Raw genomic sequence first — 132,454 nt, forward strand, 5'->3', positions numbered from 1 at the left:
TTTGGTTCATACTTTCCTATTCTACTGCGCTTTTCTGGCTCATTATCTTTGTCCACTGATGGGATACATGCCTGGGAAACTGTACAAGCACAGGGCAAGCTTGCAGTCACTCTACAAGTTCCCTAGTAGAATACTCTCAGCTCTCAGTACTTCTTAACCCAGAATTATGTGTGTTTTTGTTATTTATTGTGTATCAATGGATTTCACATAGGACAGGATCAGCTTCAAGTTCAGCTTCACCTCTTCCAAAGTATAGCTCATCATAAAGAAAGTTCAGCTTTGTCCCTGAGTCCTCACGTTGCAAAGATATTCTTGTGAAGTCTTGGCAATCCTGGGAGCCGTCAGACACGTGAGTACCCTAAGGGAAGTGGAATTTGCACATTTTTTATTTTCCAAATGCAAATTTCTCTACTGAGCATGAGCAATCTGTGATTTTATAAGAATTAAAAATCTTACAAGAAGGGAAAATTGACTGTCTGAATATTATTTTTCTGTGCAAGATGGACCTTTTTAGCCCAAATTACTGGGGATGTGCAGAGGTACAAGTAACAGGGGGAAAAAAAATCTATAACAGAAAGTATCAGCTGACTGTGACAACTATGCTGCTCTCTGCCCTGCCTCACAGTCATCTGCAGGCCTACAGGGCTCAACACCCATAGCACAATGAATTAGGTATTTGAAACGTTGTTTACCCATTTGCTACAGACAAAACCAACATTGTACCACCCTACTAGGAACGCATATTACCCTACTTCCTGCTCTTAACACTGTAAGTGTTGGATGTATGAAACAGCTTGACTTTCCCTGCCATCCCCATGATCTCTGCTCTTTCTGCCCTAGTCACTCAAAGCTCAAGAATGACGCAAATCTTGTTCACTGGGGACTTCATGATCTTGCCCCAAGCTCATCCCTCAGCTTGTAACATGGGAGGCGCACTCGAGTCATAGATCTGGTCATAGCAGTTTCATATCCTGGCCACTTCAGTTGATGTTTCATGCATGAGAGGGTAGACCAAACTCTGTAGTCCTACAAAGTATCATCTGCTGAGCCTGGAGCTAATATGAAATCAGCCTTGAAACCAAGGAAGAGTAGATCCAGCAAGCCTTATCTCCATCAGGAGACACTTCATGTACTGCCAGTGTAGACCAGAAATGTAGACACGGACAGGGAATGCTAGTGTTTATGCTGATGTCATGAAGCAGCATATTTGGGAAAAGTATCACAGATATTAACTGATACATTTTTTGGTTGGAGCGGAGGGGGGGAGTTTCAATAATGGTTTTCATCACAAATTTTGCAATCTGTTCTCCCAGCATTTTGAAGAGCTTTTTCTAGCATGTGCAGTTTTGGGCACCACAATATAAAGCTATTAGAGAGTGTCTAAAGAAGGGCCATGGTGAAGGGTCGGTAGGGGAAACCTTATGAGGAGTGACTGAGGTCACTTGGTCTGTTCAGCCTGGAGGAGACTGAGAGGAGACCTCATTTTGGTCCAACATCCTCTCAAGGAGAAGAGGAACAGCAGACACTGATCTCTTCACTCTTGTGACCAGTGACAGGACCCGAGGGAATGGCCTGAAGCTGAGTCAGGACAGGTTTAGGTTGAATATCAGGAAAAGTTTTTCACCCAGAGGGTGGTCGAGCGAGCACTGGAACAGGCTCCCTAGGGAAGTGGTCACATCACCAAGCCTGACACAGTTCAAGAAGTCTTTGGACAATGCTGTCAGGCACGTGGTGTGATTCTTGGAGTGCCCTGTGCAGGGCCGGGAGTTGGACTCAGTGATCCTAATGGGTCTCTTCCACCTCAGCACATTCTATGATTCTGTGATTCTATGATTCTATGTTCTCAGCCCTCACATCCCTGCAATATCTTAATCTTTTTGTAAAACCTTATGATTTCAACAGGATTTCCACCAGTATACCCCTTATTACTCTTTATTGCAACCTGCATATCAAAGCCAGGCAGCTAACAGAACACTGTACTTGCTTTTAGCCTTCCTCCTATACACACAATTGCATGTAGAGAAACAACCATCTAAGGACACAATGGACTTTTGTCTACTTCGATGGAAGCCTGTACAGCTAGCTAGTAAACAGAAAGCTTTAAACTATATGAATATCTCTGACAGTCTTCAGGATGTATGGTTATTACAACTGAAAATCAAAATATACTAAATTAGTGCCAGTGTGAAACACTGTAGTCCACAGTCTGACAATATTTTATTTGGCTGAAAAACATAAATAGAACCACACCAAAGACTAAGCCAAATTCACCCAATAACTCAGTGGGTCTCAACTTCAAACTTAAAATCACTGGTATTCTACTGAGGGAGAATATGGCCCATATCTTTAATCTTGTTTAATATTAGTTAGCTAATATAATACTCCATATGAAAAGATTTTTCTTACATTAATACAAATATGTTAAGTAAAGAGAAAGACAAATGGTGATGCAAATAAGTTAGCAGAATTTAGGAAAAATATGAAGCAGAACATTTGCTCCTCAGATTTGGACAGTGATAGCTTACCACATTTATGAATAATTCCTTACAGTTTTTTATCACTTTCTGCCCCAGCAGCTAAATTAGTTTTACAATTATTAATTGAATTGTTCAACTTCACTTCGCACTGGGTGATAGAAAGGATTATTAACTCCACTTTACAGATAAGGAAACTGAGACAGGGAGAGGAAACGATTAGCTGGAGGTCACACAGGGAATCATAGAGAGATAAATCCCAGATCTCTCCATCCAATGCATTAAGTGCTGAACATTGCTACCACTCCACACAAACAGCCCTCAGAAATGAGACACATTTCAAAGAGAAACAATTAAAGCAACATTTCATCAAAGAGAAAAGCTTCTGAAATTCATCCTACTCTAGTGATCCCAAATGTTGTTCTCTTTTGTCTCTGTCACATTGTTTTAAGTGCAGATTATCCCTCCTTCCTTGCTTCCTTGCACCATTGGGCCAGCATGTGCAGCACATGCACTTCCATCTCTCCTGTAGCCCCCCTGCAAATATCTGCCCTACCTACATACTGCACACTGCTGAGTATGCACGTAAGCACCATTTCTATCGTACAAAAGCCGCTTCCAAGTACAAAAGCTGATCATTCCTTAGCACTCTGGTACATGAAGCATGTCTGCCTCTCCAAAAAGACAGTGTCTATACAGATGTAGGACATTTTTTCTATTAAGAAGTTAATGGGCAAGTTTGCAAGTAAGCTGTGCCAGGGTCAATTCTCTGAGAGGATCAAGAGGGGTAACAAGTAAATAAATAAATAACAATATACCTTATACTTCAGAGATTTGCTTGGCCTGACTTCACTCACACTCTGGGTGTCCAGGAGAGCTCTGTCATATTCAGCTTGCACAGCACTTTACAATTTCAGCTATCACTACTCTGAATAAGGTACTTGATTAAACTAATTAAAGTGGTGTTTATTAGCTGACAGCCATTAATAAGCAAGCTGGTTAAACACTTGCCACAATGTATCAATCAACAGATTAGAATTTTCTTTGTTTTCCTGTAAGCCTACATGTTTTTGTTATAATTACCTTAGTACTTAGCTCTGATCCTGAAATTCCATAAATCAACAGATAGGTTGCCATTAATTTACACAGGAAATACACCAGGATCTCTATTAAAAACATTTTATAAAGCACAGTATGTAAGCAAATCAGGTGTCTATATGATTATGGTTTTGAAGAACTTTAGCTTCTGGCTTTAGGACTTCTATGCATACTCTCGTCTCAAATTAATACTTGTTCACAAATTATTTGCTCCACTTCTAATAGAGTGAAGGAGGCCTAATGACTTTAGTTTAATGGGTCATGTCTATGCTACTAAAGAAGAAAACAGAATTATTACATAGCAAACATTAGGGCAGTTGTGCAGATTCATATCAAACAAAACAAAATACTTCAAGAGACAGCATTAACTATTAAAAAAATCTTGTTTGAGCTACACCATTTTTGAAAACCATTCTCAGGTTTTGCTGTGCAAGTTTGTAAAATAAAGAGTTCCTGAATAGCTGCATGGATCAAAAATCAATGTATTTTTAAAACGTTTCTTAATGACTGCTAATTTAGTGTGGAAATAGCCTTCAGACATTTTCAAAGTTAGATAAAAGTATGTTTGTCTGGATTGGTTTCAGTGGAATCACTGGGAATATGATCTGATGAATGATTTTCTTAAGATTAAACTTCAAAAAACTATCTGGAAATCAAGAAAATGCAATTAGATATAATCAGAATGACTTACTAATCATTACTGACCCTACAACAGTTGTCTCTGCCTATTGCTTGCTATAATTATAAATAGTTTTTACTGGATTGTCCTGATGTCTCATACAAGGCCTAGAACATGAGCACATTCTAATTTACCTATGACATTCCTTAGCTAAAAAAGATAATGCATTAAATTTTAATATTTGGTCTAGATACATTAAAAAGTCTTTATTCTGCTTGTGAGGTGAATACTCTGCTTATTCACTTATAATTGTTCCTGGGACCAGTTATATTTTGTTGGAACAAACTAGAATGTGTAAAGAATGACAGACGAATACTTTAAAAAAAAGCCAGAGTGAGTTTGGTTTATAATAAGACTTTTTCAGGCTATCTAAGAAAAAGAATTTATAATTAAAGACTTCTGTCTTCTTAATAACAGCTTAATAGTCCTTAAACTCAAAGCCACATGTTTAGACTTCAGCTGTAGGCCATTACACATCTGTGACCTTCACCCTCCATCAGCTGAAGAACTTTTTGAATCTGTACCTAATGGCAACTGTGTTGTAGAAAGGAAACAACCCCAAAACAAAAAGTAACAATAACAACAAAAGCAACCAAGCAACCAAACAAGAAAAAAAACCCCTATACCCAAAATTCTGGAATGAAGCACTGTCTCGCTTCCAGGAGGCACTGCCCCTGTTCTTTCAGGCTAGAAGGGGCTCAGAAACCCAGGAATTTCTTCCACCAGTGTTATTCTCCAGAGGGAAAAATTCATGGTGTACAGTCTCATTAAATGCCTAGGGCTGTGTCAGGGCACTGGATTGTCACATCTGCACGCAGATTAATTTCCAAACCCATCTCCAGAAATCTTTCCCATTCTTGCCTCCCAAGTCCCAGTGCAGAGGCTTGGTCTGTTTCGGTTCCATTTTAGATGCCAAGAAGAACTGAATGTTTTGCCACAAAATCCAGGCTACAACTGCATCTCTATTTGTGCTGTGTTTTGAGGCAATGCAATTACTGCACACTGGTGCAGTCTACAGAACAGTGTTTACACTAACTGGGCTTCTTTTCAGGGATGTCTGACCTGATGGTGGTGCTCCATATGGCCACCAGTTTCACTTCAGCCCTGCTGGGGACACATGAGCCTGTAACAGTGGTTGCTGCTCCAGAGCACGACTCGTTGCAGTGAGTCAGTTCCATCACAAGAGTGTGTTTGAAGCAGATCTCCTGACTGCCCCACTCTTTGATTTGCACTGCAGAGGGGTCTCAGGGAGCCTAAACTGGATTCCTTGTAGGTGAAACTAAACTAGAAAATGTACTTCAGTTTCATCTAGGGCACTGCAGCTACTAGTGGACATTCAGTGTATAAGATCAGATGAGATCCAATTTGAAATACACCCTCTGAAACACACCGAGTGTGGTCCTCAGCACCAGCTACTTCCCCCTGCAGGCCTGCTCTTCCTGCAGCACACTATCTGCTAACTTAAACACAGCCTCAGAGAGTTTCAGACCACATGTGTGGTTTTGATGATTGTGGGGGTTTGGGAGTCCAACTTAAAGCTGCTGCAGAGTAAAACCTCTGGACTGCACATAATATAGACGTATAGGCCTCAGAACCATTCAACTCAATAACTGTTCCTTTTATTGCACCAAATTACTTGCTAATATGGATGTAGCAGAGAGCTCTTTGCCATTAGACAGTAGCCTCTGATGCTAAATCATGCCAACCACAGGACAGGTATTTTAGATGTGTGAAAAAATATACGCAGTTTTATCACAATTTTTACACCTGAACACTTATGCTCATCTCTCCGTTGCTTTAACTCTATGGCACTACTGACAATAAGGTTGCAAGTAGGGAGAGGTGGGAGACCGGTCATCATAGAAACCCTGAAATAGGTTGATGACTGTTGGTTTTCATAGCTCTGCTTACTTAAGACTAAAATTCCATCATGCAGCTTTTACTGACAGTTTATTTAAATCCTGCAAATGCAGTTTTATTTTATCAATGCACTGTATATCAGATTAATTTTTGCATGCTTTTTTTTAATCTCTGTATATCACCTAGAATTAAAAGTAGAGTCACTGAAATAAATACATAAGTGAACTCAAATCCACCATAATTCTGCTGGTCTGATTCTGATTTCATGCTAGCATTAATCAGAACTAAAACAACAGAAAAAAAAATCAAAGCCATATACTTCCAGAGCTGGTACTAGTACACATCATAGAATCAGAAGGTTGTTATCTAGCAGCACAGCAACTTCTGCTGTTGTAGATTGCAAATACTAAACTAAGGAGAAAATCATGACGGAGCCTAAAATTAATCTGATGCAAAGCTCAAGAGAGATCCTCCACAGTCCTTGTCAAAAGGGAACAGGAAAGATTCAACCAACTATTACTGGTCAGGATTTAAAAAGTGGAAATGAAGGTTTCCACACACCGCTGACTTCTGCCATGTCATTTCAGTCTGCAATAGAATCAATGTACAAAAGAAAATAAATTATGACAGAACTACAGACAAAGACCAAGGCTGCTTTAGATTAAGTTACATCAGGGATCTGCACCATCTGTTTTTTATTGAAAAAGAATAATATTTTAAGGGACGTTTATTTCAATATACTAAGCATCTTAAGAGCTCACATAGTCCTTTAAAGTATATCTTGAAATTAAAGACAAAGTCCAAAAGTGGAAACTGAGGGTCCTCAGCATCTTTCAAGAGACATTCAATAACTTCACGATAGCACTGTAAATGGAAAACAAGCCTAATATATATGATTCTTGCCTGAATCCCATAAAAATAAACACCATTAGTTATACTGTGCAACTCACATATTTTATATTCATATCCTGTAAGTTACAAAGAGTAATCTTCAGTTATAATATTTACAGATAAATTTCTGTTATACAATTTTATGGAGAACTTTATAAAAACAAAATATTTGTTTATTTTTAGTCATGGATGGACCTACTGAATTTTCATACACTAGACTTCAGACAAACTGGATTTAAAATACATACAGCTTTTTATTTATTCACTAGATATGAAATCCACTTTTTTTGTTGGGTTTGTATAACTTTTCTCTTATTATTCAGATTTCACAATGTCCTTGCATTGTATGCCTTGGTGAATTCACTAACTTCAGGGTTTTTTAGCAAAAAAACAATTGATGAACCACCGCATATTATCCTTGAGCACTGCAGTTACAGTTTCCTTTATACAATTTAGGAAACTCACCCATGCTAGGACTGTCATGGTCAGTTGTCTTTTTAAATGAGTTATCCAACATCATGATAGATATAAAAGGGCCCTAATGGGATCTGGTTTTTTTTAATGGTTCTCAGAAACTAGAGTTACAAAGACCACTTCTCTGCAGCTTCCCTGTTTCCTGCCTCTAGCTGTCAGTGCAGCAGCATGACTGTCTGGCTGACAGAAGGGGTTGGACCCCTCTATTCGACACTCATGTCCAGTTTTGGCAACCCCAGAATAAGAACAACATGGGCATGCTGGACCAAGCCCTGCAGACAGACATTAGGATGTTTAAGGGACCAGAAACACAATATACAAGAAGGAGCTGAGGTATCTCAGGAGGAGAGACGACTAAGTGGGAATCCAGTTTCTGCTTTGAACTGCCTAACTGGGTTTACAAGAAAGATAAAACCAGACTCTTCTCAGAGCTGCACAAGGAAAAGACGACAGTCAGGTTGCAATAAAGGGAATTCTGAGTTGATACAGAAAAAATTCCTCTGTGAGAGTACTTAAGGACAGGAACAGGTTGCCCAGAAAGAGCAGGAATCCATCTTTAAAGAGACTCAGATTTCGGCAGGACTACCCACTGCAACTTGAAAGCCGATTCTGCTTTGAGCAAGGGGCTTTATGTGGTGACCTCCAATAGTCCTTTCCAACTAAATTCTAAGCCTATGTGCATGGGTTGCTACTCCTACCACAGTAATACCTCTCATATCTAGCTTCTACATCTGCATCTATACACTAAATCTGTCATCCAGATCCTCATAATCCTGCATCCTGATTAATTCAAAACTGTTGCTTTCAGGCCATCTGTTATACATATTCCTTCCCGCCCTCCCCCATTGAGTATATACAAGATACAGTGGTTATGATATTCCCTGAACACAATTCTTGCATTTTTGTGTCTCATCACAGCATTTCTTATCTCCTCCCACAGCACAGGAGATTCGCTTGTCCATTTGTCAGATTCTGCCACTGGAATCAGCCTGTGCTGGCAGATCTGCATGGCAAATCGTAGGCCGTGACCAGTCCTTCTGAACTGGTGCACAAATGCCTTCCAGCCTTCCATATTCTTCTGCACAGAGTTCAATTATTGTGATTTTTTGAAGAAGCTGCCAGATGATGCATAGCTGGAAGGGTCATGGTGTTTGTCAGTATCTTTCTTTAAAATGATGTGATACAGATTAGAACATTAGGGAATATGCAGAATATGGTATGTCAGCAATTAAATTCAATTAAACAATTACATGAGTCTAGATAACAAAATAAATAATTAAAGCAGTTTTCAAAGTATAGGAGTTCTCACAGATATGTGACATGTTTGACAAGATTCTAGGTAACAACAATAAAAATATTGTGAAGGCTCTTAATCTAAGTTCGTTTTCTGTCCAGAGTTCTTTAGGCATTTTGATGATTATGTTTTTGGGGAAGACTGTAGGATGTTGTGCTCTATACAAATACACAATTCTGCAAAATAAAGTCCATCACAAAGGTTTGATTCACATACTTGTACACAGGCACCTGGTGATCTCTTTGAAATGTTCTAGTTTCTTGCAAACCTGCCATGGCCTCTGTCTTGGCACTACAGAGAGAGAACTAATCATACACTACATTTGGCAGCTACCTGAGGATTCCTGAGATCCTCTGGGATGTCTGAAAAGATATGGAGCACCTTCAAATACAGGCAACTAAATCGGAGGCCCTAGCCCCTAGTTTGTATGTAACTTGTAAAATAATAAAATAACAAAGGAAACAATTCTACAAAATACACTGAAATTATTAAAAAAAAAAAATTGTAAGAAATCCAACGGAACAACAACAACAAAAAAATCGCCATAAGGTATTCAGTTTCAAATGTTGGGTATATCAGTTCTTGGCACACTGGAATGGAAAGTGCTTTCAGTGCTGGTGAATCTAGTCCCTGCCATCATTGGCACAACCTATAATCCTACAAGTTTTGTCCTTGAGCACATATCACCTGCTCTGCCAACTAACAGCCAAACCTGGTAATCAGTTATAACCCACAGATACATGTGATACAAATATGGGTTATATTTTCCTGGAAAGATCTACATTTTGATTGTTTCTCACACTCTTTCCATTCTTTTGGAGTGTGTTTAGACCGTGATTTTAAAGAATTCTATCAGTAAAGCTGGATATCAAGCTGCAAGTTACGGAATACTTGTCTCCAACTATCTGGCTACAATGTTGTTAGAGAAAGTGGAACTACTTACTAGACAACAACCCTGTATGCTTCATATCCTTAGGATAAAAACCACAAATAATTATATCTCCTTTTGTACTGCCTCTGCCCATTTTGGACTGACAATCAGCTGTCTAAAAACTGATATTTGGTTTATATTATTCCATATAAAAAGAGAAGAAATAAATTCAGGACAGATACATCAACACAGAAAAACAAAACCATTCTTAAAGTGGTCTGACAAACAACAGCTTCAGTAAGGGAAGATTAGTAATGGAACTAATAAATTAGGATTTTACTGAACTCTCTGCCTAATGGGAAGTTAGAAACATTTGTGGCTGGACCTTAAAATACACAGTCAACAGAGCTCAAACCCACTGACTGGAACTGAGATGTAGATTTGATTCTCTTTGCAAAGGAGGGGAGCATTGCTAACTTCCTATATTTTTGGTCATCTTTTTGCTTGAAACTCTTCACTGGAAAGTTCAAAATAACATAGAGGAGGAGGACGAAAAACTTACTGTTTTGAAAAAATGAAGAGAGTGTTCATCAAAACTATAGACAGGCTTGTCCACCAGACAACTCCAAGATCCTAGACCATAAATAACTGCATAACTCTGTGAATATAACTACAGGAAAAATCTTTAATAGTACTGTCTACATTGATCAAAATATTTGCATATTGAATTCACCAAAATATCCCCAAATGCATCCACATAATCATTATTCAGCACAATATATTAATTACAGATTGAACTTGACAGCTATGACCAGTTTCATAAAAGCATTCTGATATGAAGTGTAACCCCTCATTTTACTTATAGTAAAGGATTCTTTTCTGGATTTATGTGACTTGTTATAACAATCTCTATCTTTTTTTTTGGGATATTATTACCATATTCTCTTCTTCCTTAGCAGAGAAATTGAAAGTATCTGGTGGTGTTAATTTTCTTGCTGTATGTTGCTTCTGGAATAATAAGCACAACGTGGTTACAGCCTTCTCTCTTTTTTACCCAAAAGATGTCAGTGAATGTACAAGATGCTAGTCTGTGGCAATCACACCCATTACATAACTGAATTTAGACTCAGACCTGCCAAGTATTTCACACTGCTTGCAGGGCTCCCACAGTTGGCTCCTGCCTGGCCTTCTCTTGCAGCTGGGGATCCAATACACACATGTATTCAGCACTTACACAGATCCTTTGATTTGGTGCATGAGATCATGGAGCAGGAATGAAGCTGTCGCAAGCCCATGCCATCTTAATGGAGCCTTCTGCTCACAGAGGTCCTGCTAGGGGATGGTGCTCTCTGGATGCAGCCCAATTTACCAGCTGCATGTTAGCCCATCACTCAGTGCTCCCTCTGTCCCTTGGCCTCACACAGCATTCTCACAGGTACTGAAATAAATAGGACTGAAAGCACCGATATCTGATACAATGCAATGCACAGAACTTGCAGTTTATTATGAAGCAGACAGTGCAATAAATCCCTCTGTATTATATTTAGTAATGGTATCATTTGTGTCATTCAGGAAAGTGATCTTGATAGTTTTGTAAAGCCCCACAGCTTTGAATAAATCACTTCCAGAGTGAAGTATTTGACTGATGAGACACTAACTGTCCTACAGTGAGAAAATTATTCAGGCTGGGAAGATGACAGGTTCAGAGCCCAAAAAACAATAAGCCATAGAGAGGCTGGAAAGAACAACATGTACAAAAGACCAAAGGGCAATTGTCACTATCCCTGAGTAATGACCATAACAACAGGTGCTAAAATATACAATGCAACTATATAGTACTAGCCAATTTCTAAACTGGCAGAAAGCTCAATAGCCAAGTGAAACCCTTTTATAACCAAGAGAGTCTCATTAGCACAATGAAAGGGACAAATAAAAATGACTAGGTTTTGTTTGCAATACCCATTACGGTCGCCTGCAATGTGAAAGAGCTTCCTGTTTTCTATTTATATTTGATCTCCCTATGCCATATCTAATATAATGGTTGCCAAGTGGAAAAAGAAGAATAATCTGTAGTTAAAATTGTCTATGGCCTTGAAATTGTTATATATTTTTTCCTCATCTTTCTTTCCAATGAGATCTCTGTCTTACCAAATATAATATATAACTATTCCAATTTTCCCTCTTGAAGATGTTTATCCTTTCTTATCTAGCCTGCCCGTCATATCTTATTATAATTTACAGAAATCTGAAATACGCTGTTCTGATAAACCTGTCAGAATAATAAAGAAACATGTATAGTTAATCATTGTGATAGGGTTTCCATATTATTCTGAGAAAGACAGAACTGAATATTATGAATAATACTAAATGTAATTTATATGAATATATAAATCCTTACTAGTGGTTTCAATTTTCTAATAAACTTGAAATTTTATCAGATACTAATTGCTAATAAGCATGATTCATTATGACTTGCTGTGCACAGATTTACTATTCATGACAGTGAAGCAAGACAACAGACATGGGCATGAAGTATTACTGAAAATGAAAAAAAAGTTGTAGCTATCTATAGGTCTGCCAAACATTAAATACTTGTTCTAAAGAATGTCAGTATGTCTGTGTTGGTCCTCAGTAACTATGTTACTCTCAGCATTTTTTAAAATACAGTATGCAACCAGGCTGAGGTAGCTAGAGATAAGGATTGGCATCAAGCTGTCATTTGGGGAAATATTGCATCTAGATTCTTTAGGTCCAGTCAGGGGGACCTGAGGGGAGATTTATCTTTTCCCGTAAATTGCTAATTACTTCAACATTGAATTCACAAGTTCTGAAACCAGAAAATAAAAACCCCAGAGAAAGACTTTTTTTGTTTGAAAGGCACATTAGCTGTAATCCTAAGCATATTTTCCCTGCCCCCTGCACAAATATAGGAAAATCCAACAGAACAAGCAAAACCATTCTTTGATTTATTTCTCTGAGCTTTGTTGTCATCAAGCAATCTATTTCAGCCTCCTCTGCGCACCTCACATCTCTTCTCATTTTGCTGTTTTTCACTGCAGCTCTTCTTGCTGCTGCTGTCTCTTGAGTCACACACAAATAGATTTAGGCATGAACATTTAAAGGCAAAAGCCTTTGAAAATGATAGAACTAATTTTTTTTTGTCTAGTTGATAGCTTGCAGCACCAAACCAAACAGAATCATTAAATGGTTCAATGGACTAAGATCAAAGGGAGACACCTGTAAGCAAAATCCTCTATTATCCTTTCACTGTCAAAAGTAATTGTTGCTAATTGAACAAGTTTGTTTAATTGTAATATAGCTCAAGAGACCATATCCTGAGCTGCTGGAAATAGATCTGGTTCTGCTGAAGTCAGCTCTGCTAATCTGTAGCAACTGAGGAACTGTCACAAGGAAACAGTTAACTCATTGCTTAACTGCATGGGCTGCATGACCTGCTATTGCAACCAAAAATGTCTCAAAAGTTGGGCTGAACAAGAAAAAAAGATCACATTAATCTTTGTCTAATTTTATGTGAGCTATTAAATACACATGTTGGTATCAGTAGACTAAAAGACATCCAATAGAATTTTATGAAGGCCAAATATAAAATATACCAGAAAGTCTGCAAGCAGACACCAAACCATCATCTTGTAAATGCTTTTAAAATCTGATTTCCCTTTGCAAGAAAGCAAGCTTCTTTCCTACTTCAGGTTTAACTACCACAATAAACCAGCAAACAATGAAAAGCAGTGCTAGTATAAGGATTTAAAAGTTTAGAAAATAAATAATCATAATTACAGCACATCTTCAAATCAGTCATCTTTGTAAAAAGAGCTCAAAAAAAGGGGATGCTTCTGTGCACCCTGGTTTGAGCGTGCTCAGCTTCATGTGTCTTGCGTCAGGAACTAAAACTCATGAACTCTTTGGCTTGCATCCTTCCCCTTCTCGCTCCTGCTTTAATTCTGCAAGACAGTTCCTGAATCTGAATGGTGAAAAGAACGAGATCCTCGGGTACCACAAAGACAGACCTTGTTCCATCTATGTACAGTCATTTGTGTATCTCACTAATGATAAGGAAGGTAACAAAACACAGTTATAAACTCTAAAGCCTTTTGCAATGCCATTACTCTCTGCATTGGAAACTATATCCTCAAGTCTGGACTTCCCAAGGTCCTTGAAAAGTTTCTGCTCTGCTCTATAAATGAACCATGTAAGGCAACTGACCTCAAATTATTGCTGTTCTGGACAACAGTGATTTTGCAAAACCACCCAGCATTTACTCCTATTCTGAGTTAAGCATAGCAAAAGGTGCATTAGTACATATCTACTCAGAAATTAGGAGTGGGCAAGTACAAAAACTGCAATTCTTCTAGAATTCTCCTCAAAGGGAGTGCAAGATCCAATGACACCTAAATGAACACAGGAAAAGCAGAAGACAAAGGACGGCTGTGTTGCAGGAAATGTTAGTTAGCATCTTATTCAATATCCTAAACTAAAGACAGCTCTCAAACAATTCTGTGCAGAAATCCTACCAAAACTCCTGAACACACCCTGACAAACACCTAAAATGACTGGGCTGATGACCAATTTCCTAACATCCAGAAATAGGTAGCATTTTGGTAGGCTGACAATATGCCAAGGTAATTTTCAACACAAATAATGCCAAACCAAGAAGTGGATAGTAATCAGCCTGGGAAATATGTGAAATTCAAAATAACTTCAAGTAAAAACAAGAGTTTCAAGCAAAAACAAAAGTTTCAAGTAAGAACAAGTTTCCATGCAATTCAAGGTCACAGACTAAAGCATAGCTTATCTTGCTTTTTCTGCTCCTCTTCTACTTTGTCTAGCATTTTTAGGAGCAAAAATATAAGATCTTGGCTTGGCTGATAGATCTAGAACTGTATCTACATCTAATTGAAAATGTGAATTACACTATTCTAACAGTAAGGCCTGGCACTGCAACCAGGCTTCAGAGACAGCACTGCTGGGTCCTTCCAAGTTTCATGGGCTCATTAAGGAGTTGGCCAGCAAGATGCTGGATTCTCACGTCTGGTGTGAGTCTGGCAAAAACACTCCAAAACAAGCATTTGTAGGGTGTGGGAACACATAGAAGCTCTGAATTTTACAAAAATTCCCCTGTGATGGGAAAAGGGAAGAAAGCAGCTTGAAAATACTTAGATATCCTTAAATACATGTATCTGACTTTTTGCAATAGTAACAAGCTATTGAAATATTCTCACAACATCAGAAAGGACAACTGAGAGTTAAAAGCAAAGAATGCAATGAATAATAATTAAAAGTGATATATAGACTGACAGCTTAAAATATTTTAAATAAAGAGATAAAATTTCTCATTTCTGAACCTATTTTCTAGACACAAAGGGAATTTCCAGTTAAAAAAACCCTGAACAACACTAATGGGACTTTCATCCAAACTGGTATCTTTCTCAGGAAAATTGATTCATTTGACTCATGTGCATAACCTCAAGCTTTAAAATGTTTGTTTCTTTTCTGTTTCCCAAATTTAAAAAAAATCTCTACATAGCAATTTCTTTTCTCTCAGCTGCAGGGATATTTTGCCTTAAGTTTTTAAAAGCTGTACAGTGAGAAACAGGAAAATGCAACTGTAATTGTGTACTCCATACTGTTTTTTGAGTTATGTAAATTACAGAATAGATCAATGAAGAGGAACTGAAGAAAAGTGAAAAAATTGCTCAATTTCCCCTATGAATCTGAAAGAAACATAGGAAGAAAAAGAAAGGGACCAAACTCTCAAATTCTGAGAATCACAACTCTATAATTAAAAGAGCAAAGACTTTGATAAAGAATGATTCTCATTTTGAATGCTGCAGTATTGAATCAAATGAAAAATATTCATTAAACTGTCTTCTATATTTTGTGAGTCTAGCCTTCAAATGCAAGAACAGAGTTGTCATTCCTTGCAGAAACACAGCCTTTGGCAAGGCTTCAGAGGATCGGTGCTGCTACAAGAATGGAAACAATGCAGCATGATTTGTCCTGAGGACACTACAGAATATTCAGTCTTTGAAGAATGAAGCTGTACATTGAAATTTGGGCAAGAGAAGTCTTAGGTTTTTTAAGTACAATCTTCATCAGCACAGGAGATTGTGGCCTCTGAGAACACCCGATATCGAACAATCTGTCCAGGATGACACTTAACAGTATCCCTGAGAACTGATTCAGTTTAGCCTTTAAAAGAACCTATGTCTTGGGAAAACAAGGATTAAAATATATTTGCTGAGAGATGTGAAAATACTTAGGCAGAATTATCTGATCTGTATTAGATGTAAGGTCAAAAATTTCTTCACTTACTTCCCTTCCTTCAGTCATTCCTTGCAGTCATTCTTTAACATCTCTGATAACATCTACAGTTTTCAAATACCACTTTAGATAAAAATCCACGTGTATATATTCATTTATGTTAGCTGACAGTGGTCACTCCTAACCTACTCTTTTTTAAAAACAAAGAAGGTGATAGTCACGGTGATGTAAAACATGATCTCATTTTCTTGGGATACATATGCCCTAAGAAACAAGTGTGCCACCTATTGATTTCCCAGGTACCATTTAAGCATTCCCTTCCTGATTTTGTAATGCTTATGTGATCCAGCAACAATTTTTGAGAACCTTAATGAATTTCATCTCAAAACACTGTGTACGATGAGAACTTCAGAAGCTCCCAGTTTCACAGGCAGAAATTCAACTATAGAAATACTAAAGTATTTGGTAATTTCTGTTAAACAACTAAATTGGTTTCATTTTATGCAGTTTATTCAGGATTATACAGAAAGTTTTGTGGTCTCAAATCTTGGCTTAAAGCTTTCACTGCTGAACCACCTGTCCTCTTCTGAGAGTCTCTGAAGCTCTTAAGTACATACATACACATCCACTGATGTGACATACCATGAGCAGCACTGAGGTCTAGGTACAAGCTGTGGCTGCAAGTCATCAGTTTCTAAATGATAGTGCTATGCTATTTGCTAAAAGTTCTAATTCATGAACTTAATTTTTTTGTTTTATAGAAAAGAATGCTACTACATTGGGGGAGCATTTTTCAGTATGCCGACAGCATACACTTGGTTCAGGCAGGGTGCCTATGAAAAATGAAGACTTACAAATCTCACTTGCAAGTCAGAAGAAGGAAAGGCTTGTTCTCCATTTTGATTTCCCTTTTTTTTTTTCCCTAGAGAAAGAGGTCAATTTACATTGATATTGAGTAATTTAATGTGTGAAGTAATACAGAAAACTGAAATGCCAAGATGATGTGTTATAAATTCATCACTCCTTAAGTCAGCTGCTTCTTGTCAGAAAAGGAAAGTTCCTTTTAAGTGTCTTTTGAGACTGATATAAAACAAGTTATATGACAAGACTGTTTGTACTTTATGTCATCAGGTATTTCTTAAAGCATAAATTATGACTAATTTTTTTTTAATGGAAAAAAAAGAACTATTTCATACAAGCAATCCAGCAAATAGTAATTCTACTTCTGATGTTTTAGGAAATGAGAAATGACTCCCCCAGTGGCACTTTCAGTAAAAGCAGAGAGATAATTTCAAACACTTCAACATGCAAATTTCCAACACTTAAATTCAACAAGTACTTTGATTTGGCAGTAGCTTATTAATTTAAATCCCTTTTGAAATTAAATATTTAAAATGTTTTAAAATGTTGCTCCCCAATATTCTTTCAAATATGTTTCTAATCCATACTTGATTTTTTTTTTTCAGAAGCTTTAAATTAATCGAACTGATTGGCCCTGTCTCTTCATTGGACAGCACACAAATTCTATAGTGGCTTTATCAAAAGTTTAGTCATGAAATTTCATTAAAATGTGTAGTTAATGAAGTTCTTGTAGTTAGTTAAGTCCTTTTTCACTTTATTAGGTATTGAGTGTCTAGAAAGTTCTTTAATTTCATAATCTCCTGTCTTGGTTTGAAAGACAGGTGTCTGCCAAGGAAGGCAGGAATCTCCCTTGAAATGGAAGAAAAAAAGATTGCAACCCCCTTCCCTCTGAATTATTATAATTTTGAAATTAAGGGGCTTTCAGGCAATGATATGAGGAACAGGAATAACAGTTCTTTACTATTATATATCTCTATGTGTATAACAAGGCAAACAAACAACAATAACTATGGCAGTAACAGCGAACAATCACAAACCCAGTCCCAGCCTTCTCGGCTGTCAGGCCCTTTCCCCTTGGGTGCAGTTCCGCTCGCAGCCGGCAGGGGCGCTGGCGGCTCCCGGTGAGCAGGGCAGGTGCGATGGTTCCCCCGCGGCTGCAGGGGGCGCTCCGGAGCGAGCTCGGGGAGCACGCGGCACCGGTGCCCTGGGATCCTGGGAAGGGATGGGACAAAGGCTTCACAAACCCCTGGGCAGCCGATCCTGGTGTCCGGCCGGACCCTCAGGAACAGCAGGCGGGAACAGCAGGCTGGAACAGCGGGGACAAGCACAAATCCCGGGTGGCTGATGAGATGTATTGAACTCTGGAGCGGCAGTGGGAACCCCCGGAGGTCTCGGCAGGCAGGGCGTGCAGGGCTACAGAGTAGCGAAGGCTTGAAGCAGCGGCAGGGGCAGGGCGGCCACAGTCCAGCTCCCAGCAGGGCAGGGAAAGGCAGGCTTGGGAATCCTGGGGTTTCTCCAGTAGAAGGAAGGCAGCTGAAAAAGCAGAAGCCTGCAGTGCTGATGAATTCCTTCCAGCCTCTCCCTCAGTCCAAACGCCGGGAACTAACAGCCCACAAGCCCAGGTGAAAGAAAGTAGCCAGATGCACCCCTCCTTCTGTGGCCAGGTCTTTTGTTTTTCTTAAGCACCCAGTAATTTGTCTGCCTGGCAACCTGTATGGGGAAAATTCTTTAAGAGAAAAAGAAAACAGAAGGAGAACTCCTAAAACCCCAACATCTCCTATCTTTAATACCATATGTATTATTTTGGTTTGCTTATTTTTTAGTGTTAGAATAAATTGTATTTCAATAAAATATTGAGTTCAAGAAGTGTTTGGACAATGCTTTCAGGCCCATGCTGTTATTCTTGGGGCTGTCGTGTGCAGGGCCAAGAGTTGGGCCCAACGATCCTTTTGAACCCCTTCCAACTCAAAATATTCTGTGATTCTGTGGATTCTGTCATTTGTGACTATTTGTTGTGAATTTTCATGACATCTTGTAGCTGTTCTCCTCATTAGTTCTCCCCCTTTGCTTCCTTATTAGTACTTCCTACTTAATGATACTACATTTCTACTTAATGACACCTTCAGAATATTTTCACAAAATAAATTTAAAGATATTTTTCTTGATATATTTGCATAATTTTCCCAAAACACATGTAAAAATGCTGCAATTATATGTTTGTCACACAGTGCTTGATTGCCACTTCTCATGGCAAACATAGATAAAAGTAAAAACACCAAGTCTTTTTTCTGTCTCTGCAGGCTTGACTTTCTCCTCATCATCTGCTGTTCTCCATCTTCCTTCCTGTTTCTCAAAACAGATTCACACTCTTCACAAAATTTGTGAAAAGTGCTGGCTATGAGTTTGAGACTACCTGTGCATTTCCTTCTGTAGGAGACACTCTAGTCTTCAAGGAGAGCCGAGCCCATTGTTCCATGTGAGTGTATTGAAACACAGGGTGATCCTGCACCTGAATACCATGTCCCTCTTCTTTTACATGGATTCTGCATCATCGTATGTCTTTAATGTGATCATTCATATGAAGTAAGGAAAATATCTAACCAACGAGCAGTTGGCCAGAATTATGCCTGAAATAGCAATAAGAACTACCATTATTGACGATAAAAAAAAGACAAACTTTCCCAGTAATGAATATCGTTGGGTTTGGGATAAGTAGAACCTAAGCAGCAACTAAGCAGCAGTGGGCTGCTTGATCAGTGTATCTCCACACCCCACAGATGCGGGCCAGAATTAGAAAAAGAGAAGTGAGAAAGCAACAAATGGTTCAAGATAAAGACTCATTAATAAAGGAAGAAAAAATTTTTAAAGTTTTTAAAAACCCCAAAGATTTGCAAAGGCAACCACTTAGCACCTTCCACCAGCAGGTAAGTGCCCAGCCAGTCCCCAGGCAACAGCTACCTTGGGAAGATCACCCTCCAGCTTTATTGCTGAGCCTGATGTGATACGGCATAAAATAACCCTTTGGTCAGTCGGGGTAAGCTCTAACAGCTGTGTTCTCTTCCCAAACTCCTGCCCACCCCCAGCCTATCCCCTGGCAGGACAGCATGAGAAACACAGGTGGCCTTGACATTGTGCAAGCCCTGCTTAGCAATAGCATTATCTACACTGTTTTGGTCACAGACCTACAACTCGGCAACATACAAGCTGCTAAGAAGAAAAGTATCTGCAGCCCAGCCACACCCAGCACAGAGTTAAAACCAAATTTTTGCCTTTACTATTTACATTCATCTCTTTAAATTCATTTAAAGCACCTACCCCTCACTGTGGTGCCTGACTCTGTTTAGAGAAAAATCCATGAAGAAGTTTGGGAAGCTGGTGACTTCTCTCTACCAAAAGTTTTTTGCTTCCTTTCCTGGTAGGGTGAGACAGAGTGTCTTGTAAACCCAAGATATCCATTGGCCAGGCTTTATGAAAAGTCATTCAGCCAGTCACAAAGTTCAGTGTGACTTCTTTTGTCTCCAGAGGTACCAGTCAGTATAAATGGTTCTTGACTTGTCATCACAGTTGCTTTCAAAGGAAGATGACTATAAATCTCCATAAATTTTGTATAGGCATTATGATGTTAAAAGTGGAATGAAATGCCTTCACATGTGGCTTGCCTATGGCTGAAAATGACCCACTGGGTCTTCTGTTATGATGGTATGCATTTGTCATAGTGTCAGGCCAGGACATGTTTCTGCCATGATCTCAACAGAATGATATGGCTTATAAAAATAGAACTAATTTAGACTTGCAGTGTAACATTGTAAGAAATCTGGGGAGAAAGCAGTGATATTTGTGATTAAAAGGAATCACAAGAAAGAGATGATAGCAGCTGTAATTTCTTTACCTATTACTACCTGACTTTGAGGCCCCAAAATGATTATATTTGCCTATTTTCTGTTACTTCTGCAGCCACTGATAGCAATTATGCTGCATTTGAAGTAGAAAATGTTATTCGATTTCAGAATTCAGCTTAGGATTCCTTCCAAAATAGCCCTGGCTGGCAGAAGAGAACACTGGAATGAATTATTATTCTGAGACTAGCACAATTCTCCACATGGCACGGCTTCCTCCATCACCAGCCTAGAGCTGAGAGGAGAGGAGGTCGCCCCTCGGGCCCCTGATGTGCCTCTGTGCTCATGTTCTGCCCACGGGGCTCTGGCAGAGGTTTGCCTGCGCCGTGCTCTACCTCCTGGAGAGGTTTTATCCATTTCTCCTGAAAACTGTTGGCTTCAACTTGTTTTTTAATTTTTTTTTTCCATGAATGCTCTGAGAATAGTTAAACGAGATCGAGAAAAATCACAAAAGGAAAGTATGAACATAGCAACTTGTAATTTTTAGACAGACTGTACACGTTTGTTAATTTTCAGAAATTGTGTCTTTGGGTGAGAAAGTAGCCTTTTCCTTTAGTCTGCAGAAATAACTCATTCCTTTTTCCACTACTACTCAGGCCCCATCAGCATTAAAGACTTAAAAGTTTCCCTCCAAGCAGTGTCACCAGCACTTCGGAGTCGGGATAGACTGTGAAGAAATGGATTATATGCATGTGTCACGGCAAAACCGTTCCCCGAGGACTTCTGGGAATTCATATTAAACACTCGAAGCCGCTGCCCGGGGGCAACTGGGAGAGGGGAGGGAAGGAGGCGCGGGGGCGGCGGGCCCGGCTCCCTCGGGCCCGGCTCCCTCAGGCCCGGCCTCCCTCAGGCGCGGCCGCCGCCGTCTCCCGGCAACGGCGAAACAGCGGCGCGGGCGGCGCTGCGCGATCGCCCCCGGGCGGCGCGGGGGGCGTGGGGGCGCGGGCGCTGCGCTCCGCCGGCTGCGGAACAAGGGCGGGGAGCAGCGGCGGCGCTGAGGGCAGCTGGCCCGGGGGCAGCGGGCACAAACCGCCGGGGACAGTTCCCGGGTCGCGGCGGTGCCGGAGCGGCGTCGGGCGGGCGGTGCGTTAGCGGTGCGAGCCCTCGGGCCGTGCCCCGGCTGCCGGTGGGTCTGGCTCCTTAGTGCTTGTCAGTGAACTGAGGGCCACGTGTCTGTAGACCTTCAAAGTAGTAAGTTAAAGTTTTCCAAGAATTTTTTTAAAAATTCTTTTTTTAATTGGTAGTATCCTTCCAGGTACCAGAAAGGATGGAGCAAGACTATTTACACGGGCATGTAGTGACAGGACAAGGGGGAATGGGTTCAAATTCAGAGAGAGTAGGTTTAGACTAGATATTGGGGAAAAAATCTTTACTGTGAGGGTGGTGGAGGCACTGGAACGGGTTGTCCAGGGAAGCTGTGGGTATCTCATCCCTGGAGGTGTTCAAGGCCAGGTTGGATGGGGCTCTGAGCAACCTGGTCTAGTTGAAAGTGTCCCCTGCCCATGGCCGGGGGGTTGGAACTAGATGATCTTCAAGATCACCTTCCAACCATTATTCTAAGATTCTATAACTTTAGAAGGCATACATTGGTGTTTCCTCTAACTACAACTAAAAAGCCCACTAAAAACTTACTGTCTCCATGATAGGGGCATCTACCCCTTTAAGAAAAGCAGTGACAATTGCAAGATTTATATTAAAATTGTGGTGTTTAATAACAGCTGAAGTGTATCAGTGGGAACATAAATAAAATTTAAACCCAGACAGAGAATATCCTGACACTATTTTATACTAGAAACTGGGGATTTAGGAACTGGTGTCAGCAAAGGTAGGATAAGGTATGGGTGGACACATTCAATAGAGGATAACTGTACCAGTATTTTTAGATGTGAACTGGGAACCAAGAAACTGCAGTGGACCTGCCATAAGGAAACTTAGATGGTAGAGGAAAAATAATTTTATTTAAAAATCTAGACAGATAATATGGAAAAAGAAAAAAAACCAGTTCACTTCAGGTGAGACGTGGAATTTTTGTGTGACAGTAACGTGAAAGGTATGAAATCTAAAATCCTGTAGATCAGAGATAAGAATATAAAAACCCAATTGCATACAGAAGTTTTTCTCTGAAAGAACAGTCACAGGTGATTAGGCTTTTAGGGGGAAAACCTCACCTCATTTATTAATATTTCAAAGGTTTTGGGACTTTTGTAGATGAGAATTTGAAAGCAAAATATGGGTCAGCTGGTAGAGAAGCATCGTCTGTTGTACAGAACTTTTTTAAAATCTCTTTGGTTATCTGAAATGATCATCTCTATGAGATAGTCTGGTACTTATGCAAGGTAAAGACATCTGCTTTCTATTGTTCATTGACAGTAGGCAAGATCACTTTCACATTTATTGATGGAAGCAACATTTTCTTTTTAAATTTCCTTTAATTTCTGTGATTTTTATCATGTTGCCATTTTCTGATTATCTAATATTACTCTAACACAGTGGATGCCAACATGGGCTTATATATCCATTGCTGCAGTTATGTTTGCAAACCTGCTACCTGCATATTTACCTTAAACTGCCACAAATGTCTTCTTTTTTTTTTTTTTTTTACTGTTAGCACAATAAAGTCTGGTAAATGAGCAGTTAAAATTAAACAATAGGGCTACTCTTGCAGATACAACCATAAAAATCATGAACATAACACATCTGAGACATTTCCCTTGTCGACAAAGAAATATGAGTACAATTTTGTACAAGACAGGAGAGGCTTCATCTGGGATGCGGTGTTCAGCAGAGGTCATCCATGTTTTCGAAAGGTTGACTTAAAAAACACTTTTGAGGATGATCTTTCTAATGCAAAAATTCAGAAAAGGAAACAGTCAATATATTTCTTTGAAGAGAAAATTATTAATAGAAGCAGTTTCCATATCCCTGTATTCTTACAAGGTCTTGGAAAAGTAAGGGCTAAACTTAGAGTTTATCTCATTTCCTGGGGTTCTACTTATGTTGTGGTGTTCTTCACTCAAAATTCGTGTGTGTGTGTGTTTATGTGTTTTGTGGTTGTTGTCTTTTTTTTTTAAAGTTAAGTCTCCCTTACAGCAGAAACTCTTTCATTGCTTTCATTATGTCCCATCACAGCCATTTTTCAGAACTTATTTATACTGTTTAAAATAACTTCATTTTCTGAAAAACAGTTCATACTCTTCAACTATACTTTTGTTATCCAGATGGTGACACATGGCCATGTCTCTTCTTGCTCTTTTGCTTGTACATGTATAAACTACGTATTTTCAGTGGTAAACTTTTTTACCGAGACAGGAAAGAACGTAGAGTTTCAGTATGTGCAGTGTGAGAAATCCTTTGATTAAGGTTGCAGTTTTGCATCCTTACAATAGACAGAGACTATTACATATATAAAATATATTTTAACATTATATGTATTAAAATTTTATGTATATATAATATTATGAATTAAAATAGAGATGAGGATAAACATTCTTTTTGGGTTCCATTTAGGATTTTTATTTGTTAAAAGCCTGACTAATCCATAAAATTTTACTGTGTGATATAATCATTATAATGTTTTACAATTTTTATTAAAAAGTTTTCAATGAATAAGATGCTGCTGGGACATGATTTTTCTTTCTAAAGCAATCTGAACACTTCAGTCAACAGCATGTGTCTTCAGGAAGTTTGTGAGGCCCCTTTTTTGAACATCTTTTTATGTAGATAAGTCTTTAAACATTCTGGTTGAATTTAGATACATATTTCTGTAATTACTTAAATTAAAAGAGGCCCTGTGGAAAGATCGGGACTAATTAGGGGATTGGGCAATCACCAGACGTGAAATTTAGCAAGGTCAAGTGTCAGGGATGGGACAACCCTGGATGTATGTGCAGACTAGGAAAGGGACCTGGGGGTCCTGGTCCATGGCAGGTTGAACATGAGCCAGCAGTGCCCTGGCAGCCAGGAGGGCCAAGCGTGTCCTGGGGGGCATCAGGCACAGCATCACCAGCCGGGCAAGGGAGGGGATTGTCCCACTCTGCTTTGCACTGGGGTGGCCTCACCTCGAGTGCTGGGGGCAATTCTGGGTGCCACAATGTAGAAAAGATATTAAACTATTGGAGAGTGTTCAGAGGAGGACCATGAGGATGGTGAAGGGTCTGGAGAGGAAGCCATATGAGGAGCAGCTGAGGTCACTTGTTCAGCCTGAAGGAGACCAGGAGGAGACTTCATTGGAGTCTACAGCTTCCTCACAGGAGGAAGTGGGGGGTCAGGCACTGATCTCTTTTCTGTGGTCACCAGTGACAGGACCTAAGGGAATTGTCTCAAGGTGTGTCAAGGGAGATTTAGATTGGATATTAGGAAAAGTTACTTCACCCAGAGGGTGGTTGGGCACTGGAACAGCTCCCGGGGGAAGTGGTCACAGCATCAAGCCTGACAGAGTTCATGAAGCATTTGGACAACACTGTCGGGCACACGGTGTGACTCTTGGGGATGGTTCTGTGCAGGGCCAGGAGTCGATGATCCTGATGGGTCCCTTCCAACTCAGCATATTCTATGAGTCTATGTGGGAAATAAGGAATCATTTTTTGGGGGAAATTAGAATTCTTTAACAAAATGAAAACTGAGTGGGGATATGTTTGTTGTCTTCAGATAGAGGAAGGGCGTGATCAGAGGGTTGGAGCACCTCTCCTATGCAGGCAGGTTGAGAGAGTTGGTGGTTTTCAGCCTGGAGAGTAGGCTCAGTGGAGACCTTAGAGCACTTTCCAGTACCTAGAACAGGCCCACAGGAGAGCTGGAGAGGAACTTTTTACAATGGCATGTAGTGATAGGACATAGGGGAATGGCTTTAAAATCTAAGAGGGTAGATTTAGGTTAGATAGTTACTCAGAGGGTGGTGAGACATTTGAATAAGTTGCCAGAGAAGTTGTGGATCCATCACTGGAAGTGTTCAAGGCCAGGTTGGATAGGGCTTTGAGTGACCTGGTCTAGTCAAAGGTGTCCTTGCCCATGGCAGCAGGGTTGGAATGAGATAATCTTTAAAGGTTCTTCCAACCAAGCCGTTCTATGATTCTAAATGTATTCTGATTCTATATATGTAAATATATGTGGAATTTATATAATGTACTATATAGTATATATAGAATACAGTAAATATATATTGTATAGCATAAATAGTTACTATAAATAGTATTTTCATACATGCCAGCAAAGAAAGTAATTGACAAATCATCAGACATGACACATATATAGTAAACTGTAGACTGAAAATTAAAAATTAAAAAAAGTTCTCTGATGCTCTTAGCAATTGGCTTGTGGGACAACTTTTTAATGAGAGAGGTGGGAAAAAAACCTAAGGTTTTTAAGATGGTGTTATAAGTGGGATTAACATGATGCCATGGTTGTGATGGGGAGGGGGACAAGTCCACTCGTTCAGAATGTCCCTTTCCCCCTATGTCCCTGTGAAATGGCCAGGAGAAGGCGTTCATTTTAAGACATGTAGGTTTTCACAGCTGGCTAAAATATTAGGAGTGTCTTTAATTTTTTACTAGTACTTCTTCCTAAGTCAGACCATCTTTGCCTTCTGAATGGAAGTGTCCTGCTATTATAGCTCAGATAATGGTTGTGTAACTACTGTCTCTCATTTGGTTTAGATTAAGTCAATTTTTCTTTCTCATGGGATGAGGGATTTCACTGTGCCTCTCAGACATTTGGAATCACACACATAATTTCTAAAAATCTCCTCGATTAAGCTTGTCACAGCTTGGATTCTCCAAGGATAGATCCTAGGTCTGTTGTTATTTAATATGTTCATTATAATTTGGAAATGAGCAATAACATAGAGAAATAAAAATTTTCTGGTGAGATAAAATAATTTGTTACAACTAAAGAAGACTTGTAGAAACTTCTGAGAGCTCTTCTGCAGTTGGGTGAACTGGTAACACCATGACAAATAAAATTCATTGTTGATGAAAGCAATGTAATTTATACTGTCAGGAATACTTGGAACAATATACTCTTCAGTAGTAAATTTAAATTAATTGTGATTGACTGAGAAAATGAACTGTTTACCGTAATGTGGATAACAATGAAAATCTTCACTGAGGAAACTGGGTAAAAATAAATACTCTGAAAGTTACAATGTCACTCAAATAAGTCAGTAGTGTTCTAGAATTGATTATGATATTTCTGGTTAGGTATGTCATATCTGAGAAAGATTTAGCAGTCACAGAGGGACTCTGAGACAGGAAACATACATGTCTGGAAAAGCTATATGGAAAAAATAATTAAGACGGCTTAGAAAGGAGGTAAATCAGAATGTACAGTGAGTTATAAAGGAAGGTAAAAAAGATCAAGTTAAGGCATCTGTTAACTAAAGTTGTAATACAAGAACGAAGGGTTATTGTGTTGAATTGAATAACACATTTAAACTATTTACATATTTTTAAATCTAAGGAAGAATTCCTTATACAATACACTTGACAATTGGACCTGTGCTGTAGCATGTCTGACTAAGAATGAAGAGTAAAAGGATTAGGCATTTATGTGGACAGTAAAAATAGCTACTATTGTTAGGAAGAACATAAAAACTTTAGGAGATCTAAACCTTGGTACTTTAGGGAAATAGAAACCCTGCAACAGATGGAGGAAATCTGACTTTTGGGATTAGTTTCATGCATTTATCAGAAACATTTGTGTGTTGTCATTCTGGAGGCTGGATAATGTTCAGCCATGTGGAAGACTGTTCTTATTCACAGAAGCACAGAATCACAGGGTGGATCAGGTTGGAAGGGGCCACAGTGGCTCTGGTCCAACCTCCCTGCTCAAGGAGGGCCATCCTAGACCACATTGCACAGGATTGCATCCAGATGGTTCTTGAATCTTTCCAGTGAGGGAGACTCCACAACCTCTCTGGGCAATCTGTTCCAGTGCTTGGTCACCTGCAGAATGGAAAAGCTCTTCCTCATATTCAGGTGAAACTTCCTCATCATTCTTTTGACAAATAGACATGTGGACACAGATAAAACAGTGGGCAAATTCAAAGGCCTTGACTTAATTATCTCTCATATAATGTATTATTTTCATGTGGCCCATATATTCATATCTGCAGGAACTGAATATTAAATTGGACCTGCTATCTCTTTTTAACTTTCTTATTATATGAAGCCAAGTTTTTTAACAGTGTGCTGATGCTTGCCCTGTCATTACAATACAGGGAAAGGGGATCCTGTTGATCCATATTTAAGGAGTTGGGTAGAAAAAAAGATGAAAGAAGAATTCGGGAGAAGGGAAGGAGTTTCAAGACTATTCCACATTGTCCTCTTAATTAAGATGAAGTTATCTGAGAATGATGAGGAGGATCAAGAAAGGAGTGAGATTGTCTGCTGATGATATGATTATATTTTGATTGCATTGGAAGGCAGCAGTACTAGAATGTCCATACAAAAATCAATTGAAATAATCAATGATAATGACCGATTTATAGGCAATTTTCACTGTTATCACAAGAAAAAAATAGTTTCTGTGAGACAAAAATGAGCAGCCAGACTTCACTTAAACTTACTCAGCTAAATTGACATTATGTTATTCTCACCTGTAAGGCAAAAAGAATCTCACTTGTGCATCATTTTCAGTAAGAACCTGAAAATCGTGGCTAGGTTGTAGTAACACAGATTCAGACTGCCTTAAAGCATTTCACTGTTAATTTGAAAAGTGGATCATGTGATAAACAACTGGTTAGAAGCTATTTCTAAATCCTTCTCTTTGCACTGGTTTTCTACAGGGGTAATTGCTCTCAGAAGAGACCTTTGATTCCTTGACTCAGAGGTAAGTTCCACAGCTGGCTGTGCCTTTGACTTATTCCGGTTCTTTGTCTCAGCTCTTGCAGTATGTGCAGGGTCCTAGGTTATTGCATCTGTTATTTAAAGTTTTAGAAAACAGAAGATGCAGATGGAACAGGTAGTGTTTTCTAAATGCATTGTCTGATATAAAACCAGAAAATACTATGTTCTTTAAGAGTATTCAACAGGACTCTAATAGTGTAAAGGAAGTATTTATAAGACTTCAGTATTTCAAACAGAAAAACAATCAGAAGACTTTCCTCATATTTCAAAGTAAGATTTATAGATTCTTTTTTTTGTTAAAGCTCACTTGCTAGCCATCATCTTGTGTTTTTTTTAAAAAAAAACAGTGCAGTGACTAGAAATAAGTGGGTATCTCAGATTTGCAATCTAAGAAACTATTCACACTGAGAAAAGAAACTATTCACATTAAAGCATGACAGTAAAAATAAATAAGTACAGGGATCAGGGCCATCGTTATCTTATGATCTAGTACTTGGAATCTGCTCCTCTAAGCAGGCGTCTGCTGCAACTATTTCAAAAAGTAAATAAATTTTCCGTATTTTATTTGACATGGCAGAGATGGCAGTTCCTGATAAAATAGTCAAGAAGTTAGAGAGTTCCACTTTGAACCAAAAAATCCACATTTGTGACCTTCCTCAAAATCATTTTCCACTTACAGGGACAATGTTCTGGTCTTAAAGATTTTACTGGAGATGTTCCTGTTCCTGCAGCCATTTCAAAAAAGACAAGGTGGCTGTGTTTTGTTGTATGCCCGGTTCTGCTAATGTTCACTCTGCTTATGATAGTGTCTGCCAGACCTATCCTGGCATGTGGATTCATGTGGAGAAATAGGGTAATAAACTTAGCTCACAAACTTAGATGTCAATGTAAATGTAAATACATGAGCTAACAACTCTAGACTCTGGTTTTGGTCCAAGGAAAAAGTAGTTATTTTTAAGGTGGTATTCCATTTTAGATACCTCCTTTAGGATGAATCTGCCTTAAGAGCTATTGAATATGTTGACTGTATCTCCATCCATTATCAAGCAGAGTGATTAACTTCAGTGCTGATGCTTAGTTTAGTTAAATGGACACTACTCATAGATTCCGGATATGGGTTTAACTTAGGATACTCACACTGGAGTGGTTTTGGTCCTGTGGGAAAGCTGGAGGTCCTAATGAAGTTCAGAGTGAAACAGAAAAGTGCCTACTGAGCTAAGGCACTAAGAATAGCCAGAGCTGAGGGAGAGCTTTGGGGATTGTGGTTTTGGAATGAGGATTTAGTTAGACATAATGACTGTCCTGCTGCTTGAGAGACAACACCTGATTGCACCACTGCACTAAAACTGGGTCAGAGTAAAGTAAAGCAAACTAGTTTGTCTGCCACTGAGGCAATAAATTCCAGGTGAAGGACAGGAAGTAGCATAGAATGATAACTTCATAGATTGCTTGGCTATGTATTGGCTACATCTGTTAGGTCAAAGTACTTTATTACCACTAGCTCTACATGATTTCAAACAATCAAGCCTTTAATCTCAAAAAACATATGTAGAAAAGGCATGCTCCTATGATTCTAGAAATGTAGAGGACATGAAGTAGAGGATATTACTTAAATGAGAATATTATTTTCTCTTCAAGATTTAGAAACATAGAATCGTTTAGTTTGGAAAAGACCTTTAAGATCAACAAGTCCAGCTGTTAACCTAACACTGCCAAGCCCACCACTAAGCCAGGTCCCTAAGCACCATGTCTTAAATACCTCCAGGACTGGTGGCTCAAGCACTTTCCTGGGCAGACTGTTTCAATGCTTGACAACCATTTTGGTGAAGAAATATTTCCTAATATCCAATCTAAACTACCTCTGGCACAATTTGAGGCCATTTCCTCTTGCTGTATTGCTTGTTATGTGGAAGAAAAGACCAACCCCCACCTCAGTACATCCTCCTTTCAGGCAGTTGCAGAGAGCAGTAAGGTCCCCCTTAGTCTCTTCCAGGCTGAACCCTCTCAGCTGCTCCTCATCAAACTCGTGCTCCAGAGGCTTCACCAGCTTTGTTGCCCTGCTCTGGACTCACTCTGGCACCTCAATTTCTTCACCTCCCCCTTTCATGTAGTGAGGGGCCCAAAACTGGACCCAGGATTTGAGGTGTGGCCTCACCAGTGCCAAGTACAGGGGAACGATCACTGCCCTGGTCCTGCTGGCCACACTGTTGCTGATCCAGGCCAGGATGCCATTGGCCTCTCGGCCACCTGGGCACTTGCTGGCTCATGTTCAGCTGCTGTTGACCAGCACCCCCAGGTCCTTTTCCAGCTTGCATCTTTCCATCCACTCTGTCCCCAGCCTGTAGCACTGCAGGGGTTGTTGTGACCCAAGGGCAGGCACAGGCACTTGGCCTTGTTGAACCTCAGAGCTCTGGCCTCTCCCCATCAATCCAGCCTGTCCAGATCCCCGTGCAGAGCCTTCCTGCCCTCCAGCAGATGAACACTCCCACCCAGCTCAGTGTGTCTGCAAACTGACTGAGGGTGCCCTTGATCCCCCCATCTGGATCACTGATGAAGATATTAAACAGAACTGGTCCCAGCACCAAGCCCTGGGGAACAGCACTGGTGACCAGGCACCAGCTGGATGTAACTCCATTCACCAACACCCTCTGGGCCTGGCTTCCTGAGAGTTTTGTACCCAGCAAAGTGTTAACCCATCCAAGCCATGAGCAGCCAATTTCTCTAGGAATTAATTTAATTACACATAATTACTAGTGAATAGTTTTCATTTCTAAAATACGTTTTTCAGGTGACATTAAGCCAGCATTTGATAGATATAAAAATTTAAGCCTTACTACAATTGTTTTCCAAATTCTAAATATTTAGATTGGTAAACTGAGAATCAAAGATAGGTATACTGTAAACCTACTGTGAAAAAGACAACATGCAGTTATCTTGGAGAGAAAGGGATTTGAATAAAGAAGCTCTTTTATGGGTCAGTAGCCTTTCAATACCTGTACACATTGATTGTCAGTGATAATTACAGATCAATGCAGAAAACACATTTTTAATTATCAGTGAGCCAAAGAATTCCATGTCCGTCATTCCCTCAAGTCAGAGAATGACCACTGAATACAGAGAGCTTTATGGAAACAAAGCTTACACCAACATTTGATGGCAGAATACCTTGAAATCTAGACTAGTAATTGTAGCAAAGAAACAGACTGAGGGGCATAATCCACAGTAAAGTAATTGACCTGTTCTCTCTACTTGTTGCTACAGATTACACTTCTTTTTTAATGAAGTTTTGTAAGGAACGACATATTTCTGAACACTTAGAAATACCTAAAAGTTTCTTTAAAATATGCTCAGAAGTTGGATGCTTTTATGCAGAATGAAGAAATATTTGCCATTAAAAGGCTTAGTTATTCTTGGTCTTGAAATAGATACATAATTTGAATCTGGGAACATTAATTATATAACATTATATAAATAATATTACATCAATTAACTTTTAAAATTATTTGGTTTAAACTTAATTAAACTCACTCAGAATTAAAATTGCCTTTTATGACTGCAGCTTAATTTATATCTGAAATGAATTGAGCTGATCTGAATGATTCTAAATAAGTGTCCATATCTCCATACCAAGATTTAGCGCAGTTTAAATGACCCAGATTTCCTCAATATCTGTCTAAATCTGATTCTTGTATGTATGCATGATTCTTACTTTCTACAGTGACTGCATAAATCAGAAGGTAGTGTATCCATCACAATTGTTGAATATACTGTTGGTATTTTGTCCTTATGCTTTTCCTTCTATAAGTGAATTTGTCTCTAGCCAAAGCTGTGCTTTCTGAAACACTGAATTCGCATGTGTGTGGTTCATATGTGTGTATGTACAGATGCACAAGGGTAAAGCAGATTGGAGCTGAAAAATCTTTGGTTGTATGGATCTTCCTCTCCAAACTGTAATGAGTGACCTGCCTGTGAAGTTTTAAATTTCAGATCTGTTTTTAGGATATGCTTATCAACTGCTTTCATTACCGATGTGTTACAATTCATTTGTAGAGGCTGGTAGAGGAACAGTAGCTGGAAAATTCAAGAAGAGCTCCGAATTTTTTTTGAACACGGTAAACAGTAACCTTGACTTTTGTAACCAGCCAGGCTACAAGTCATGTTGCACTAGAAAATAATCTCTTATACCAGGGGGAGGCTCTCAGTAAACCCTGGCTGAGGGTGAATGTGTGGTCTCCCTTTGAGAACTAACCGAGGAATTAACGGGGGATACTAACAGTGCACGTTTCACTTTTACACGGTGTTAAACTTCAGTTTGGCATAACTTGGGTTATGTTCTATGTATAGCTAGTGCTAGTGGCTCACGTTGCCCTTTACTTTTGCTGGTACCTTAACTGGAAGGCTCTGCTGAAGTTTTGCAAGCCGCACGAAATTAGGTCCACATGAGGTATTACATCCATATGCTTCAGAAGCTGCTATCTTGGTCTTCTTGGTTATATGCACATGTGCTAATTAAAAAAAAAAAAAAAAGACAAGCTGAACTTTGTGTAAATAAATGTAACTTTTTAAAGTCAGTGAAATTTATACTGTGCAGAACCTGTGGACCTGATTTTTGTCTCCTGTGAAATAGGAAAAAATAATTAGAGTTGTATTTGAACCATGTTTTCAAGGTAGAACTTATTTGTACATTCTGCAGTTGTATGGAATGTTTGCTGACATAGAACGTATAGACAGACATGGGGAAATACCCTAAAAGGACTTTCAAGTTCATATATGATTTATAGATGCATATAAAGCTAATTTACAGAAAGGGATGTTCTATATATTTGTACCACATTAGAGCCTGAGCCTGTGATGTCTCAGACCTTTTTAGCTATGTATGTTGTTGGCAGATGTATTTTACTATATGTGTACTAATGTTAGAAAGAGGGACTGCTTTCTATATAGAAATTAGTATGTCAAAGAAATCTTCAGACTGATTAGGTGGGTCAAATGAATAAGAAAGTCTGTCTTACAAGCTTTCCTAAATCACTGGTAAGCTGGTTCCTAAAACACAGAAGGGAGTTTGTTTGTCTGCTTTTATTTTTTTTGTTTGTTTGTTTTTAGAATGGGTAAAAAAGTAAAGAAGGAAGCAGAGTCTCCACCCAAGGATGTGGTAAGTTTATAAACTGCTATGTGCTATAAAATAAACATTACACAATTACAGGCCCAGCTCTACCATCCTTCACATAGTTCCTTATTTTCCTAGTGTACCCTAATTATTCTAAAAATGGCTTTTAAAGATGACTCTGTTTCTGCTTTTCTTGGACAGCATACAAACCAGAGTGACTGGGCATGTGTAGTTCTTTGTAGAGATTGTTGTCTTTGGCAGGCATTGAATACAGTTATGTATGAAACAATCCAGGCTTCTTTTTATTTGAAAAACAGTGTTAGCTTTCTCTTTGTAAAAATCAAAGGAGAAAGGAGAAGAGCAACCTGAAATCTGCCTGTCCTTTCAACTGTGAAGACATTCTCTTTCTTTAAGGATGAAAGAGTTAAAAGCCTAAATGGATCTGCATAGTTTTTTACTGGATACTAAATTTGACAAATATTTTGAATAATACTACATGCTCTGGCTCTTTTGCAAATATATACAGTCTTAAGAGGCAGTTTAGGTTTTTCTGTTGTCATTGGAAGTACAGTGAAAAGTACAAGAGCTGAAGCCAAATATATAATAATGGTGATAGTGCGACTTTTTTTTCAAAAGGTAGAGGTTAAGGGTCTGACACTAGCACACTTTTCAAGAGTTTCTATAAATTAGCAAGGTACAAAGAGATCCCCCAAAAAGGTAATTGTTCAAAATATAACTATTTTTTGAAGTTTAATTGTTTTATTCAGAAAGAAGTAGGGGAAATACAGAAACATTGAAAAGAGTACAGTATAAATTCTGTGTCAGATAAGAACCAAATTAATGAAAATGGGGACCTCAACAAGTCCCACAGAGGGAGTCCCACTCCCTCAATGAGTCCCACTAAATGCAAAGTTCAGTACACTCTTTTAAAAAAACCAATGGATTTATGTCCAAAGAGTTGTAGTACTGCAAGAGCTTTTTCAAAGATCACAGAAAAGTTAGTCAGCAAAAACTACATTACAATTTCAATATTAAATAAGCATAGTTTTGACTAAGATAGTAATATCCAATAGCCATGGTGTCCTTGAGACATAGCAGTTGACATCAGGTTTACCCAGCTGTTCTGTGGAAGGGTGAATATTAGCAATGTAATTCATAACCTTCAATCAGTAATAAATCCTTGTGAAAGAAAATTGCATAAAACCTCAACATAACTTAGATCTGTATAAAATAATCTCGAAACCCAGGAGTCACAAAGAAGGTGTATGTGGATAAGTCTAATTAAAACGGGTCTGAAGAATTAGAACTAAGTATCTTTGCAGTCTAAGAAAAGGTTTGAAAGGCATGACGACACATTTAAGTCATACATGTGAACTGAAGTAATAAAAGTTGACTTTTTCAGTAAATAGCTAGAAAATCAGATGCAGCACCACAATTTTTATATCCAAAAGATACCATTGGATTTTCTAGAGAAAAGTGTGGTACCGCCTACTAGGTTCTACAGTAACCTGTGAATACTCAGAAAAAGTCAGTAAAACTATCAAAAAGAAATGAATTGGAAAGAGTGAATTCCAGATGGCATCTACAGCTTTTGGCTTAGTTTTTACCCTTATTGTACTTCAGGCTACCATATCTATTCTGACAGTCCTAGCAGGAGAAAGAAATCCTGAATGTTGCATATTAAACATGAAAATTGATCATTGTAACTATTAATGAAGAAAATCTTACCATGATGAGAATTTTGTTAATAATTATTGTGTAAAATCAAATCCGAAAACTTTAAATTTCGCCTGGGTATTTCAGATGGCAGGAAATGAGATGTAGACAAAATAAAAGATGTATTAGCTATTATCTTGTGATTGATAATCTGTTTATGAAAATGTCAAGTCCAAGAAAAGAAGCCTTGAGATAATGTAGATGAGCTTATAAAAGAGGGCCTTTGTGCATGTGGAATACTCTGAGAATATATGGTTCTGCAGATGACCACTAATTTTTTATAGATTTCTAGGAACAGGTGGGAAACACATCTCTTAGCTTAGCCACTGCTTGTATGTTTCAGAAAGTATTCCTGAGGTCTCTGTTTTCACTGCCTTTCATAATTTGTCTTTTACCATTCTCTGTTCTGAGAATTGATCTCCAACAGGAAAAACATGCTTTGAGCCTCTATCTCTATATGAATGACCTAAAACAGTAATTCTGGCAGATTAAATATGCCAGCTTTGACATAGATTGATAGGAACTTTTCACATGATAACTACATTAGGTTTGGTCTAGACAATACGATTATTTGATCATCAGCTAGGTCATGGACATTGAAAGGGGAGCCTAAGATTATCCCTAGAGAAAATACTGAAGTACTATCACTTAAAGAAAGCTATAGATACCTGAGTATTTTTGAAAATGGCTGCATTCACAGGACTGATGTTAAAAGGTGGAATGTGTGAATTGGCACAGTCAGCTCCTGAAGTTGTCTCCACATAAACACCTTATTTTGATTAATGCCTAAATATTAATTTAACTTGACTTTAGTGAGGCTTTAAATACTGTCTCTTGTAATATCCTCATAGGTAAACTGGGGAAGTACAGACAAAATAGTGTAAATGAACGGAAAAGTAGCTGAACCGACAGGCTCAGAGGGTTGTGATCAGCAGTGTGAGATCCTGTCAGAGGTCAGGCACTAGTGTTGTGCTTCAGGGGTTGATCCTGGGGCAGATACTCTTTAACCTCTTCATCAGTGACCTGAATGATGGGACAGAGTGCATGCCCAGCAAGTTTGGAGAAGACATGAAATTGAGAGGAGTGATTGACAGACCAGATGGTTGTGCAGCCATTCAGGGGGACCTCAACAAACTAGAGAAATAGGAAATTGGGAATTTAATTAAGTTCAATAAAGGGAAATGGCAAAGTCCTGCATCTGGGGGAAGAATATCCGGTACAGACTGGGTGATGACCAGCTGGAAAGCAGCTTTACAGGAAAGAAGCTGGTGATTCTGGTGGACATGCACCAGCAATATGAACTTGGGACAAAGAAAGCTAACAAAACCCTGGGCATTAGGCAGTGTTGCCTGCAACTTGAGAGAGAGAACTCTTGTCTTTCGCTCTGTGTTCGTTAGTGAGACCACACCTGGAGGGCTGTGTCCTAGTGTTCTGAGTTGTCTGGTACAAGAGGGACAAGGCCTTACTGGAACAAAGTCTTGGAGCATTTGTCGTGGGAGGAGGGACTGACAGTTGGGACTTCTCAGTCTTGAGAAAAGGCATGGAGGGGTCTTGTCAGGGTAAAAATGGCTGATAGGAAGAAGTAAAGAAATCAGGCCAGGCTCTTCTCAGTGGTGCCCAGTGAAAAGATGACAGGCAGTAGGCACGAATGGAAAAGCAGGAGGTTTCCATTTAATCATGACAAAAAAATCCTCTTTTACCATAACAATGATGGAGCATAGCTTGGCAAGAGAGCTTGTGGGGTTTCCATTGTTGGAGATACTCAAAATCAGACTGTGCACTAGGCCTGAGCTCTAGCTCCCCCTGTTCTGAACAGGGCAGTTGGACCAGATTGTCTTTGGAGGTGCCTTCTAATATCAACTATTTGTGATTCAGTGGAATATCTTCGGTTTTATTGTTAGTACAGGAGATCAGACAATCACAGAACTGAAATAATTAGCATGTCCAGGTATCTACTAACTCTGTTTTTCTAGGTAAAGGAAAAGGGGTTAAGAATATCAAAGATATCAGTAGTGCTTCTAAAGATTCTATGAGAGGTGCAAGGTTAAAACTGACCTTAAATCAAATTTAAGGGATGAAAAAAAAACAACCCAGGATGAAACAGTAGAATAATAGCAGATAAATACAACCTTCAAAAGGTGGGATTTTCATCCAAATGGGAAAACAAAAAAATGCTTTCACTCCCGAAAGAGAAGTAAAAGCACTATGTCATCAATGTTACCTTGCATCAAAATATTTTGGAAGAGAACTAGCAAAGATACAAAAACTAGCAGTAAAGCTTTTTCAAATTGACTAGATGCAAGAAGCTTCTTAGAGGGACACTGTTAGGTGATTGCAGTCATGAAAGAAAAAGAAAATGACTTATTTTTGTATCAAAACCCAAAGCAATGTGGTAATCACTAAAATAAAAGTGATAAAATTGCCGAAATAGGAATAAATAGTGTTTCCCCAGATCTTGTGCTAAATGAAAAAATTGCTAAGATCTGAGAATGTGACACTAGAAGAATGGAAGGTAGAAAATTTCATTTTCAAAAGGAAATACAGCAATAATTACAGGAGGTTTATCTTCTGTGCTGTGCAAACTGGTAAAAATAGTTTTGGAAAAAAAACAAAAACAAAACCAAACCCATGGATAAATATGACAGCAATGGGGAAAAATCATAGTGCTTGTGTAGAGGAAAGTGTGAGCTACGAAATCTATTTGAGGAAATCTATTTGGAGGAGTCAGTGAGCAAGTGGATAATGGTGTCCTGATTGATACAGTTACTTAGCTTTTTCAAAAGTTTTCAGACCAGACTTTTCACTCACATAAACATGAACAGGTAAAAAGAATTTCCTCTCCTAGCAATAATGTCTAGTTATAAAATAGGAAGCAAAGGTGAGAAAACAAGTTATTGTTCAGATTTCATAATGGAGAGAAATTGTCAGTCATGGGGTTTTATTCTGCAACTGTGTCATCCAGTGTATCAGAATTAATGTGGATATTTTCATGAAAATGGCATCCAGTTCCTAAGTAGGAAAAAGTGAGTAAGTGCAAAATTTCAAATTCGAGGAATAAAAGAGAAAACATTATGTTACTAGCAAATGCATTACACATGCACATGAATGCCATTAACAGTTCTGGTGTTTCCATCTCAAAGAGATACAGCTGAACTATAGAAAGACAACAGAATGAACTAAGAATGAGCTAAGAAAGAAACAAGAACAGACAGAGTGGCTTCTGTTATAGGAAAGATCAAAGGGAATAGTTTTCTTCATTCCCAGAAGGAATCACTGTGAAGAGGAGTATCATAGAAACTTACAAAATTATGAATATACAGGGAAGGCAAATGGGTGCAATTTATTTCACTTTTTCTTATAGTGAATGAACTGTGGAGGATCAATAAAATTGTCAGGTGGTATTTTTAAAACATAGAAGAGGCACAGTTATTTTATGACCGTTTAACTCTGATCTCATGTCTCAGAATATTAAGGGTGTTAAAATACAGATGGCTTCAAAAATTATATACCAAATTTTTCTTGGACTTTTCGAACACAGAGATAAGAATCACTAGACTCTCCAGTTCTCTAGGTTGCAGAATGCTGGTACCTGAGAGGGAGCATAAGTAAAATTTAATAGTCTGCTTGCCCACACCTGTTACCTGGCCTTTGTCAGAGACAGCATGCTGGGCTAGGTGGGTCTTTGGTCTGACTGGAAACATATTTTGTATTACATTCAATTTCAACTAAATTAAGTTGATGGAAGCAAAAAAAAAACCAAACAAAACCCCCCACAAAACAACAACAACAACAAAACAACAAAAAACCCAAAGAAACCCAATAAACAAAAAACCAAAACTAAACCAAAACTAAACCCCACATACTCTTCAGTTTCTAATGGCTTTGAAGTCAAATGTACACAAAAGTCAAGATCAAAGACACATAGAAGCATTTGAGTTTATAGCTTGCTTTTTCATTTAACTTGCTTTTTTTCTTAATACAAACTGAATGTTGGAAATGTTGTTGCTTATAAATTAGTTAAATTCTGTGTTTAATTGGGTTGTTTGTAACTTCAGGTATGTTATTCTAGCACATTATGTCCTGTATATGCCATTACAGGAAGAGTCTGCAATGATGTATGAAGATTTAGATGCAAGGCTTGGGTAAAAAAAAAAAAAAAAGGTGGAACAGTACATATACTGGCATTATGATAAGGAGAAGTCATAACCAGTTCTATGATAGTTTTGAGGAACAACATTACTTCCCTGCGAATCTCAGAATCACAGAATGGTTAAGGTTGGAAGGGACCACAGTGGTCATGTGGTCCAGCCTTCCTGCTCAAGCAGGACCATCCTAGTGCACATTGCACAGGAGTGCATCCAGATTTTTCTTGGATATTTCCAACGAGAGAGACTCCCCAGCCTCTCTGGGCAACCTGTCCCCATGGACAGTCACCACACAGTAAAGAAATTCTTCCTCAATCACTCAGCTGCTAGGGTGTCTTGACTTCTTAAACATACATTGATTTCAGTGGCTATTTTTACTGTGTTTTCAGCACAAAAGTGCTTTTAATAGGAAAGTGCCTATTGAATATTTCGGAGAGTAATAGCAAATCTAACGTCTAATCAAATGGGTAGAGATTAGACTAATTTCACTGTGTTCATGTGCCAACCTTGTCATTAAATCCTAGGAATTTTCATTGAGTTGTGATTTATACAATTAATTGTAAACATGGGAAACAGTGAAAATGGGGCAGTGCAATTGTGACTTTGGTATTAGATTAATGTATAAATAACTGAGATTTAAAACTCTTATTTAATCTTTCATTTCCTATTGAACTTCATCTGAGATCAGTATTGATGTTTATTTTTCTCTGAAGAGCTAACAGCCTTTTCTAAAACTTGGAGTTTTATCCCATCACCAAGTATTTGACCAGACTCAGGAGATATGGTTGTGTTTAAATAATAGCACTTACCTGGAGGATTGTGTTCTGTCCCATGCAAAGACCCAAATGATCAGAAGTAGAGAAGTATGAAGGAGAATAAAGGGACTTTCAGTCGCCTCTGAATTCTCCCATGGGTAGGATGAGCTGTGATAAGCTGAATTTTTTGCCTCCTTACTATCCAAAAAGAAAATTCCAATAAATAATTCCATCATTTTAGGCCCATCGTTAAGATTAATTTGTAACTTGCACCACTATAGTATTATTTGATTTAATTCCCATTGCGGAGTCATTATTAGGCAAAATGACTTACGGTACAGTAAGCTGATTATATTTTTTTTAGAAAGGAGCTTTGTTCCATGCCTTGGCCCATGCCTCCAGCTTGTCACAGCAAGCATGAAATTGGACAGTGTCTTCGGATTTTCAGACCTGATTGAAGCTAGGTAGACCAGTTAAGCACATTCAGCAGACCACCTCTTAATGCAACTTGTATGTTGAGCTTGCTGCCTGCTAAATTGTGTGATCTGTCTCATGGAAGGTGTTGAAATTACTTAGATTTAAAAACCTATCGAAAATATGAATTTAGAGGTCTTGGTACTAGTATCATATTTTGCCTTATTTTTGAGCAAGTCAGAGAAGGGAGAAGAAAACACCCTTTTCTGTGTTCATTTATTTCTAGCACACTCATAATGTTTTTTAAGGTTTGCTCCCCATAATTTCCTTGCTTGACAACTGATTTGTATGTATCTTCATGCCTTGATTGTTCAGCAAAATGTGCCTTTGATGTAGGTATTCGAAGTTTTTTTAATGACGTAAAAGAAATCATTGACATTTGTAAATATATATGTATATTTATTGTGATAATATTTTAATTAATTTATATTGATGTCTTATAATCTGGTATATTTTAAAGATTAATACATTGTTTTTGAGAAACTGCATGACTCGAGTATCTAGTCATTTCTGTATGTAACACAGATACTGTAGAGGCCTGAAGTGTGAGGATAGAAGACAACTAGTTTTTTCATACTAATTAATTGCTTTAAATCCAAGGAAGCTTAAAACTTTTTAATGAGTAGAATTTTCAGAATTCCTTGAGTCTTCTTGAGAAACAAAAGGCTTTTTTAAAAGATCCCTTGCTCAAGTGATATTAGTCCTAAGGAGTCTATTGAGAGGGTGAAAACTGTCTGATTTGTTGGAAGATTTCTTTCTGCATGGAAGAGCTCAGAAATGGAAATGAAACCTTTGTATCATTTCTAGTTGGGTGAGCAGGAATTACATCTTGGAAATACTTCGTCTAGTAGAGGATCATGGTGAGCTGATGAACTGAGTTGACAAAGGCACAGAAAGTGTTCCTTTATTTTTTTAAGCAACCACAAAGTGATATTGCTGCAGAGTAACCAAATTCTCTTCTGTGTACACCACCTGAGTTCACAGGCTCTGTGTACAGCTGCTCCAAAGAAACTTCTCATGTCTCTTTCTGAAGCCTCAGAATGCTCTTACATGTGTAACAATTACATAGTGTGTTACCTTCAAAACTTTCTAGATTTGCAGGGAAGCGTCAAGGTTTTCCTAAAATCTTTGTATGCGATGAAATCATTATAATATTTATTTGGAAGTCAAGTTTTCTTTCTTATTTTTCAACAATGTCTCTAATTGTTCTTAAAAAAATTGGATTTTCCCAAGCAAACAGCACCTCATTAACGTTTCTAATTCAGTGTAGATATATCAACCAAGATTTTATTTTATTTTTAGTGAAGTGTGGGAGTCTATTGCAGCACACAGGAAGACTCAATATAAATCAAACTTTTCTTTCCCCCTTTTTTGTAGTTTGATCCTTTATTGATTGAAAGCAAAACACCAGCAACAGCTGTGCTAATGCTTAGTTCTCCTGAAAATGAAGTTTTGGCCAAAGCATGTGATGCTCTATATAAATTTGCATCAAAAGGTTAGTCTGTTTGCAATGAGCTTTCTTTTGCACTGCTTAGATTTTGATAGTAGTTCACAATTCTTTAGTTTCTTAGCATTGAAATCTTTCTTTCTTCTCAAAGGTGTCTGTTGAAGTTTTGGGGGTTTTCTGAAATATCTATCCAACCTGTACTTGCAGTAATAAAGAAGTCTTGTCGTTTGCATGAAGGAAACTTTTGTCATTTTGTTGAAGAATTTTATATTCACTGTTTAATAGAGTTTGTTTTAAATATAATATAGATATGCTGTTTATGAGCAACAGATCTGCAGTTGTGAAAGAATTCTCTTTTGTATGTTACAGTTGGAAACTTCTGTACCAGTGTAGTTATTTGGAGCTTCAGTTTTCAATGAAAAGGACTTCTTAGTTTTTTTCTGTTATTTTTACACAAAGTTGTTGCATCAGTATTTCTGTGCAGATGATTCATTGGAAATTGCTCAACCTCCTTTATCAAACTTATTTGTATATGAGTTGGGAGTCTAACAAGTCTCCAAGATTCCACATCTTCCAAAGGTCCCTATATAGTCTATAGCTAAATGTCATTTTCAAGGTACTCAGGAGACAAACAACTGTGTAACAGAGGCTCAAATTTTTATGGCACGTAATTTCCTAAGTTGTCTCCTACTTATTCCATGTTATTTGATATTAGTCACTCAAATTGGTATACACTGGTAGTGTTCTTGCTCTGATGAGTTAAATTTTAATTTCAATTTAATTTATGTTTTATTTTAAAATTATATATTTATATGCTGATAATTATACTGATGTAAATTACCAATACTGCTGAAATTGTGAGAGAAGAGCTGAAGTCTTTGATGGTTGGCTAGGGGTCGCTGGGTTCTGAAAGATGTTCAGGTTCTGCTTAATATGGCAAGCTTGGCTGACGGCATGAGATCAAATTCTGAATATGTGAAGAGAGAATGTGGACTGTTGGGAGACAGCTATGAACCATAAATTCTTGCTGGCTCCTTCCCTCCTGTCCACAGTAAAATACGTCACACTGCAAGAGGATAGATGTTTATGTCTTTTATGTTTATACTGAAAGAATAATCCTTTAAATTGTTAATATATTCCTGCGATCTTCCAGAAGAATAGACTAACTTTGTGGGGTAGCACAAGAGCAGGAGTTGATTTCAGTTAATCTATTTTTTTGGGCTGTTGCTAGTAAATTAAGTCCCATCCCTCAATAAAAAATACTTCCTCCATTTTAATAATGTCTTGTCCTGAGATTGAGCATAGATCTCCAGTTTCCTCTCACATTGCTCACTTGTAGCCTGGAAGGGCAGGCATGGTTCACTAGAAAGTGAATTATAAAGCTGTTGTGGGAACTGAAAATAAGAGTAGGACTGGGATTTTGTTTCTTGGGGTTTGTGTGTGTTTTGCGTGAGCAGGAACAGAAGGCTGTAATCACACTAAACTTCTCTGTTCTTTGCGTGTCCAGCACCAATTCAGCTACAAAGCACTTCATTCTCAGATAGTAGAAATCTCATGTAGGAATTAATGATACAAATCCTGGTAGTTGCTTCCCTTGAGGGATAGTAAAGATCCATAGAATTAATGAACTGTTATTTTGAGGAAGATAAAATTGGAAGGCAAGAAAAGAGGAAATAAAATGCGTTCACCTGGTGGTGTTCACCTATACTTTGCTAAGTAGAAAGCTTTCCTTTCTACTTCCACTGCAGTCTCCAACAAATGAGTGGAGTGTTCAATAGACAGTAGCATCCTTTGCTTTAAAAATATAATTAATCTTAGATACTACTAATCGTGAAACTATTTGACACATATGTATTTGGGGTATAAATTAGATGATCTCCAAAGGACCTGTCAGGCCTCTGTTCTTTAAAGTTTACTGTCCAGTAAAAGATTGGTAGCAGTTTTACCTTGATACATTAGAACTGTGAGGTTGCTGGAATTTTTCTTGCGCTTTTAACCCAATTCCTTTTCAGGTGATGAAAACAAACTGACACTTCTTGGTCTTGGAGCACTGGAACATCTGTATAAACTCCTCTCACACGAAGATCCAATTGTACGCAGAAATGCTGTCATGGTATTTGGCATCATGGCTTCTAATCGTAAGAGTCTCAATTTTTTACTATTTTTCAGTGTGTGATCATCAAAACAAGAGGTTGATCATGTGAAAAAATCCTAGATTAATGGCCCAGAATAAAGAGTAAGTGATGTAAGGTTGAGTTTCAGTGGCTGTTATTTTTATAGTACTTTATAGACCTGTATCTGATCAATGCAATAAGCAGGTCTTAATTTGGTGAATGTTTTACCCAGTTGTCTTCCATGAGGATATCCCAACCACTCTCAAGTCTTTTCGTCAACTGCTGCCTGCTTGTCATTCTGCAGTGGACCTTGCCCTCTCGGGTTACTTTTAATTTGGCATTAGCATATAGTCAATGCTGCTGCACAAACATGGATTTGAATGAACAAAGATCTCCCATTTATATTCACAGCTTAATTGGTTTTTTATTTAAAAGTAAATTAAGCTCATACCTTTCTTTTTTGCATTTCAACATGTTGAATATATTGATAATAACAACACAACCCTGTAGGATCACATGAAGTCTGTCCCAAAGAATATTATTTGATTTTTCTCTCCAGGAGTTGAGGTTTTGCTAGTTTGCCATTGACAACAATAAAAATGCAATCTGAAAGTCTTTACTGTGATTTTAGTAGGACCTGTGTAATTCATGTTTTCCATTTGCTGTGTGGGTTGGTGTTAGCATAAAATTGCAAAGTGGTGACTTGAAAACTAAATAACAGAAGGATTAGTTTTATTTTGATAATTTTAACCACAAATAATTTTGACAATTGCGGTGTGACTTCTTTGGCAACTAAAATCATGCAATATTTAGTCAGAACCTGCTAGATGCAAGTATTTTGAATAAAGTTTCAATGAAATTGAAATATAGAGGAACTTCATATGTATCAAATGTCAAAGAATGTCATCTGCTACTTGAAAGTCTCTGCTGTTTTTTCTGGGCCCATTATGATCTTGGTCTAACTTTAGTTGTGTGTCTTTCCCAGTCAGATCTTTGTCACTCAGGGAGTAACCATAAGTACATTTTGCTTGGAGCAGATTCTGTTTCTTTACTCAGCCAACATTGCCAAACAAAAGACTTCGTATTTGTATTTACTTCATTGTAGATGATGTCAAGAAGTTACTGAGGGAACTGGATATCACAAATTCACTTATATCACAGCTAGCACCAGAAGGTACCTTACACTATTTTCTCCTTGCGCAAAAGTACAGTCAGAAATACTTTATGATTGTCATTTTATGAGACAATTTAATAAAATCTTCCCTGTAACTTACAATTTTTCCTACTACCTGTTAAATAGGTAAATACTTTTATATAGCTCTGTAGCTCACTGAGTAGAGTTTTATGTTGTAAAGATGGAACAAGATGTTTGTGGACACATTGGGTATGGTTAACAGCTATTATTTATTGACTTCAAATAATGTTTTAAACCACTGGATTAGTGAACATACTCTGTGCTGAATAAAACTTGATCAAAATGTTTCTTTTTTCCCCCCACAGAAGACGTAGTTGTCCATGAGTTTGCTACTCTTTGTCTAGCACATATGGCTGTTGAGTATACTACTAAAGTAAAAATATTTGAGCAAGGTGGGTTAGAGCCACTTATCAGACTCCTAGGTAGCCCTGATCCTGATGTTAAGAAGAATTCAGTTGAATGTCTCTACCTTTTGGTACAGGTAAAGTTTGCTCTTGTTTGTTGTCTTAAACTACAGAGGCAGATAAGCATTTGCACCCCTGACATTCTGTGTGGGGTTAATAATTTTTAAAAGATTTGTTTCCTTTACTCCCCAGTGTTCATCAATGCATTTGAAACATTAAGTCCTTGCACCTGAGTCCTTGAATGTTAAATTAGTTATGAATATATCTGGTTTTACTGTAATTCTGTTGAACTTAATGCAATTGTCTGTGCTGTACTGCAGTAAAAGTAAAATCAAGATGAGCTTCAGGTTTTTAAAACTAAATAATAATTTGCCTTCTTAGTTGAAAAATATTAATCTTAGTAATGAGAGTTGTAATCTGTCTATCTAAAAGGTTGGAATAATCCTGTAAATTAAAGAACTACCAATTGCATTGTGTCTTGTTTTGACCGTCAAGTCCATAGCACAATTTTGAACATCTTTTTAATGATAGGTGAAGGCTGTCAACAGCTACTTTCCATACTGGGGGGAATAGATTTGTTATTGGCTACTTTCACACTCAGCGCTAATGTCATCCATATGCTGCTTAGCAAAAGAATGGTGCATTTGTATGGCAGTTCTCTCCCATGGCTTAAGTGAATCAATTCAGTAATGAATTCAGTTTATAACTCTATCTCTTTTGGGGCATCAGAGCATGTCTATTCAGAATCACATTTTACTCTTTCTCCTTTTTTTACTATCTCGCTGTCTTTGTTGCAGGGTATATCTGGATAACTGCACCTGGTGCTTGCTTATATTGATAAGGATAATTGCATGCTGCACATGTGCAATAAGCTATTTAAAAGCAAATTGTAATTTTTTTATTTATTTTGGTTTTTAATATAATCAACTACTGTCTTTTTATTAAGCTGCACATCCACTCTTTAAACTTGAAATTTTAAATTGTCATTTTATAATTACTAAAACAAAAGAAGATATAACCAGGCAACCACAGCAGAGCTCAAAAACTGTTTTCCTCCCACTGAGGTAAATAAAAATGGTGAAACTAAATCTACAAAACTTTCTCAAAGAAACTCTTATGTTGAGACAAACATGGCAAAGTCAAGAGTGAATAGGCTTCTTTATACAGGACTAGATTTTGTAGTGTGTACTTCAGTCATGCAAAAACCCCTAGAATTTAAGGTTTGTGGGGCTTGATTATATTCAGTTTGGTTCTTGGCCTAAAAGAAAGCAATCTGCCGAATGAAGCTTTGGAGTATTGACTCATTTTTAATGTCTGAAATCAGATTTTTGGTGTTTTTCTGTAAAGTGAGGAATTGATGCACTGTTATATTGTCTATCACTAACATTCTTTGTTGGAATATTTTGCTGCAGGATTTTCAAAACCGTGCTGCAGTTCGTGAACTGAATGTAATTCCCCCCTTGCTGGGACTACTGGAATCTGAATACCCGGTCATTCAGTTGTTAGCCCTTCAAACCTTAGAAGTAATTAGCAAAGACAGAGAAACCAGGATAATACTGGGAGAAAATAAGGGATTAGATTTCCTTCTGAATATACTGGAAAACAATGTACGGTTTACTTGCCTTGAAAGTTTTTTTGTTCTTGGTGCTGATGTTTGTATGACTAATGAGAAATATTACTTATTTTATGGAAGAGTGACATAAGAAGAAAGAGTTACTTACTTGGAGTGAACTATGATAGAAATAGGGTAAGCTAGAATATCTACCTTACTAAGAAAAGAAGCAAAGACATTTCCCAAAGTGTTTATTATTCAATTTTTTAGTTGAATTTACCTTATATAGTGGCTTTCAACACAATTTTCTACCATTGTTTATGTTATTATGAGACTCAGTTTTGTACTTCTTGAGTTCAGGTGTCACAATGGGAAATATAGTGCATAGAGAAATTAGTGATGTTTTTGAAGCTTTAAGATCACAGGCCCATTCTGAGTACCTGTCTAACCCACTTTGATGTAAATGAGAAACTTCGGGGGATTTTACTATTTTTGATACTTTGTGTTGCATCCTAAGGCATCATCAAATAAATTACATGAAAATATGAATTTGTAAGTATGTACTTTGCAGTACGAATAAACTGTCCAAAAGAAAGTTACAACCATTATCCCACAAACTTAAATGCCAAAGATATTTTAATCCTGATTTCAAGGTTGTTTGGTTTTGTTTTTTTTTTTTAATTAGGAACTCAGTGATCTACATATCGAAGCTCTTGCTGTGTTGGGAAATTGCCTCGAAGATGTGCATACTCTGCAACTGATTCAGCTGACAGGAGGCATTAAAAAACTACTTTCATTTTTAGAAATCTCTACTGTTCCTGGTATTCAGAAGAATGCAGCAAAGGCAATTACCAAGGCAGCTTTTGATGGTATGTGACTTTTCAATAATCCATGGACATGAAATTGTTTATGAAGTAAATTTTTATCCAGAATGAAGCCATCTTCTCTGGTTGAGGGTAGTACTTGTGCTGAGGTAAACATTGGAAAGAATTAATTACCGTGATGAGTCTTGCCGATCAGAGCAGCAATTGGATGCTAGGAGATTATATATATATATATATATATATATATATGAAAATGTTAAGGTTTTGCCTCAATTTATTTTTAAATGTAGTATATTCTTGTAAAATGCTGTCCTCAAAGGAAAATAGAGTTCTGAAAATATGATCCTTGTCTTTTGTTTGGTGATGCCAGCTGACTGCCATCTTAAGCCACCTTTGCTGGCACTGTTTCTCGCTTCTATCTGTTAAGGCTTCATGGCAAGCTGACTTCCTTTTGCATTCAACTGCTCGTCTAAATGTCAGGCAATTTCAAATACAAATTCCTTTAACAGAGGCATGAAAGGAAACCTTTCAAATGGCTTGCAGATTAATATTCCCAGGGGAGTTAAATAGTTTCATTGTAATCTTTTCATAATTATTCATCCTATAGTTCTTTTTTATATACTTTTCTTTAATTCACCAAGGAATTCCGAATTAGGCAGAACATGCTCATCATTTATGCCCACAAGGATGCTCTTTTAATCAAACTACATTTGAAATTCCTTCTGTATGTTGGCTACTGAGTTGCAACATGTGCGAAGTAGTGTTGTGTAACAAAATGCAATGTAACTAATACCGTACTTCTGACTAGAGAAGATTTTACTTCTGTCAAGGGATTTTTATGACAGTAGAATTTAAATATTCATATTTCTGGCACCTTGTGGTTGAATCATGGCTTTAATTTATGTGTATTTTAAAAATATGTCATTTAATTTAATACATGGATAAAATAATCTCTCCTTGCTGCCATATTTCAGACCTCCTTTCATCTCTCTCCGTGCTATCTTTCCAATTCTTTTCTCACCTTGCTTAGTTTGATATCCTGAATATTTGTAATTATTTGGATTGAAGATGATACACAGAAAGAGTGTCCTAGTATTCCATGGGTTTTTCTGTGCTTTTGTCATTATCTGTTGGAAGCTTGGCAAGTCACTGAAAATTGTTTTCATCAATGTTCAGGTATCAAAGATAGGAAGGGACTGTCTTATGTCAGTATTTTCTTTGTGTATTTTCCTGTGTTGTTATTTTATTATGCTACTTAGGACTGTCAGTATCATTTTTATAGTCCTGTGACAGGCTTGTAAGTTGTATGCTAAGCAGATTTATATTTGCTCCTACTGCTTTCTACTGCATCTTACTCCTTTATCATATTTATTTTCAAATAAGCATAGCCTTCTTTTCCTCTTTCACACTTTTTTTTTCAGTTTTTGTGGCCTAATATTTTAGCAGCTGTTAGTAGAAACATGTCTGAGCACATTTTTAAAGCACGGTTGCAAGAACCACACATAATATATTACAGTACTGCCTATGATCTTATATCATGGGATGTTACCGTCAGTGAAGATGCATCTTCTTGTCATGCTTCTTTACAAATGGAGTCAATGAGGTTTCATTATAAAGGTTTGCTCTCTTCTTCAACCTATGACAGTTAGTATGGATGCAGCAAGCTGGGAAAATACATCAAAAGAATATTTAAAATACTTGTTTTCAAGCTGTAGAATTTTGGTGACACCCAGTTAGACAAAAGGAAACTTCTTGTCCTGGTGCAGTGGAAAACACAGTCCAGTAAACTTGCTGCTCAATGTGGCCCCCAAAAGCACTGAATTTTTCAGATACAAAGAGCTTCTGGTCTAAAGTCAGCCTTGGAGTGGAAAGAAAAGGCCATTTTAAGAAGTAGCCCAAGTGCAAAAAGAAAACAGAAATATATTCAGGTTTTGTTTGTTTGATTGGATTCTGGTTGTAAGCATACTAAACAGCCTATCCAAAATGCAACACTAATGTATACTATACTAGTACTTGCCTTGATGTGAATCCAGTATAATACAACACAGGTCTTAGTTCTGTGGTGACTTTTTCATTAAATTTGCAATAGCCATACCCACATTCTTCAGGTTTGATAATCATGGTTGCAATTTACCAACATTTCCTGTATACTTGGGAAAAAAAATACTGCTTTTCATTGGAATGAAAAACCTACTTCTGCTATGACAGAACATGTATCTAGCTGGTTTTTTAATCCTGGCAGCTGAGTATACAGCAGTATCTGGTTTTGAAATTATTATTGTTGACAGATGGAATTTAGTTTTGGATTGGTTTTTTTCCTGATAGATGTGATCATAGCAAGCAGTTTTGTTTTATGTCCCTTTCAACCCTTTGGAAAGGGACTCCTGTAACTTGGTGTTGTTGTTATAAGATATATTTATCCCTTAAGATTTATTCTCAGTATCAGAATAAATTACATGGTATAAACTTGATATTCAACTTTAAATAGCATCTTTAGGATGCTGCTCTGTTTAAGTACATTAAAATGGATCATATTTCTGTACATAATCATTATGCCTTTGCCCCTGAAATTTTTTTTGTTCTGTAACATAATTTTGAATTGAATATATTAATTTATTGATGATTTTGTTTTGTATGCTCAGAATTATAGTGGTGAATTATACTGTGATTCCTGCCTTGCCCACCAATTAATGCAGTCATTTCAGAACGCTAAATATAATCTAATGCTATAAATTATTGAATGTCTGTGAGTGGATTATCTGGACTTTTGATTAAGGAGGGCCTGATTTTCCCCTGACAATGCCAGACATGCCAGCAACAACAAAATGCTGTGGTGTGTGTATGGAGAAAGTGATAATGATGCTCCCTGTGCCAAACTTCTGGTTTGAAGCTCTCCTGGTTCTTTCTGTGTATCTCAATGCATCTCATGCTCAAAGGGGAGCACACTGAACATGCTCTGTAGCCTGATTCACATTTGCATTTCACAATACGGATCCTTGTTTATCTGCGTTAGCTCAGCTCAAGATCAGTGAGAAGTCATGACACTATATAACGTTAATTTTTTTTCATTTGAAATTGGTATAAATAATTCCATAAGGTGGTGACAGTGACCTGAATAGTAATCGACACAACTCAGATCATGATTTTGGGGTAAGAAGGGGAAATAGGAAAATATATTGAAAAATAAAGGTTGTCCTACCATGGGGTCAATGCATGAAAAACTGGACAGAACAGTTGATACTCCAAACTCTTTTAGTTGTGTGTGCTTGATTCTCCTTCATGTTGAATCAATGCATTCAAATTACTTAGGGGTCAAGAAATTAATCACTGTAAAAATGGTGTTGGCACTGACATATGAAGTAATTCAGTATAAACGATGCTTTTCAATTGTGCATTCTTTCTAGTCTGTAGTAAAGGACACAAAGGAAACAACTCATGCACACAGAGAGAGGATCGGCAGAAAATGTTCATTCCTTTAATAGAATTCTCACCTGGATATCGAAATATTAATAATTTTCATTGATGTAGCTACCTAAATATAAATGAATACTCTTTATCATAAGTTCAAATTCAAGATCTGTTTTTCCACATTATTATAAAATTCTTTTTCTGTTTAAAATATTTTAAATTATTATTTTCACTCATTCAAATGAATTATATTATTATTTCATATAGGCATAAATTTTCTTTAAAATAAATGCTTACCCATCATCATAGCTGCCTTTAAAATCAAGAATAATTTTAAAGAAAATCTGTAAATACATAAGTAACTTGCTGTACAAAAAACAAAATTATTGAGACATAAAGAACCTTTAGAGATCACTGTTTGAGATTGTGGACTACTCTGGTGAGGAACAGGCCAGCAACATACTTGATAACCTGTCAAAAAAGTCTCTTATCCCAATTAAGGCCTTCTCTGGGAGGTGGCTGATACATATAAAGTTTATGGCCAAAGTTCTTCTGACACTTAAAATCCTCTCTGTTTTATTTGTTGCATCTTTGTTTTGTGATTTCATTTGTGTATCTGAGGATTCTAAAAAAGTTTAAAGCTGAGCTGAAGAGGGGAAAGTGACTGCACCTCTCTCATCTACGTGCTTTGAGTCATTTCTGCTCTGCAGTTACATTTTTGATCAAACTTGCTTCTCAGTGACTTTGTGGACTTGTATTTGTTTACTTTTATTCACTCCAGATACAGATTTATCTAAAAGAATACTTACTATATATTTTTTTCCTTTTAAAACTTTTTTATTTGGAGGACAACAATCCAAACCAGGGAGTGATCCCTCAGAACAGTAGCAAAGCACTGGTAAAATTTCTAAATATTTTGAAGTTCCACTGACTTCACAATTCCTGAAATTCTTTAATACATTCAAAAATTCTACTCTGTAGATATAACTTCCAACATGTAATTAGTCTGGTTTAAATTATGCATATGGTTAAATGCTTATTGACTCTCATCATTGTGGAGCTTCTATGCTGTCCTGTGCCTTTCTTCATGAAAAAGTTTCTTTCAGGAGTGTTTCTAAGAAGCACCTACGTTGCTGATCTCATCAGTTTTGGGATGAGGGAGTTTATCAGTTTGTTAGTATCTACATACAGCTGTCTGTAGATACTTCATAGGTGCTGTGTGTTGTTACTTGTGTAGAGGAAGGAGCATCTCTGTCCTTCCTCAGCTGCTGCCGCTCAGTGCAGTGGAGGTCAGCAGTGAACTCTGTGTCAGCAGGCTAAACTACAAAATTCAAATTCTCTGCAAAGTGGACATTAATGAAGAACTACAAGCTGTGCAGAATTTAAAACTTTCTTTGTAATGCTCCTTGCCTTTTTTGGGCTATTTTAATACATTGAGTGGTATTTCACCAAGTTAATTGTACATTTACTGGTATCTTCTTAAATGTTATGCATTTGAACTTCATTAGCGTAAACTGAAGTTCAGCACGATCCTGAGTAAGCATGATGTATTGCATTGGAAAAGCTGTTTCCATCAAGCCTTTATGCATTCTGCAGTTTTAAAGTCTTGCAGAGAACAAACTTTGCATTCTGTCAGCCTATGTATGTTTATACTGTGCTTAATAGTCATTATTTGGCCTTAATTCAGAGCTCAATGAAGCCTAATCCAGGAGTTGGACTTGGATGATCCTTGTTGGTCCCTTCCGACTCAGGATGTTCTGTAATGGATTTGGCTCAGGTCCTTTGTGCACATTTCTTGATGGCTGGTTCCTCTGTTACCAAAATATTTCCAACAACTAAATGAAATCAAATTCATGTCCTTTCACTGATTTGGAAAACAAATGCAGATTAATGCTATTGTTGTTTCTCATTTAAAGCTGAAATCCGAAAAATCTTACATTGGGAAGAGGTTGAGAAATTTCTCCTAAACCTTTTGGAAACTAACAATGATGAAGTTAAAGTTGCTGCTTCCCAAGCTATTTCTGCCATGTGTGGGAATATAGACAGTAAAAGTGTCCTTGGACTCCAGGGTAAGTAAGGTGGGAAAGGATGAAATGTGAATTTGTGTTTTTTCTGTTTATAAGGACAATATTATAATTTTGCAGACTGCCATGGTTTATTTAAAGGCTCATATATGCAATTATTTCTTTCAAAGGGATTCCCCAGCTAGTACAGTTGCTAAGCAGTAATAATGAAGAGGTAAAAGAAGCTGCAGTGACAGCATTAAGTAATTTGACAACAGCCAGTCCTAGAAATGCAAGGTGAGTCTGCAATAATTAAATTATTATTTAAAACACTAATCTGAAGTGGTAATATTTTTGTTTTTAAAGAATGCCTCATCTTGTCCTTATCCTACAAGGCAGGTCTGTGTGAATTTGACTATAAGGCACTTTTTGGTACTTACGAGTCACCTAGAATAGCTTGGTTCTCCTCAGTGTTACAAGAGTTGTGCTGTCTCTACTAATGTTTGCTTCATCAAGGAAAGGTATGAAGCAGATGTAATGAAAGCAGAGATATAAATCTGTTTTGAAGAGAACATATGAGCAAAATATGCCTTTTAATCTAAAGCATTTGATGTTGGTTTATTTTTTTAAATCCAAAATCATCAAAATGTTTTAAAACTTGATGGTTCATACAACCTTTTTGACTGACCTAAATCCATTCTTTGAGGGAGATAGATCTTCTGAATGTTGGCATTGTTTTGCTCTTCCTTTTGTTTTATTGTTTCCCAAGTAGTAGGGAATGCTTATAGTGCATTCTCTGAAAGAAAAGAAGTGTAACTTCAGTATCCAAAATTACTAACAAAGGTAACAATGGTTAGCTCACTATATGTTTGAAAACAATTGTATCAACTAAATTCTAATGTCAGCTGCAGCGTTTTTTTATGCCAACTCTATTAAAAGTCCTGTTAGGGAAAAGCAACAGAGCAGTGTGATGTGTATGAGCAATCACACAAAACTTACAAACCAAAAAAAAAAAATCCTTGAAAGTTTCCTGGAATATACATACTTAAAGAAGTTGTAATCAATTCACAGGCATCCTTTGACATGAAAAAGTAAAATAACTCACAAAATAAACTGTTTGTTTCAGTTTATTGATTCAGCTCTAATAGTCACTAGTATTCACTTAATGTTACCAGATGGAGCCATAATTTGACACAAGAGAATAATACTGTTCTCAGATTCACATAGTACATTTTTTTTTGTCTGATATTCTGCTCTCCTCATGTGCTGGACTCTTCAGTTGGTGTCAGTGGGAGTCACACACACATAAAACAAGCACAGTGCTGCAGTCCAGAGGTCAAACTTTCAGCTCCACTACAGCTGGTTTTCGTAGTGCAGCCCTTTGAGGTTTCACATTGTGAAAAGGGGATCTCTGGAGAGTTTTGAGTTGGTATAGAAGCTTATGCCAACTCATTCCATTTCTTTTGCTAAGGAGATAGTCAGGACATTGTTTAGCTCAACTGCTGGAACAATTCTCTGAGACCTCAGGCAGGGAAATAGCTGTCTCTGTTCCTCTGCATTATAATGAAGTCCGTATTTGTTTCTTGCTGGGCAGAGTCAGGAAATTGTAAAGGTGGCTTACATATACTTCTGTCTCCTCACAATCCAGCTTCAAGTACAATATGGAAGCACCAGATAATCTAATCAGAGGTCTTCTGTGAAAATCAGGAAGCAATAATTTACATTAAATATGTATATTGGATGAATTCCATGTGACTATATAATTACTTCAAAGCTTCATTTCTAAATCAAAACCATTAATAAGTCATAGAAGGGTCTGAGTGTGACTAGGATCTAAAAATTAATATATAGTGTTGAACCCTTAGCTGATACAAATTGGTACAGTTCCAGCTCACTGACTGACTATCAGGCCCATATTTATTTTACATTCACATAATAGGAAAAAAAAAATAATTTGGAGAAAATTCATTCCGGACTGAGTTACCATAATCATATTTCATTCTAGAATGTTTCATTTGTATGTCCTGTAGACCCAGTGAAAATAAGTGTATAAATAATGAAGATGCTGATACACTTTTATAATAATGTGACTTTGCTGTCTGATTATGTTGACAACATTCTCTTCTTAAATGAAACTGGTGAGACTAGTGCCCTTTTATCAGTTATGTATTAGATTCTTGTTATAAACCCTCCAAGAATATAAAATCATAAAGGTAGTAGCAGCAGGTGGACCTTATGGGCAAGAACAAAATGGGTCCAGTGATGGGGAAGACTATTTGCCATAAGTGCTTTCACTTTTTACTGGCCAGTCAAATATTTATTAACCTTATTGAATTCATATGCATGCATTCTGCTGTATTTCAATTAATGAGCATTTTTCTATGTTACATTGATTGAAGGATGTGTACCTTGCCCTTTTATTTGGTACAGTGTATATTTGAGGCTCTAAAGTGTGAGTACAAGATGTTGCTATTTTTGCTGGAGATTTGTTGCTCTTGTTAGGAATATCAAAAAGTGCTGCCATATAATATGGAAAAAAATAAGATGTAAGACAAATTGTGTGTAATTAAAACTCCCGCCATAGGTAGCCCATAAAGTCTTCCATTGATTAATAGCACAAGAACAGCATAGGCAATGGGCAGTACTACCCCCCACTAATATAAATTAACCTTGACCTTTAGGTGCTTCCCCACAGCAATGAAAAGCTAGTTCTGTACCCCTACCAAATCAATGGTTTGTTTCTCAGCTGAGACAGCTAATAAAGGTGTCAAATATGGTGGAGGTTTGGCAATTAGAGCACCTGTTCATGATGAACGGGACAGAGACCAGCTTGTCATTTCACACAAGTCCTCAAGCAACCATGATTTGGCAAAACCAAATAAATTAATGAATTACTGTGCTTCCCATAGTAGTTTAACCAAAAATCTAGAGCAGAAGAGGACATGAGTCCCCTACAAGTGGTTTGAGTTTTCAGGTTTACTGGAAAAAATGGATTTTCAATAGGATCTCTACCAGAACACATAGCAATTAATATAAATAACTTCTAAAATATTTAAGCATTTAAATTTTTGCTGCAGAGCTGATGTTGTGTCATACTTCAGTAGCACATAGAAAAAAAATACAGTGGTCAAATGCCTCATTAGTTTGCAGACTGACACCCCCAGAATATGCTTTTATAAGAATTTTACCATAAGGACGGAGTTTTAATGCTGCTCAATATTGATGATAAATCCTTTTAAACTGATTAATAATTAGGCTAAGTAAAAATAAAATTGCAAAGTGCATTGCAGTTTAAAATGCCATGTGCTTATTCTAACATGTTACGTTATATGTTAAGTGTGCATTGCTCTGAGGTCATCCTTGATATATATGTCAGAATTTGTTTCTGTGATCTGCTTCTGGAAAAAAAGAGAATTATGTTCAGCTGGGTATTTGCATCCATCTTCTCCATTGCATCTTTTAAATCCAGAGCAGTAAGTTGCTTTATTGAAAACTGTATACAGTTATTTGGACAGAAGAATGCCATTTAAAGAATCTCTGAAGCTTTCTGGTTTTGCTGTGTCCAGGCATCGGGCAGTGTGGGTGCAGTCACTTCAGTAATGGATGTGGTGCACAAATGGAACAATTACACGTGAACAAAGAAACAGCAGCGTCATCTGTTGGGCAGGAAAATAAGTGATTCTGTGCCACACATCTAATCCTGGAACAAACGGCTTACCTCAGCCTCTGCCTATTTTTTCTCATTGAAAGTATAGTCAATTATTTTTGCCTTTCATGTATTTAGGATAAGATAATCATGTTAAACATAAATACAATATTGGAAGTAGCACATAGAAATAAGGTCTCAAGTATACCAGTTAGTCAGATATTAATTTGACCAGCTCTTTTCTTCAGTATTGTCGTAGCACAAATGCCATTTCTAATAGCTGCCTTCATAAATCTGGCAGTGTCTGAATTCTGAGCACCTAATGGATTTGCCACTAAAGAAAAACATATGCTCTGGAATTTAGAACTTTGTACTGGACATGAAAACTAATTAGCAGCCTCAATAATATTTACCCTAAATTGTTTATTTTAAGTGCAAAATTTATAGCATTCCGTTAGAATTTGGGCTGGGGGAAGAAGGAAAAGGATGTTTTTTCTTTATCTGTACCAAGGGCTGCAGGAAGTTGTGGTACGTGACAGACTTATGACAGAATATTTCTCCTGGGGTTTATAGTGACTGTCATGTGACAAATTTCTGTATTGTATCTGGATTCAAGGCAGCAAAGTATCATCCCAAAATTTACAAAGTCATCAAGCTTTATGTTATTTAGCTTTCTAATTCTTAAATCCTTCACAGGAATCAGAGAACCTATTTAAATTCCCAAAGGTTTTATCCATATAGGCAGTTCCAGGCATTAGTGCAGCATCTGAATGTATGTTTTCTGAAATGTATCAAGATTGTCAAGATTTGAGAGTAGTTTGGGATAGGAGGAGAGGTTGGGAACTTGTTGGTTATGAACAGTGCCCAGTGAGGAGAAAGTGGGTCGTTCCCTTGACTTTGGATATTATATCTATTATATCTGTTATTCCAAACTGAAATTCATGCTCTGATCTAATGACTCAAAATACATCCTCAATCTGTTTCACCTGTAGTGAGATCGTCTCACCTTTTTCAGCTGAGATTTTCAGTACACAACAGATCTTTTTATTATTTATGAGTATGGCTGCCAAGGAATAAATTTGAAGAACATCCATTTTATCTTACATTCCAAATATAGTTATTATTAGGAAGTAGTGATTACTACCATTAGGTAGTAATATCACTAGGTAGTAATCTTCCCTATTAGAAAATAGAAAACTTAGTAGTAGCTTTTCTCTTTCAAGACTGTAGATGGAACCTAAGTCACATAACTATTGAAGTGTCAATATTACATAAGATAATACATTTGCATGAATATATGTGTTAATTTATGAACACAACAGGAACACAAATTTCTAGAACAAGAGCTACATTTAATAGCATAAATAGGTGATAATCCACTATAGGTTGTGTCCTTTTTATGGTTTAATAGTTCTTTATGACCTAAGTTTGTTTTTCTGAAGGAGGCGATCAACAATAGAATGCTGCTGGCAGTATTGTGCGGATGTAATGTGTTTTAATACTGACCCCTAGTGACAGAATTATTTTTTTGAGCTAATGCGCTGCAAGGTAAAGGGATTTTTTTGAGTTTTGTGGGTTGTGCTGTTACTTTTTACATTAGCATCCACGTCTACTGCATCCTGTAAAATACAGTTATCTCAGGCCATGAACAGATTCCTCTTTTTCCTTTCTCTTACTGTATATCCGTATTATGTGAGGTACTTTATAAAAAGAAAAAAAAAAAAGACTACAAAGCCACTGCCCATTACCTACAAGCTCATAAGCTTTTCCTTGCAAGTTACATCTTGACTTCCATTGAAAACTGCAAAATGTTTTATGGTAAATTTCTTCCTTGGCAGAAAACCTGAATTAAATCCTGTATGGGATGTCACTCAGAAATGGGTTCCCACTAAGACCTTAACATCACATCAGATGACTGATACACAACCCACAGACATGGGTCTGTGCCCTGCTGGCAGTGAAAAATCTTTCATACAGCCAGCTGTTGTATTTTTCACTTAGATTGGGAAGGTGTGGCTGCATGGGAAACTCCTTGTGTAGGCTCAGACACTCTAACTGTGTTTTCTTCCAAGTACAGGTCTTCTTTCACAAAAAAAAAGGAAAAAAAAAAGAAAAAAAGAAAAAAATTGTTATGCATTCTCCTGGTTTGGTTTTTTTTTGTTGTTGTTTTTTAACTTTAGATTATATTCAAGACAAAGACTAAGCGCATTTATCTCTATCTAACACAGATCTCATGTCACCACATCCTAAAGTGCATGGAAATCTAAGTAGGTCTGAAATAATTTCAGACAGAACACTTCTGATCTGGGATAATGATAACTACATAGAAATTTTGCTCCTTGTAGATATAGCAAAATCTTTTGGCCTGTTTGTACACCCCTACTTTCAAAGCCTTGCAGTATGATCACTGTTTATCTTGGCTGTGGAAGGCTGGAATTTCACTCAGAGCATGTGTGTTGTCACCTGTAACTTCCCATTATATATTTCTGTGGGATCAGGTAAAAACTTTTTCTTCCCAGATGGAGACTCCTAAGCCTGGGAGAGAAAACTTTCTTTTGTATGGTGGCACAAGTACCATGATTACTCTTGAGTGTGTATCCTTGTAATGTCATTCAGTGATATCCACAGAGGTAAATTATGCTTTTTTTGAATTAAAAGTGGCAAGGTTTATTTTACATATGAGTAAATATTTCAGACAAATATATTGGTGGTTTTGCATGAACATTTTCTTTGTAGTAGATTTCTAAATTAAATTATTAAAGTGTATGTATGTTTGTTTCAACTTACTTGAGTATAGTGTGAAGTTGTTTATTTGAAGTTGTCTCTAGGGAAATTTCAGGGTTATGACTGACCTTGCAAACTTAATTCTGCCCTGCTGTGAATTTAACCTGTGCACTGACTGGCATGTTGTCCACTTGGACTGTCGTCTGGTAAAAATAAGCTTTCACAAGTAACCTTAACATTTTGACATGCAACCTTAGTAATTTTATCTTAACATAGTGGTCTATGTGTATTTTCTTAGAGATGTAATTTAAAGAGAGAAAGCTAAAAGCATAAATTTCTGCACTCTAAATCATTGTAAGAGCTTGAACTTTTAGCAAGGCAAAAGAGACTGCTGCCTTCTAAAATATGTTCACAGTTGTCCAGAGAAGAGTTATCCAGAAGTGGAAGTTCAAATTCACAGTGCAAAGTACTGTGTGTAGAGACTGACTTGGCACAGCTTTTTTATCCTTCCTCAGCTGGTGCTTCCAGAGATGAAGAAGAACCATGGTCTCCTCACTCTCTGTGTTCAGAGGAATTCTGAGGACCCTGATTTGGCTTTTTCTTTCCTTTCCTTACACCTCCATGAAGGCTGCTCTGGCAACACATGCATGTTCCCTCTTACTTGGCTTTTGTAACAGTGTGGATTCCAGACTCTGAATATTTGTGCCTAATTACTGATTTTTGCATGCACTACTTCTTGGGTCAGAAAAAAGAGAGAGGGGGATTGTGTCATTTTCATGAGCTTATCCTGGCTGAAGGTACGTGGGATTTTTGAGGAGCAAAAAGGGTATCTATTGTTGAATTTCATGCCTTCCACGTAATAGTGGAAATGTCAGAAATTCTTTACAAAGGTTGCAGTTAGTATTATAATTGAAAATCTCAGGTATCATGAACAGATAGTTCATTACCAATACTCCTGTAATATTTTAATTTAGGTATACTACAATTTTAGAACTGAGATCTGTGTAACTTTGTCAGATGACTTCCATGATAGACATTAGAAGATCTCTGTGAATTGCTAAATGAGAGTCAGGTATTACAGTCTGCTAACCCTGACAGTTTAAGGTTTTATTACGTCCAGACTGTGAGGTTTATTGAGTTTTGGTTTTGTTGCAGTTTCAACAAGATACTTGTCATTAGAAAATAGGATAGAGGGCTCAGTTCCTGAAATGAAAAATTAATACGGTTTGTTGATATCATCGATATTTTTATTGGAGCACAAAGGGCCCCCAGATTATAGATCAGTCTCTTGTGCTAGATTCCCTTACTCAGAATAAACATACTGACATTAATTTCCCTTGTATAGTGAAGAAAACGGAAGTAATATTAGTCTTTAAATAAAATACGAGTGACTATTTACAACAGTCAATTGCTTTTGAAAATAATTAAATCACAAAGTGAAATTTTTTGTAAGTGCAGAAGCCATTTATTGGATGTGATTATTCTGATGGCATAACAAGGCTAATGAAGAATACTAATACATTTAAGGAATAAAAAGGAAGCTATTTCTTGAGGCTTTTTCAAACTTCTGGTTATGATATTCTTTTTCAGCCAGAAATTGCATAAGAGAGCTGGATCACAAATGCCTGGTGTGAAAAAGAAGTCATGCGATTTAACATAGATAGAGTTGATTTTAAAAAATATGTGTAATTAGATGCATAATTCTTATGCATAATTTACATGCAATTATGTATGAAAATGAGATATGCACAGGCATAAATGGCTAGCTAAGCACCTCACACACAATCACAGTAATTTTGCACAGAAATTAAACATGCAGTTGCAAACACATTTGAAAAAAATGAAGTCCAGTGAGGAGGAAAAATTTGAATTTTTTCTGAGCAGAAATTGTGTTAAATCTTCAGTCAGGAGTGGGGGGGGAGTAATCAGCATAGAAGTGAAAAAAAAAAGTTGAATATAAACCAGTTTATGTTCAGTCATGAAAGAAGAAACAAAACCAAACATACTTTACCATTTTTATGAAGTGTCGATCTCACTAGTGTAAATTTAGTACAGTCCTGAGTAAACAGTGGTGTCAAGCTGTACCACTGCTCTTCTCCTCTATCTCCCCTCCCTGGAAGGTTGTTTAGGTTAGGGGTTTGGGGGGCAGTCTCAGTGTTTTCTGGCAGCTCTTTGAACACTCTTAGTTGCTTTCTCCCTTAGGCTAGACTTTCTTTTCAGGAGGAAAATTCCCGATGCTCTGAGTAAATAATCTGTTCTTTTTCTTGCCATGGCAAGAAGGCTTGGTCACAGACCAGAGCTTTTATGCTCCTGTGATGCCAACAAAGAGGTGGTTCTTGTCACAGAGTGCTTATACTATTAAAAATAAAGTAAAAAAAACCCACAGAATTTTCATCAAATTTTTATTGCTGATTGTTTTTACAACACGCTTCCAATATCTGAGCTTTCCTGTTGCACCCCAGACAACTAAAGCAACAAAATACTCACTTCAGTGACATTCATACACTTCTCCAAATTGTTTGTTAAAAAAAAGTTTGTATTGTGAAGTTTTTGGTAATGATTTTATTGACAACTTAATTTATTTTTGCAGTAAAAGTAGTCAAGAAAATGTTTGTTTTTCTTAGTCTCTCAGCATTTATTCTTTGAGTCTTGAATTATCTTTTAGAGAATTTTCATGAAAATGTCTTAATATTACAATGTATATTTAAAATAAATTAATTAAATATTTATTATCTGACCTTTTAATATTTCTCTTCCCAATGACAGTTGAAAAAAATATTTTAGTTCTTCTTGAATACAGTCATTTGAATCCAATTGTAATCAGAATTTTACTGTTTCACTAAAGAGCGTGCTTAAGGTCCTTATGGTACCTGAACTGTGTATACCTTGATTAAGGTAAATACCTAACCCTGTTAGGGTAGGCATTCTAAGGATCATAATATGTGCTTATAAATCATAACATGTGAATTATTTTAATTTAAGCTCTTCAATTCCTACATCTGTCTTGTGTGTTTTTTTCTTCCTATTTGTAGTTCAGATAGGCAGCTTCCGCTTTTGAGGAAAGAATGGTGATGTTGCAAATGCAACATCCTTTTTTTTTTTTCTCATCATTGTCTTCTTTCCTTTTCCCTAACCTTTTTTCTCCTTCTTTAGGAAAGTATGTATTTTGAATATATACACAACATGGAGGAAAAAACTTGTGGATTTATTTAATTTACTCCTTTTCCAGATCAAAAAGTGTATTTTTTTTTCAGATAAACCAAGGCTCACTTCTTCCTTGAGGATATAGTTCTGTAGTGGAAGCACTGATAAATTCCACAGTCTCAGTAGGATGTGTCTGAAGGAGAGTGTTCTGGAGGCAGGGAAAGTCTAGTGCTAATCTACATTAGTCAGAGACAGAGCTGGTGAAAGCATTCTCTGACTTTTGTTGCCTTATGACAAAAAGATTACGCTTTGCATGTCTCTGTCCAAGATAGAAGGGAGCAAGGACCTCCATACTTAGTGGTGTGGTATTTCAGCACCTTAAACTTAAACGTGTTCATTCTCTCAGCTCCCTTCTGAGGTCAGGTTCTGTGGCCCAGGGTGACAGTACTATTTCTGTGTTCTCCAGAGGCCTGTGGGGTAGGAGTGAGTTGAACTATGAATTCCCCATTCTTCCTTCTTCTGTGTGCATCTCTGTTACCAGGACACAGCAGTGGCCTCAGATGTTCATGCCATCTTAAAAACTTATTATCAAAGGCATTGATTACCTTCAACTCTTGTTACCTGCCATTGTCACTTTGAACAAATTCTTTTTGCCTTGTGCTCACTTGTACTACTTGATTAAACTATATGCATGAAATTGTGATTCAAAATGAGTCTGCGCAGAAGTAGAATGCAGGATGGAAATAAATATGCATGATCTTCTAAATCAGTGGTTCTCAACCTTTTTGAAGTTGAGTGGCACTTGAGAAAATTGGCTGTGCTCTGTACCTTGCTGAGGTCAGCTCTGAACACACAAGGAGCCGTCACCTTGCTCTTTTGTTAAGTGCTTGTGTACTTGCTGGTTTTATCGAAATTATAGTAAATCTGCTTATAATGTGATTGGTTACGTCATTCAGTGCTATGTGTCATTCTGTAGCCACTCTGTCAGGGACTACATGTTTACTAGGAGCTCCTGTGGGAGAATATGTGTATTCTTGGGTGTAGTATAGGAATAGTAGGTCCTCTACTTACTGCAGAAATATTGGATATACTACACCTGTCAGATGCAGTGATGCATTTTATGAGTAGTGACTCTGTCCCATAAATCCTGGAATTTCTGTATATCTGTTGTAAAGGAGAAACTGCTTGGTTTAATTTTTGGTTTTTTTTTTCTTCCTGGTTAAAGTGTGTGTGTATGCACTGCATAATGCAGTAAATCTGATAGCTCATGAGCACACCTTACTGTGTATGGCCGTGTGTGTGTGTGTGCGTATGGTGAATCTCACCCAAGCTGTGCCAGCAGGTCCGTCCTGGCATTGTTACATATGCTGGGAATGTGATGTTTTCCAGCAAACCTGTGATACATGTGGTGTATAGCTCATTCTTACATGTGCAATCAACATGTCCAGAATTTCTTCATATACAGCAGCCTGGATAGAGCTACAATAGCCCTGAAGCTGAAAATTTGGATAAAATTTTCATGGGCAAGGTAAGACAGTATTAACCAAAGAAGTACATACTTACCTCAGTAAAAAACCCAAAACAACCACGAGAAAGAAAGCCGCCCATCAAATAAAACATTTTCAGCTCTTTGTCATCTGGTCAAGTAGGAACAGGGAAGGAGGACACACAAAGGGAAATCCAGCTACTTGAAGGAAGACATGTCTGCAGTGTGGGACATCTGAAAATGTAAGATTCACTTCTGAATAGAGACTGAAGTGCTTGCATTAAAGCTACTGGTGCTCCAGGAGGATTAATTAGGCAACACCAAACTGACCCTGTATCTTAATGTTGCACCCAAGCTAATTCCACTCACCTTCAGTCCCTGGATTGCTGCATTTTCCCTGGTTTTCCGAACAGGTAACTACTGCCTGCCTGCCAGATTTTGTTAGATCCGTGCTCCAACACTACTTGTGAGCTGCTACTGCCTTGCACCTGAGGCAGAGATGAGAGTAACAAACCCCATTAGGCTCTGCTGATTCATTCCAAGTGTGCTCAGGAGCATCTGTATCCCCCTCTCTGACAATGTGGACATACTTGCACTAAGATGAGTTCACAGTGAGACCTACATCATGTTGCCCATGTAATGGGATTATGTGGCACAGGTTGGCATGTATTCTACTTTCTGTCCTATTTGCATAAAAGTGTGACTGGCAGCATTCCTCATGAGGTTTTTTGTTTGTTGTCAGTGCCAATAGTCGTTGGTTATATAATGTTTTCTTTTATATGTGATACTTCTAAGCTTGGTTTATTTTGTAACTGTGAAAGTTACCAAAATACTAGATTTTGGTAAGGCACTGTTACATGAAAAGATTTTCACATACAGATCTCTTTTTTACTGTGTTCACAGAAATGTAGCAAAACTTATAAAAAGTGTAAACTCTTTTGTTGAAGAGTTTTTCATGGTTTTGATGTAGACAACGTACTAATAGAGGGTATAAAAAGCAGTTGCATTGAAAATTCAACTTGCCATCTGTGCATTGCTAACAATATTACCAACTTTTGTTTAACAAACAGATGAGCTTAAAGTAAAATTATATATGCTCTAATAGTGCAGCTCCTTGCACCTTCTGCTGTCTCCTTCCCAAAGTTCCTACTTCATTAATAATGCTTCTTCAGTGTTTTTTTTCCTCTGACTGTTCTCTAACCTAAATCTATGAAATTATCCTTAGAAAAAAAAAATCCCAGCCATCTTCCCCAACGTTATTTGGAAATAGGTTATTTGAAGTCTAGCTGAGGACTTGACCACACCAGCATTTGTCCCAGCACTGCTGAGGGGCAGCACCCTTCAGCCGTGGATGTAAAATCATCTGGGAACAGAGGGAATATGTCAACTGGATCTGCTGTTGATAGACTAGTTGATCTGGACTCATAGTCATAGCCAGCCCTAAGCTCTGTTCTGATGAGTGTGCTGTTACCCTGCTAGCTCAGCTTGTGTAAGTCCAGCTCAGTAATTCCTGCGTTGTACTGAACTGCACCATGTTCACTTGTGAACATGTACACTTTCGCTGTAAGAATGACAGAAACTTGGTGCTTATATTTATACCACCCAGGTGTCTGATCACAGACATTTACAGAGGCAGAACAAAGAAAAATGTGATTTTCTGTTCACTATAATCCTCATTAGAAATCGTGCTAGAATGTTTATGGGGAAAGGTGGTAAGAGGCTACAGAAGCATTTGCCTGGAACTAAAGATACAGAAATTCTGCACCTTTGAAAAGATGCAGGATTTAATTGGCTTGTTCATTTCACTCAGAAAGAATCCATGTCCTTGTAAGTTAAAGAATCCAGAAGTTTGTGTCTTGGTTTGTCTGCTTAGGTTGTTCCTCTTGAATTCTCACTGTGAGTCATATATAAATCACACACACACATATATATGTACAGATACATACATATGTATATATGTAAATCTTGAATTGCAATACTAGTTTAGTTGGTAAAAAAAGCACACTAAGAAGAAAAAATGGTCCTAAAATAATAAATATTTTTCTCCTCCTTCATTTTGCTAGTGTTGTTGCTGAGGCTGAAGGAATTGAGCCATTAATGAACACCTTGAATGCCCAGAGAGATGGAGCCGTTGCCAATGCCATTGCAGTGCTAACAAATCTGTCTCTGCAAGAGCCATCCCGCGTCAGTATCCAGAGCCATGGTATCATGCGTGCCCTAGCAGGGCCACTGCGCTCAACCAACAGCCAAGTGCAGAGCAAAGCTGCGTTTGCTGTGGCTGCCTTTGGTTGTGATGCTGATGCACGAACTGAGGTAAAACTACTCTTTGAGGTTGTGGTTATTGATAACGTTTCTAGATCTGAGCTGGGAGTTACATGAATCAGGAATCTGTTGTGTCTGACCTAGAAGTCCTGAGCTTTCTAGGTAGTTACTTATTTTTGAGATACTTGTTCTGCTGAATTTAGCTCAGTTTTTCAGGAGATCTTAGAAAGGGTTTTCTTTAACTTGAATTTTTGTGACTGTTTGCTTTCACCAAATTAATGCTTTGCAGCTTTTCAGTAGCTCAAATGAGCTTTAACCAGGGCTATATCTTGATCTGTATATTTAGGAGCATTAAACATCAAGGTTTCTTTCAGCTGCAACTGTCAGGTGAACTTTGAAGATGAGAAGTTCATTCCTCTTTACTCTCCCTCAGAGTTCTGTTGCCCATTTGCAAGGCCTGAATGGCAATGTCTGACCTTGATTAATGAGATATTGGATATGCATGGAGTAAATGTATTTCAGATAAAACTCAAAATATAATTAATCCTTTGATCAGTGACATCCGGCAAGTTGAACTCTTTGCTGTTTATGAATTGGTCATAGTATTTTCTTCTCATAAATAAGAATGATGCTATGTGCATTCATAAATCATAAGCTGGGGTTTTCCCATGGGTCAAGGCTGTTAATAAGGACATGAATAAGGGGCATAGATAATTAATCTACCTCTTTCAGTGTCCTTAAAATGTCTTTCTGTTGAAAAATCCAAATGAGCAATATTTCCTCCAGCATGTATAGGAAAGGTATTGTAGCACACAAGAGAATAGGATGTTAATAAGATTGTCATACATACTATACAAATTCAAATATATTGTGATGTAAATTAGTTGCTAGGAGGCACCAGAACACAGAAAAAGCCGTGTAACTCTCTGTGGCAGTCTTGGGTTGTGTAGTCTCTTCGGGTTCCACACCACAGGCTAATAACTGAAAAGCAGGGCAGAGCCAGAAGGGATGTCTGCCTTGTACCACTCTGAAGTTCCAGCCTATGCAGAGTTCACAGAAACACAAAATCCCCATAAATGACCTTTTTTCCAGCCCAGTATAGCTTGTCTACAAAGCTTGAATGTTTTGGGAGGTGAATTTCACAGGCCGTTCTTGCTGGGATAGAAGAAAGATATAAGTGGCAATGTCTTCACTTTTCTAATAGTTAAGAAATGCAGGCGGACTGGGACCACTCATTGAATTGCTGCATTCTAAGAATGAAGAAGTCAGAAGAAATGCCTCTTGGGCTCTTATGATCTGTGCAAGTGATGAACTAACTGCTCTTGAACTGTGCAGCCTAGGGTGAGTAGAAATAATGTCAAAAGTCAGAGGAAAATTTTTGATGGGAGAATTTAATTTAAGTCAATCTTTACATATTTATAACAGAATAACAAAGCTTTCTGATAAGCTGAAACTACTTTTGCACTACAGATGTTACAGATGAAATGGTATTGATTTTTAGGAACAGAATCTTCTGACAAAATATAAGCCTGCAGAGAGAACTGTCTAGAATTATAAAACATTTATTGTTTCTGTGACTGAATTAGACTTTACACTGAAGATAACTTATATCTATCAATATTAGGGACTACAGTGCCCCATACATTTGAAACTGAAATAAAGGTTTCAGACTAAGTTTAATATACAGTAAATTGTACTTATTACACATAGGATAGATTTGATTTACAAGCTCTGGTTAACTGCAGGTGTGCTGAAGTGTCACGTGAAAGTGGCTCTGTTTCTTAGAAACTCCCTGTTCCATATATTAATATCTGAATTACAGAATCTGGTTTAGGTTATAAGAATTATGACACAGAGCTCCTCAGACAGGGCAACTCTTTAAGTTACTGTTAAATTAAAATATATGTAATTGCCCTGCTCCCTCTGCTGGGCACTTCTCTGATGGCTGCACAGATACTTTAGATCCATCTATGAGGGGATTTCTGAGACTCTCAGAAATTCAGATCAAGAGGGGACCTCAAAGGTGACGTTATCCACCTATCCTAGTGTAAGACAGAATAAGGTACACTGACATATTTTGGCTTGGGTAAATACTGATCCTAGGGAGTTTCACAACTTTCTGAGGTAACCTGTTCCAGTGCTGGAATATCCTTACACTTAGAAGGGCTTTCTCAGTTTCAAATATCCCTTAAAACAAATCATGTTGTCCTGCTTTCAGTGAGATTGAATAACCACTTTTTATAGCAATTTGCATTTAACTCACTAAATTTTCTCATTTTCCATGTCCCTCTCTGTTTCCTTTTCATGACAAAATTAAAAAGTTAGACAAGTTTTGTTTCTATCATTTCATCACACATCTCCGAATTTCTCTAATTTTTTATGCCATTTGAAGTACCATCTCCCAGCTTGGATGAGGTACTTCAGGTGAGGTCATACCACCATCAAATAAAGCTCAGTAATTATTTTCTGTATCTTGCATATGGCATTGTTCTTATTTAATCCCTTTTTGTGATGGTACCGAAGTAGGACTCTTAATTTATGTGTCCTTTGAGTTTGACAGCATATTATTGATAATAATACATTAAGCATAGTGTTTCAACTAGTCAGGCACTACTTCATGTTATTTTCATGTAGATCATATATCCCTGACTTGCTCATGAGTATCCAAGTAGGAATAAGTGAAAAGACTTACAAAAGTCAAAACATATTTCAAATTCAGTTCATATCACACATCTACTTCTTCTGCCTATATGTTAATTCAATTATCCTATTGCAGCAAGGATTAGATTGACTTTACATGATTGATTCTTGACAAATACATAATGGCTATTTCTCATCTCTTGTTGCTTGCCAACTGATTGTTTAATAATTTGATATAATGTTCTTTGGACACTGAAATTTGGCTGAATGATCTCTATTGTAATTTCCTTGTTCTTAGTTTTTTCAAAACTAGATTGTATCTTTGCCCTTCTCCACTCACCAGGCATCTAGCCTAGAATTTTTCAATACAATTTTAAATAGTTCCAACGTTGCTTTTGCAAATTCATAGAGTGTATGAGGTAAGTATCCTCAGGGATTGTTAACCTTTTCTCCTCAAACTTATTCTAGACATGTCAAGACTACTGTTTCTACCTCCTTGTTAATATTGCTGCCAGGCATCTGCTTGAAACCTTTCTATGAAAACTGAAGCAAAAAAGGCATCAGACACTTCAGTCTTTTCTGTGCCATCTGTTATGAGTTTTCTTTCCACATTGAGTAAGAGGCCTACATTTTCCTCTCTGACTTGTAGCATATGAAACATTTATTTTTGTTTTGGTCCCTGAATAGTTGTGTCTCACTTTGCCTGTGCATCTTTTGGGTTTCTCCCTTACTTGTTCTATTCTGTTGGAAGTGTCAGTGTTTTCATTTCTGTTTGATTCCTGGCTTTTTTTTTTTTTTTTTTGTTTTTGTCTCTTCATGGAATTTTTGGTGCAGCTGTATTTGTCTGGTTTTGGCTTACCTTTCCTCCATATGAGGACAATGTGCCGTTGTGCCTGTAATGTCATTTGATTTAGACCCTGCTGTACACATTAGCCTTTCTTTATTCATTTACCCATTTAAAATTCTTGCCTGTGTTGCTTGCTGATTATCTGCAATATGCTGTAAACATACAGCCTGAACTGCTCTTCCACTATCTTCTCCCACTGCTCTCTTCTATAAGAGAAGGTTGTCATGTGCCTCGCCTGAAAAACTTGTTCTCTGGAGTTCATCTGAATTCATCCCTCCAGAAGTCTACATTGTAGATGTCCACAACTGAGGCTCCCTGTGTAGTTCACAGAAATATATATATATATATAGGGTACATATAAAATTGATCCCTTGGGACGTGAAGAATATCTGCATATGTGCATAGTCACACACACAGATAGAAATTTGAATATGTGCACACACACACACACACATGAAGATATCATCCTTTTTTCCTGTGTTTTTTTTTTCATTCCTAAACAGTCTCAAAACTGCAGTATATGATGTTCTCCTGATTCGGTTTCCTTTATCTTCTTAGTGAGCTTTTCCTAAGTTTTTCAGGTCAAATGTTACCAGTATGTGTGTTTCAGCACCAGAAACAGCTTAAGAAATTAACTCCTGTCCTCCCATGTCCCCACATTACTATTTGTTTCTATCTCCATGCTGCAAAAATCCTGCCATCCTGGTGGTGTTGATACAACTCTTTGTGTTTCCATGCTCGTTCATGTTAAGCAAATATCTGCCAGCTGTGCTCCCCCAAACACAGTAACAGTCCTAGACCAGAAGGATTCACACATTGCATAATGCACAACTGAATCTGCAAATTGCATTGCAGCTGGAAAGAGAGAGAGAGAGAAAGACAGAGAGACAGAGGTGGGGGGAAAGAGGGTGCTTGGACTGTATCATATGGTCAGCTCTGATCATTATTACTTTTACATCTTTTTTTTCCCAAGTTCTCTATGGTGCATAACATCCTTCTAGGTAAAAGGTTGTGGCATCCTGTCTGCATTTCTTTAGGTAGCATTTAACTACCTAAAGGAATTGCTTTTGCTTTTGAGCACCACACAGAGAAGGAATTCTGTGCATCCCAGCCAGCTCATTGCTGGCCCAGAGGGCACAGGATCAGCCCTTGGAAGTGAATCTACCTTGGCCCTGGTAATGCTGAAGCTAACTCTGAGCTGTATAATAACAGTTAATTAGTATTTAATGATTAATTAGCCTTTGTATTTTATTTATCAGTGCTTTAGACATCCTAGAAGAAATTAATCTGTCAACAAAGCGTAAAAATAAGTTTAGTGAAGCTGCTCTGGAAAAGCTACTTGATAACAATCTTTCCCAAAAGTACAGCCGGATGGGATATTTATCATCAAGTAATATTATTACTAATGGATTCTATGATTGTGGTCAGGTAGGGTATTCTGAAAAAAATTACTCTATTTAGAAAGAATAAAATTTTCCTCTTAATTTAGAAAAAGTACTGTAGCAAAAGCCAGAATCTGGCTACAGCAAAATACTTTGTTTTCCTGTCCTGAAATTTCACAGCTGTTCTACAGATCTCTTTCAATTATCTTTCTTCATGGATGAAATCATCTTCATGCTATTCCCTAGTTGTGATCCTGCCAATCCTATCTAAGCTCTTCAGACCTAGTTCCTTTCCAGATCCTTTCTCAAACTTTAGTTCTTCTGGTCTCTTTCCCTGCACTATACTTAATGCTAACTTGACATTGAATGACCTATGGACATTTTGTTTGTTTATTTTTACGTAAGGAAGCAAAGAGTTCATATTTTCACCTCAGTCATGACCCTTTCTTTCACAAAAGAAGTGTTTATATATAAAGACTGACTCCAGTATCACTTGTTAGTGCCGTGCTCAGTTTAAATCCGAGAAGGACTTTTCAAAATACCCAAGTGAAGTAGAAATACTGGTCTTACCAACAATCAGTGAAATACCTGCTCCTAAAGCACTTGGTTGCTTTTGAAAATTCCATCCTGTGTTGTAAAGCCTTCAGAATCAGGAACATTCCTTATTCTGGAACTGGTTGGAATGCTTAAAAACAAAAACTACAAGCTAAAATATTTATAAACAATCTTTTCTAAGAATAATTGATGAAGAAAATGCAAATTAAGAAGAAAATAATTTCAGATATTTTGAATGGCTTTATAAGTTCTTACACAGTCTTTGGTTTACGATTAGGAATTTTAAATTACTGTTTAGATATCTTTTAAATATATTTTTTCTCTGCATCTTTAACTGAACAGAACACCTTATATTTTATGCTAATTTTCTTGTAGATAAAACATGGAAAGAAATTTTTGTCTTTGGAAGAACTAAGCAAGCAAGGGCTTACTGACCGTCGGGCAATAATCTTCATTAATGCTAAACCCCAAGAAAAGTAAGTCATGTTAGATCTACTAGCATTTGTTGTAATAGCTCATATTTTTAATGGTTTTCACTGTTTCCAGTAAAAACTTCATTCTATCTATCTATCTATCTATCCACACACATATATAAAGTAGAGACATCTGTTTTATTCACAGCACAGTGCTTTTATGTCCTAGAAGGCAAAACATTTGTATTTTATAAAAAAGAAGAATTTGGAAAATAGCTTATTCAGTTGAGGTGCTTTATTTATCTTAGCCTTGAAGACTCATTCATTTAACACTCTTTGATTCCTGATGATGGGACACCCAATGTTTTATTAGCTATAAAAAAGCTTGTCATCTGCTGTAATAATTATATCATCTAAGCTAAATGTCAACGTTTGACAATGAAACCTATGATTTGATGGTCCTCTTGTACAGACAAATGCATGGAATTTTAAGCACATCATTCCAAGGGGTGGAACAAAGCCAAGCATTAAGCTCTCAGGCTTGATAAAGAACCTGTGTCCATTTCTTCTCTGTTTAAGTTGAAGCCAGCCTAACAAATCTTCTTAGATTTGAATGCAGGAAGTTGGTATTGGGCTTGTTTAACTGGGAGCCATTTCCCGTAAACAGTCTCACAGATCAAAGATTGCTCTACCAATATTTTGCAAGTCCAAAAACTTCTGCTCTGTCAACACATCACATACTTGGTTTACAGTATCATTAGCTTCCCTTTTAAGCTTGTATATGACACCATAAAGATGTCTGGGAATATCTATGACAAATTAGACTTCCATGCTCTATGTCGATCCCTAGAGTTGTCTTTAACTATGAGGTCTTCTTTCTTTGACTTTGATACAGCTTCTTGCTTTTGCACTTTGGCAGCAGTCTAACTCCCCAGTTACTTTTGTGTCCATCATTGGATATTCACTGATCTCAGAAGGAAAACAGAGTTCTAGCACAGGAGCTATCAGGGCTCGTTTGCAGAGCTTTAAACTAGCCTGGAAGGGAGAAAGGGACAAAGCCAGGCTGGCCAGTGATGAGTGATGGGATGCTGTGTCAAAACTTGAGGAAAGGGGCACTAATGGGATTTCCCAATGTGCCTCAGGAGGTGTTGGCTACAATGTACCACACCTGAAATGTTTCCACACTAATGCCCCCAGCATGAGGGACAAACAAGGGGAACTCCAGGCTTTGGCCCAGTCCCAGAGATTTGACATTGCTGGCATAAGGCATAAGGGAAACCTGGTGGGATGAGTCCTGTGCCTGGAGTGCCTTGTTGGATGTTTACAGGCTCTTCAGGAGGGATGGGCACGGCAGGAGAGGTGCAGGGGTGGCACTGTATGTAACAGAAGGGGTAGAATGTATGGAGCTCACAGCTGGCAATGGTGCAGTTGAGAGCCTCTGGATAAGAATCAAGGAACAAACAAATAATGCAGATGCCATCATGGGAGTCTATAGACCTCCTGGCCAGGACAATGATGAATTAATCTTTGAGGAACTAAGAGGCTCTTCCAAGTCAACTGACCTTGTCCTTACGGGAGACTTCAGCTTGCCAGAAATTAACTGGGAACATAACGCAGCTGGTACAACCTGGGCCAGAAGATTCCTAAAAAACTTGAATGACAACATTATGGAACAGGCTAGGAAAAATGCCCACCTTGATCTTCTCCTTGTCAACAGAGTGGATCTCGTGAGCAAAGTGGATATTGGCAGCTGTCTTGGCCTCAGTGACCCCGAAGCAATTGAGTTTAAAATCTCTGCTAACAGAAGGAAAAGTGCAAAAACCTCTACTCTGGATCTGAGGAGAGCAGACTTCAGACTGCTCAGGCAATTACTGAGTTTCCCCATGGAAAATGTTTTTGCAAGTGCTGGGGTCCATTAGTGTTGGTTGCTTTTTAAACATCACCTCCTAAGGGCACAGGAGCAGGCAATTCCCAAATGTCAGAAGTCAGGGAAACAAGGCAGAAAGCCGTGTTGGTTGAATAGGAATCTCCTCTTAAAAATAAGGCAAAAAAGGAAGGTGTATGCCCAGTGGAAGCAAGATCAGTTGACATGGGAAGAACACAGAGCTGCTGCTTGCCACTGTACGGAGAAAATTCGTGTGGCCAAAGCTCAGCTGGAGTTGAAGCCAGCCAGAACTGCGGGGGACAATAAACAGAGTTCTCTCAAATATATTAATGGCAACAGGCAGTGTAAAAACAACATTGTCCCATTACAGGATGAGGATGATCTCCTCACAAGCCAGGACAGAGACAAGGCAGAGGTGTTTAACACATTCTTTGCCTCTGTCTTCAACAAGGATGAGGACGAAGGGTGCCCTGAGCTGGAGGACCATGACTGTGAGAATGATCAACTCCCAGTCAAACCTGAAATTGTGCAGGATCTGCTTCTCCAGGTGGATCCCTATAAATCTGTAGGGCCTAATGGGATTCATCCAGGAATTGTCAAAGAGCTGGATGATGTCATCGCAGAACCTCTCTTGATGATTTTTGAGCAGTCTTGGGAATCTAGAGAAGTCCCAGCTGACCAGAAGCTGATTTTGTCCATTTGTGAATGTCCTGATTTTCAAGCAGTGCAAGAAGAAGGACCCCAGAAACTACAGGCCTGTTAGTTTCACTTCACCAGTACCTGGTAATGTTATGAAGAAGATTATTCTGGGAGGTTGATAAACACCTTAAAGACAACACAGTCACTGGTCACAGCCAGCACGGCTTTATGAGAGGAAAGTTCTGCTTATCGAAACTGATTTTCTTTTATGACAAGGTAACCCAACTGGTTGATCAAGGGAAGCCACTTGATGCGATGTTTTTGGATTTCAGTTAAGCTTTCCATGCTGTCTCTCACAGTGTCCTTCTGCACAAGATGTCCAGCTCACATGTGGATAAACACATCATGTGGGGGGTGAGCAACTGGCTCATGGGTTGGGCACAAAGGGTTACAGTGAATGGGGTTACGTCAGACTGGACGCCTGTCACTAGTGGGGTTCCACAGGGCTCCAGCCTCGGCCCTCTGCTCTTCAACAGCTTCATTGATGACTGGGACCCAGGACTGGAAGGGACACTAAGCAAGTTCACAGATGATACAAAATTGGCAGGAGCTGTTGACTCCCTTGAAGGCAGGGAGGCCCTGCAGAGAGACCTCAACAAATCAGAGGGCTGGGAAATCACCAAACATATGAAGTTCAAGAAGGGAAATTGCTGGATTCTACACCTGGAATGGGGCAGCCCTGGATGTACAGGCAGACTGGGGAATGAGAGGCTGGAGAGCAGTGCCAGGGAAAGGGACCTGGGGGTCCTGGTCCATGGCAGGTTGAACATGAGCCAGCAGTGCCCTGGCAGCCAGGAGGGCCAAGCATGTCCTGGGGGGCATCAGGCACAGCATCACCAGCCGGGCAAGGGAGGGATTGTCCCACTCTGCTCTGCACTGGGGCGGCCTCACCTCGAGTGCTGGGGGCAATTCTGGGTGCCACAATAAAAGAAAGATATTAAACTATTAGAGAGTGTCTAAAGTAGGGCCACAAGGATGATGAAGGGTCTTGAGGGGAAGCTGTATGAGGAGTGACTGAGGTCACTTGGTCTGTTCAGACTGGAGAAGAGGAGACTGAGGAGAGACCTCATGGCAATCTATAACTTCCTCATGAGAGGAAGAGGAGGGGCAAACGCTGATCTCTTCTCTGTGGTGACCAATGACAGGACCTGAGGGAATGGCCTGAGGTTGTGTCAGGGTAGGTTTAGGCTGGATATTAGGAAAAGGTTCTTCCCCCAGATGGTGGTTGAGCACTGGAACAGCTCCCCAGGGAAGTGGTCACAGCATCAAACCTGACAGAGTTCAAGAAGGATTTGGGCAATACTCTCGGGCACACGGTGTGACTCTTGGGGATGGTTCTGTGCAGAGCCAGGAGTTGGACATGATCATCTTGATGGGTCCCTTCCAACTCAGCATATTTTGTCATTCTGTGATTCCATACTTCGTTTTTGATCCCTGAATTAATGTCTGGTTTATTAGTAGTTACATTATTTCTTCCACTTATATACCACCTAGGAATATATTTACTGTCCTTTAAAATCCAAACTCCATTTTCATAGCTTCACATGCAAATATTAACTCTACAAATAACGTGTGAAAATATCTTATTCTTTTTCAGTGTTGTAGTAGAGAAGGCACAAGATGCGTCACCATCTCTTTCAGGAACAAGCAGTAGAGAAAAAGCGAGGTATGGTTTTCAGATTTGCTAGTTTTCAATGTTCTGTTGCTGTAACAGTAGAAATAGAATTCTGACTGAAAATAGTGACAGTTTCTGAATGGAGTACAAAGACCTAAACACAATGTTAAATATGTTTTTGTAGTCTTTCTTTCACCTCCTATTTGCAGTAATATTCCTTTGTCTACCTTAGTGATTATTTGTCCTCTCTTCCCATGCTATATTTGAACAGCTCACACTTATTTGCTCTTTCTTTCCTTCATTAGCCTTTGGAAGCAGTGAAATGCTGTTATTTTACAATTTGACAACCAAGACACAGGGAAATTACAGTAGAAGTTCTTTCTCAGTTTAGAACCTAGACCCTTAAAATGGTCCTACACTGCCTACATGCCTCCTTATTTCTAGATTAAATCTCTTCCAGTGCAGTTCCATAGATGACTAAAAGCTGAGAAGGGTGTGCTCAAAGATGTCCTGATTTTTAGGCAACTAGCCTAAAAATGATTCGCTCTTGCAGCGGTTGTTGTGATCCATACGATATACTAGGTACAGTGCTGCAGTCTGTCTCTTCATACCAAGTAGATCAGAACCTCTACTCTTGTAGTGGAAAATTAATTTCCTTCTTTTACAGAAAGAGGATTTGAGTCTGTCCCTCACACCTGCAGATAGCTGACCACAAGATATTTGGGGCTTAGCAGTCTCTTTGTGGTTTGTTGTAGCTGATAACTAACGATGAGGTGTAACGAACAGGGCTTTCTACTTCAGCTGGTCAGGTACTTAACCTTCCTTACTCTTGCCAAGACCAGGCTTCTAGTCCTTTTCTAATATAAAATACTTAAGCTGTAGTTTGTTCCTGTGGAGGAAAACTGAGCCATGGTCTCCCAACTGTCCTTTATGTAAACCAGCAGCACAATCATGACCACAACAGTGCCTTTTGGAGAAGGCAGGTGTACATGCCTAATTCCAGGGGAATCCAAAACCAGTCCAAATAGAGCCTCCTTGCCATCAATGGAATGCTAAGTGCTGCAGGGTTGAAAAAAAAGGAGAAATGGTGTGTCTGTTTTAGGAGCTGATGTGCTGTTTCCAATTTTTATTTTGGAGCTCATTTATGAACTGATACCCTACTGTCTGTACAGGTGTTTTACTGACAGATATAATGGCTGATTTCTTACACTGCTTGTATATTTCTGTGTATGTTTGTATCTGTGCTTGAGAGACAAAATGTGCGGTAAGAAAATCAAGAAAAAACTGAAATGTGCTTTTGATCTTAATAGTTCAGTGGTATCTCCAACAGAGGGAAAGCAGGAGTTATCTGGACACATCAGCAAAAGCAGCACTAGAGGAAAAGGCTTAAGGTATTATACTTTGAGTAATATTTGAATATGCTTGAATTATATCAACTTGTTTAGAACATTCATGCAAATTATTGACAGATAATAACTACTGACTGTGAACATTTCAGGTTTTGACTTAAGTCACAACCCAAGATAGACTAGACTGTCAGACTAGTCTATCCAGAAGTTATTGACTTAAAAGGCATTCCCATTTGACTAGTCATTAGGACTGCAAGCACTTCTGGACTCCAGTTTAAATAATTTTATAGTAAATACCTGAAATGGATCATATGAACTGCATCGTGGAAGGTCCCTGTGTCAGGACGCACAGAGTGGATACGGCAGCTTGAGTGTCTTAGGAGGCCTGTCCCAGCTTCTGCTCCCTTGCAGGTCCTCCTGCTGCCCCGTGTGCTTCTGCCCATGACCCACTGTGCATGTGCCCATTCAGTCAAAGGGAGCAGAGGCAAGGGGAGGTACTGAGCCCCAGTTATGTTTTCTCTGCTCCACTGGGGGGTTCCTTCACCTCGGAAGATGCTCTAGAGTCACAGGCCATTTTGTATAGTCTCGGCAGCTGAGAGACCTGTTCTGACAAGATAATATATTTGTTTATTACAGTGTGTGATGAGGATACACTTGGATAGTTGCTTATTAATGTAATTTATGTCAATTACAGAGTAAATGACTGCTCTGTTTGCAACCATAACTCTTCAGAAAGCAAAAAATTTTCGTTAGGAAAAAATAAATACCTGCCTCAATTTCCCATAGTAAACCTTGTGGGGGTACAAGGACTCCTTTCTTCAACTATGAAATAATTGCTTTTGAATGTCATGATCAAGTCGTATGATTTATAACCCCATTGTCATTCATTTTGAATCCATAATTCATATATCATTGTTATTATTAATTTGTGAGATATATGGGAGTTACTTGAAGGTCAGTAGCTGACTCCAAGTCTCAAACATGCTTAGACATTTTCTTACATATTTTTTCCTTTGATCATATGTTTCTGTTCATCACTATTTTGCAAAGTCCTACTGAATACTGTTTAAAGCCACTGTTTTGAAAAAGTGATACTACTTTATATAAACCATAGTTGAAAGCCAAGAGAAAGGGCAGTTGTAATTGTCTGCTGGAAATGTTTGAATTAGATGTAGAGGAAGTGCCTAGTTGATAGTTTGACATATATTCGCATTGACAGCAGCATTTTTAATTAGGCAGTTTCATATCTGATATACATTGACTGGGCTAAAAAATTGTATTTAATGTAGACTAATAAATGTGTATTTATTCCATCCTATGTTTCTGTACTGGATTTAAGAAAATATTTCCCAATGCTCATTTATTCCTTTTCAAAAGAGAACCAGGGCATTTAAGCTATGCAAAATGGAAAGAAAATAGGTGTCATGGCTGCCTTTTTTTGGTAGAATACTGTATTGGCTGCCTTCTTCCTCCAGCTGATGCTCTGGTGACCTGTTGGATCTTGTACTAAAGTTGCAAAGAATCAGAAACAGCTTGGAGACTGTTAAGTGCCATGAGACAGCTCTGAGAAATGAGAGTGATTTTTTTCTGATGTCACAATTCCCACTGGTAAGAAGATGGGGATTTAAAAAAGAGGGCAGGAAAAAATGCAGTAGAAGTCTCCTGTAGTGGTTACCAGTTATTTTACGGCACTGAGCTGTAAGACAGCAGCTCCACAGTTCCTTACAAGGTAAGAATTAGACAGATATGATGAACTGAAGAGTTGAGGAGTAAGGTAGAGACAAGTGTGGAAGACAACCTTAAATCACCTATTCCACCAAGGAACAGAACATAATCATACCTGAGAGAAATAAGCAGCAGCAAAAAACCCAAACAAATCACTGTTCAAACCCGTCTCTCTCAGGTGTTTTGTTCCTGAAAACTGGAAAGGAGGAGAATAAGTGTGATTCTAGAGTTATTTGAATAGATAGGAATAGGGAACAAATTCTCCTATAGCACTGTAATTTTATGATGCACTTCTCATAGAGAAAACAAAGTACTGAGAGGATAGAAGGGAAGAAGTGGGGAAAGAGCAAATGGTGAAGAAACAAGAATTATAGCATTTGTAAAAGTTGTTCTTTTGAAAATCTCCTAAACTGGGCACCAGGATTTTTTAAACACTGTATTTTTAACCGTAGTGTATAAATGGTTAAATGGGTAAGTAGATAGCTATTTAATCTAGCTTTATAAAGTTCTCTGGCTATAGTTAGATAGAGTCAAATTAGATAAAGAAAATTGTTTGTCTGCTTTTTTCCAAGTGTAAGTATAATTAGTAACTAGAACAGTTTATTTAAGAGGGTGGTGAATTTTCTATAATTTTAAGATTAAATCTTAATTGGTTACCCTTCTAAAATAATGTCCTTTGTGACATCTATGAAAAAGGTTTTTTGTGAATATGGTAAATCTCAATAGGTTAAAGAAAATTTTGCAAAGTATTCTGAAGACAAATTGCTTGAATTCAACTACTGATAATGGTATATGCCTTTTTGCTTTGTTCAATGCCTTCCACCTTAAGAGTGCTATTCACAGTAAAATTTTTAAGAATAATTTGAAGAGCATGCAATAATGATAGTGTGTCCTGGAGCCATGTACTCCAGTGGTCCTTAATTTCTTTTTTTCTTTTTCCTTCCAAGATCACCAGAAGTACTATAGATTTTTAAAAAATAAGCCAGAACTGTTAAATGGAGGAAAGAAATTTTGTTGTATTTCACAGTATAACTGTTCAGGATCTATGCTGAAAAAAGACATAATGCTTACAAAATACTAGTTTCATGTGTTCCCACAAATGAAAGATCCTAAACTGTCTGGTTGTATAGACCTTAATAATACCTCTAGTGAGATACTGATTTTATAGTTGTTGCATAACTTGTGAAATGCACAGTATTTAATTGAAGCAGAACAATCATTTCATTTATACTTCTGCTGGGTGTTTAAGATGCCTGTTTAGGATCATAGTAATTTTTTCAAATCCTGAGCATTAGTAAAATATGAAGCATGTGCAATGAAAAAAAGTCAGTAAAAACACAGACTTGTTATAAAATCTTTCTCTGACAAGCCATGCTGTAGTTTGCCTAATGCTTGAAGTACTTGAGCTTGCAAGTACAGAGGCTGTCTTTTGGAATATCCTGTCAAGATTTCAGCCATGCTTTTGATACCATTTTTTCTTTTATTTGAAGACCAGATTTTTATCAAGTAAAAACTCATCGGAGTTCATTATTTTTAGTTCATATCCATACAGAACTAAACCATAACTAAAAATATGCCCTATATGTATATAGTAGGCAAGTAAGTGTCTCCTCCTCTAGATAATCCATGTATGGGAACGGCATATCAGAGCCATTAACTAAAAATAAAATTACAACATTTTTAATATGGAGTTAGTGGCAGTTGTTCCTAACCACCTCCTGAGGGCATGTTCCACAAGCGTTCTCTACAGCTTTGTAGATTTTGGATATTTGTTACCAAGAGAAAAGATATTTCCTACCTTCCACTTCTCCCCAGTCAATTTGTCTAAATGTCCTGATGGAGAACTAATGTATTTGAATTTGAACTTTAGAGTTTACAGTATTCTAAATAAGTGTGTAATTTTTTTTCAATGTAAGAAAAGGGAAGGGGGAAAAAGAAGAGGAAAAACCAAAAGAAGTTATTAACATTACACCTCAAGTCCAGGAGGAAATAAATGTAGAACATTCCCACTGGCTACCACCACCTGACTTCATTTTAATGGATTACATTAAAGATGCTTCCAAAACAATTCTACCACTAACTACTACCCGGGAACAGGTTGTGGCTCTTGCACAGTGAGTACCAAATTGTATTTCCATAAGCTGAATTGGTAAAATAACTGTTTTCTTATCCAAGGACAACTTTTCCAAAATAATTATTTTCCAATGCTTAAGTGGAATCCAAAACAGCTTTGGCCCAGAATGTTGACATAATTTTAGATTTTAGTATTTTGTTTCTAATTTTGTTGCAATTAATTTAATTTTTTTTAAAATAAATATCACTTGCAACAAGAGAGTATCAATTTCTCATTTAAAAAATATTGTTATAGACAATTTCAGGTTCTTTTTCATGTTTATGCATCTGTACTGATTCTTTGCAATGAACACATTAGCAACGCATCAAGGAGCCCCAGAGACCTAGGTTTTGCAAAGCCTAAAAGCATGCTTAGAACACAAATCCAATAGTCAAGATGGTTGAAAGTTACATGTATCATGTCTGTTCTTTCTCCTACCATCTTTCCTGCCTACTTAGTTTTGGAACCCCTAGGGACAGCAACTCTGTTGTATTTTGTTTTCTATAGAGCCAAAATCATAAGACAAGTTTTCTAACATAGCTTTTAAGTGCTCTTGTAATTAATATCCTGATGATTTAATAGTGCCAGAATATTGCAATAGTGCATGTACAGACTGTTGGTATCAATGTGTGATTAATTAGTTACACTGACTTCTCAGCCTGGGCACCAATCACTGCCACCTCCAAGCAGAGTGTCTGTTTTCATCTTCTCCATAGTTTAACCTTTATATCTTAGCAGTTTCCTGGCTGCCTCCTGAATCTGGAGAGTTTGGTGTCAGATCCCACTTACTCTCACAAAATTTGTTACTTTTACTAACTCATTTTAATGAAGTGGTCTAATGTGATATGAGGAATGAATTTTCCATTGATTGCAGAATTTGACAGGACAGATATTCAACCTTAACTATCTAGCTGTGTATAAATCATGCTCCCTTCCTCAAGGTGGAATCCATAAAATTCTCTTTTAAATCTGCTCTTCTAACACACCAGTGAAATACTTGCAGACACACAACCCAGTGAAACCATCATGGGAAATTTATGTAGAATGTTTTCTGTGGGGATTTTTCTGCTTGTGTTTCATTTCAGGCAGCTGCCTGAATAGCATGTGTTGAATAGGGAGCAGGGGAGAAGGCAGCTGCCATCCTTCAGCAGCCTGGCAGCCTGGGCAGAGTTCCTCTTGTGCTCATTGGGGAGGGGGTCAGGCTAGGTGAGGGGACATCAGTAGTGCTGGATGTCTCCTCTGGAACAAACACACAGCGCACCTTTGTGTAGTGGTGAGCGCGTTGGCTCGTGCAGCTTTGCTCTCTTTAATGAGGGCTGGCCATGGGCAAACACAGCACAAGGGACTGCCTCGAGCCCCACGCTTCCTCGGCTTCACCCAGTAATTCCCAGCTTCAAGACACTCCATCTGACACACTTGGTGATAGCTCTCTGTGGTCATGCTATTGCAATCAGTGCCTCCTCAGCCCTAAGTTTTGAAAAGTGAGGCCTCAGAGGTTGCCTTGCTTGTGCTGTGCAGAGGAACATGTTCACTGCTTCTGCAGAGATGGGGATGCAGGTTTTAGTTCCCTGTCTGAAGCAGTGGCTTGCGATTTTCATGTCTAATTTGCAACATCTTGTCCAGAGTGAGAGACCTCAATAACCCTTGGGCCTGTGGCTGAGACACTGAGGGGAACAAAAATCTTTACGTACAGTGACCCTGCATAGGGGAGGTGAAGGTGTGTGTATATGGGGAGACTTACAAACCAGGTCTCGGTCCTGTGTGTGCACAGTCCCCCAAAAGACATGCTTTCAGCAGAGCTTGCACTGACTGTGAGTTCTGATCTGTTTCTGTTTCTGAGCCATTTGTTTTAATGGATAAATACCTCTCACCCCCAGTATACTGGCTTCAATATAAGAAAACACATGTAGAAGGTAAGTACCTTCAGTGAATACAGCTGCTTTCCTATGCTGGGATCATTACCTATGGCTTTATTTTTGGCATATATATTCTCATGCCTTTATTACTATTTCAAACAAATGATAGGTCTGGGGACTGTAATATGTAACTCACCTAATCTGTTGCCTGTAAACATGAACACTAGCTTCTGTAATTACTTCCTGAGTAATTAAACTGTTATTGATGACTTTTTCTGAGGACTTTATGCCTATACTACACCTCTCCAGAATCTCTGCTTTTGCACCTTGGTTTAGGTCTGTGACAAATGAATCACCTGAGTTATGGTTATCTGTATTTATCAGTAAGCATATTTAAAATACCAGTTACTGAATTGTTAAAAATTAATTAGGCAAACATAGAAAAAGTGTTACAGTCTCTCATTGTGCTACATTTTTGCAATAAATACAAGAGGAATTATAGATGTAATTGATCCCGGCATGCATTTGGAACAGGTTTGTTGCGGACAAGATGGGTGGCCCTGTTGAAATAGAGAAACTACACAACTTCAGCTGGGAACTTCAGATAAGTGAAATAGAATTTGAGCTGAAGTGCAACATTGTACCTATCGGGAAAATCAAAAGAGGGACGTTCTATCACAGGGCTTTACTTTTCAAGGTACATTATAATTTCTTTTGCAACATAACATGTTTTTGTTAAATGGATATTCTAAACTAAAGTATATTTGCATCAGTATAGTACAGTATTTATATTAATGTAAAATCTTTTGTATACAGTTTCATAATTTTTCACCAGCAAAGTTGATTTCCCAGTGAATGAAAGCCAGCATCGCTTCTTTCTGTAAACATTCTTGTTGTCATTAAATTGTCTTAAGTGATATCAGCAGAATACTTGATAAATGGCAAAAAGCCAAAGGATTTGATTTGGAGTCAAAACATTTTACATTTTCTGTAAACTGTAAAATATTGAATTATGCAGCTTCCTTCTTTTTCCATGCTGCAAATGTAAACTTGTTGGGACAATTTATATTTGGTATCTACCCAGTATTCTGTGATAGTATATAACAGTTTCTGTGTTCTAGTTTCTTAAACTGGGAAGTTTTATTTCTTCTTTCTTCATATGAAGATGTATGGTGCAGCCTGGTTATCTGTCCCATCCTTTTTCCTTGGCTGGATTTTTCTCTTTCTTGAATGGAAAGAAAAAGAGAAACAAGGGCCTAGCACATTAAGCAGGAAGGACCTAGGAAAGAGTACACAGGAGAAAGTGTACAACCCTAAATTTATGGTATCCATAGGGAGAGAAAGTTTGCAACTTATTTTATGACGTTCTGAGGGCATGAATTAGTTATGCTCCACTGTTCTAAGAAACTTTTGTAGGGACAGGACGTCTCTCTTAAAGCCACAGCACTCTAAGCAATAGATATCCTTGTCCATTTGTAACAAGTTAAAAATCTTCCTGGATTTCATTTCTTCACAGCAGATGCATGTTGAAAAAGCAGTTTGGTAGCTGGAAACCATTATAGGTCTGTCTGTGATAGTGCAGCCCAGAGGAAAGGCAGGTGTTTCATCTAGCAGACACTTGCCTCGCATTTCATTGCCTCCCACATTTCCAGGGCTGAAAAGCAAGGAGTGTCCTTCCAAGTGAAGCAACAATCCTAAACTTAGACTGATAGAAATGTTACATTTTTATGCTTAATATTTCATACTAGCTATATGTGTGCAGTGTGCCTACACCTAATTGCTTGAATAGACTTCAAAATGTTATTCAGAAGTAAGTCTTCCAAATAGAAAAAAACATTTCTGGGTACTGTGGGTGTTGCACTTCATTTGAGGTCTGAAGGACTGGCTGATAAACAAATGTATCAGTGTTCGAAAAGAGTTAAAATCAATGTTTTGCATGTTGTGCACAGGATATGTGAGAAATAACATTTAAAAGTCTACATTTTCTAAGCAAAACCAACAATAAAATTTGAAGTTTGTAACACCTGAGACATTTATAAAGTCTGTTTCAAGAAAGCTCTAGGCCTTTCAGGTGTTCATTTTGTTTTTAAGCATCTCTGGGCCTTGCTGTACATCACAGAAGCTACATGAATGAACTGTCATTAACAACTTTTTCTTTCTTTTTTAGGTGATAGCAGACAGAATGGGCATTGGCTGTAGTTTAGTTCGTGGCAAGTATAACAGAGCTTGGAATGAAGTTAAATTGGTTGAAGACTCTCCCAAAGGGCTTCTGCTTCCTCCTCAAGAGTATGTTGTAGATCTGATGTTTGAACCAGGCTGTTTGATGAAACAAGGAACTGCAAAGGCTGATCAATACAAACGTATTTAATCATCTTGATGAATTTCACCAAAATAAATATTTTAAATATGTTTGCAGTGCTGTATTTATGAAACATAAGGGGGTTCATATCCAACTATCAAAAAGAAACATATCTGGTATGTTGCCTTAAAGGTTTAATAAAACATGGTTTTGGTATCTAACTTCAGTGCTTAAAAATTTTGTTAAATTTTTTGTACTATTTTAAGACTAAACTGCAAAACTACAGATTAAAATTTGGTAATCAATCATATTTGGTGTGTGCTAACATTACAATGCTTATTAAACAGATTTAAATTCCAATACCACAGATTCTTTTTTTTAATTTTCCTTCAAATCCCATGCACATTTATAGGAATTTCATGTCCATAAAGCAGGAAAATGTGACATCTGATGAAATAACAAGTCACCTAAAAACAACTGGACAATTTTTGTGTGAAATAACACAAGAACTGAGAATTATAACTACAATAACAGTATACTTTCAGCCTCTGTAGAAAAAAATCCCATTTATATTTCTTAGAACTTGGCAGAGTTAATATTTACAGATGATAGGATACTCTGAATAAAAGTAAATACTGTTTGTCCTGGCACAGGAAAGACAGATGATTGATAAGTTAATGCTTGTGATCTCTGTTCAAGTTCTTTATTTTTGATGTGAAGATAAAATGGACTCCGAGAAGGCAGTGGCTTTAGACAGGGAATTTGTATTTCTTGCAGCCTTGGGTAACGCGGTGTTGCTGAAGAGTGGCAGTGCTTCTAAGAGAGGTAAAATACTGGCTAGAACACTCTAGTAAACACTTCCTGGTGAAACTGTCAGGAATGTACTGGAGTATTTCAGAGAGCACCACTATCAATTGAGTTTACTGTGGAAAACTGAGAAAATGTCCTGTACAGCAGTTAGGCCAGTGCAGGCAACATTGTAGAGAACTGAATTTCAGAGGACCAGAACACCTACAACAAGACATTTACTTCCTGCCCACCAAAAATGTGATTTAAAAAATTGGGGTCTGTGTTGTTTTAGCTTTTTAATGTTTGTATAAGCACAGTCACTTGTCTCGACTGCTTTGGGTTGAGGAGGAGATTTGTATCCATTGTATTCATTACTGCTCATGAGCATGATCCCACCACTCCCTCTCCTTCCTCCTCTGACATGCAGCATGATTTCCTGGTAGCCCTTAGGGGAACATTTTATCTTTATGTTGTAAATTCACTTATATGGCCTCATGCTCATTTGTTATTTTTACCTTATGTTCTGCAGTCCTCTAGACACCAGAATGAAAAAGAACTCTGGAAACAAAATGCAGGATGTGCCGGCAGAATTGAGGGAAAGGTGAGGATGTGTTTCTTATCATTGCTATGTAGCAGGTAGGAGACTGATGGAAGGTCATATGCTCTCACTGACAGGTATGATTCGGTATAGAAACCCACAACTTTGAAAGTCCAGTAAATTGAAGTAAAATAAGAATTAATTTCCTGCTAGCTATCATTTTGTATAGTTTTCTTACATTGGAATTTCATTATTTTGTATTGGAACTATAATGTTAAAGTATGACTTACTGTGTTGGAGGAGGTCTTGAAAAGAAAGCAATTTATTTTGTTTCTAATAAAAATTGATATTAAAAAAACCCCAAAATGCAGTTTTTCAAAATAAAAATTGGGAATTTTCTAGACATATAAGCTCACTTTACATAAAATAATTATCTAAACAAATAAAACCAAATACTATACCCTGCAATGAATAATGCAGAATTTGATGATCCTAAAATGTAGGATCCAGAAATGTTTTATGTCGTTCACAGTTTTGAACTTTGAACTGTTTGAGTTCTGTCACTTCAAAATTGTAATGCACATGGATGTCAGAATTAAGTTCTAGGTAGAATATAAACACTTCAGTCTCAAATTGTTGCTTTGAAAGCTGCACTTTATTTGTCAAGTAAGTCAAGAGATGCCACATCTTTGTATTTGATGTTAATCCAGGACCTATGGTTGTGTCCATGGGCTGGTGAAGAATTCCTCCAGCCTTGATAAGAGCAGCTCAGCTCACATTCATTCCAGAACTGAATCAGAAAACAAAACGTTTAAACGTTTCTCTCGGGCTCAGCTGGGTGAATATCCCCAGGACACGCCCAGCACGCACCATTTGGTTTGGGCCATGCCTGAGGGATTTGATCACCTACCTTCATTTAAGGAGCAGATGGGGAAGGGCTCATATTTCCTTTTACGTAATAGTTCACTGGGCAGATCAGTCACACAGAAGGAGTCAGGCTTGATGCCTTCCTAAGCATGAACAAAACAGTCTGCAGCTACCTCATTGCAGGATCTGTTCTGGCCACTAAGCACTCAAGCATCCCCTTTTGAAGATCTGCCGTCATGTAGAAAAGAATGCAGGATTAATAGACTACGGAAACAGAAAAGTTGAGCAACCTCTTCAGCTTAATATTTGGGGGTAGCAATTAGGCTTTTCCTTTGGGAAAAAAGAGTCTGGGTCTCCAGTACCCACTTCCAGAAATGTTCTTACAGTTTACTGCATAGACATGTAAACTTCTACTGTAAGATGTAGAAACTGTACCCTACCTAGAACAAGATCCTTATAATTAGGTGCTCTCCTGCAAGGGGAAAAGCTGTCTTAAGCAAAGATAAGAACTGAGATGAGGTTCATTCCTCCACAGCTGTAACCACCATGCAATGACACAGAAATGGGCATCATGCCCAGCAGCTGTGCAGAATGAAAACCAAATGAGATGTGCTCAGCTTCATGAAAGAGAGGGCATGTAGATGGTTATCCCAGGACAGTGATGGGGACTGAAGATCCTGATTTAAATGAGGCACATCTAAGTCATCCTCAGTGTGGTGTCTGTGCTTCTGAGAGAAGCTGTTGTGAAGACTCATTCCTCCTGTTCATGGGAACTGCCCAGCTTAGTATTGACTGTGCCAAAATGATGTAGTGCCCTGCTCAGCTTCCTGCATGGTTTCTTCCAAGGCATCTGCAAGTGACACACCACATGTGCCGACACACACACCCCACTGCCCCTGCTACTCATTGAAAAGAATTTTGGTTTTGATTTGGCATTGAAAAGTACAATGCCTAATACAGCACACCTGCATATTAAGAAATAAAAATCTGGACTGTGCTGATAAAAGGTCAGGTACTATTCCGACGTTTCTGATGAATGTGAGCTGGTAAAGCAGCAGACCAAGCCGATGGTGGTGTCAGTAGGATTGCAAGCTGCAGTAGAGGTTTTGGTATGAAAGAGTCTAATGCTTTGGCCCTGCATACCTCTGCTTTTGCTTGTTCTGTGTGTGCTGGGACCATTGTGGCTAAGGGAGTAATTCCAGGCTCTGCAGATGAGTTTTTGGCTGAGACCTGTTTCTGAGGGGTGTTCCTGGTAAACACCTCCCTGCAGAAGAGGACTCTTCCTCCCCCAGCAGGTGCCGAGGCAGTACAGATTGCTGGCAGCAGCACCACCAGCGCTTCCATGCCTCCCTTCTGTTGCCCTTGATCCCTGAGCAGTAGGAACACTGAGGTTAGCTTACATTTGTTTTATCTTTATGCTAGCAGAGAACAACTGCAGTATGATTTATAGGATTGGGACATTTCAAATAGTTTCTGATTACCCACCGCTAAACTAGAGCATTGATGGGACATCACTTCCTCAAACCATGCACTCCCATGCACGTAGAAATTAAAATGAGCTCTTCCTCCCGGAAATCTCTGTTGCTGATTAACTCTGGATCCTGAGAAGAATCCAGAGCTCTCAGAACAAAATAGGTATTTATTTTCAAATCCAAGAGGAACTTTTATTCTGTTACTTTTCTCACTAAACTTGTCTTCAGGGAAAAACAGTTCTTTCATTAGTAAATGTGGGCTTTGAATGGTGACATTATTTTATCTACAGCTTCTTTGCATGAATCAGCACCTCTTCTACTACATGATTCATTTCTCTGTAAATCCAGCTTATTATTGACACAGAGTGTCAGAATGGAAACAGCAGAGGCAGTAGACATGTACTGGCCAGTGTGTCAACTTAGTCAAGATAGAAAAGTGCATTAAAACATTTATTATATTCATGGCCCTCTTGCTGGTTTAGACAAGAGTCTTCCTCCCAAGAACTCTTTGGCACTACCTACTTTCCTTCAAAGACTGGAAAAAAGGAAAAAAAAAACAAAAACAAAAACTACCCATGTAATTAAAATCCCAAACATTGCGACAAAGCATAGGAATTGACAGACAGGATCAAGCCAGGAGTCTATGAAGAAAGTAACTCATCTCCAGCAATGGTCAGTATGGGAAAGGTAAAGAGCATGGCCCAAATACATTTCTGTATTTCCAGAGTACTCTGCTAGGTTCAGCACTTCACAGCTGAGGGAATTTCTATTTGTCTAGGGATTTAATAACACATTTACGCAGAGATGAAAACACATAGCACAGATATGCCTGTACAACCACCCACTGGCACATCCAGTAACACAAACGCTCTAACTCTACAGCTGTGATACTGTACCTTCTCTCCTCCCAGGCAGCTGCACCTCTTCCCAAATGGCACAGAGGGAAACAACCAAAGGTTGTTGCTGTGGCCTTTGCAATACAGCTGTGTATACAGGACATGATTTTTTCAGTTCACCAGAACTGCTATTGCAGCAGATCTTTATAGATAAATTAACAGCTCTTTAGCCCTCTTAATGAGCTTATTATTTTCCTTTTATACAAACAATGTCTCTGACACTAAAAGATATCAGAAATAGTGGAATAACTTTGTCTGGACTTCCTTGTCCACTATCACCCAGGCAGAATTTAGAATTCACATACAGGTAGAGTATGCACAGGCACGAGGGAAACTTAGGGTGGGAGAGACATACATACACATGCATATGTCTTTGACCTATAAAAATGTTATTTGTAGGACATGGAAGAAATTGGAGTATTGGAGACACAAGGAGCTTTTCTTTCATGAAGAGTGAGCTTATTTTCATGCTAATGAACCAGCTAGTTCTTCCAAGTCATTGATGTTTCACTGGCATGCTAAGATGCCATCTCTGGGAACCTTGTACAAAGGATAATGAAGCCAGTTCTTGCCTGAGGTTGGATAGATATTGGGGGAAATACAGTAAGATGGGCAGCAGATCCTGTTGCTCGTGCAGCCCTTTGCCCAGGCTACACCCACCTATTCAAATGCTGTCCACAACCAGCTCTCCTCATGCTAGTCCTGCCTTGCATATGAGCACAGCAGAGGGTTTCTTTGACCCTGTCTTCCAGCAGACCAAATGCTTGGACTCTGCAGGATCTTTTTGTGTATTTTAGAATAAGAGACAAAAAAAGCCGTTCAGCAGGACCTGTTTGCTGCTGGTTTTCACTCCCTCATCCATGCTGCATAAAAGTAACAAAACTCTCCATAGGCTCCACAGTGTGTAACATCTTTCTTTTAGTGGTGCCAGTGTTGTGCAAGTTTGCTATAAAACATGGTGCCAAGTTCTTGTGAAGCAGAAACTGCTCCTAAGTCACCTCACCTTTTCGTTGCAAAAGAGGTTGAGGTAATCCCAACCAGAGACCTCAGTGCCTGCTGGTCCCACAGCCTGCAGTCTCACTGTTCCCCATTTCTTTGTTGCTTTCTCTTGCTGTTTCCCTAGATTGTCTCACTGTGTCTGATACTGATCTGTTGTGTTTTCTAATCTACATCCTGTCATGGTTTAACACCAGCTGTCAGCCCCACGCAGCCTTTCATGTACTCCCCCTCCTGTAAGATGGGGGACAGAATCAGAAAAGTGAGAAAAATCAGTTTAATAGGTAAAACAAAAGCTGCATATGCAAGCAAAGCAACACAAGGAATTCATTCACCACTTCCCATGGCCAGGCAGATATTCAGGCATCCCCAGGAGAGCAGGGCTCCATCGCATGTTAAAGGTGACTTGGTAAGACAAACAGAATCACAGAATCAATTAGGTTCAAAAAGACCTCTGAGATCATTGAGTCCAACCTTTGACTAGACACCACCAAGTCAATTAGACTATGGTTCTAAGTGCCATGTCCAGTCTTTTCTAAACACCTCCAGGGAGTGGACCTCCACCAACACTCCACCACCACCATAAAGGACATCACTCCGAATGTCCTCCCCCTTCCTTCTTCTGCCCCCAGTTTTATATGTGGAACACGATGCCATATGCTATGGAATATCCCTCTGCTCACTTAGGGTCAGCGTCCTGGCTCTGTCCCCTCACAGGTTCTTGTGCAGCCCCAGCCCACTCGCAGGTGGAGTAAGGAGCAGAAAAGGCCTTGGTGCTGTATAAGAGCTGCTCAGCATTAACAAACACATCCCCATGTTATCAACACTCTTTCCAGCACAAATCCAAAACACGGCCCATACCGGCTACTGTGAAGTAAATTAACTCTATCCCATTCAAAATCAGCACACCTTTTCTACAGATCAGCAATGCTTCCTAGTAATAAGAAGGATTTGAACAAAAACCCCCACACCATAGCATGTTTTTAATTCCTTTTTAGTATGAGCTTCTCTGAACAAGGTGCTTTTAGTGACACAGTCTGAAAGAAGATTCCTTAAAGGCCAGGTGTCAAAAAGATATTAAAGAGTCAAAAGGCTTTTCAAAATGTCAAGTCATTAGTTTTAATTGGCATTAGGGAACATATTATGAAAGACTGGAGGTCTGCTCAGTGTCTCAAGATATAACAGATGTTGGTAATGATATCTAATTTCCAAAGTTGGAGAATTCTCTGACAAATGGGCACTCTTAAGACACAGCTTATCCATGGTAGATCATACAGAAGAATCACATGCTGTGAGTGCCAGCTTCTTTTCATTTCATACACTATTTTTGCTGCAGACTTCTAATGTAAGTGGGTTTAATCCTAGATCCACCTGCTATTAATGGGAGCTGCATTACCAAAGAGAGAACTAGGTGACTAAAGGCTGGCTCCTAGGCATAAATATGTGCAAAAAAGTCAGGGACTGTAAGCCCAAACATTGGGCTATTCAGGTACTACCTTTCTTCAGGAACTCCCAATGACAAGACAGTATCAGGAATTGATGGGGACTGGGACTTGCAGCACTGGGACAAATTTAATGTTGGGTCTAAGTGTCTCACTGCAGTTTCCACAAGCTAAGAGCTGTGTGGCATGTGGTACAGGTCTGTAACAAAAATAACATGAATGAAATGCAGGGTGAACTCAGGATGCAGTGTTCCACATGCCAAGGATCACACTGATCCAATGCTCAGGGCACCTCCTTCAGAGCAAAACCTCTGGTCAGAAATCTGCAGTTATTTACGCAGGGATTAGTCTGTAGCATTTGTTAGCCTGGGGTAGAGGAGGGATGGGAGTCACAGAATCATAGAATGGTTTGAGTTGGGAGGGGTCCTAAAGATCCCCTCGTTCCAACCTCCACAGTGGGCAGGGACACCTTCCACTAGACCAAGTTGCCCCAAGCCCCATCCAACCTGACCTTGAATGCTTCCAGGCACAGGACATCCACAGCTTCTCTGGGGAACCTGTTCGAGTGTCTCATCCAGGGGCTGCCACTGATTCAGTGTGTCGTTGCCACTTGCTGTGTATTTGTTGACCACAGAAATTCAGTAGTAAAGAGCAGCACAGGTTTCAGTCAGGTCCGTGCTCAGTTTTGATACTGGAACACTGCTGAACATTAGGTATGGTGGGAAGGTATCTTTCCTTGGCACTCAGGAACTAAAGCAGTGCACTAACAAATGTGCTAGCTATACCTGACCTACCAGTATTTTTTCTTGCTAGATGAATGGCAGTATGGTAGAAATAAGAGGTCCATGTGAAACGTAGAGCCTGCTCTGATCCTTTCTACCCTCTTCCTCCATAGCAGATATGGACAAAAACATTTACCACAGCAGCACTGACTCAGTACACTCTGCCTTTTAAAAGGCTCCTCACCTAAGGTTCCCACATAAGTAGGTTGTCCCCGCAGATCTGGCCAGATTTTGTATCACATGAAGCTGGAGGAGAAGGTTTTGCTCTGCTCAGAGTTGCTCAGATAGGTCCTGGAAAGGAAACCCCAACTCCTGTTCCCTGTGGGAGCAGGGTGTGCTGGGCCAGACTGCCACCAGGCACTTCATTTTCATGAAGTGGAAAACCAGCTCATGCCTTGAGAACTGAATGCTAGTTTTTCCAACAGATAACTGCTGAGCATGCTGAAGACCAAGGATTATAACTGAATCTTGAAGTACTGCTACAAGAATGAGTTTAAGGCAGGCAAAGCACACAGGTAGTGCAGAGCTGCACACTGTGCACCTGCACCTCCCTTAGGCAGTTTTTTGAACTAGTTTCTTATTTTTCAATTCAATCAAAATCTGGTTTTATATAACTGTGAAAATAAAACTCAAACAAAAAAGCTTCCAAAACCACAGATGTCAAATTATTTTTGAGATATTTTGTCCCCTCCACTGTCCATCTACTTTATTAACAGTCCTGCTCCTTACTCTGTAATTCTTTCCCTAGTGAAATCAAGAGGCGAGCCCAATCTCCCAGTCTGGCGACAAGGCAGGTGTCTCTTGCAAAGAGCCACAGAGTGTTTGAGAGCCCCATCAAACCCCCATGACCCAGGTCACAGCCTTTAGGGGTACTGAAAGCTCTGCCAAAGCTGCTGCAGACCCAGAGCACAGTGCTTCACACTGGTTAGAGGTGCTGGTGGCAGGAGCAAACACCACATAAAAAAACATAGGGCTAAGATGTTCTTGGCTTTTTAACTTGTTCAAATGCATCCATTTTTAGTAGAAGATTTCCAGAGAACAGATGTGCCAAGAGGTCTTACACAACACAAGTCAATCAGAACTAGAACTCCCAGCTAAAGCATTACCATCACTGGTGGCTGGGGCAGTGGCAGTACAAAAGAACGTAAGGTCATTTGTAGGAAGTGGGGAATGCACACTCAGCTCCCTGCTTTCTTTTCCTCTTTTCTAATCAAGAGCACTGCAGTGAAGGTGTTACCTGCACAAAACCTGTGGGTCACTCTACCAGATGGGCCCACATCTCAGCAAAGATGAGATGGAGAAAATGCAGTCTTTGGGGAATTTTTAAGGAGCATGATTTTGTGCTTTCCCAGATTAGAAAATACATTAAAAATAAAACTTTGGGGGCTCACTTAAGAGAGAAGGAAAGGAGATTCATAATTTCACTTACATGAGCCCCAAATTAAAAAATACATCTACGATGAATGAATGGGAATAAAACTTGTTCTTGTGAGCCCCATTCCTCAGTAATTCCCATTTGCTGGGAAAAAGGCAAACTCTGTTATCAGGGAAGTCTATTGGAGAGAGCCATTTTCCCCATCAGAGTGTGAAACATGACACACCCTACTCTTAAATCATTTCTATTTTACTTTTTTATGATTCAATCATGAATTAGCTTTTTCTGCATTTGTAATGAGAGAATAGAACAGATGGTCAGGGCTTAGTTCAGGGTGATAAATCCATTAAGATAACCTACAGAAAGCTGCTGCTATGGCCATTGCTGCCAAATAGGTGTTCATTCAATGCTCTGTTCAGGCTTTGGTTACAGTCTGGAAGAACCATCTCAGTTCTTCACTACCTTGGGGTACAAGGGATAAGAAATCACACACAAGTTTGTAGAATGTATTATTACTGTCTATGTGACTTAAGAAATTTGGATGGTGTGGTACAGGGGATGCATAGGGCAATGCAGGGAAATAGCCTGGATTTGTTGCTTCCCAATAGCTGCCCCTGAAGATACGTGTACTCCATACCAGACTGCATGTCTGGGGCTCATTTGCAGAGTAGAGTTTTCTGTCAAGGAGTGATTGCAAACTATCCATTTAACTTTGAATTCATGCCTTAATTTGTTATGCAAGAGATTTCTCAAGGCATTTAGAATCCTAGAATAATTTATACTGGATGGGACTTGTGGAGGACATTTGGTCTAATCCAATTCAAAGCATTTGTCACAGTGGACCAAACCGATAGGTCCCTTCCAACTGCAACTATTCTATTCCGTTCTGTTCTGTCCTGTTCTGTTCAAATTCCAACCTTAGACTCCAACAGAAGGCTTCCACTTAAGCTAGTCCACAAATATGACCTATTACTTTCCAAAAACAAAGGTTAGAATAATCAGGTATCCTATAGCTTATGATTAGCAAAAAGAGGTATTAAACCATAAAGCAAACAAAGAGAGAAGTTGTGTGTTCATTATTTCTGATGATGTCTTTGACCTGAATCACATCAGGCTGCTCCATAAATTAATCTAAGCAGAATCCGTAGATCAGCTTCAGGGAGTTTCAGATCTGCATTCAGTCTTTGTGTGTCTCTGGAAACCAGCAATACCCTTTTCCAAGGTACTTTGACACTTCTGCTTCTAATAAATTTTGCCCAAATCCCTTTCCATCACTGGAATCCAGCAACAGAGAATTACCACGTATCTTATGATAGTGTTTCCATGTGGAAACAGTATCTCCATATACCAAAAGCTCATAGTTTCATTGCACCCGAGTGTCTGGAGCCCGGCTGTGGAGCTGTATCAAGTCTATTAGAGGAGAGAAGACTCTGCTGAGGAAGGACGTGGAGTTCCTGCAGTATCTCCTACAAAAGCATTGAGGGTTTCTGTGGGGGAAGACGGAGCCCCCCACAGATACAACCTACCTCTGAAGGGCTTATGCCAGGCCCCTGTTCTTCACTCCCCAGGGGCCTCGGCGCCCAGCATCACTACATATGGCACCTCCAAGACAAATTGTTGTGTGTTGAGCTTCCACATGTTTCAATGGAACCACCCCATAGGAGGGGGCATACACGAGGTATGACACAGTGAGCAGAAGAAAACCGATTGCATACAAATGCATACAAAATAAAACCACCACAATTTCAGTGTTTTTTTCCATACATAGTAATGTCGAGGGGCTTTATTAACAAACGCTGTGTGAGCAGAGGTTTGAATTTGAGCAGGGCTCATTTCACTTCTGCATCTCACTGCTTCCTGGCTGATTGCTCAGTATCTGCCAGTGTAGGCATTACATGGTGCTCTGCTCCCAAAGCTGTCAGTCAAGACAGAGCCTGAGCCAGGAAATGGTTGGAGCCCAAATAAATATTAGCAAGATAGTCTGGACTGTGACTGCTTCCTTCTTCCCTCCTGCTCTTGCCTTCACATGTGCTGCTGCTGCCTCAGCACAGAGCCACCCTATGGGAGGAGCTGAGGAGCTTCTCCCCAGCTACACGTGTCTAATGGGACACTGTGCTATGGATGAGTGACATGTATGGATGCAGCTTGTGTACATGCTGGAGTCAGGTGACATTTCTAACAATAAATCTGCTGAATTACAACTCGGGGAGAATTTACATGAAAATTTACATAATGTAGCTAGGGGAGATTTTTAACTGCTTCCCCTTGTGTATAAGGGAGAAAAAAAATAGGACGAAAATGAAGTAACAGCTTAATTGGCTTTTAGAACAGTCTATGGGGAGAAAGGCAGGCTGGATGTCTGCCTAGCTACACGGCTTGGTGTGTGCTGTAACCATGGGAGGCAACATTACAGGCATGACAGGACAATGATTTGGTTTTTCAGCACTGAAGATCTGAAAAATGAATTACCTCCAGCTGGGAGGGGTTTGTTTTCCACTTGAGGAAAGCCTGTCATGCTGGTTTGGATGACTGCAGGTCACGCTTCTGTTGGAGGGGAAAATGGAGGATCTGCTCCACCATGCACCACCTCAAATGTGGATCACAGCTGTTGGGATGAATGGGATCTGCCTCTTCCACCACCACCCTCATTTTAATAAAGGAGTGGCTTGCAGTGAACTGGGTAACTGAGAGGATGATGAGGCTTGGGCTGATGAGCCTGATGCCTTCTGCTCCCACTGCCCCTCAGGTGCCCACTTCCCTTGCCACAAACTAAGGAAAATGGCACAGCAGCAGACCTCTGTTGGTTCAGTTCCCACTGCCTCAAAACTGCTGCATTTTGGGATGGTACCAGTAACAGAGACCTGCAAGGAAGATACTGACAGTTCATTTTTTATTTTATTTTGTCTTTAAAAAAGGCACCAGTTAAATCTATGTCAATTACATGAAAACATGCAAGTTTAGGGACTAACCACTTTCTCTCATCCTCCTTCATTTCTCAGATAATTCAGGGAGAACTCTATTGATTACTTGACCTCCTCAGGAGCAAACACTGTCTGAGATTAAGAACAGGAATGTGAGGGAAATGCCTCTTTTCCACAATTGAGCTGGAGACAGAGGCCAGGAGTGACACCATCACCCCCTCCCACATTCCAGCCCTAAGCCAGTTGCACAACTGGGGGAGTGTCAGATTGGGTCTCTCCTCTCCAAGGCTCCCTAACATGTTCCAACTCCCTTCTAAACCATGGCTAAATGACTGATATAAGATGCCATAGGGGTAAGCTAGAAAATGTTTGGAAAGATCACAGGATCTCACTTCCCAAAATAGCTGAACATGGAAAAATGTTGTCCCTCTGCCTATAGCATGGGATGCTGCCTTCTGCCAGCACCAAAGTGGGCTGGCAAAGCCCTCTCCTCCCTGCCAGCAGCACTGCTCTCCCAACATCCTGAATCACAGTCCCGATTCACAGGTATCACATCTCCAGGATTTTTATCCAGGTACTCTGGCTTCACTGTGTCTTATTACACAGGACAAAGCCATAAATCAGCTGTGTGCCCCTCTCCCCCACCACTGCAGACAGTGAATGCACCATGTCGGAGCCTTGCTGATATCCAGCCTTGGGTGCAATACTCTGTGGATCTGAGCAGAGGCAGTGATTGCAGCCATGGTACTGATCAGATGCTGTGTTGGAACTACCATGCTGCCATGGAGCTCACTGTGTTAGGCATAAGGATAGTTCAATACATATGTGTATATACAGGACTGATCACACAAGACTATTTTTTAGCTTTGATTTTAGAATTAGGCTAGAAGAATTAGACTAAAGAGAAAGTAATTTTGTATTAAACACCATTATTAGCTTTGCTATCCAATGTAATCAAAACACTTCCTTCCACATCCTTCAGAAATGATGAACTAATTCCAAATCAGAAATGTAACGATTGGAAGAAAAGCAGACAGTAGCACTAAGGCTTAACCTGGAAAACTAACTTGTGTTTAGGCCTACCTTTTAGGGATGGGCTGCCAAACTAACACACGTGTCCTGTTACAGGTATATTTATAGGCCAAGCCAAAGCAGCTGTGACTGCAAATCACTCCACGAAAACAGGAAACCCTCAGATGGCACAGCCCCTTCGCCATTCCTCGATCAATAGCACTGAGAGCAATGCCTGTAACATGCATCCAGGACAGCAAGAGAGCTTTTGCATGCAAGTACCAGACTTGTTCTCCTTAAAAACAACCTAGAATGGTTGCAAGTAAATGTCTCAACAAGATTTTGTTGTGTTTGCAGCTGCAGCGAGTGTTCATTTTTAAGCTGGTCTCTTTGCCTCTCGGTAAGAAGTGATTGAAACCTTTACCTGCAAATGCTGCATCGGCATTTAAGCGGGTGCTTTACTCATTGCCTTTGTGAGGTCTGATTCTTTAGGTGGAACGCAGAGATTACACACGGCCGGCGTCTTCCCCGGTCCCGCCCCGTCGCTATGGCGGCTCATCCGATCTGGAGGATGCTCGGGAGCCGCCGCCTGCTCGTCCTGCTCCGCTCCCCGCTGCCGAGCGCCGGCCGCGCCCGCGCTGCGCACAGAGGCACAGGTACCCCGGCCTGGAGCGTGGGGAGGGGGAAAGGGCATCCCTGTGCTCGCCGTCTTCTGGCCGCTCAGGAAGGGCTACGTTAGCATGCTGTAGGTTTTGGTCTTGAATTGGCAGGCTAAACTGGGGGGTTTTTGGTTAAACTATCATTTTAAAATTCATTTCTCCCTGCCCTCCCCGCCCAGTCTCACCTCTACCTTGCAAGAGATGAATGCAGGTAAGCGTTCATTCCTCAGGAGCTGATTGTTTTTCGAGGATTCCGTGCTGATGGGAGATAGGCTGGGAGGTAATTCCCCACCTCAGACTTTTTGATTTTTAAACTATTTTACTTGCTGTTTTTCAGACAGTCTATTAATTCTTTGCCAGTCCCATACCACCATAAGTGTTCTTGGTGTGTACAGACTCACGGGATGTGTTACTGGAGGTTTGCACCATGATGGGTGACTTCTGCTCTGCTGTTGTGTGTCCTTCACTTAACTATGGCCCCTCTTCTCTTGGGCTGCACGTGTTGCTTTCTTCCAGGGTTCCTTCAATGGGGCCTGTGGAAGTTGCTAGTGTTCCATAGCTGATAGATGAACATTACTTCTGGTTTCTGAGCATTTCCAAGAGGTTTGCCAAACCTTTTAGTGATACCCAGGGATGAAGAAGGAGCACCAGCAGACCAGCAGTTATCCTGAGCCAGGGCAGATATGGGCATGCACTGGGAGAGTGGATGGTATCTTGGGTCATAGGTGCCCATTTCCTTTACAAGCCTTCCCAAGCCTTCTGGTTTGCTGGAGCTGCTCTCTAGATGTAGCACACCAAACAGGAAGTAGATGCAAAGTCCTGCATTCACCCCTGCTCACTTCTCTGAACTGCCCTCTGTGCTTGGTCTGTACCCATAGAAACTTTGGGAGAACAGAGATGATAATGGAAAGCATTAATGGAATTTAAGTTATGTTACTAAATTATCTTTCTGTATCTAACTGAAGACACGGGCTCTCTCACTAAACAAGCTGAAGCAACTGTTGCTACAGACTGGAAAAAAAAATTAACTCCGGAACAATTCTATGTTACACGAGAAAAAGGAACTGAACCGGTGAGCAAAAGTGCTAATGCTGTCCAAGGGTGAGCCACCTCCTCTGCCTGCTGGGCACAGAAAAACCTGCCCTGGGGAGCTGTCACCACTCAGTTGCTTCACAGGATTTCCCCTGCCTTCCTGTGGATGAAAGTTAGACTCAACATACGGAACAGGGTGGATTTTGTTCTGACCCAGATTGTTTTGCAGATGAAAAAACATTCTGCATTCTTTTCATATTTTATTGTTTGGTTTTTTCTGGGATACTTTGCTGCCAAATCAACTGTTTGTGTGGTGGGAGTAGAGGCCCCTCCAGAGGAGGGGGAGATCATATTTTTATCCTGTAGTCTCCTTTTTTTGACCATATGTAGATTAGCCATGGAAATCTTAGACATAGCTCTCCCTTCAGGAGATGGGTTCTCCCTCATGTGCCAGATCACCCACCCCCATGTCCCCACTTTTCCTCCTACTGTGGTGGAGGCCATGTAGCATTGTGGGTGCAGAGCTGCTTGTCCCTAGCCCAGAGCCAGGACTCCTGCACACATGGAGCATGTGCCATGGGATTAAGTCATGTGAGCTGTGCCCAAATCCATATCTGTAAAATAAGGATCCTGGTACCGGACCATGCAGGAAGGAGGAGAGTTCCTTTGTAAAGCCACTTTAAAGTTGTGGCAGTACATAGCAGAGCCCTGGCCTTTGGGATCCTGCACATTTCACCAGTCTCTTGGAGGTCACGACTCCATCCTTGGTACCTGGATGATTTATGCATCTGACTAGTCTCAAGAGTTTGTGGGGGTAGGGGGTAGTCTTCACTACTAATCCAAAGGCATCCTCCCCGTCATTTCTTCAGGCTGCTAATGTTTGTTCTTCAAAGCCCCCCTGCGAAGCCTTCTTTTTATGGTTTTTCTCCTGTTTTGAATCTGATTCCTACATGCTTCTTCCAGATGGTGAGCTTTTAAAGACCTGCATTGTTAACTTGTCTTTTTTCCTTCCTATGTTAAAAGCCATTCAGTGGGATCTATCTGAATAACACAGAATCAGGAATATACTGCTGTGTGTGCTGCAATGCCCCACTCTTCAGGTAACGTCCTTTGGATTTCATGACATCTTTAACATGTACTAATTGTGGCAGGAGGGGCAATGTCTTTTCATGAATGGCATGGGAAGTGTTGGTCAGAAGAAAAATCCCTTGGTGCCCAAGTGCTGTGTGTAAGTCTTCCAAGATGCCTGTGGTGATACAGATACCTGGTACACCTTTTTCTTGAGCCCATGAGGATTGCCAGTGACCAGCATGCAGCTGCCGCATCAGGGTCTGCCTGTTTCTCCTGGCACACACTGTTCTTTTTGGTTAATAATAATTCTCTGTTTAAGAGGTCCTTAAGCCACAAGCTACCACAAAATATGCGTATTTATGCATGAGTATCACTGTGTGTTTGCTCTGTTCTTGTGCTCCTCCATACTCATCTTCTGCCACCCGTGCTGCTTGGTCTGCCTTTGTCTACTGTTGTGATGTTCTTATTGCTGGGTCCCTCACACTGGAGCTGAGACCTTCTCTTCATCCACACCGCCTCTTCATTCCCTAAATTAAATTCCACTATTCTTGCCTTTTTGGTTACATCTACTTTTTAAAGCCTGGCTGCAAATGACTGCACAGTTAACCTCTGTGCTCTTTACAATACTATATATTTTGCAACTTCATTAATGTCTAAGTAAAAGGAAATAGAGTGCCTTGGAGTAGGATGTGCAGAGGGTGTTCTGTTCTCTGTAACTGAACCAGGAAAGACAGTTTCTCATATTTTTAGTCTAGAAAATAGCCCTTATTTATTCCCAACTGAGAATGGAATGAAAGTGGCTGATATGCCCAAGTTTACGAAGACTTAAAAGGATGAATCACAGATCAGAACTTCAAATTATACTAAAGATCAAGAGATCTGCTTAGTAAAAAAAGGACGGGAAAATGTAATGGAAGTATTGAAAATAAACCGAAACCAAGCAATTTAATGATAATTGTGCACAAATAATTTTCCTTTGGCCAAGTGCAGAAAATTATTGTTATGTAAACATGCATTTGCTTAAATGTATAATTTTCTATAGAGGTTTGCTACTGAACACTACTAAATAAATTTATTTCTGATGTTAGCTCAGCATTACAAAATATTCTGAAGACTGATATAAAACCTAAAAATGCCTCTGGAAAATTCAGCTAAATTAGAAAAAATGTAAATTACTAAGCTGTAGATGAGTTCCTTCAATTCCTTCAGATTTTTCTTCAATTTAGGCATCTTTTGTATTAGACAATTTATATTGACAGGCCAACATGGAGAGACAAACACTGGAGGGAATTGCTTCTGTTGTTAAACTAGTAACAAAACAGCAATATAACTGAACAGTCAGCCTGCCTTTTGCACTATCCAGCTCTCAGAGAGTATAAGCACTTTTCTTTGCAGCACAAGATAATGCTAAGCCTCACAGACAAAAAAACCCAAACTTTCAGAAAAAAAAAAAGCCTTGTAAGAAAATTGGAAACTATTAAATGTGCAAAATGGTCTGAAAAGATCTTTTCTATGGAGGAATTATGCTGTGGAGAGCACTAGCAATGAGGGGGCGAAATGGTATTGGATGAGAGACTCATTCATCATATTTATTTCCTAGTCCATTAAAAATGTTCTTTCTTTTTCAAATGCATTAGATCATTAGCTACAGGTAAACATGAAGTATTTCTTCCTTCTTTGAAACATGTGTGTATACATTTATACCAGAATTTATTACCTTCTGCTACCAAATATTCATTTGAATGAGTTGGAAATACATGGAACAAACCCCTAACCTTTTAAGACAGCAAATTGTGGTACTTTAATGAAATTTCAAACCTTCATCAAACCATAAACCTACAGCTGAGATTCATACAGCAAAAAGCACTTTTTAGAATTATCTGGATTCCATCCAGGACGACTGAAAGAGGGATCAAAGTAAATGACATGTGCTGGAGGAATGGCGTGTTGAAGGCTAATCTAATGCATATGTTTAGGGAAAGTCCATTTATCCATAAATTAAGTGGTGAAATACTTCAAAGGACAAATATGATCTTGAACAGCAATATTTTTGGGTACTAAAATGTTTCTATTAGGGAATCTAAGTGATATTACTGTTAATAAAACCACACAGAGACCATTTCTGTTGAGAGCTATTTTAACAGCTCAAAAGATTGTTCCTTTACCAGTGGAAAACATCTACAATAAACTTAAGTATTGTGAGTGGCATGTAAGGAACAGAGTCAGATGCAGAATCTACACAGTGTTAAAGACCTTTTTTGGCTCTGTGGGTTTTCAAAGAGGATCTTTGTATCTATGTGTGAATAAACATAAGGATCCCTGTGTCAAAAAATAAGGAGTTTTGGTAAAAAAAGAAACAGAGCAGATGTATGTAAGGGAAGCTCAGAAGTCATGCATGGATATGTGTCCCACAGGTTATTCTTGGGGACTCTGTGTCTGGTAGCCACAGTGTTCATGTGGTTTTGTGGCAGGGAAAGCAGGGAGCCCTCTTTGGCTGCAAAGAAACAGACCTGAAGCCCTAAGGACCTTGATGTACAGTGTCTGCAAACTGCATTTGCTTCAGAGCAGGCTGCTTCTGTGCTGTGTCCTATTTCTCTCCAGTTTTATGGAGAGGAGGGGAAGGAGAACTTTTCTCATGGCTGTTTGTGCATTGATGTAAAGGACTAAGCAACATCCCACACAAAAACTAGCTTTTGGTCATTCTGTGCTTGCAAATCTTTTATTTCCACAGCTGCATTACTCAATGACAGCACTGTACAGATGATTATAAAAATGCTGACTCACGCCCTGTTCTTTAGGTTGGATTTTTTATGCTTTTTTCCCAGTTTGTTTGCCTTTTTTTCTAAAAGGCACTACAATGAAGATTTTCAGATTTTTTGCACTGTTAATAACCTACAAAAATATGCATGCCATATACCACATACTTTGTTTATATTCTATCTTAACCAACGTTTTAATCCCCTTGATAAAGAGCTGTTACTGGTGTTGATGTCTCTGTCCACCACTAGATGCCGGTAAGAGCATTAGGTTTGCAAAACTGGAAAAAAACCATGGGAAATCGAGAGGAAATGGTTGTGGTGAATCTCCAGACTACTGATCTGAGAAGCATGTGAACCTATCTTCATTTCTTGTTCTGACTCACGCGAGGTCCCTCTTTGATAAGAGAAGGTTCATATTGCTGTCAAAGCTTGCACAATTTTAAATAGGAGGGATTATCTATACCAAATCCCCAAAATATCTTCTGGTCATATTTGCCAATACACTCTAGGTTTTAATATGCAGCTAAACAGTGTTGGTCACCCTGGATGTTAACAGGAGGCACCCACAACCTGACAGTCTGTTGTGCTGTTTCTTATGGCTGCAATTATCTTGGGAAAAGCAGATCTTTGTGCTGTGAGGATTTGTCATTGGTTGTTTGATGGTTTGAACAAGGCTCTGTTTGATTTTCCAAACCAGCTTGATGGCTGACTGCAAGACAAAGCCTCCATCATCATCAGGCACGAGCCTGGTCTGGTGGGCCAGCCTAGCCTTTGTCTATTCTTCATTTCTTCTTGTAAACCCTTTTTTTCTGAGATTGCTGGATTGGGCCAGGCTTCAAACTGCAACTCTGTAGGTGTAATTCAGCTGAACACTATAGCATTTTGGGGTTGTTTAGCCTGGAGAAAAGGACACTCAGAGGTGACCTTACCACTCTCTATAACTTCCTGAGAGATGGTTGTGGTCAGGCGGGGGTTGGTCTCTTTCTCCAGGCAGGAACTGACAGAACGAGAGGACACAGGCTTAAGCTGTGCCAAGGGAAATATACGTTGGATATTAGGAAAAAGTTTTTCATGGAAAGAGTGGTGAAGTACTGGAATTGTCTGCCTGGGGAGGTGGTGGAGTCACCAACCCTGGCTGTGTTTAAAAAAAGATTTTATGTGGCACTTGATGCCGTGGTTTAGTTGAGGTGTTAGGGCATGGGTTGGACTTGATGATCTTAGAGGTCTCTTCCAACCTGGTGATTCTGTGAGCATAGTATTACTATAGCATAGTTGTCAGATAAAACCCTTTTCCAAGCTTTATAAAATACCAACCTGTCATTGAAATAGAAACAGTGAGGCAAAATCTCCTGTTGTGAGCTGATCAAGAATTCCCTTTGGAAAAGAGTTTCCAGCACAGCTTGATGCCAATGAGGAAACTTCTACCGTGCCAAATATTATTAATATTGGTACATCACAGGAATGAGGGGAAAAGCCAATGTTCTTAATAGAAGCAGACTCTTTTGTAACATCTCTGTCATTAATTAATAAGAAGATCTGGTTTCCACTATAGCTCAGAGAAGAAGTACAATTCTGGGACTGGATGGCCATCTTTTTCTGAGGCTTATGGTGCTTGTGGCAGAGATGAAAGCAATACCAATATCATGAGACGACCAGATAATTCACTGGGATCAACTAGAACTGAAGTTGTCTGCAAACAGGTATGTTTATTTTGGAGATGATACACAAAGACACAAATCTTAGCCGATAAGTTTTGTTTGTGCCCATGAATGAATCTACCTAAATACAGCAGTGAGAATTACAGTACTGCTGGAGCCATTCTGTCTCAGCCCGGGGTGAAGAAAAGTACGTGACTGGGGAAAGCAGTTGTGTATGTATAGCCAAAGGCTGGAGTTCAGACAGAAAATTTACTCAAGGTATGCTGCAAGGTGTGGCAAGAGACAATAGAAGAGACTCTGAGGTAGGGTCCATGCATTTGGCCCATGACAGGGACAGTTCTTCCTCATTCAGTCTTGCTAAATATTTGCTGTAGATGTTCTTAAAATATGCAGAGATTGAGACACCAGCCACTGAAGCCATTTGCAGCTATTACTATCTGCCTTCCAGGGTGGTGACTGTGCCCTGCATCTCCATAGCTATTTTCTGTGGATTCTCTTGTTTCACAGAAGCCACCCTTCTATTTTTTCTAGCTATTTTGACTCCCTCAGTCATCTCCTTTCTGGACTAGAAAGGTCCAGTTCCTTCAACCATTCCTTTTTATGCAGTGCTTTTTAGTGTGCTGATCATCCTGTTGCTCTGTTTTGCATTCTTTCCGATTGACCCTTTTCCTTCTTGAAGTAGAGTGCGAGGCTGGACATAGCACTGCAGCTGGGCCCAGCATGCAGCAGGGTGTAGAGGCTGTTCAGGTGTGTTAGAAATGGTGTTCCTGTCCTTACACCTTTACGTTTCCACAGTCCATATTACACAGACACATTTATTTTGGGATCTGCTGTAACACCCAGGTTCTTTTTCTAAAGAACTGCCACCCCTAACCATTTCTTCCCAACCCTGAATCTGTTTCTTACTTTTGTTAAGGTATAAAAGTATGCAATTGAATCTAATGAACTGTATCTCAGATTTGGGGGGTTTTTTATGTCTGTGTGTGTCTGTTTTTCTAAACTGCTACGATAGTTAATGCTGTCCTTCAGTGTGCTTGCAGCAGGCTTTGGTACATCTGCAAATGTAACAAGTCCATTATCTTGGTAGTGTTCACATTTGCAGCCATATGCAGCAAGCACCTTCAAGAACTGCAGCTGAAGACCTTCCAATTTTATAATGTCACCAATAGCTGTACTGAGTCTTAATTTATTCACCTCAGTAATTTGAGAGGGGAATCCTTAGTTGATCTGTGAGAATGACCTACAGTGACTTACTAATTAACTTGATATTTTCATGATATATTGAGATGTCTAGATCCTCTGATTTATTTCCTATACTTTCTGACATTAATACCTTTTGACTTGCTCTTCTGGGATCTGCTTGTTTGGGAGCAGATACTTGCCCACTGACCAGATGTGATTCCTTGTCACTCCCCAGGATGCTACCAGTCACACAACTCAACAGTAATTTAATCATAAAAGATTCTTAATTCAGGATAGATACATGAGGTAACAGCATAATATTGGTCCATAAGTGCAATGGTAATAACGCAATAACAATGGTTTCTGGTCACCAGTGCTGTTCCCCAGGGCTCGGTGCTGGGACCAGTTCTGTTTAATATCTTCATCAGTGATCCAGATGGGGGGATCAAGGGCACCCTCAGTCAGTTTGCAGACACACTGAGCTGGGTGGGAGTGTTCATCTGCTGGAGGGCAGGAAGGCTCTGCACGGGGATCTGGACAGGCTGGATTGATGGGGAGAGGCCAGAGCTCTGAGGTTCAACAAGGCCAAGTGCCTGTGCCTGCCCTTGGGTCACAACAACCCCTGCAGTGCTACAGGCTGGGGACAGAGTGGATGGAAAGATGCAAGCTGGAAAAGGACCTGGGGCTGCTGGTCAACAGCAGCTGAACATGAGCCAGCGAGTGCCCAGGTGGCCAAGAGGCCAATGTCATCCTGGCCTGGATCAGCAACAGTGTGGCCAGCAGGACCAGGGCAGTGATTTGAGGCCACACCTCAAATCCTGGGTCCAGTTTTGGGCCCCTCAATTTAGGAAGGACATTGAGATGCTGGAGTGTATGCTGGATGCAGAAGGGCAACAAAGCTGGGGAAGGGTTTGGAGCACAAGTCCAATGAGGAGCAGCTGAGGCACCTGGGGATGTTTAGTCTGGAGAAGAGGAGGCTCAGGGGTGACCTTATCACTCTCTGTAACTGCGTGAAAGGAGGGTGCAGCCAGGTGGGGGTCAGCCTCTTCTCCCAGGTAAATGAACGAGAAGACATGGTCTCAAACTGTACTGGGGAGGTTCAGCCTGGACATCAGTGGGAATTTCTTCATGAAAAGGGTTGTTAAACATTGGAATGGACTGCCTGGGGAGGTGGTGAAGTCACCATCCCTGGAGGTGTTCAAGAAAAAACTGGACATGGCATTTAGTGCCATGGTAGTGATCAGTCAAAGACGGACTCTATGAACTGAGAGGTCTTTTCCAACCTAAATGATTCTGTCATTCTGTAACAATACAATAATAAAATAGCAATAATTTCTGTTGCAGTGTGACGCCCATCTAGGCCATGTGTTTGATGATGGACCCACACCTTCTGGGCAGAGGTTCTGTATCAACAGTGTTTCATTAAACTTCAAACCAGGCTCTGGTCAGTGAGAAGAGGCTCTCTCTGGCTTGCAGAACATTCTTTCTCTGCTCATACACACTCATGCACGCTTGTGAAAAACTCTCATGCTTTTAATATATAACTCAAATTTTAGTATTTTTGCTGTAGTAGCTTTGTTTTCCAGCTGTTATCATTGTTGATAAAATACATATTTTTGTTTTAACTCTTTGGCAGTCTATCTTTTCATGGTTAATGTGATGTGTTGATCTGCTTATTGTATTTTTTGATTTAAAAAAAGTACCTGTGCAATAGTTCACATTCACAGCTGTCATCATTAACTGTATTGAGGCTGCTGAAATGAGGTGCTCTCCTGAACCTGACTGCCTATTCTGAACAGTAGTTGTGGCCCTCAGGAACACAGATGTACATGGCTGATCATGGCAGAGCTTATACTTCTGTAAAATCATCGTATCCTTCTAAAGGGAAGCAAAAATAACATGAATCTTCAAATAAGGTCTGAGGGGGTTTTTTCCCCCTAATGTGAGAGACCTTTAGCTGAGCCAAGTGACTTTTCTATGAACCCATAAAAGCAAAGTCCTGAAGAAGGACCTAATTAAAACTATTTCAGGCAATGGAACCAGTGGAGACATGGAGTCTTTCTTCTTTTAAATCAATTATTTTCATTGTGTGTCCAATAGCAGAGCTGAAATAGGGTTTGCTCCAGAAACTTCTCTTACAGCAATTATATGATAATAATGTAATGATATGTGTCATATTTTCAGACTTCTGTTATCACTTGTGTATTTCAGAATCCAAAAATGAAAATGAAATTAACTGTATTTGGGGAAAATAAATCAGCATCAAAGACCAGGTTTGGTAAAGTGATGCTTTTGATGCCTTGTCTGTTCTTCCTTGTACAAGTTTGTAAATACTTCTGCATTCTCCCAAGCATTGTCATTATGGTTTGCCCTAACAGCAAAATAAATCCTACATCTGTTAAATTGAGCTTTCCTTCCTTCCGTATTTTTTCCAGAGAAAATAATCTGTGACTCAGAACATCAGCTTCACTAAACTGGCTGGGTTTAAATGCTTCCCTGCTGAGAGTTACTAGGCAACATCTCATTTGGCTTTACCTATAACAGCCTGTTTCCATTCTGCCCACTTTGGTTGCCTCAGTGATAAAAAGGGTGTGTTCATTTACTAGTGTAGTCTTAAAGCTGTTTAATGTCTTCAGAAAATGGACCTCTACTGCACTGAATTTACTTCTGCTCCTTCTGTCTTGCAGCTCTGTGGTTTTTCATTCTCCTGTGCTTTCTACAGGGCAACTCTACAATTCCGTAACTTTTAAAAACATCATAGGGACAATGATCACTACAGCCAGCCTAAACCAGAATGGCACAAAGCGCACCAGAGGTGTGAAGCAGCATGAATGAAGCAGACACTTGGTGCTACTGATTTTATGTAGTGTCACAGCTGGTGCTAGTCCCGTTGCCATCAGAGGTGTCTGTTAACAGCACCAGCGTGCTGCTTGCTGTGCCTGTGCTGCATCATGCTCTGCCTTTCAGCATTGCCCTTGCATCACCCTCTCTATTTTCTGTCTGCTCTGACAAGGCTGTGAATGCCCAGCCTGCCCAGGTCTCTGCTTTCAAGAGCCTTCACAGAAATCACTGTCTTTGCACTATCTGAATTCATGTGCCCCCTATGCTGATACATTTTCATCCACAGTTTGTTTGTATGTTTTTTTGTTTGTCTTAAAATCTATTGCACAGCTACTGAAAAGGTTATTTGACCTTTAAAGGCATTCTTTAGTCAGGCAGCCTTCTCCATTCTCCTTGCCTTTCCCAACAGGAGAGGCTTCTCTCAGAAAGGGGGAAGGTGTTCCCATGTGGACTCCTGTGTTCAGCCAAATGCTGGTGGGAGAAGCCAGCACCTGCCTTAGAACAGTGACTTTTGGCTGGGATACCAATGGAAATGTTCCTCATTTCTGCAAGTGGCCAAAAGGAGAACAGAACTGGCAAAATACCTAGTTTTTTTCCTGTCCCCAGAGATTCCAGGTCTCACTGACAACTTTTGCAGATGAAAGTGCCATACAAACAAAACAGACCATGAAGCTGCAAAACAAGTATCCACACAGGCCTATGTGCAAACCACGCTCATTTTAGTACCTTGGAGGGATAGACATGGTTGGTGGAGATCAATGCTTAGTAAACTGGCAAGTTAGTAGCTACTACTGATGGAGGGAGCTTGCCAGAGCAGAGAGTTCATTTATTTCACACCTACAAACATTATTGTATGCAACCAGATGTTTAGGGTGAGCAGCAGCTGGTACCTCCTCACTCATACAGCAGGATGACCTGAGGAAAGAGTCCTGGAAGGCCCCAGTTCAGCTTGTGCAGTGTTACTGATCCATAATCATATGAACAGATCCATAGCTTTGAGAAGAGCACCTGACCTGCACTGCATTGATACATCACCAAGCAAACACAGGAAAGCCCCCAAGAAACCAGACACTGAGACAAGCAGCCTTGTTCTGCTTCATATGAAGCAGGGGGAAAGAGGAGAGTTTGACCACGTGTGTAAAATCAGGGTAATGACACATCACCTTTCAGTGGGATGTAAACTGTTGGACGTTTGGGACTTCTGACCAAAAAGCTCTTTGGGGCAGTGCACTTCATTATCTTCTGCGTTTGTGGTACCAACCACACCAGGACAGATCCCAACTAAAGGCCCAAAGTGTTGTAAGATCATGAAAAATAAAGACCAATAATAATGGAAACCATTGTCAAAGGGTATCATAGGCTACAAGAATTTCCCCATGTGTTGGCAATTACTTTGTTCCACCATAGCGAATAAAGAGCAGTTGCTTTTCTGAGTGGAACATACTCTGCTAGGCAACTGTAGATTTATGTTCCATCCTTCGTATCTGAGGAGTTTTTTACCATGGTTATTTCATTAATTACATTCAATGATGATACTTTTTATCCCATTGTGTTTTTAAATAGCCTTTTTATAAATCCTAATTAAGGTTTCTACATAATTCTTAAGAGATTTTTACATCTTAAATAAACTATTTAATGACTTTCTTGGTCTTTATAGCATCTCTACAAGGCAAGCAACTATTCCCTCTTTTACTGAGGGAAGACTTGATGAGAAAAATTTAATTGACTTCCTCAAGACTTCAAATTAAATTTGTAGCCAAGCCAGAATTAGACTCTGCATGGCTCATGACAGCATCCCTATCTTCTGACCCTACTTTTTGAAAACTTGTCTTGGTATTTGATTGTTTAGGGAGGAGAGGGGTGTAAATTATCAAAAGAGAGGGGGTAAACTTAGCATACGTTTTTCCAGCTGTGGTATTAAAACCAAATCTAATCCAACACAGGCAACTTGGCTCACAAAGACCAATACTTGACCTCTTTCTCAGAGTAAATGTGGTAAGGGCTTGGTTAGAAATTAGAGAAAAAAAAGTGAGAAAACAGGAAAGAAGGAGCAGATTACTCCCATATTACTAGAAACTTCACTCAGAAGAAAAACAGAATGGGCAGAAATCATAATGCCCATTATTTTAGCCATGTATCCACAGAATTGTAGTGATGCTCTTTTCTGTTGCACCATGCTGTAAATAATTTGGGTTCTTTTCTGTGCTTGTGGACAGCTTAGTCTGATTTTGGTCAGAATATGAATAGAAGGTATAGGAGAAAGTTTCACGAAGGATGTCTGGACTTCAGGCGGCTCTCTTGAAAGCTGTTTATTGCGTCGGCGAAGTTAGAGCATTTCAGGGAGTGGGTGTCCAGAGCCAGCCCTACAGCTGTCAGCTCCAGCTGTAGGCATACCTGAAGCTTCTTTCTGTTCAAGTTACAAAGCATTAGATACTTTTCTTTGCAGAGTATCTTAATACATATCAACCAATAAGCACCATACACAATACCTTTACATTTGCCTATAGCCTATCATAGCTACTACCATCACCATGTTATAGTCATTATTATCCAATCACAAGAGTAAGTAAGTTACAATTTAAGCTTACAATGGAAAATTCTCAGACCTCTCTTCTTCTTGCTACATTGACATTTCTTGTTTGCCTGCCATATCTCTCTTTTTGGTAAACACATGTTTTCTACTCTTCTTGAGACTTATTTACTTGGTGAAAAACATGTCTTTGTTTGTAGTCATATACCTTTGTCCTATTCATAAAAATCTCCTTCCAACTCATCTCCAACCTTTGCCTTCTCAGTTACTCAGTGGTCACTGTTTCAGCAAAACATCTTTTACTCTGTATCAAAACTTGCTTTCATTTCTATCTCATCCTAAGTTTCTACATTCAGAGATCTTTCTGCCAAGCCTACATATCTGTGAAACTTTCTTACCAAACTTTCATCCTCTCCAACAGAAGGGACACTATTCTCAGTGCAAATACAGGATTTTTGTTGCTCCTAAACATCTCCAGCATCAGGTGGCTCAGGAGATAGTCTGCATGAGAAAGAACTGGAAAAGTCTCATCTTGCGTTTTGCTTTTTTTCTGAGTATTTAGCTAGTAATCCTAAGCACGTTTGTATTTTCTGGTCTTAAACCCTGGCCCTACTGTGTAGAAGAAGTAAGTCCTGTCACCACATGACTCCACTGCCTCCTCTTTCATTCACTTAATGACTTTTTGCACTGGGCAGTGAAGTGTTTTAAACCATACTCCTGTGCCTGCCCCACCTCCTGCCATACCCGAGTGATGAGCTGATGGTAACACTACCCTCACAGCGTGTCCTGTACTGCTCAGCACCCAGTCACCCTCATGGATTTCACAGCTCTTCACACACAAATGATGCCTCGCCCCAGCCCTTTGAGGTAGTGGTGAGCCACACATCACAGAATTGGAAGCTGAGGGACAGCTGTGGGAAGTGACTCGCCCACAGTCCCCTGGGGCAGGGCAGGGAAATCTGATTACAGAAAGGGTTCTCAAAAGCTCTCCAAGTGTGAGCTGCTGCCAAAATTCACAAAGGCAGAGTAGTTTAAAAGCAAAGCTCTTTATTGAAGAAGTGCCCAGATTTTTTCAAGACTAAAAGAATTTGTCTCAAGGCAGGTGTGTCCATGGGGACTGGTTTTAGTAGCACTGAGGAATTTGTGTAGAAGAGATTGGCAGCTTGCCACGGGGCAGAAGAAAGAGAAATGCATGCCCATTATTGCACTCCCTTTTACTGTCTTCTCTTTTGTTGTGGTGTTATTTTTTTTCTGTTGCTCTTTGGTATCCTTCCTCGCTCCTCCTCCCTGGGCTCTGGCTTTCTTGACTGCACTCACCCTTACCTTGTGCCTGAACCCTCCTAGCTTCACACTCAGTTCACTCCCCTTGGTGCCCGAGAGACGAGCAAGCCCACGGTCCTGCAGCCACGTCCGAATCAGCAGCTCCCTGCCTGTGCCGGGCGTGACTGCGGGGATCCGGCCGGCAGGCTCTCGGGAGCTTGGATCCCGGGCAGGCTCCGGGGGTTGGATCCCCTGCCAGAGCAAACATCGGCTGTGCTCATCCTGCTCTCCTGCTTTGCGCACACAGTTTGACAACATTTACAAAGTGACTTCCAGAAAAACTCATCGGGGCAGAGGAGTTGCCACATAAATCAGGAAAAAACCGGTAAAAAAGTCACAAGGGATTCTTGCATAACCTTCTTTGTTCAGGAAACAAAGGCTGTGCTGCCCTGCTGTATTACTGATGCATGAGATGTAGAAATGTGGACCACAGCCAGGTCATCTTTGCTCAGGTGTCATTTGTGGAAGAGCAAAAGATGGATCCAGACATCTTGTAATAGCAGGAAAAGGAACAGGAAAGAACAGCAACTGTTGCCCAATTACTAAGAAAGAGGCAAAGGCAACACAGAGGAAGGTGCTGGAGTCAGGGACATCGAGAATTCGTGTTTTCCTTTTCAGAGGAGTCAGCACTGAAGGATGATGACACAGCTGGTGGATGTCAGCTGAAGAACTGACTGAGCTCTCAGAAACGGGAGAGCTGAGATCAATCCTCCCTGGTGTGAAAGTCTCTTGGGGATAGTTCTGACAGAGGCATGGGATGCCTATGCATATTCTGGGATTACTGAAGGAGAGAGCCTTGTGAAGGGCTAGGATATGAGCAGTGCTAGAAGCAGGTGTTCACGCTTGGTAAATTCAGGAGATTGACCTCACTGTTAATCAGAATACCAGGTGCAAAATGAACCCGCATACGTTCACTGCCCCAGGAATGACCCTATCCCAATCCAGAAAATGTTCCCACCCTATTTCAGGCTTTACATTTTACTTTTTAGTCCTGGGCCTCTCCTGAATGCCCTTGGGTATTCACGCTTGGATCCATTATGAACAAAGATCGTTAAACCTTGTAATGTACAATATGTCTCACTGGAGTTTCCTTAGGCCCCCAGAGAAGGAAAAAAGGGGCCTCCATGACACTTCTCCTCGGCAATAGCTCAAATAACCTCTGCCTCTGGGCTTAGTCTGTAAGACGGGCATTTTCCAAAACTGGATCACATGTAACTTTCTATGACCTTGTAGCCTTCACTTAAGTTTTATGAATGAATCTCTATTAAAAGCGGGGGGTAAATGTTTTTCCTTTGTCCCTCTTTCAGTTTACAAATTTGTCTTCTCCTATAGCCAGCTGTTAAAAGATTGGTTCTGCCCCTGCTTTCACCTTTCCTGTTTTATCAGCTGAGACGTCAAACTGCGGGCCTGACCACTTGGTGTTAAAGATCCATGGCTTTTTTTGTAAGGCAGTGGCCTGGCCAACTCTAGACTCTAAATGCTGCCTTGTCTTACAGTTTGAGTTAGCCTCTCATACCCTAAATCGTGAGGCATCGTTGCCTTGAGCAATGAACAGCTTCTCCGTCCTAATTCAGGGGCGACAGCAGTTAAGAAATAGGTGAAAGAAAATGTGTGTTTCTGGTGTATGAGCACTGCTTGAGAGGCTTGATTCTTTTGGCTCTTGCAAATTGTTTGACATGCACAGATGAAAAGGGCTGTAGAAATGCTTATGATGGCTTATTATTTTGGTCCTGTTGCTATTTTTATTTCTATTACCCCTGTGCCAATTTATCTTTTCTGCAAGATTTCACCTTCTTGCTCTACAACTGCCTCAAGAATAGCCAGAAACAGCCAATTGATAAACATTGCCTAAATGGAGGTAGCAGATGAGCTTCTCCAAAGAGGCAGTAAAACTCCTCCACTCCACCTATACCATAGTATTTAACAAAGTCCCTTAAGCACCTCTCCACAGATAACTACAGCTGTTTAGAGGTGTTCAGCTGTGCTTGTGATGACTTCCCAGCCTGTGGCAACCACTGCAAGGACCTATTCCTATCTGCCACCAGAACCATTCTTCTGGTTGGAGAAAGGAAACAAATCTATTTGATGGAACCATGGCAGGGTGAGAGAGGCAGTTTGTATATGCTGCAGAGATGTGATGCAGACAGGATGATGAGACTAGGCTACTCCACAGCAGGAAGACCTCACGGGGTGAGGTGTGGTAGAGGGAAGAGGTGGGAATATGAGGTGGAGGGTGTAGCATGAAGGAGGTGACATTCTGCCTGAGAAAGGTAACAGGGCAGAGTTTTGGGATCCTGCTCTATGGAGCTATGGCATATGGTTGGGTGGTTTTGGAGAGAGATGGACAATGACTACTCAGAGTCACCTCAAATCTAGTATTTCAAAGTGTTTTGATAATTTTCCCTCGAAACACATTGTGACTCAAATGACTGCTCTGCAGTGACCTCTAGGGTACGTTTGCTTTCAAACCTACTGCAACGTTCAATCACCTCATAAAAACAGCTTCCCCTGAACATATTATATGGACCTACTTTCTCTTCTAAAAATGGCTTGTGCCATTGCCTGGCTCAAAGTCCTTCTTCACATAATGCCCTGCACAGGGCATGTACAGAGAAGAGAGCCTTGTTATCTCCAGTTTGCTGGTGCATCAAAGGAAGTTGCAGATGGTCTGCATGAATCTGGTCCAATACTCTTTGAAGTCAATGAAACCCCTTCCCTCGACCCCTCATTCAGTTCTCCTCTCTCAGCTCCTTATGCAAATCATAGTCTATTTTGTGTGTCTCTCCAACAAAACCAACATGCTCCTCCCAAGCATATCCCTTTGTAGAACCTGATGGCAAACCCTTCAGAGTTCTTGGTGTTCTCTTTTTCTGATGAAGCGTGACTTGAAAGTAGATTGGTGTTGTCCAAAGCAGGGGGGAAGAAGTAAGCCCCAACCCTACAAACCTGTTTAAGTACTAATTACTGACAGCTATTATCACTGACTGCAGCAGGACTGCTCACCTGGGTAACAGCCAGGACGAATAGGCCTCAGAGAGGAACCTGGTGAAAATCAGACACAATGCCAGTGAATGCAGGCCACTTGACACAGAAGGTTGTCAAGAAGCCAAACTGAAAAGTGCTGTCCAAGCCTCAAATGAAATTGCCTGTATTTGCTACAAACAAACAAACAAATTGATGGATGGAAGTTAACAAAGTGCATAACTCCTAGAAAACTCAGGAGGAAACTCTTGAAAAACTATGCCAAAATTCACAGTGGAAGCTAAAACCAAAAAACGAGAAGCCCTAATTGTGATGCCTGGGATACAATCCTAATGCTTTGTGCCTTATAAGATCGTTCTCATGTATTCATGTGCCAATTGCCCCCCCCCCCCCCTTAACAATTAAAAATCCGGGATGCGGATTAAAGCGATAGCAGGTGGCAATCTAATTACTATCAATCTTACATCTGAATCTCTCATTTGTCATATAAGCCCAGCAACAGCTGGCTCTCAACCCTAGTTATCCTCGTGGCTGTTACAACAGGTTCAAAGAAGGTACGGAGGGATGGTCCCTCGTCTGCACGCTGCCAAGGGGCAAGGGAGGAGGGGGTGTCCAGGTGCCGTGACGAGATGGAGGGGACACCAGTAAAGCCCATTTTTCGTTCTCTTCACGGGAGTGGTTTGCAGCAGGACTCGGCACCGCTACCTGGTACCAGCCCCAGCCCTCACCCTGAATCAGCGCGGGCTGAACGGCATCCCCGTGCCTGGGCTGCGGCCGCAGACATGCACCTCCCGGGGCAGCAGCACAGCAAATGAAAGGCGCCCTTCTTAGCGACAACTACAGAGAAAGCACATTTCCAGTTTCCAGGACTGTTTCAGTCGTATCACGGTGTTCCAGGCGGCGGAGCCATCCCAGCGCCGCTCCCGGCCGGCTCCGAGCGGCGTCACGAGGTGGCGGCAGAGCCCCGAGGCTCCCGCTCCTGGCACGCTTTTCCCGTGGGGAATCTGGAGACCTGGCCTGGAAAAGGTGGAATGAACTGTTGTGTTGTGAGTTTTGGGGATGTCTGTGTTCACACTTAACGGAAGCTTGGTCGATTTTTGCAGCCAGGTACATCGTAGTTTCCTTCTGAACAGGTCACACTCCCATCCCGGAGTGCAAGTCCAGGCACAAAATTGTTTGTGGTCTTGAAAGCTCTGTGTGGCATTTGCCTCTGGAGTTAAAAAGTGGGGGCTGGCTGTGCCATCAGTATCTTCTCTGCTGGAATTTGGTGAGAGACAGTAACATTTGAAATTGCAAATCTTGGGTAGGGAAGGAGAAGAAGGAGCAAAAGATGGTGACTCCAGGCACAGGGCAGTAGGGGGAGGGGGAAAAAGGGAATAAGGTATCCACTGAAGTGAGGTGGCATGGACAGGGGTTTCAGCAGGTAACTGGGATGAGTGAGGGGAAAGATCGGCGTCGCATCATAGAATGGTTTGGGTTGGAAGGGACCTAAAGGATCATCTAGTTCCAACCCTCCTGTCATGGGCAGGAACACCTTTCACTGCACCAGGTTGCTCTGAGTCCCATTCAACCTCGTACACTTCAAGAGATGGGGCATCCAAAATTTCTCTGGGCAATCTGTTCCAGTGTCTCACTACCATTGCAGTAAAGAATTTCTTCCTAAAGTCTAATCTAAACCTACTCTCAACTTAAAGCCATTCTCTCTTGTTCTATCACGACATGCCCTTGTAAATAGTTTCTCTCCATCTTTCTTGTAGGCTCCCATTAGGTACTGGAAAGTCACAGTTAAGTCAGCCTTCTCTTTCCCAGGCTGAGCAATCCCAATTTTCTTAGCCTTTCCTCATAGGAGAGGTGCTCCATCCCTCTAATAAACTTCATGGCCTCCTCTGGACTTGCTCCTACAGGTCAATGTCCTCCCTGCTGAAGACCCCAGAGCTGGATGCAGCACTGCAGGTGGGGTCTCAGCAGAGCAGGGACAGAATCCCCCCCCTTGACCAGCTGCCCACGCTGCTTTTAGTGCAGCCCAGGACACATTTGGCTTTCTGGGCTGGGAGTGCACATGGCTGGGTCATGTCCAGCTTCTCATCCATCAGCACCCTCAAGCCCTTCTGGGCAGGGCCACTCTCACTCTGTCCATCCCCAGCCTGGATTGACACCGTGGATAACAGCATCTCTGAGGACTCATTAGAGTGTGTAACCTGGATGTGTCTTGTGGCTCAAGCTATCATTACTAGCATGACCCTTCAAGAAATGGGGATATGTTCACCAGGTAAACTCCATTTGCATCTGATAACAGCAAAGAAATGGCAAGGTTATAACCAAAAGTACAGCTGAAAATGTGTTATTGTCCCTCAGCTGCTATTCCTAAACAATTGCAGTACCCAGGGATCCAAACTAAAGGGAGGCAGCATCTCTGCCCTCTAAAGAGAGGACAATCTGGTGTGTGAAACACCAGGCAGAAGCCCTGGGAATGCAGGAGCTGAGCCGTGAAGACCTATGGAGGATTTGCAATGAATGCTGGCATGGCAAAAAGAGGGCACTGAATTCACACGCATTGCCCTAAGCCTTTGTGTGCCAGTGCACAGGGCCCGCTCTCGCTGCCCAGTCCCACAGCCGTAATTAAGGGATTCCCACTCGGCGTGAACAGGTGCAGCCCCACCCAAACAACAAGGCTGCAGACAAAAGATTATAAATATGGCCTAAATCCCTCTACTGTACATTGCAGTGGTGAGGGGGGGCAGGTGGCCTTAGGGTAATTCAGGTTCAGTCCCCATGTTGGGGTGGGAAATTGCAGCAGCTCATTTGGATGTGATAACTCCTTGTTGCCTCTGTTGATTGGGAAGCCAATGGCGGCATGGATTAAATCAAACAGCCTGTAAGATACTGGCAGTGGAACTTTTGCTACAGATTTCTGACAGCTTGTAAATAAAGGCACAGATGACAGAAAAGCTGCTTTCTCAAGCTATCCCTTTCTCACACATATTCTATGTCATTTATTCATTCATTCATTCATTCAGCTATAATTGATCATAAAAATCTTGTACATCAGATGAGCCTGAGTGTGTGCATGCAGGGCATTTGCAGTGTTCACACACCTTTGGGGCTTGCTATGTTCAGAAGAGCTCTTGAGAGTTTTAGTAACAAAAAAATTGTCATCTGATGTGATATTTGCTGTTTTCCAAATTTATTGCACATGTGTATTGCACACTGTTGTGTTAGGCATGTCTTGCCACTGCTGTCCTGTCTGTAGATTTGGAGGGAGGTCTTACCTCTGCTCATGTAAATTTACAGTTTCATAATCTGTACTACTTAATGTATCTTCCTTGGGTGCATGTGGCTCTGCTACCACAGATCAGAGTGCCCTGCAAGCTTTCTTCTGGTTATCCTCACCTGAGAGTGAGCGAAAGGCTGTTTTCTGCATTTAATAGGTAGAGCTGAGTTATAAAACCCTGGATTCCTTTGAATCAACAAAAACACCCAAGCTAAAGTTTGAACACTGCAGGTTCTCTCAGTAATTGTTAGAGACCTATAAGCAGGTAAAGATTGTCCAGAAGTAATTTGAAGCAGTTAGCTTCCTACATGGCATATCTTCTGTAGTGCTGAAAAATCAGCCAGACTAAGCCTGGGCCAGACTGAGTGCAAGGTGCTTGAGTACTTAAAGCTCTTCTTAGGCTTTTGAATCATTTAAATGGCAGAACGCCTTGAGAAACATGTAGCTGCCTAAATATTAATACTTTAACTTGCAGGTAAATTGTTTCAGTTCCTTCTATTGCCAGTGAACCAAGAGTGGCTTCTTCAATTGCCACCAGACTCCACCTTCAAAAATTTCCCTTCTGAGGGTGGTTTTTTGTCCCCTTTTTCTCCCCCTTGACTATTGATGAGCACCTTACACTTAGGAGGGCAGTTACTTTAACATAGATGCAGATGCCCTATCCTGTTCTAGATGCTCTCAGGTGTCCCATATGGATAGCCTGCATGGAAGTTCCAGCTGAGCCTCCAGAAAGGTGCAGGTCTCCTGTTGATCCTGTGTCATATCTGCAAGCCCCAAGTGCTGCATAGTTTTGGGTACTGTGTAGTACTTAACATGGTATTAGACCATATATGTCATATTGCTCTGTGTAAGGGACTGAATCCCTCTCCTAATTAGTGTCCAGATCTTGACTGGATGAAGTTAATGAGGACTCACACCCTAAGTGACTTGCTTGAGGACATTGATGCCAGAGGCATGTGTTTACAAGCCTAAAAAAGAGCAAAGAAGAGGATCCTGGGAAGTATAAATCCATTAGCGTAACCATGATAATGAGAGTAAATTATTAATCAATTTGTAAGCACATAAGTGATAAGAAGGCAGTAAAACATATCAGCATGGATTAATCAAGAACATATCACTTCAAATTAATTCAGTGTCCTTATTTGAAGGACTAACTAGCCAAGTGTGTAAAGAGATAGATATAATATATGTCAACTTCGTTAGTGTCCAAAGCCTTTACTCTTCTTATAAACAAAACCATTTAATGAGATCTAAATAAAATAGGGATTAGAATGAGCATACAATGTTTGAATCATATAAAAGTGCTCATCCACAATTCGCTGTCAAAGCTGGGTGTGCCAACTGGAGTCCTGCAGGTGTCTGTTGCAGCCCCAATGTTTTCAACAATAAATAGGCTACTGGGAAAGAGAGTGCTTTATTCAACTCCAGAGAGCACTGCCTGGGAGAGGCTGGGAGAGTTTGATTTGGAGAACAGGATCAGGACTCACATTGATCTTCACAGATTGGAGAGCTTGCCTGAAATCAATAAGCTGCACCATAATAAGACAAATACAAAATGCAATCTTGGGAAAAAAGACAGATCAAATATGTGACTTGTGAAGAATAACTGATAAGGCAGCAATAGTGCAGGGATGGATCAGCTGGCTGTTGTGAACTATGCACGAGGCAAAATGGGAGATGCAGAAAAACAAATGTCATTTGAGGGAACATTAACAGCAGTGTTTTGGGTAAAACACTGAGGTAATTATTCTGCTCTACTTGGCACTGGTGAGGATTAGCCTAAGTACAGTGTCCGGTTTTGGACACTACACTTGAAATGCTACAAGGACATTAGCATCTAACAGCATCAAAATGTTAACATGTATAAAAAGTGCACACTTGAAGGGGTATGGATTTGCTTAGTCTCAGGAAGAGGTCGCTGAGAGGAGACCTGAAAACAATCCTCATTTTGAGAAAGTTTCTCATGGAGTGGAATGAACAATGTTTTCCCCTACTGGAAGGTGAGCCCTGGAGAAGGGCTACCAGGCTAGGTAAAACAGTACTTTTAATGTGTGGACAACTTCCAAAGGAAATGCAGCATCTCCTTGTGTAGATGTTTTTTGTGTCCCTGACTTGGTTAATAATTTGCCACAAAGATAAAAGCCTCAGGGCTAAATGGATGGAGAGATGTGGTTTTGCAATGCCTAAATTGTAGGTGCTGGGCACGCAGCCCCAAGGCTCCTGGTATAGTGAGAGGCAGGTGATAACAGAGAGTGTAGGAGAGACCCAGTGGGCTCACTAAGGAGCCAACAAATGTCTAACTCTGGGCCAGAGGAAAACATAACTGCACTTAGAAGTGGAGGTTGAGGGATCAGCAGTGGAAATCCTTTCCTGGAACTGAACAACCGTGGCAGGTCAGCTATTCTTGTTAGAAGTCATCAGGACAGTTTTACCATCATATTACAGCCAAGACTACTCAAGAAAACATCAACAATCTAGAGTATTTCCTTGTGAGAGACACTTGTGGGGCTAGATGGTAGCTGATGGGAGATTCCTGAGGAATGTGGACCCTTAAGGTGCTTTTAAGCCTTTGGTTTTTCCTGCATCTCTAAGTTTTGTCTCTTTCTTTTAAACTCAGCTCTACTTAATAGTACCTAATAGTTTTAATAAAATTACTCGAGTTTTAAAAGCCATTAGACAAGGTCATGGAAGGGATAGAGAGGGAAATGTATCGAGAGCTCTTAGACACATGGATCTATGCCGTGGCCCAGGATAGTAATCTCACTGCTCTTATGGACAAAACATAAAATTTTTCATGAGAATTGTAGAACAAAAGAAGGACTGAAAATAATATTTGTCAGTCATGGAACAGGAAAGGCATCCCAGCATGGAAGGGGCTTGAAAAATCATCAGAGGAAGCATAGGACTGTGAGTATCAAAGTGGCAAAGAAGGAAAGAAATCCAGTGTTAGGAGGTCACACTTTAGGGACGTGTATTAAGAACATGTGCTATGGCTGTGTCTTGATAGTCCTTGCCAGGAAGAGGAAGAAAAAGACCTTGGGGCACTAGTTAATGACAAAGTGGTCATGAGCCACTGAAGGAACATGGCCATGAAAAAGGTAAATACAACCCTTGCAGTACAAAGTGAGGGATTTTGGCAGAAAGGCAAATGCTTACATCATTCTCCAAGGAGCTGTGAGAACTCTCCTGGACAGGTGTGTACCATTACAGTTCTGGTTATCCCAGAAGATTAACTTAAATGGAGAAAAGGGCAGGGAAAGGTGATAAAGAGGGAGTCCAATCCTGAACTTGCTTTGCTTTCCCTGGCAAAATGAGAGCTGAGAAGGAATGTGGTGACTGCATGTAGACCTAAGGGAAAACCCCATGGAGATTGAGATCTTTCATGGGAACCAACACCCACACCAGAACAGATGGGCATAGACCAGGAAGAAAGAATTCAAGGGAAGAAGATAGAAAATGAATGGAGTTTCTAACCAACAAAAAGGATCAACGTCTGGAAAGCTTCATTTCTATTTAATCTAGAGCTGGTTTCATTTATGGAAGAGACGATGTAACACGGGTTCTTAACAGAATGGAGAGGTGCCCTGTTACCCACTGGGTAGTCATTGGAAATTGTCAAGAATAAAAAATTAAAGCTAAATCGCAGCATCTCCTGCCAGCTGGTGTTAGGGAGCCTTCCTCCCCTCGTTACACCGTAAAGCAGTCACTAGCTTTCCATCAGCTGTGCCCTGCTCTGTTGTGTTTCAGCGAGCCCTTCTGCACTTGTGGGGACAGTCACAACTTGTGGAGTGTTTCAAATGAGCGACCCTGCGTCAGAGCGGTGTTGTCAGGACCTGGTCTCGAGGAACTATTTCCTCTTCCCATGAGTGTTCTTGTGTCTTGGAAGATAAGATACTCCTTAGCAAACGTGCTTTTTACATACTGCTTTCCTCCAGTGGCCCTGTTTATACATTCCCCACGAGGGAGCAGGAGGGACACCACGCAGCTCGTACCGCGGGATGCGGGCAGGGGACACTGGGGAAAGTTCTGCGGCCAGGGGCTCCGGGCAGCCCGGGGAGCCAGCCCCTGCTCCCAGGCTGCCCACGCCTTATGGGGCTGTCACGGCCTCTTAGGAGAGCCCGTTCCGTGCGGGGACCAGTCGGGTTGGTTGCAGTCTCATTCCGCTGCGGTGCACTGAAGGAGTCACTGCTCCGTCCCCGTCCTGCAAAACCAGCACCCGCCCGACATCCCCCACCCTGCACCGTGGCTGCCTTTTCCTCCGGCCTCTCCGTGCCCGGGCCCTGGCCGGCCAGCTCCGGCTGGCCCCGCAGGCTGGGCACGGCCGCCCCGCTCGCACCTGAACAGCTCCCGCAGGAGCAGCCGCGGCCCTGCCGCCTCCGCAGCCTGGAGCCTCGAGCCCGGCCATCTCCGTTGATGTAAATGATATTAACTTTAAGCCCTTCTATTGACGGGTCAGTTTAGAAGCTGATGAAACAGTAAATTGTTGGTGAAAACGTAGGCAGCTTTGTGCTTTGCCAAGCAGGTGCCTGGCGGTTTTAGTCAAGGACTGGTAAATTTACAAGAGCGCAGTGAACGTGCCCTTCCCGGGCTATTGTGAAATTGAGGGGCGAACAAAGGAGAACGTGAATATTCACACAGCCGCCTTTCAGCGTGTGGCATTGCTTCGCAATTTTAAAGCGCTGCGCTTTTTTTGGTTGTTGTTTTGTTTAGGAAAAAAACTACCAACAGTCCTCCCCCCAAATCAGAAAGTACCTGTTTGCGTTTTAAAAGACATGGAAATCATCCGTGAGCAACCATATAATTTGATTTGCTAAGCAATCTGCGAGGCGATTGCACATCATTTATAATGTTCATTGAGCATTTTGCTTAATTGTGTCTCTTTTTGTAAAGGAAGCACAGCCCCCTCCCGGCTGCGGCCGGCACAAGTGGCCAGATTCCCATGGACCCGCAGACAACCGCCGGCCCCGCGCGGGGTTTTTCCCAAGCGGAGCCGTCCCCCACGCACGTCTGGGGGGCGAGAAAAGGGCTCAGGTACGAGCTCGCTGTCTGAACCCCCTCTGCTCACAGCCCGCGGCTTCGGCAGGTGCTGCCCGTCCAGGCTGGCGGGTGCCCGGCTCGCGTCTCGCCAGGGCGGTGCGTCCCGCGGGCGGCGAGCGCCGGGATCCACAGGTGCGGGACGGGCCCGGCAGCAGAGATGGCGGGAGGGGCTGATTCCCTTTGCCAGCCCCAGGCGCAGGAGAGGAGTTCGGAGAGACCTGAAGCCGGCACCAGAAGGGAAGGAAAGACCTCTCATGCACGACCTCGCTGCGGCCCGCTCCATCCCGTTCCCCCACACGTGCTTTGCCGTAGTCGGTCGCGCCTCCGCACGCCGGGGAACCTGCGCGCAGGCCGGAAGCGCGACCGAGAGGCCGTCGGGCCCCTCGGGCAGGGAGGTGCCGGTCGGGGAACGGCGTTTAGCGGGACCAGGGCCAGCCCCTGGCAGCCAGCGACCCCCCGCCTTTCAGGCCCCTGCACGGAGCGGCAGGCGAAGCCGAGCAGGGCTCGGTGGGAGCGGAGCTGGGGCTGGCAGCCCCTCCGCTCTCCGGCGGAGGGAAGCCGGCAGCCTGCCCGCCGCCCATCCGCACCTTTTGCCGGCCGCGGCCGCCCAGCCGCACCATATAATTTGATTTTCCCCCGTGCCCGCAGATCGATTGCAGCTCATTTGTTACATTCAGTGGTTCCTCGGGACGGGGAGGGGGGAGAAGGGCGGGCCGGGGGAGCCGGCGGCACAAGTGTTGGGATTCCCATGGGCTGTGCCTGCTCTCCAGCTTGCCACACTGGCACCCCGGCCCGAGCGGCCGAAGGAGGGGGGCTTGCAGACACGGTGACCTCCGCGATCTCGGTTTGAAAGACCCTGAAAGGCGGCCCGCTATGGTGCATTACCAGCCCAGCGCCCAGGTACCAGCTCGGAGGGGAGGGCGCGCAGCCGGGCCGACCCCGGCTGCAGGTGCCGCCTCCTCCGCCGGGCGGGCGAGGGCCCGGGGCCACCCCGCCGCCTTTGTGGGGCCGCCGTCCCGCCGCGCCGCGCTCGCCCCGGTAGCGGCGCCGAGGGGGGAGAGCTTTTCGCCGTCTTATTTATGGGCCTCACGTGGTGGAGGGGGAAGAGGTGGGCTCGCTGCGGGCTGCTCTGCTCCCTCCGCACCCCCCGAGCCAGTCCCTGCTCCGGGAAAGCCGCCCGGGTCCTGGGCACCTGCCTCCGGGGATGCTTGGGCTACAGGGCCCGGAGGTGCTATGGGCTGGTGCGGTTCTGCTGGCCCGCGGGAAGCAAGAGAGCTCCCGCAGACGTCTCTGCAAGGTGGGTTTGGGTCTCCAGTACCTGGCAGCTCAGACCTACCTGGTGTCTGGCGTGCAGACCAGGAAAGTTGTGTAAAAGTTTATTACCATGAAACACACAATCCCCCAAGATTGCACTGAACAAAGTTTGATTTAAATTATGCTTTCAGTGGTAAAAAATTCCTAGAAGTTGCTCAATAAAGTGCCACTTTGTATCGTGAATTGCAATAGGACTTTTTTTTCCCCCCCAAAACCTTTCCTGGTAAATATCATTTGCACAGATAGTGGGCAGACTCTGGTCCCGTCTTTTAAAATACTCCTGCTTCCTTTCTCCATCAAACATTGCATCTCTGAATGAGTGCAGCACGCCAAGGAGTCCCGACAGGTGAGCTGTTGAGTTTTATAATCTTGAGCAAAAAATGGTCACACTCAGAATTTGCTCCGCTGAGGATTTATGGACCCGAGACTTTTTGTTTAACCAGCCACTGACAGGGTGGGTACGAAGATTTGAGAAGAATATTGCGTAGAGCCTGCATGGATGAAAGTGGAACTCTCCTGCCTTGTCTTCCCATGCCTGTGGTATGACACCCTTGAAGGGTATTGGATCAACAATAGGAGACAGAAAAATTATGCAGTTAATATAGGAATAAGAGTCGAATGGGAAGCCCAACACACCGGGGGACTTCTGGGGACCAGGATTCGTTATTCTGGAATCTCACATGCGTTTGGAGCTACTTCACAAGACTCCGGACTAAAAGGGAGGGCGCGGGCTGTGGATCTCGCCCCTCACCTGTGTCTCCCCTTCACCTCGGACCTCACTGCTGCCCTTTAACGCCACCTGTTATCCATTTTCCGTGTCCTAACTGCTGGGTGAAACATGGCAGAAAGTAGAAGCCGGGGCACCTGTGGGTTGGGGCGGCTCGGGGGCAGCGGGGGCCCGGCAGCTTCTTCCCGTCACGGGGGCTCGGGTGCGCAGTAAGGCAACGAGGACGAGCGCTGCCGCTTCTCGCCTTGCGGCTCATCCTCCGGCGGAGGGGCTGAGGAGCAACGCCCGGTCCCGTGTTCCTGCGTGGGTGTCCGAAGGGAGAAGCTCACCGCCACGCCCGCCGCTAAGACGGCCAGGCGCAGGGGTGTGCGAAGGTGTTCGTGGGGATCGGGGCAGACCCTTGGGAGGTGCAAAGCCCGCCAGGGTCCAAACCTTCGGGCACGGCCCGACGTGCTCAGCGCGGCGGGCGCTGGGACAGTCAGTGAACCGGGACTGCCATCCTGTTGCGCTACGTGCAGAGCATCGCAGGGGGCCGTGCGCTTTGCAGCCCCTCCGGGGCGAGCGACTGCCCCCGCTTCCCGGGCCAGCTCCGGCCCCGAGAGACCTCGAGGGGAAACCTGTCGACGGGAAGTGATGGGTGGCGGTGGGCCAGGCGCGCTTCTTGCCTTAGAGAAGAAGAGCCTCTGTGGACCCTCAGTGGTGCAGGGGGCGGCCGGCCACGGAGGAGATCTTTATCGTCTTCTCGGGCCAGGGCCGAGCACCCCAGCAGAGTCAGGGCCGAGTGTGCTCCGGATCCCCTCCATGCAAGGTTCGCGCCTTCCCCTTATTCCCCCGGCGAGGGGCTTTGCGTGGTCCCGCGGAGTGTCGGGAGTGGGTGCTGGTGGGCCAGGCTCCGTAGGCAGCCCTGCCCTGGCCCCGTGTCCCGCCCCATCTCTGGACCTCTGGTGAGTCCTGGTCCCCGTGGAGGTGGCTGCCAGCTAGACCTGTCGTGTGGTCATTGACTCTGAAGGAAGGGCGATGCCCCCCCCCCCCCCCCCCCTTCTCCTCTCCCCTTAACACTTGTTTCTGCCCTCAGTGGATTGAAATAACGACGTGTCAAGTGCTGTTCATACATTTTCATTGCTGGAGAGTGGTGCAGGGAGGTGTCCTTCCCGAGAACAAAAGGGGGCCAGGTGACGCATCCGTGTTGGACAAATATTGAAAAAAGGGAATTTGCGACACAGGCGGTGGTGGCCCAAGTGTGATGCCGCGGCCCAGGCTCTGCTTGTACAGGTTCCTGGTTTTTGTAGATTTTCTTTCGTAATATCTTAGGCAACCCAAGAGGAACCTTCCTGCACCTCAGGCCGTTCCTTCGGGGACGGTCGGTATTCATTTCCCAAAGGCAGATGTACAAAACTGGAATCGTTCATCTTTAAAGCCATCACTGCCGCAGGGACGAGGGCTGAGTTGGGCACAGCGAGGGAATCGCTTCTGCCGGGCGTCGCATCGAGCGCTGAGGAGCTGGGGAGAGATATTTCGTTTCCTGCGCACCCCAGCGCACAGGTAGAGCGCCAGCCGTGCCCGTCGTGGGGTTCTCCCTGCATCGCTTTCCTCCCTGGGGCATTGCTCCCAAATTTTCCAACGATCTGCTGGGTCTGACCGGTTTCAATACAAGCTCCGAGTCTCCAACAGTCTGGAAACAGTGGGTTCTCACAATATCCCTCCGCTTCCCTTTGCAACTCTCTTCCTTCGCCATCGGTCCTGACGGAGCTGCCTCTCAGGGACAGACAGACCGCACAGACGGACTTCCCAGACTGCCTGCCTGAGTTCTGTGGCCTGGTGGTGTCGTGCCACCTCCACAGTGTGACATTGGCATCCTAATGCTGCAGGGCTCACCCCGGCTGCGCAGTGTTAACCGTGCGCCAGAGCTGAGCAGGCTCCGGCAGCCCTGGGAAAGGGGGAAAGACTGGCATGGTAAATGAATTGAGCTCCCCCGTCTCTCCGGGCATATGCTGTGCTTGGATCAATAGGACAGATCCTCTTCTCTTCTTTCTTACTCCCGAAGGCCTTGTTCAGGCTGTCGGGAAGATGCTTCACCACCGTGTTAACGAGAGGTGCCCTGGCACCTTGTCACGCTCTCGAGGACAGGGACACACTGTGGTCAAAATGCTGTTCTGGGAGAAGGCTGGTGGCAGAGGTTTTGAGGGAAAGAGCCTATTTGGGGGTGTTACTCCCCCTCAGGATCTGGCTGCACTTAGCCTGTCTGACCTGGGGGAAAGGTTGCAAAGTGGGCTATGAGTGCGTGTATGTGAGTCTGTGTGTCTCGACCGGGGGCAGTGGTGTCAGGTCGACATGGTTTGCTCATCGGCTTTCAAGTGTCCGGCTCCAGCCAGAATGCACCAGGAATAAGGACTCGCCACCCCACTCCAAGGACTCCTTGGGCATGCAAGGGAGGGAACAGAGCCAGCTCTGTGGCCAGGAAATTCCCCCGAAATCACCTCAGTGTTGCTAGGGTTTAGCTTTTTTCTTTTTCCGTGTGTTTTGCGGTAGGTGTGACGTGGATCCGAGAGGGATGCATGGTATGTATTAGATTTATACTCGTACTTCTGGCTGTGATGCTCCACCGGTAGCGATCATTCCCTGGCTGCACTCAAGCCCATTTGCTTTTGGAAAAGGAGATACTTCAACTTCAGGCACGGCCCGGCCCGCCCACGCTGCGCGGGGCCAAGGTGAGGAAGGACCAGGCTCACGTTCAGGTGTGTCCCACCAGACAAGAGAGACCGCGAGCTGAGCCCCTGTCCCTCGGGTCTGCACAGGCCTGGAGTCCGGGCTGCTGGCGGTGACACGAAACAGGGGTGCAGCACAGCTGTGGGACTGTGGATGAGCTGGCGGCTCCTGGCGGCCGTGGGGCTGCAGGGGTGGCCGTGGACTCCCCCGGACTACCCGGCCCCTCCACTCCCCACAGCAGCCTCAAGGGCTGGGCACGGCAGGTCCCTGCCGTCCCACCAGCGCATCACGCCCGGCTGCCGTGGGGTCGCCAAGCATTTACCCACCCAGCGGTGAGGAGCGCGAAGGAGGGACAGGGAGGCTCGCAGTGTAAGGGGGCAGCGTGGCCCCCCCGGGACCCCCGGGGCGGGGAAGGGAAAGCACCCCTGTTTTGTGCGGTGCAGAAGCTGTGTTCGCTCCCAGGTGGATCTTTCTGCTCAGCAGGACAGGGCTGCTCGGGAGGAGTGATTCGAGGGCGGGCGATGTCTCTGCCAAGCTACGGCTGAGAACGCCGAGGGGCTTCCTGGCCGCCGTGCTCAGCGCCATTCGGAGCAGTCCCCGCCAGGCGCCGGTGGGCAGCGAGCTGAGCGGGAGCCAGCCGTGTGTCCCGGCCACACGGAAAGCCGGCAGAGCTCTGAGCGGTATGAACACGGTCACCGCTCAGGAGACCGAGGGAATGGATTATTGCCCACACTCGACGCTTGTGAGACCGCATCTAAGATGCGGGCGGTGTTGGGACAGCCAGTGCAGAAAACAGTCGTGAGGGGCGAAGGGCTGAAGAGGCAGAGGAAGCTGGAGCAGCTACCTGGGGCGGGAAGGCTCCCCTGGAGTGGGGCTGGCTCAGCCTGGGGCAGATGCAGTGTGGGGGGCACCCCGCAGCTCTGCGGGGGTGGGCGTCCAGAAGCCTGGCTCTTGACAGAGGCGCATGGTGAGTGGTTGAGGGACGGGGGCGTGAGTGGAAACAGGAGTCCGGACACACTCATTCCAGTCTCCTCCGAGGTCCCCGGTCCCGCCCCGCGGGTGGACGTGAACGGGGAAACGCATTGCCCCTCTACGGGGACACTCTCTTAGTTTCCCCTTTCCGGGACGGTGGAAGCAGTCCCCCGGCCACGCGTGGGCGCGTTCCTGGCTTCGCGCAGAGGTCTCCGCCTTCCCTTCTCGTTTTTTCGCGTGGTCCGTCTGCAGGCGGGACTTTCCAAGAAGTGGTTCTTGCAAAGCTCTTTGTTCCCTCCCGTGACTCACGCGTTTCCCTGCCGTTATCACGGCGATGTCAGCGGCTTTGAAGTCGAGTCATTTATTACCTTCCCGGAGCTGGCCCTGTCTTGCTCTGCTGATAGACCTGGGTACGTTTCCACGCGGAGTTTGATCTCTGCCCGCGCTGGTGGCACACTGGAAAGTCACTTTCGATAAACCTCGACAGACTCTGCCGGACAAACTATTGCAGCGCTAATGACAGAGATAATCCTCTCCTAATCTGGCGGGTAATCCATTTCACTCACAGTGAGAATTTTTAAGGCTTTAATCAGTGAGAGTCAGTTAGGGAATTATTAACAGAGCCTCCTCCGAGCGAGCTCGTCCGGAGAGGGGCAATGGGAGTGGGAAAAGAGAAAACGCAACGGGGCCCGATGAGGTCAAAATCGATGCACGGCCGGGCGCAAGAGCTGAAGTGATGTGTTCTGATGTTGCGATAGAATTGCCTTCAGTTCGAAAAAACCCGCGCCATCGATCCCCGCTATGTCCGCTCCGGCAGTGGCTCTGCTGGCGGCGGGGACTGGCGGTCCCGGCGGAGCGGGAAAAGCGCCGGGGGCAAGACGCGCAGGGGTGGCGCTTCCCGATAGGGAAGGCTGTGTCAAAGCCAAGAGGCGCGTTTCGGCAGCGGCTCGAGAGGCGGCCCTGGGCCCCTCGCCCGGTCGCGGTGCGGGGGCTGCAGCGGGG

The 132,454-nt window shown here is 40.8% G+C and overlaps 2 protein-coding genes across 10 annotated transcripts; both read left to right on the forward strand.

Annotated features, from left to right (window-relative positions):
• Positions 1-21,650: 21,650 nt before the first annotated feature.
• Positions 21,651-86,662, forward strand: ARMC3 (armadillo repeat containing 3). Of its 8 annotated transcripts, XM_042044065.1 has the most exons (21): positions 21,651-21,871; positions 28,458-28,501; positions 32,569-32,630; positions 33,622-33,670; positions 42,093-42,210; positions 44,175-44,300; positions 45,382-45,450; positions 45,777-45,952; positions 47,288-47,482; positions 48,113-48,296; positions 53,576-53,728; positions 53,854-53,959; positions 66,726-66,975; positions 68,129-68,265; positions 71,671-71,839; positions 72,724-72,824; positions 76,943-77,011; positions 78,271-78,351; positions 81,951-82,148; positions 84,538-84,700; positions 86,171-86,662. In XM_042044065.1, exons 4-21 carry the CDS (start codon positions 33,623-33,625, stop codon positions 86,369-86,371), a joined length of 2,544 nt encoding a protein of 847 aa, XP_041899999.1. In that variant the 5' UTR covers positions 21,651-21,871; positions 28,458-28,501; positions 32,569-32,630; position 33,622; the 3' UTR covers positions 86,372-86,662. The 8 variants fall into 8 exon arrangements, with proteins under 8 accessions (XP_041899999.1, XP_041899998.1, XP_041900000.1 ...); XM_042044064.1 differs by lacking the exon at positions 32,569-32,630; XM_042044066.1 differs by lacking the exons at positions 32,569-32,630; positions 78,271-78,351.
• Positions 86,663-99,516: 12,854 nt separating this feature from the next.
• On the forward strand, positions 99,517-110,159 carry MSRB2 (methionine sulfoxide reductase B2). Of its 2 annotated transcripts, none has more exons than XM_042044156.1 (6): positions 99,517-99,791; positions 99,870-100,047; positions 101,016-101,122; positions 102,106-102,182; positions 106,465-106,612; positions 109,097-110,159. In XM_042044156.1, the coding sequence occupies exons 2-6, from the start codon at positions 99,939-99,941 to the stop codon at positions 109,202-109,204; spliced, it is 549 nt and encodes a 182-aa protein (XP_041900090.1). In that variant the 5' UTR covers positions 99,517-99,791; positions 99,870-99,938; the 3' UTR covers positions 109,205-110,159. The 2 variants fall into 2 exon arrangements, with proteins under 2 accessions (XP_041900090.1, XP_041900089.1); XM_042044155.1 differs by having other exon boundaries at positions 99,518-99,791; positions 99,884-100,047.
• The last annotated feature ends 22,295 nt before the right edge of the window (positions 110,160-132,454 follow it).

Source organism: Corvus kubaryi, unplaced genomic scaffold (genome assembly GCF_017639235.1).
Source record: "Corvus kubaryi isolate FWS band 111438036 unplaced genomic scaffold, C.kubaryi_AGA036_p1.0 37398, whole genome shotgun sequence".
In the NCBI taxonomy this organism is placed as follows: Eukaryota; Metazoa; Chordata; class Aves; order Passeriformes; family Corvidae; genus Corvus; species Corvus kubaryi.

What these genes read in the sequence shown, in the direction of transcription:
- ARMC3 (XM_042044065.1), top strand. Translation starts at nt 33,623, where the DNA reads ATGGGTAAAAAAGTAAAGAAGGAAGCAGAGTCTCCACCCAAGGATGTG. An exon ending in ATCACAGCTAGCACCAGAAG is followed by an intron (nt 45,451 to 45,776) that starts GTACCTTACACT and finishes TTCCCCCCACAG; the next exon opens with AAGACGTAGTTGTCCATGAG. An exon ending in ACTAGAGGAAAAGGCTTAAG is followed by an intron (nt 78,352 to 81,950) that starts GTATTATACTTT and finishes TTTCAATGTAAG; the next exon opens with AAAAGGGAAGGGGGAAAAAG.
- MSRB2 (XM_042044156.1), top strand. Translation starts at nt 99,939, where the DNA reads ATGGCGGCTCATCCGATCTGGAGGATGCTCGGGAGCCGCCGCCTGCTC. An exon ending in CGCTGCGCACAGAGGCACAG is followed by an intron (nt 100,048 to 101,015) that starts GTACCCCGGCCT and finishes ATCTAACTGAAG; the next exon opens with ACACGGGCTCTCTCACTAAA. An exon ending in CTGAAGTTGTCTGCAAACAG is followed by an intron (nt 106,613 to 109,096) that starts GTATGTTTATTT and finishes TTTCTGTTGCAG; the next exon opens with TGTGACGCCCATCTAGGCCA.